Here is a 117672-nt window from a genome sequence, read left to right as displayed (position 1 = left end):
CACAAACTTGGAGTGATCAGGATCCTGCAACACCGGGCAGAAAACATTCCCTCTAAGCCAGAAGGGAAAAAGAAGGAACACATGTGGTTATTCCAACTGGGCTTTCATCACAGTAAAGAAGATCAGACACCAACTAGGGAGAATCAGAAGGACAAATGGAACAACATTGTCATCCTTTATGTAGCAGGTCTGTCAGAAAAACTCAGGAAAGTCTTCTCGAGGCACAACATCCCAGTGTACTTCAGACCCAGCCACACATTCAGACAGAAACTGGTTCATCCCAAAGACAAAACTCCTAAACACAAACTTAGCAACTTAGTGTATGTTGTGCAGTGCAGTGAGGAGTGCTCAGACATCTTCATTGGAGAAAGCAAACAGCCACTTCATAAAGGCATGGCACAACATAAAAGAGCCACCTCGACAGAACAAGACTCAGCTGTGCATCTGCACCTAAAGGTCAAAGGTCACTCTTTCGAGAATGCCAATGTTCACATTTTGGACAGAGAAGACAGATGGTTTGAAGGAGGAATGAAGAGGCGATCTATGTGCACTATGAATGTGTGCATATTACCACGTCATCCAGATACACATTATATTGGGGCACATCCCCCCACACCACATGCATCAAATGCTGAAATGTAGCACAGGTGTTTTTCAGTCCAAATGCCACGAAAGTGTACTGCATAAAATGATCAGGAGTGACGAATGCAGAAATGTCAGAGGCTCTTGGAGTCAAGGAAACCTGCCAGTAACCTTTAAGAATATCCAACTATGACCACCTGACCTATCCAATCTATGCTGCCGATGCAGTCCTCCACACATACGAATGTAACAATAACACCCACTCACATCCTGGGCCATCTGACCTCAGGAAATCACATGATAGGGTGGGGCCAGGTTTCACAATGCGCTCACCCGAAACCCTGGCTGATTGTGACGCACACCCGTTTTCACACCATGGCTCATGTGATTAGGTGGAGGATCATCAGGAGGTTCTTTATCCCTCTTTGGGGGGAAACTCCCACTGGGTTTAAATCTGGGACTCTCCACCATTTGACCTTAGAACTGAAGAAGCTTCTCGGATGAGACGTGAAACATCTTCAAGCAACTTAAAGAAGTCCAGACGCTTTTCTTTCCAAGCTCCTTAGACTCCACCAAGGAGTTTTTGGTAGGGTTTGCATGTGTGTCATTCATTATTTAAACATGATAACTGGAAAAGTTTTGAATTAATAATAATAATAATAATAATAACAATAATAATAATAATGGATTGGATTTATATAGCGCTTTTCAAGGCACCCAAAGCGCTTTACAATGCCACTATTCATTCACTCTCACATACTGGTGGAGGCAGCTACAGTTGTAGCCACAGCTGCTCTGGGGCAGACTGACAGAAGCGAGGCTGCCATATCGCGCCATCGGCCCCTCTGGCCAACACCAGTAGGCGGTAGGGTAAAGTGTCTTGCCCAAGGACACAACGACCACAGCTTCCCCTCGTCAGTGCGTTATGCTCTCCACGGCGGTTTCCACAGTTTGTTCTCACCTGCACATCTGCTTCATATCCATGCCTGCCTGCCTGCCCTCCAGCCTCCCATTACTCCTCGGACACTGGTAACTCCCACCTCCCTCCTCAGAGCTTACAAAGCCCAAAACCTGCAAAGTAAGAAAAATTAACTCACCAGCTAACTGCTCGTAGCTCCTGCTCCTTACCCATCAATAACTCCTTCTCTCGTTTCTCCGTCTCCTGCCGTGACCTCCTTCAATCCTTCCCAGCTTCTGTCGCCATTTCCCCGTTGCCATTATTAACTTGAATCACACTCTTCTATACATTTTCTGTTTTCAAATAAACACTTCAGTAAATAGCTATACTACGCATCTTGGTGTCTGCATTTGAATCCATTCCTTCAGTTCATGACATGTTAACAGTCCATTAAAATTTGCCTTACATCCACCTTCAAAGTCAACTTAATGATTTATTGGTCAGAAATTGACAAAAAGCCATAGAACCTATGATTAGAAACTACGATTCGGGCAGGTTTGGTTTGTATTGTCAACATACAGAAAGATACCAAACTATTTAAAAGATCGTGTCACATTTGACATCTGACCTCTCCTTCAAGGCCAGTAGATTTGTTTGAAGGTCAAAGTAATAATAATGCTACATAATGCTACTTAAAACTATGTTTCTTACTGCCATTGTTTGTACTGACAAGATGTTGGAATATAGAAATGATGGGGATTCTAAAAGTCAAAGAACTTTAGACCTCTGACTTCTTCTTCAAGGTCAAGTATGGTTGAATGTACATAAAATGTCTTATATTTAAATCTATGTTTAAAATTCTGCTGCCTTTGTGTGTTGGCAAAATGTTTTAAAAATGGATGGATTTTGGGGTGGATTTTAAACATCACAGATCACATTATAGTTTGTATTTAAATGTCATGTCACATTGACCTTTGACCTCACATGGCAATGTGCAAACGTCTCCACAGGGAAAATAACAAAAGCCTGAACTTATTTTTTACTGCACTGCAAAGTTCTTAAATTAAATTCAAAATGAACAAAGAAAACAAAAAAATTGGCTTCCTAAAGATTAAACAAAAGGTCAAAGATTTAAAGAAGAATCAGCTCAGATTTGCCTTCAGGTGACTCCTGTTGTCATTTTAACGTTTTATAACTAAACTTCTTTTTTTTTTAACTAGAATCAAATAGATTTTGTGCTGTGGCTATGACAGGGTGTAACATTACAGACACATCAGACATGCTTGAACGTGAACACGATGGGACATTCCCATTTTAAACTTTTTGTGAATAATAAAAGCTCCTCAAAGAAGTCTTTGCAATGTTTTTATCAATCATATACTTGAAACATTAATATTTTGTGATTAACCAACAAAGTATTAAAACTCCACAGGTTATCTCTTATCAACTTTAATCACTGAAGCTTGTTTTTGTTTTTTAACATTAGTTTCAGTCTCTGATTCACACAGTGAAAAAAAACCTCTGACAAATTCCCCGAATGTTTTGCACAATCAGAAGCATTCAGAAGGGACTGCATGAGACAAAAACACCTGGAGAATGATGAGGAAGAGTTCTGTACTTCATCAAATGGACAGAAATGAGACTTTCTGCCGCACCTCACGATGCGGGTTGATGTGTCAGCGTTGTGTCGGTGTTGTTTCTGGATCAACAAAACTAATGTTGGTCCATGTTCAACATACTTTTATAACATGGAAACATGGAAACACACCACACACCAAACTGTAAGCCTAACCATGAACACATCCTAACCCCCGCCCCTAACACTTACCGTAAATGACCCTTTTTTAGATTTTTTCCTGGGTGGACATCAGCAAGTCACAAAGCTATCGCATCATAGCAATTTGATTGGCTAAATGCTATGCTGATCCAGTACAAACTTTATTATTTTGATCCAGGAACACCAACACGCTGATATCAGAGAGACCTCATGGTGTTTGGATGCTAGCATCTACAAACATTACTGAGACAAGATCATACAACTCACAAAATCATCACTGTGAAAGTAGATGTTTGCTAGTGCGTCTGTTGTGCTTCAGTAATAAAGTTCATTCCAAAAACCATTTGGTTTTTTATTTAACTATGTGCATCATTTGTGCATCACACATTTACCAAAAGGTTGTAAACTAGAGGTCATCAATTTCATCCCTATAACAAAGAACAGATTACATTATTTAGACTTTAAAGTACAGACAATGGGTAACTTTATTGTTACATTTAGTCAAATATAGAACATGTGTGGCTCAATCTATTACACCATATCACCCTATGTTATTTAGCATGCCGAATATTATATTAAAAATAAGTTTTAATCATTGTTTTTTATTTCTGAATTGTCCTGCGTGTTAATTCATTTTGATTATTCCAGAAATTCATTGAGTGAATGAATCCTTGCAGTTCCGCTGCTTGTATCCACAGCCTCATTCCTTCAGTGGCAAGAACTGGACCACAACTGAGGTTAGGACCATAACCAACTGCTTTGCTTCCGCACAGCTCTTTTTCCACCACAACACGTCGGTATAGCATCAGCATCACTGCAGACTTCATATCAATCTGTCAGTCAGCACCATTTTTCCCTTACTCATGAATAAAACCCAGTGATACTTAAATGCCTTCATGTGAGGCAACAAGTTCCTGACCCAGAATGAGCAGCGCTTTAAGGAACTCAGGACAAAACCTAACCATATAATTGATGGTTTGCTAAACTCGCCTCTTTGAACTCCCACACCTGAGTTTTTGCCACTGCCAGAGCCATGCTCTGCTTGGTCTGCTCGTAACTACTGGCTGTCTCGTGAATTTGGGCCTTTTTCAGAGACCCCCATTGTACTCTCATTCAATATCTGGGTGTGCCACACCTGTCCTGTATAAGGCCAGGGGACAACATAATGTTGCTCTTTGTCTGCTGGATAAAGTAATATAAATATCTTGATCAATTACAGATTTGCATGTGCTGTTACATTTGAAAAAACATATTTTATAATAATATTTTAACTGAATACAGCAAATATAAACACCTAAAATATTGAAGTGAAAGGAAGTGATCCTTATGGTGTCTTATCATCTTATATATCCAGAATGATTTTATGACATTATGCAAGGTCACTTCACATACCTGACTCATACCTGGGCCTGCTATGATTACATGACTACTACAGAAAATAAACCATGATATGAAACATGCAGTAAGCCTGCAAACAGATGTGCAGGAAATGTCACTGGTTACAGAATATTGAAAAGGTGTTACATATTGTCCGTGCTAGGTTTCTACATGCTATAAATTCAATCTAGACAGTAATCTTGACTTCAAATGAATCTGCATGCCAAATTATTGTCTAACGTTTGAGCATTTTATCCATAGATTTTATACAAAAAAATAGCAACCCAAACATCAGTACAAAGGATGAAGCTGAACATTTTTGTCAGTCGTCACATGGTAATCACAATGTAGGCCCACCCTAAAACACACGCAGCTTTATGATCCTTGTTACACTAGTGGGAAACAAAAGTTACAATATGAATATTGTGTGGTGTTCAGGTGGATGTGAAACTGTAACAGCTGAGACCATAAAACCAGCAGGAAAGTTTTCATTGAGGTCACAGAACAAAGAAGCTACAGTGCTGTTTTCCCATAGACTTCTACACAGCCAGACTTGGTTCTGAAACCACAGGAGTCAACCCCCCCATTGGTCATTAGAAGAAATGCAGGTTTAAGGCACTTTTCAGCCCTGAAAGCTACATCCATCTTCAACCCATTTAACCTTCACATGTTCACAAGACTGTGTTTGAGCCACATCACAAGAAAAAAGCTAGAATTTGAGGAAAATGTGTTTTGTTGTGGCCCTACTAAAGTACGCCAATACTCTAAAAACACCACCTTCTGTTGGTGTAGGAGTTTACTCAGACTCAGACACAGGCTGTGACTCATAATAAAAGTACAGGGTGGGCCATTTATATGGATACACCGTAATAACATGGGAGTGGTTGGTGATATTAAAGTCCTGTTTGTGGCACATTAGTATATGTGAGGGAGCAAACTCCTCAAGATGGGTGGTGATGGTCACCACCATGGTGGCCATTTAGAAGTCGGCCATCTTGGATACAACTTTTGATTTTTCAATAGGAAGAGGGTCATGTGACACATCAAACTTATTGGTAATGTCACAAGAAAAACAGTGGTGTGCTTGGTTTCAACGTAACTTTATTCTTTCATGAGTTATTTACAAGTTTCTCTTTGTTGACAGCTATTGACATGTCGAAGAGGTTAACACGTGAGGAGCGGATCGAAACTGTGTTGATATCTGGTGCTGTAACCGGGTCATTGCAGCAGATTTCAATGCAAGACAGCCTACGAGACCACCCATCTCCCATGCTACAGTTAGCAAACTGCTTGCTGAGTTTCGTGAAACTGGTTCAGTGTTGGATTTGCCAAAATGTGGATGCAAGAAAACTGTCACTAATGAAGAAACATCAGTGCCTGTCCTAGCTTCATTCAGCAAGAGCCCTCAGCGTAGCACTCGCCGCATGTCACTGGAGAGTGGCATTAGTCGAACATCCCTTCGGCGGATATTAGCTACTCACAAATGGCACCCTTACAAACTCCAGCTACTGCAGCATCTCAACGAGGATGACCCAGATCAGCACACAGAATTTGCAGAATGGGCAAAACAAAAACTGGAACAGGACCCTCAGTTCATGCAGAAGATTTTGTTCAGTGATGAGGCAAACTTTTATGTGAATGGTGAAGTTAACAAACAAAACTCCCGCTATTGGTCTGACACTAACCCACACTGGATGGATCCCTCCAAGACTGTTGGACCAACAAAAGTGATGGTTTGGTGTGGTATATGGGGTACAACGATAGTGGGTCCATTCTTCATCTACATGATGATGTGTTTCCCTCTTTATGCACTGAAGCTGGCACGTTCCCTGAGTTTTTCCAGCAAGATGGTGCACCACCACATTATGGGTGCCAGGTCCGAGCATTCCTAGATGAACAGTTTCCTGGAAAGTGGATTGGTCATCGTGGGCCAGTTGAATGGGCCCCAAGGTCTCCCGATCTGACCCCCTTAGACTTTTATCTTTGGGGTCATCTGCAGGCAATAGTCTATCGTGGGACGATGCGAGATGTGCAGCACTTGAAACTACGGATACTGGATGCCTGTGCTGGCATTTCTCCTGCGGTGTTGCTATCAGTGTGTGAAGAGTGGGAAAAGAGGGTTGCATTGACAATCCAACACAATGGGCAGCACATTGAACACATTTTATAAGTGGTCAGAAACTTGTAAATAACTCATGAAAGAATAACGTTACATTGAAACCAAGCACACCATTGTTTTTCTTGTGACATTACCAATAAGTTTGATGTGTCACATGGCCCTCTTCCTATTGAAAAAACAAAAGTTGTATCCAAGATGGCCGAATTCTAAATGGCCACCATGGTCACCACCCATCTTGAGGAGTTTGCCCCCTCACATACTAATGTGCCACAAACAGGACTTTAATATCACCAACCATTCCCATGTTATTACGGTGTATCCATATAAATGGCCCACCCTGTATATTACATTAGATTAAGCTAGCTTACTGGTTTAAATTCTCTTTTTAAGTCTGAGTGCAACTTATTTAAAAATACCACCATGTCTGCAGCTGGAAGAATATTGCAGCTGTATGCATCAAACCACATTCAAACTGCCTGACGTGTTGATTCTAAACATAACCAACATGTAAACCCGTATTAACAGGGTTGGCTCGGATTCCATCTCACTGTATGTTGAATGAATTACATCCTAAAAACTGTATAATACTTAGCGCCGTATATCTGACAGTTCCATTCAGTTCATATCAGTTAGATTTATATAGCACCAACAGTCGGCTCAAGTCACTTTACATTGTACAGTAAAGAACTTAAAATAATGAAGAAAACCCCAGCAGTCAAAACTATGAGCAAGCACTTGGTGACAGTGGGAAGGAAAAACTCCCTTTTAATAGGAAGAAACCTGAGGCAGAACCAGGCTCAGGGAGGGCCCCCCATCTGCTGCAACTGGTTCGGAGTGAGGGGAGAAAAACGTTACTTACTGTAATAATAATGACTTTAATTATTTTAAAAACCATAGGGCTATTTCGAAATGAACAGAAATGATTCCTGATGCTTCCCATGAATTTGTTGTCCTCATCTGATTTACATTTTATTGTTTAAGAAACACACAAGTGAGTGAGACATGAGTGCCAAATTTAGCTCAAACTTTCCAAGTTCATGTGAATGTTGCTGGCTGAATGCTGAATCAGTGTGACACCACATGCATGCATAACATCCATGTGGTGTCTCTTGTACTTTCAACGGTTATTACTGAGAAAAGTCTCCTGTGTGATTCCACAGCTTGTCTGTCAGACAGCCAGCACTAAGACACTCACCACAGGTCATGACTCTCATGGGAACCTTTGATAGATTCCAAGCCCACAATAAAACTTTCATCCCAGCAGTCATAGGAGTCAAAAAATCCAAACGTGTTTTACTACATTCCATTCATTCAAGTCATTCTCCTGCTGCCTTTTGTTGTGTCCTTGTTTATTTACATAATTACTGGCTGGAAGTTTGTTGCTCAGTTGGAGATTCCTGTTGTATCTGTGCTCAGTCTGTTTATTGAGCTGCCCATTGGACTCCTTATATTGTCTGGATACTCATATGACCTGTATCATCATTAAACTGTGGTTGCTCTCCTGTGTTTCACACCGCACCAATGATAAAAAGTGTAATAATAAAGAGCAGATTATGCAGATGAGAGAGAGATCAGATTTTTGTAGTTTTAGTCACACCCTCGCTCAAGTGAGACGTAATTAATAGGGAAACTCGATGTGTAAAAACCGGTTCCTCATTTTAGTTTAACAGTGAAACAGTTTATATAGAGAACCGAAAGCACAGAGAAAAAAAAGCCCAAAAAAAAATACCCTCTATAGTAAAATGGCAAAAGTCACAGCCACGTCATGGATATTCCCAAGATGCAAAGTGGGGTCTCCCCGCTTCTTCTTCCAACTGTATAAATGTGAAGCAGGTGGACAGCAGTGACACAGCACAGAGAACAAGCCGACAGAGCTCAGCTGAGACTTTAATCCACTGTTGCAACACGAAGCCAACAAACAAACTTCAGGATGGCCGCTCCTCGTCTCGCTCTGTCTGTGGTTGTGCTCATGCTGGCTGTCATCGCTCTGACTGAGGGTAAGGCTCGTTTTAATTAAGAGACTTTTACATTTTTGGGTATGGAAGCCAAAACAAATAGTAAATATTGAGATCTAGTCCTGAATATACATGTATTAAAAATGCAAAGACATATAGTAAATCATTAGTGTGATTTCCTGTATTACTGGTGATGAGTAGTCGCTATTTTTCCAAAAATATTAAAACACACACACAGAATTAATGCAGCAAATAATATTAACATATCACTTCATAGAGATAGTTAAGAGAGGACAGGTCACATGACAAATCTGACCACTTCATAACTCAGGGGAACAAATGAGCAGTTGCACAGTGTCATCAACTAAACATACAGTATCAGATGTGACCTCACACCAGCCAGCAGGAAACTGAATCGGAACAAAAACCAGGAAGCAGATGATGTGGTGCTGTGTCAGTGGCTCAGTTGTTAACTTGTTCCTGTTTGTTTGCAGGTATGCGCGGTACTGGCCCAAAAAAGTGCTGCTTCCGCTTCAATGACCAGGAAGTGCCTAAAGGAAAAGTGGTCAGCTACGTCAAGACCAGCCAGCGCTGCTCCAAGCCCGCCATCCTGTAAGTACACAACCTCACAAACACACATCACCACCATCACCAAACCTGCCCCTCCATCCTCTGACTCTCCTCTTTCTGTGAACCTTCAGGCTGAACACAGTGGCAGGCCGACAGCTGTGTGTCAGACCTTCAGCCCCCTGGGTGAAGCAGCTCATCAGCTACCTGGATGCCAAAGCCGTCCCAGGAGAGACATCCAACCTGTAACCATGGAAACTACTTTGGAAGAGTCTTCATGGACAAAAGCTGGACAGTTTATATGTTTAAATGCTGGAAGTTTGTATAACCAAACAGCAGCTCTTCTTCATGCTGAATCTGTACCTCATAATGTTATAGCTACATCCTGAGTACAGGTTTCCACTGGGTCAAAAAATTTACGAATGATCTTTCTGCAGTCCAACGATTTTGTGTGTGTGCTTGTTTACACTGCCATTCTTTTAATACTGATATTTAACATTTCTGACTATGAATGTTTTATGATATTTTACAAAACAAGTGTGTTTTTGCTTAATACAACACTGAAAGTCTGACCGTAAGCACTGTGATACTTTGAAGTGTAATCTGAAATGACTTGAGAAGCTGTTCTTTGTGAAAGAGCAGTGCCTCCCACCTCCACATGGTGTCATCAGTAAACAGCAGAGTATAAGCTATAGGCTGCAGCACTGTTCCTGCACTGTGGACAGTTTGTTTGGTTTATATGTAAAGTCTGAGTAAACATTTTTTGTTTTGCATGCTTATGCTACTAAGTGTACTCCTTAAATTAAAGTTACAGGATCAGCTAAAGTTTGTCTTTGTCATCCTGTGTTTTGTTGCATACTGCAACAACTCATGTCACTTAAATAGACACCAGAGCAACTTATGATAGTACTGATAATATGATATCCTCTCGCTGAAGATCACGTTGAGGGATTTGTGTTAAGTGTTCTTGCAGCCCTCCAGTGGGTCCTATAAGGCACTGTTTCCCACACACTTTGCCGTGGCACATAGGTGTGCTGTGAGAAATGATCCGGTGCGCTGTGGCAGATTACCTAGTTCCACCTGATTCGTACTATAAGGGCCTGTCTCAATATGCGTACTTGTGCGTATTTGCGGTCTCGTGGCCTCGTGATACGTCATCAGACCAAGTAGTGTTCCAATTCAAAGGGGGTGTCCAAATTTATAGGCTGCATCCTCCTGCATCCTTCCGGCCTACCCGGCCTTCGGAGGACCCGGCCCAAATAGACCGCGGTGGCCGTGTCCTCCGAAGGCCGGGCCGGAAGTGAGAGGCTGTGAAACTGGACGGTCTAGCCTTCAGATTTGCGTCACCAGCTGGAGTTTAATAAACTCAGCCGTCTCCTCCTCGATGTCTAAAATATAACAGGACACTGGCGTAAATCCTCGATCATCTCACACTTCTCTTTAATCACTTTTCTGTTTATTCAGCTGTAATCTCAGCCAAACCGATTTACTCACAAAGAAATTAAACACTGAAAACAGCCAATCAAGAACATTTTTAAGTTACCTAAGTGACTTTTACACATATATATATATATATATATATATATATATATATATATATATATATATATATATACACACACACAGTGTTGGGGAGTAACGGAATACATGTACCGCCGTTACGTATTTAAAATACAAAATATGAGTAACTGTATTCCGTTACAGTTACCGTTTAAAAAGGTGGTATTCAGAATACAGTTACTTTGTTGAAATAAATGGATTACACTGCGGTACTTTCCTGGTTCATATTGTGGTGGGTCAGGACTGTTTGGGTTTTGTTTGACAGCTACGTGCTGTTGTTCCAGGCGGCAGCGTTACGGTTGCCATGGTTACAGGGCGACGCTCTCTCTCTCTCTCTCTCTGCGACTGTGTGATTCCTGGGTGAGAGAGCGCCTTTTGTTGTTGTTGTTGTTGTTGTTGTGCTAAGCTAACAGGCAGAATGCTACAAGCATAGCTCTAAAGAATGTAGCATCATGGGCAGTGTAGTCCGTGCTGCAGGGAGAATGGACTGCCATACGCGTTAATGTGTCTGTGAGCGAGGGAGGGAGAAAAAGGCAAAGTACGAGTTGTCATCGAGCAAAAACGGGAGCTGGAAGCATGTAAATATAATAATAACCACTTCAGCCAAGAAGAGTGCCTGACGAGCCCAGTTGTAAGTAAGCTATTAAGACTCGACTGTACACCGTGTTCGTGTTTTCCTCCGAAACAATAAGTTCCGTTGGAGCAGTCTTTCAACGCCTCTCTCTGTCTCCCGCAAGAAAAGTTGACCCACACAACAGAGTAAAGCTAGTTTTCGGCTACGAGCCGACAGGGACCCCGCCGTATTAGTCAGAGGTCCCTTTACTACAGTTCGGAGTCGCGGACCTTCAGTAATAGTAATAAATCACACAGCAATAGTACATTCATGTTGTTGTAAAAAGCATGATAATATATTAAGTAATCCAAAGTATTCAGAATACGTTACTGTCATTGAGTAACGTAACGGAATACGTTACAGAATACATTTTGGGGCATGTAATCTGTATTCTGTAATGGAATACATTTTAAAAGTAACCTTCCCAACACTGTATATATATATATATATATATATATATATATATATATATATATATATATATATATATATATATGTATACTTCTATATCAGTCTCCGAAAATGTCGCAAATATGATGCCTTGATAAACTGAGCAGATATTTGAAGTTTACATAGCTACATTCTTGCCTGAAAATATCTTAAAAGTTTATTTTGTGACCCAGAAAGAATAATAACAGTAATATTAAAACTTAGTGGCGGCCACCATTGTTGGAAACTGGAATTGGCTGGGCCGCACTATGAATTCTGGGACATGGTGGGCCACGAAGGATACACCTGACCCATCCTTCAAATCTGGGGAAAAGGAGGATGTATTTGTCACTTGCATTTGGAGGAGTCTACGAAATTGGACAGCCTTTGTTGCATTGCTGTTACATAATTGGCCTACACATGCGGCCTCAGGAGGACGAACCCCATGAATTTGGAAACCCGCAAAGTACGCATCAAGCCGAGAAAGCAAAAAATTCCCTGATGTCTTCTTGCTCCACCCGTTTTATTGGGCATGCATCAGTGGTGACTTGTGTTGCAGCCCGTTCACACTGCCTAGGCATAATATAGTGTCGATTTGTCAAGTCCCGAGATGTTCCTGAGGCACCCGAAAGGTGACCTTCCGCATTCTTATGCCACGTGCCGGCTTATGGATGAAATCCAGCAGAATGACGCTCCTGTGGTAATCCACGTCCCAGCCGTGTATTGCAGCCCTAACCCTAACCTTATCCCTAACCCATAACCATAATCTTATCTAACCGATCTAACCTTAACCAGGACTTTAATGATAAGTAAAACGAACGTACATGTGAAGATTCATTCCAAATGGTTCTCATGTTTCCTCATTTTTCCAATCTGGGAAAATATGGACATGTTGGGTGCGCAGGAGCGTAAAATACTGACGATTTGTCACCTAGTGTAAAATGTTAGGCTTTGGAGTGGGGAGTGTTGTGTGTGGACTTGGTGAGTTAAATACCACAGAATTTCGATCAAAACTCAAATGCAGCATTGGTGGAGAAGCACAGACAGTGTTGGGGAGTAACGGAATACATGTACCGCCGTTACGTATTTAAAATACAAAATATGAGTAACTGTATTCCGTTACAGTTACCGTTTAAAAAGGTGGTATTCAGAATACAGTTACTTTGTTGAAATAAATGGATTACACTGCGGTACTTTCCTGTTTCATATTGTGGTGGGTCAGGACTGTTTGGGTTTTGTTTGACAGCTACGTTCTGTTGTTCCAGGCGGCAGCGTTACGGTTGCCATGGTTACAGGGCGACGCTCTCTCTCTCTTCAGTAATAGTAATAAATCACACAGCAATAGTACATTCACGTTGTTGTAAAAAGCATGATAATATATTAAGTAATCCAAAGTATTCAGAATACGTTACTGTCATTGAGTAACGTAACGGAATACGTTACAGAATACATTTTGGGGCATGTATTCTGTATTCTGTAATGGAATACATTTTAAAAGTAACCTTCCCAACACTGAGCACAGATAAGCACAGCTCAGTTTATCAAGACATCACATATTCGCAAAAGTGCTCTGACGTTTCGGAGAAATCTGTTACCCGCCAGCTCGATAGCAGACCGGGAGGTCAAGGCTCATTAGAGCCCAGCGAAAACAGCGGACTCCACCCCCCGCTGTCTTTCGCTACTCCGGTTAAACATAATATATAAGTGTCTTATATAACTTAAAATGTTAATGTTTGGTTTATTTCAGTATTGTATTTGTTCCTGAGGAAATCGGTTTAGCTGAGATTAAAGTTAAGCTTCATAACATATTAATCACAGTTAAATTAAGAGGGGAAGGCAGTAAAAATTCCGGAAATGTGACATCATCAAGTACGCTGGTGTTCCAATGGTACAAATCTCCAGTCCGTACTCACGTTATCATAAAGTCCGGACTTAGCAAGAACGCGAGAACGGACTTGTGTAATTGAGAATTGAAAAAGGGCATCGGAATCACAAGCAAACAAGGATTTGGTTAAATGTTATTTCTCTTTATTTTGAACAAGTGAAGGTTGAACTCTACACCTGCAAAGGACATCAGTAGTTGTTTCATTGTCTGTTTATGTGACACGAGCTGTTACACTCTGGAAGAAGACTCACAATGACAAAGTTTCACTGATCCTTTATCCTTTATTTTAAAGTGAAGTTTTCAGCACAATCATAAAAACACAAATACTTAAGTTTTACATCAAAACCAAGCGAACTGTCCACAGTGCAGGAACAGTGCTGCAGCCCATAGCTTATACTCTGCTGTTTACTGATGACACCATGTGGAGGTGGGAGGCACTGCTCTTTCACAAAGAACAGCTTCTCAAGTCATTTCAGATTACACTCCAAAGTATCACAGTGCTTACGGTCAGACTTTCAGTGTTGTATTAAGCAAAAACACTCGTTATTCAGTATAATAAGATAAATAATCAAAGTCAGAAATGTAAAAATATTAAATATCAGTATTAAAAGAACGACAGAATAAACAAACAAAGAAATGTTTGGATTGCAGGAAATTATTCCTATTTGCAAATGAATCTCATAATTATGTCTTTAAGTATAAGAATATCTGATACAGATTCAGCATGTAGACAGAAGAGCTGCTGTTTGGTTATACAAACTTCCAGCATTTAAACATATAAACTGTCCAGCTTTTGTCCATGAAGGCTCTTCCAAAGTAGTTTCCATGGTTACAGGTTGGATGTCTGTCCTGGGACGGCTTTGGCATCCAGGTAGCTGATGAGCTGCTTCACCCAGGGGGCTGAAGGTCTGACACACAGCTGTCGGCCTGCCACTGTGTTCAGCCTGAAGGTTCACAGAAAGAGGAGAGTCAGAGGATGGAGGGGCAGGTTTGGTGATGGTGGTGATGTGTGTTTGTGAGGTTGTGTACTTACAGGATGGCGGACTTGGAGCAGCGCTGGCTGGTCTTGGCGTAGCTGACCACTCTTCCTTTAGGCACTTCCTGGTCATTGAAGCGGAAGCAGCACTTTTTTGGGCCAGTACCGCGCATACCTGCAAACAAACAGGAACAAGTTAACAACTGAGCCACTGACACAGCACCACATCATCTGCTTCCTGGTTTTTGTTCCGATTCAGTTTCCTGCTGGCTGGTGTGAGGTCACATCTGATACTGTATGTTTAGTTGATGACACTGTGCAACTGCTCATTTGTTCCCCTGAGTTATGAAGTGGTCAGATTTGTCATGTGACCTGTCCTCTGTTTACTGTATCTATGAAGTAATATGTTAATATTAAGTTTAATGCTGCATTAACATTAATTATTTTCATATTGCACATTAGAATGGACTCTTTATCTTAGACAAACTACTGAATGCTACAGCTTTAATGGTTCATGACTTTAGCTTCAGAAATAGAATTTCTTTCTAGTAACTCCTATGAATGAAAAAGATTGAAGAAAAGTTTCATACATTGTTTATCAAAAATAAAATCAATAGCTTGCTATTAATGGTCTATTAGTTTGTAAATAAAACAGCCAAGAATTATTGTTGCTTTGTAATAAAATTAATGATTTGAGTGATTTGTTTTTGGTTTTCTCAATTAAAAATTAAAAAAACATTTTTTATTGTTACGTATAAACGCTGAATATCATATTAATATTAATTTCAAATTGTTATTCATCACACAGTGTAAAGGTCAGATCATTAAAACGAGCCTTACCCTCAGTCAGAGCGATGACAGCCAGCATGAGCACAACCACAGACAGAGCGAGACGAGGAGCGGCCATCCTGAAGTTTGTTTGTTGGCTTCGTGTTGCAACAGTGGATTAAAGTCTCAGCTGAGCTCTGTCGGCTTGTTCTCTGTGCTGTGTCACTGCTGTCCACCTGCTTCACATTTATACAGTTGGAAGAAGAAGCGGGGCAGACCCTGTTGTGCATCTTGGAAAGTTTGTGACGAGTCGAGTTTCACTAAAATGAGGAACTGTTTAATTTCTCTTTTTAGTATGCCTCTCTATCACACTGACACTGCAGACCTTTCATTGCTGATGCAGTGTGAAACAGTTCAATGTTTATAAAAAGGACACATATCAGTATTCAGACATGTATTTGTTCAACCCCGTGGAGTTTCCCCTATATATATGGATTAATATGGACTTAGCTGCCTGCTGCGTCCTCTTTATGCTAAGAGCAGTCCCACCTTTCAGCCACTCTGCACATTTCGAGCTTTCTTAGGGTAAACTTTTATTCTGAGTCGATTCCCGTGTCTGAGTCCAGCTGTTGTGAAACTGTAACAGCAACATAAGTGATACTTGTTTTACAGTATTGGAGCGCTCTCATAGGGCAACTTTATATGAAGAAGAGCAGAAACAAATGTTCCTCAGATTTCAACCTTTTTCTCTCGATGTGGCTGAAACACAGTCTGGTGAACATCCAGACAATCAGTTAATAGAAGAAGATGAAATGGGTTGAAGATGGACTTCAGGAGATTTCAGGAGTGAAAAGTCCTGAAATCACTCATTTGCTCATAGCAGGTCATGTGACTGTGGGGGTTTCTGTGTTTACCTTGTATTATTGTAGGGTCTTTATCTTATAAAATAAAGCGCTTCGAAACAACTGTTGTTGTGATTTGGCGCTATTTAAATAAAGTTGTATTTAACTGCTTTAAACCTGCATTTCTTCTAATGACCAACAGGTGGAGCCACTCCTGTGGTTTCAGAAAGAAGTCTGCTATAAACGTCACTGTAGCTGCTTTCTTGTGTGACCTCAGTAAAAAGTTTCCTGGTGGTTTGATGGTCTCAGCTGATATTTTCAAGTCCTCCGAAATATCACATAATGTTCATTTTGTACGTTGTGGTTCCCACTAGTGTAACAAGGATCATAAAGTCAGGTGTGTTTTAGGGTGGGCTTAGCTTGTGTGGTTGATAAATGCTGAAAACTGACAAAAGTCTCAGCTTCATGCTTCACACATGCAGAACTATCACTGGGTGATGTCTGGGTGGCTGTGCCCACCTGGTGTATTTGTTTAATATACAGTCTGTGGATAAACTAGTACTAAAAACTGTCTGTGCTGAATTTTTAACATGTACAGAAAAGCAGCAGGGACAATGTGCATCACCCTCACAATGTTGTGTAACAGGTGACATTTGTCATGCACATCTGCACGCAGGCTAACTCCATCCATCACCTCTCTCTCTCTCTCTCTTCTTTTCACCGTCACCACTGAAAACAAGAAGAGGCTCAGAGTTGATCCATGATGTAATCCCGCCTCCACCCTCAACCGGTCCGTCCCTCCTACCACACACCTCACCACTCTCTTGCTTTCGTCATACATGTCCTGCTCCACCCTCACATACTTCTCTGCCACTGCAGACTTCCTCACACAGCACCACAGTTCATCTCTTGGCATTCAGTCATATGGTTTGTCTAGATTCACAAAGACACAGTGCAACTCCTTCTCTGTCCTTCTCATCTCCTGTACTACTGACTACTTTCTTCATGTCTCTACCTCATCACTTACTGGTGAGTCTATTATTAGAAACCTTAAGTTAGAGACTTTGTGAGCTCAATCGATTGTATTCCACATGAGTATCCAGCGTGTGGACAGGAAGCAGAGATGCAGTTGTAGATGGCTCTGCAACTTCTCTCCTTCTGTCATCCTCCAACAACCCTCCCGCTCCACCACAACCACCCACACATGCAGGGCCTTGGAGTAGGGGTATGTCACCAGGGTGCAGAGGAGGCTACCCCCCCCCCCCCCCCCCCCTCTGTCCCCTTCTGGCTGCCTCTGCCTCAATTTTATCCCACAACTTAGACATTCACATTACTCACACTCTCATTACACATACCTATAGGATCTTGGGGGTGGGCACGATACACGGAGTCCAAATTACCATCAGGGTGTACACCTCACCCCTGGCATCGTTGCCCACCTCTCAATTTTGAATACACGTAGACATTGAGGGCTAGCAGGAGGGACTATGTGCTTACCTGCTGCTCTCTGGCAGGTAGCTCCATGCCCTCCTGGGTTTTAAATGCACCTTAGAACACACATGCATCAACATTACAATGAGCGGGTGGAGGGAGGTTTGGAGTCTTCTCTCACCCCCGTTCTCTGCGGCCTGCTGGAGCGGGGGGGCTAGGAGGAGTTGGCCGTCCGACTGCGGTCTGGAGTGTGGGGCCTCCCTGCTGCTGCGGAGTCGGGGCGGTCTGCTTCTCCCCACCGCAGGGAAAAGGGTAACACCACCTGGGTCTGGGTGCAGTTCCCCCCTCCAGGGGCAAGGGTACCTAGACCCGGTTTGTAGAGTACGCTTGGGGAGTGTGATCGTGTGTACAACGTCTCTTTATATCTGTCTCCACGTTGGTTGAGTGTGGAGTGAGTGCATATGAGAGCATGAGGGTGGGAATGGATGTTTGTATCTGTGTGTGCCTGTATGTCTGTGTCTATATGTCAGGTTGGGTATCAGACGCCACCTCTCTGGGGACATCTCAGGCCCTCCAAGGTTTGGAGGCCTATCTCCACCCACCACCACTTCCCCTGCCAGTGGCGGACTCCCTCAGACATCGGTGCGTTGGTGGTTCTTTGTGTCCGGGGATGGGCGTCCAGGTACACACCGGCTCACTCCTTGGCGGCCGCTTATCGGGGCCTGGAGCCTGGGGCTCGCTCGGGCCACTTCAGAGGTGGGGTGCCCCCGGCCTCTCGGCCTGGGGCTCGGTCACTCAGGCACGGCTGGCTGCCGGCGGAGCTCACGGGCGCGTCACTGCAACTCCCCCTGGCTTCTGCTCCGCGGCTGCTGAGTGAGCCCTCATCTGGGACTCTCCTCAGCTCTTACTGGGACAGTGGCGCGGCTGCCCCTTTGTTGGTCTTCCTTGGTCTCTTGTGTTCTGGGGGCCTCTGGATGTCTGGAGTTTTGATCTCCTCCATACCTGCTTCATACCCTGGAGGACGGGGCTGTGGCTCCCCACACTCCCTAGCAGATCGTTACATGGAGAAACCTTTGGAATGCAAGCATGCTGATCCACACAGGTGTACACACGGGTATTCACAGACGCGGACTACAGCTTTCTTGGCTGCTGCCTCAAAGCACATTGTGCGCTGTCTATCTTGCGTGCTGCACAATATCGTTTATTACTTAGTATCTACTGATATTTACTGCTAGCTAGTTTATTGTGATGGTGCCGTTTTTTTTATTATGTTGCTCTTTGTTGTTTGCTTTCTCTTCTGTTTTTTTTCTCCATACAGGTGACCCAGGTGTTTTGTTTTTTTTTTTTTCTTTCTTCCCCCCCTTCTCGCCGTCTCTTCTCCCCTTTGGTTTTCTTTCTCTCCCTCTCTTTCTTTCATTCTTTCTCCCTGTCCTATCCCCCAGTCATGTCTGTCCCGTTTGTAGGAACTGAAAATAAAATAAATTCATAATTATAATAAAGCTCAATCAAATGGACCAATATGGCAAGGCCATGATGATCCACTTGGTAAAATAAATCCGCTTGGCATCTTTCTTGGCCTTAAGACAACAATTCTGATGGCTAAAGATCCAAACGGAACACAAAAAAAAAAAAAAAAAAAAACCAACCCATCCCCATAAAGTCTGTGTCTGCTCTCAGTCCACCTAATTATAGACCCAGTTTTAACCTTCCTCTTATTTCACAAAATCTGAAGAAATGTCCCAAAAGTTTTAAAAGGATGCTGGAAAAGAGATTTTTAACAGGATTATTCATGATGAAGACATGCAGCATTAACCATTTTGCTATTATCGGCAGCGTAAAAGCTTTTTGTGGCTAAAACCACCTGCTTGAGTCGTCCAAGGACCTGCTTGGAACACTTATCACCAATCCATCAAAATGAGATCTAATCAGATGATGTCTTAGAGCACAGCAAAATCATGTTAATAATTTGGTTCATTTCCTCCACATTACAAAGGTAAGTTAAAGGATAAATGTCCTACAGGCCTTTCTGGATGGCATAGGGACAGTGAATGAGTCCAGGCTAGGCTGGACCTCTGATGGTGTTCTTGGCTTTTAAGGCTCCACCTGAGATTGATTGCACACAGTTTGGCCACCAGCTGTTTTTATGATGTGCTGGAGAGCTCTCCTGTTCAGAGACATGCAACTAATGTACCATGCTGTGATGCAGTATGATGACAGATGCTGTGGTGGACCTCTGAAAACTGACCAGCACACAGACCTGTGGTGATTAGTAGAAACGTAGCTTTTCAATTTCAATTTCATTTATTTATACAGCGCCAATTAACAACAACAGTCCCCTCAAGGTGCTTTATATTGTAAGGCAGACTCTACAATAATAGATACAGAGAAAAAATTAACAAACGTATGACCCCTATGAGCAAGCACTTTGGCGACAGTGGGAAGGAAAAACTCCCTTTTAACAGGAAGAAACCTCCGGCAGAACCAGGCTCAGGGAGGGGCGGGGCCATCTGCTGCGACCGGTTGGGGTGAGAGAAGGAAGACAGGATAAAAGACATGCTGTGGAAGAGAGACAGAGGTTAATAACAAGTATGATTCAATGCAGAGAGGTCTGTTAACACATAATGACTGAGCAAGGTGACTGAAGAAGAAATACTCAGTGCATCATGGGAATCTCCCAGCAACCTACACCTGTTGCAGCATAACTAAGGGAGGATTCTGTCATGCTCCTGGTTTGGTGACCCAGCGTTTTGTGTTTCCTTTTGGTATCATCTTATGTTTTGTGGTAATTCTTATTTTGTATTTGGGCTTAGGGTTTGGTTCTTGTGTTTAGTGCTTTAGTGTTCTCCCTTCTGTGCTTTGTTCGTGTCCCTGAGTTTGTCTTTGTGAATTTCTGTTTTACTTTGAAGGTCTGGGTCTCTTATCACTGTGTCAGTTTGTGTCTTCCTGTCATCCTGTGAATTAGGATCAGCTGTGCTCCACTCCTGTGTGTCATTACCTGATTACCTTGTTTGTATTTATAGTGTATGCCTGCTTGTGTTCCTCGTCGGTTCGTCTGTGTTATTCTGCGTCTCTCTGCTCCACATTCTTCTCTCCATTTCCAGCTCTCCATCCCCTGCCTACTGCCTTGTGTCTTTCCCTGCGTGTGACTTTGTCAGTTATGGTTTTGTGTTTTGTTATTATGAGTTTTCCCCAGTTTAGGTTTATGTTCAGTTCTGCCCTCACCTTTCTTATTGTGCACTGTAAATAAACCCACTCGCACCTCCGCCACTGTCTGCAACATGGGTCCTCATTCACTCCATCACACAACTGCTGCCCCAGCCGTGACAGATTCAGGGTCACCTGGTCCAGACCTGACTATATGCTTTAGAAAAAAGGAAAGTTTTAAGCCTAATCTTAAAAGTAGAGATAGTGTCTGTCTCCTGAATCCAAACTGGAAGCTGGTTCCACAGAAGAGGGGCCTGAAAACTGAAGGCTCTGCCTCCCATTCTACTTTTAAATACTCTAGGAACAACAAGTAAGCCTGCAGTGCGAGAGCGAAGTGCTCTAATAGGGTGATATGGTACTACAAGGTCATTGAGATAAGATGGGGCCTGATTATTTAAGACCTTGTAAGTGAGGAGCAGGATTTTGAATTCTGGTTGTAACAGGGAGCCAATGAAGGGAAGCCAAAACAGGAGAAATCTGCTCTCTCTTTCTAGTCCCTGTCAGGACTCTTGCTGCAGCATTTTGGATTAACTGAAGGTTTTTCAGGGAGTTTTTAGGACTTCCTGATGATAATGAATTGCAGTAGTCCAGCCTGGAAGTAATAAATGCATGAAGTAGTTTTTCAGCATCACTCTGAGACAGGATATTTCTAATTTTAGAGATGTTTCAAAAATGGAAGAAAGCAGTCTTACATATTTGTTTAATTTGTGCATTGAAGGACATGTCCTGGTCAAAAATGACTCCAAGGTTCCTACAGTGTTACTGGAGGCCAAGGTTCTTGGCTTTGCTTTGTGTAATCTAACAAACAGCAACATGTTTAAAACTGAGTTTAAAAATTTTCTGAATCACAGGCAAGCAAGGATTTGCTTAAGTGTCATTTCCTGTTTGTTTTTTTTTAAAGTGAAGGTTGAACTCTACACCTGCAAAGGACATCAGTAGTTGTTTCATTGTCTGTTTATGTGACACGAGCTGTTACACTCTGTAAGAAGACACACAATGACAAAGTTTCACTGATCCTTTATCCTTTATTTTAAAGTGAAGTTTTCAGCACAATCATAAAAACACAAATACTTAAGTTTTACATCAAAACCAAGCGAACTGTCCACAGTGCAGGAACAGTGCTGCAGCCCATAGCTTATACTCTGCTGTTTACTGATGACACCATGTGGAGGTGGGAGGCACTGCTCTTTCACAAAGAACAGCTTCTCAAGTCATTTCCGATTACACTCCAAAGTATCACAGTGCTTACGGTCAGACTTTCAGTGTTGTATTAAGCAAAAACACTCGTTATTCAGTATAATAAGATAAATAATCAAAGTCAGAAATGTAAAAATATTAAATATCAGTATTAAAAGAACGACAGAGTAAACAAACAAAGAAATGTTTGGATTGCAGGAAATTATTCCTATTTGCAAATGAATCTCATAATTATGTCTTTAAGTATAAGAATATCTGATACAGATTCAGCATGTAGACAGAAGAGCTGCTGTTTGGTTATACAAACTTCCAGCATTTAAACATATAAACTGTCCAGCTTTTGTCCATGAAGGCTCTTCCAAAGTAGTTTCCATGGTTACAGGTTGGATGTCTGTCCTGGGACGGCTTTGGCATCCAGGTAGCTGATGAGCTGCTTCACCCAGGGGGCCGAAGGTCTGACACACAGCTGTCGGCCTGCCACTGTGTTCAGCCTGAAGGTTCACAGAAAGAGGAGAGTCAGAGGATGGAGGGGCAGGTTTGGTGATGGTGGTGATGTGTGTTTGTGAGGTTGTGTACTTACAGGATGGCGGGCTTGGAGCAGCGCTGGCTGGTCTTGGCGTAGCTGACCACTCTTCCTTTAGGCACTTCCTGGTCATTGAAGCGGAAGCAGCACTTTTTTGGGCCAGCACCGCGCATACCTGCAAACAAACAGGAACAAGTTAACAACTGAGCCACTGACACAGCACCACATCATCTGCTTCCTGGTTTTTGTTCCGATTCAGTTTCCTGCTGGCTGGTGTGAGGTCACATCTGATACTGTATGTTTAGTTGACGACACTGTGCAACTGCTCATTTGTTCCCCTGAGTTATGAAGTGGTCAGATTTGTCATGTGACCTGTCCTCTGTTTACTGTATCTATGAAGTAATATGTTAATATTAAGTTTAATGCTGCATTAACATTAATTATTTTCATATTGCACATTAGAATGGACTCTTTATCTTAGACAAACTACTGAATGCTACAGCTTTAATGGTTCATGACTTTAGCTTCAGAAATAGAATTTCTTTCTAGTAACTCCTATGAATGAAAAAGATTGAAGAAAAGTTTCATACATTGTTTATCAAAAATAAAATCAATAGCTTGCTATTAATGGTCTATTAGTTTGTAAATAAAACAGCCAAGAATTATTGTTGCTTTGTAATAAAATTAATGATTTGAGTGATTTGTTTTTGGTTTTCTCAATTAAAAATAAAAAAAAACATTTTTATTGTTACGTATAAACGCTGAATATTAATATTAATATTAATTTCAAATTGTTATTCATCACACAGTGTAAAGGTCAGATCATTAAAACGAGCCTTACCCTCAGTCAGAGCGATGACAGCCAGCATGAGCACAACCACAGACAGAGCGAGACGAGGAGCGGCCATCCTGAAGTTTGTTTGTTGGCTTCGTGTTGCAACAGTGGATTAAAGTCTCAGCTGAGCTCTGTCGGCTTGTTCTCTGTGCTGTGTCACTGCTGTCCACCTGCTTCACATTTATACAGTTGGAAGAAGAAGCGGGGCAGACCCTGTTGTGCATCTTGGAAAGTTTGTGACGAGTCGAGTTTCACTAAAACAGGGAACTGTTCAGTTTCCCTTTTCACTACGCCTCTCTCAAATGGGACCTCTGGTCTGTCCAACTTCCTATGTGCTTTCTATTCTGACACCACAGACCTTTCATTGTTGATACAGTGTGAAACAGTTAAGTGTCTTTATATCAGACATATGAGTTTTCAGACAAAACAAAGGTGCCAAAGGTCAGTTTAATAAGTTGTACTTACTGCAGCTTCTCATGAATCCTCTCAATCTCCAAGATTGTGTTAAACAATCTGGTTAAAAAGTCCACTGCCCTCTCTTTAATCAGTCTCCATATCTCCACAGTAATGTCATCTGCACCAACCTCCTTTCCACTCTTCATTCTCTTCACAGCTGCCGGCATTTCCTTCTTACTGATCCTCTTTACCTTCTGAATAACTAACGGTTATTCATCTTTCTACTTCGCTCTACCTCATTTTCTTCTTTTTTCAGCCTCAAAGTACTCCTTCCTTCTTCTCAGCACCCCTCTTCACCTATCAGTACATTTCCATCTCTTTCCTTCATCACCCTAATCTGCTGCACATCCTTTCCAGATTGGCCTCTCTGCCTAGCCAGTCGATAGTCCTTCTTTCCTTCTCTAGTTATAAAAAGGGAAATAAAAATCAGTTTTTATTAATGAGTCAGTTTGTATCTTTCATAAAACAGTACTGGAGCTTGTAATTTTTTTCCGGCCCCCCGCACAGTCAGACAAGGAGTGCGTATTCTCCATAAATTGCTGTCTGTCTGTCCAGAAAGCGACTTTGGCTTCACAGAAAATTGTGAAACTTTCTAGGGAACCTCTGCTATTATTAGGAGAGACGTCATCCTGTAGATGGAGCAGCTCTTATTTTGAGAAAAATGAGTGCTTTTATTAAGCACCCCAAAACGTGACTATCCAGAGATGCAACCAGGAAGCAGAGCTGGAATCTTACACGCCTCTCTGCAGTGTCCCACCTCCTGTTATTCCCCCAACACCCCATCCACATATAGACTGTCTGCTCAGAATCCACCAAAAAATCCCAGCTAACTGTCAGTCCTCAACGCACAGGCAGAGGAGGAGGAGAGGCAGTAATCTTTCATTTTAGCCTATTAATCAACCAAAGACAGACAGACAGTTTTAATTCATTTGAAAGCCTGACTCTGACCTTTGTCCACCCTTCCTGAAAAACTCAAAAAAACATTTTTTGTTGTAATAATCTACCATCCCTCTAGCTCTTACTCAGAGTTACTCTCTGATTTCTCCGCATTTTACCCGTGTTACCACTCAGTTATGATCAAATAAATAGTGCAGGTTATTTTAATATCTGTGTAGATGTTGAAAACGACAATTTCAAAACCTCATTTAACTTTTTATTAGACTCAATTGGCTTTTCTTAAACTGGAAATGATCCCACACTCTGGATCATGTCCTCACATATGGCATAGAAACTGCACATTTAACAGTGTTTCCTGAAATCATTTTTGATAACACATAATTTAAAAACAATGGACTACACAGCAGTGTACAATCAATTGCATTACACTAGATGTCTGTATATTAGAAACATCTTGTCTCAGAATGATGCTGAAAAACGAATATGTATATATTTGTGATATGCTGACCGACAGGCTAGACAGATTTGGTAATAGTTTATAATACGTCCCATGCCTAAGGACGTAATTCTCCAAAAGTAATTCAAGGAAATCATTACACTGTAAGTCATTTTAAATAGTGTGCATTTTCATTGTAATTTTGCAGAAAACAAACAATATTTCCCCATCATTCAGTGTAAAACAGAAGCACAGCAATAATCATTTTGATGTGATACAACACCTTATAGCAGTGTTTCCGAACCTTTTGGAGCCACAGCAGATATTTCACATTAGAAAAATCACACAGCACACCACCAAACAAAAATGTCACAAAAAGCATTTTGATCATCAGTATAACTTTTTTGCTTTCTTCTCACCACTACTCGTGCTAGGGTCTTCATCTGGGCCGGAATTTCTCCAGAACCCAGGTCAGACTGACTACTTTTTTTCTTTTCAAATATTTATCTATTGCTATGAGGCATTGCGCTGTCTCTCTCGCAGCCTGACTATTATGTAATTTCTTTTTCGTCTTCTTCAGTTTTACTGGAAAAAGTTTTACTTTGCTACCAATTTAATTAGAGCACGTGGCTGTACTGCCCTCTAGTGGACGAGAATGTATTTTTTCTGCCCATTACACACGCTTAGAATTTTAAACTCAGTTTTAAACATGTTGCTGAGTTTGTTAAATGACACAAAGCAAAGCCAAGAACCTTGAAGTCATTTTTGATCAGGACATGTCCTTCAACGCACATATTAAACAAATATGTAAGACTGCTTTCTTCCATTTTTGAAACATCTCTAAAATTAGAAATATCCTGTCTCAGAGTGATGCTGAAAAACTAGTTCATACATTTATTACTTCCAGGCTGGACTAGTGTAATTCATTATCATCAGGAAGTCCTAAAAACTCCCTGAAAAACCTTCAGTTAATCCAAAATGCTGCAGCAAGAGTCCTGACAGGGACTAGAAAGAGAGAGCAGATTTCTCCTGTTTTGGCTTCCCTTCATTGGCTTCCTGTTACAACCAGAATTCAAAATCCTGCTCCTCACATACAAGGTCTTAAATAATCAGGCCCCATCTTATCTCAATGACCTTGTAGTACCATATCACCCTATTAGAGCACTTCACTCTCACACGGCAGGCCTACTTGTTGTTCCTAGAGTATTTAAAAGTAGAATGGGAGGCAGAGCCTTCAGTTTTCAGGCCCCTCTTCTGTGGAACCAGCTTCCAGTTTGGATTCAGGAGACAGACACTATCTCTACTTTTAAGATTAGGTTTGAAAGGGGGTTTTTCCTTCCCACTGTCGCCAAAGTGCTTGCTCATAGGGGGTCATACGTTTGTTAATTTTTTCTCTGTATCTATTATTGTAGAGTCTACCTTACAATATAAAGCACCTTGAGGGGACTGTTGTTGTTAATTGGCGCTGTATAAATAAATGAAATTAAAATTGAAAAGCTACGTTTCTACTAATCACCACAGGTCTGTGTGCTGGTCAGTTTTCAGAGGTCCACCACAGCATCTGTCATCATACTGCATCACAGCATGGTACATTAGTTGCATGTCTCTGAACAGGAGAGCTCTCCAGCACATCATAAAAACAGCTGGTGGCCAAACTGTGTGCAATCAATCTCAGGTGGAGCCTTAAAAGCCAAGAACACCATCAGAGGTCCAGCCTAGCCTGGACTCATTCACTGTCCCTATGCCATCCAGAAAGGCCTGTAGGACATTTATCCTTTAACTTAGCTTTGTAATGTGGAGGAAATGAACCAAATTATTAACATGATTTTGCTGTGCTCTAAGACATCATCTGATTAGATCTCATTTTGATGGATTTCTTCAGATTTTGTGAAATAAGAGGAAAAGAGAAGTTGCAGAGCCATCTACAACTGCATCTCTGCTTCCTGTCCAAACGCTGGATACTCATGTGGAATACAATCGATTGAGCTCACAAAGTCTCTAACTTAAGTTTTCTAATAATAGACTCACCAGTAAGTGATGAGGTAGAGACATGAAGAAAGTAGTCAGTAGTACAGGAGATGAGAAGGACAGAGAAGGAGTTGCACTGTGTCTTTGTGAATCTAGACAAACCATATGACTGAATGCCAAGAGATGAACTGTGTTGCTGTGTGAGGAAGTCTGCAGTGGCAGAGAAGTATGTGAGGGTGGAGCAGGACATGTATGACGAAAGCAAGAGAGTGGTGAGGTGTGTGGTAGGAGGGACGGACCGGTTGAGGGTGGAGGCGGGATTACATCATGGATCAACTCTGAGCCTCTTCTTGTTTTCAGTGGTGACGGTGAAAAGAAGAGAGAGAGAGAGAGAGGTGATGGATGGAGTTAGCCTGCGTGCAGATGTGCATGACAAATGTCACCTGTTACACAACATTGTGAGGGTGATGCACATTGTCCCTGCTGCTTTTCTACACATCTTAAAAATTCAGCACAGACAGTTTTTAGTACTAGTTTATCCACAGACTGTATATTAAACAAATACACCAGGTGGGCACAGCCACCCAGACATCACCCAGTGATAGTTCTGCATGTGTGAAGCATGAAGCTGAGACTTTTGTCAGTTTTCAGCATTTATCAACCACACAAGCTAAGCCCACCCTAAAACACACCTGACTTTATGATCCTTGTTACACTAGTGGGAACCACAACGTACAAAATGAACATTATGTGATATTTCGGAGGACTTGAAAATATCAGCTGAGACCATCAAACCACCAGGAAACTTTTTACTGAGGTCACACAAGAAAGCAGCTACAGTGACGTTTATAGCAGACTTCTTTCTGAAACCACAGGAGTGGCTCCACCTGTTGGTCATTAGAAGAAATGCAGGTTTAAAGCAGTTAAATACAACTTTATTTAAATAGCGCCAAATCACAACAACAGTTGCTTTGAAGCGCTTTATTTTATAAGATAAAGACCCTACAATAATACAAGGTAAACATAGAACCCCCACAGTCACATGACCTGCTATGAGCAAATGCTTTGGTGATTTCAGGACTTTTCACTCCAGAAATCTCCTGAAGTCCATCTTCAACCCATTTCATCTTCTTCTATTAACTGATTGTCTGGATGTTCACCAGACTGTGTTTCAGCCACATCGAGAGAAAAAGGTTGAAATCTGAGGAACATTTGTTTCTGCTCTTCTTCATATAAAGTTGCCCTATGAGAGCGCTCCAATACTGTAAAACAAGTATCACTTATGTTGCTGTTACAGTTTCACAACAGCTGGACTCAGACACGGGAATCGACTCAGAATAAAAGTTTACCCTAAGAAAGCTCGAAATGTGCAGAGTGGCTGAAAGGTGGGACTGCTCTTAGCATAAAGAGGACGCAGCAGGCAGCTAAGTCCATATTAATCCATATATAGGGGAAACTCCACAGGGTTGAACAAATACATGTCTGAATACTGATATGTCTTATATAGACACTTAACTGTTTCACACTGCATCAGCAATGAAAGGTCTGTGGTGTCAGAATAGAAAGCACATAGGAAGTTGGACAGACCAGAGAGATCTACTTTGGTCCCATTTGAGAGAGGCGTAGTGAAAAGGGAAACTGAACAGTTCCCTGTTTTAGTGAAACTCGACTCGTCACAAATTTTTCCAAGATGCACAACAGGGTCTGCCCCGCTTCTTCTTCCAACTGTATAAATGTGAAGCAGGTGGACAGCAGTGACACAGCACAGAGAACAAGCCGACAGAGCTCAGCTGAGACTTTAATCCACTGTTGCAACACGAAGCCAACAAACAAACTTCAGGATGGCCGCTCCTCGTCTCGCTCTGTCTGTGGTTGTGCTCATGCTGGCTGTCATCGCTCTGACTGAGGGTAAGGCTCGTTTTAATGATCTGACCTTTACACTGTGTGATGAATAACAATTTGAAATTAATATTAATATGATATTCAGCGTTTATACGTAACAATAAAAATGTTTTTTTTTATTTTTAATTGAGAAAACCAAAAACAAATCACTCAAATCATTAATTTTATTACAAAGCAACAATAATTCTTGGCTGTTTTATTTACAAACTAATAGACCATTAATAGCAAGCTATTGATTTTATTTTTGATAAACAATGTATGAAACTTTTCTTCAATCTTTTTCATTCATAGGAGTTACTAGAAAGAAATTCTATTTCTGAAGCTAAAGTCATGAACCATTAAAGCTGTAGCATTCAGTAGTTTGTCTAAGATAAAGAGTCCATTCTAATGTGCAATATGAAAATAATTAATGTTAATGCAGCATTAAACTTAATATTAACATATTACTTCATAGATACAGTAAACAGAGGACAGGTCACATGACAAATCTGACCACTTCATAACTCAGGGGAACAAATGAGCAGTTGCACAGTGTCGTCAACTAAACATACAGTATCAGATGTGACCTCACACCAGCCAGCAGGAAACTGAATCGGAACAAAAACCAGGAAGCAGATGATGTGGTGCTGTGTCAGTGGCTCAGTTGTTAACTTGTTCCTGTTTGTTTGCAGGTATGCGCGGTGCTGGCCCAAAAAAGTGCTGCTTCCGCTTCAATGACCAGGAAGTGCCTAAAGGAAGAGTGGTCAGCTACGTCAAGACCAGCCAGCGCTGCTCCAAGCCCGCCATCCTGTAAGTACACAACCTCACAAACACACATCACCACCATCACCAAACCTGCCCCTCCATCCTCTGACTCTCCTCTTTCTGTGAACCTTCAGGCTGAACACAGTGGCAGGCCGACAGCTGTGTGTCAGACCTTCAGCCCCCTGGGTGAAGCAGCTCATCAGCTACCTGGATGCCAAAGCCGTCTCAGGACAGACATCCAACCTGTAACCATGGAAACTACTTTGGAAGAGCCTTCATGGACAAAAGCTGGACAGTTTATATGTTTAAATGCTGGAAGTTTGTATAACCAAACAGCAGCTCTTCTGTCTACATGCTGAATCTGTATCAGATATTCTTATACTTAAAGACATAATTATGAGATTCATTTGCAAATAGGAATAATTTCCTGCAATCCAAACATTTCTTTGTTTGTTTATTCTGTCGTTCTTTTAATACTGATATTTAATATTTTTACATTTCTGACTTTGATTATTTATCTTATTATACTGAATAACGAGTGTTTTTGCTTAATACAACACTGAAAGTCTGACCGTAAGCACTGTGATACTTTGGAGTGTAATCTGAAATGACTTGAGAAGCTGTTCTTTGTGAAAGAGCAGTGCCTCCCACCTCCACATGGTGTCATCAGTAAACAGCAGAGTATAAGCTATGGGCTGCAGCACTGTTCCTGCACTGTGGACAGTTCGCTTGGTTTTGATGTAAAACTTAAGTATTTGTGTTTTTATGATTGTGCTGATAACTTCACTTCAAAATAAAGGATAAAGGATCAGTGAAACTTTGTCATTGTGAGTCTTCTTCCAGACTGGAACTGTATACATCTCCAGTATCCCTATGGGCAGTTTGGTTAGTGTTTGTAAACACTTTGTTTTTTGCATGCTACTACTAAGTTGAGTCCTAAATTAAAATTAAAGAATAAATGAAAGTTTGTCTTTGCAGTTTTTTTTATTTTTTTTTTCTCATAAAGTAACAATTTGTGCCACTTAAATAAACGGTAAAGAAACTGCTGGTTTTCCAAAGGAACACCAGAGAGCCCAGCTAAACAGATCACATCCTGTGATGTGCAGATTGGTTGCTATATTAAGTTAGCATCAGTTCAAAGCTCTTGGTCATGCTCGTGCTTTGCTGCTTAGTTAGAGCTGGGTCATGATGCCAGCACTCCTGTAAATTTACAGTGTACAGAATTAAAAACTTCAATACCGATCACTTCCTGAATAACAATATTCTTTGCAAGGAGCAAGTGTTCCTTGAAAGAGTAGTTGTCAAACAGCTAACAGATCATCTGCAGAGGAATGGCTTATTTGAAGAGTTTCAGTCAGGTTTCAGAGCTCACCACAGCACAGAAACAGTTTTAGTGAAGGTTACAAATGATCTTCTTATGGCCTCTGACAGTGGACTCATCTCTGTGCTTGTCCTGTTAGACCTTAGTGCAGCATTCAATACTGTTGAACATAATATTCTATTAGCACGATTAGAGCACGTTGTGGGTATCTCAGGTACTGTGCTGCAGTGGTTTGTATCATATCTAATTAATAGACTCCAATTTGTGCATGTAAATGGAGAGTCCTCTTCACACACTACGGTCAGTTATGGAGTTCCACAGGGTTCAGTGCTAGGAACCCTGTGGAAGCATGTTTACATTATACATGCTTCCCTTAGGCAGCATCATTAGAAGACATAGCATACATTTTCACTACTATGCAGATGACATAGATCTGTCTATGAAGCCAGATAACACACACCAATGAGTTAAACTGCAGGAATGTCTTAAAGACATAAAGACCTGGATGGCCGCTAACTTTCTGCTTCTTAATTCAGATAAAACTGAAATTATTGTACTCGGCCCTGAAAATCTTAGAAATATGGTATCTAACCAGATTCTTACTCTGGATGGCATTACCTTGGCCTCCAGTAACACTGTAGGAACCTTGGAGTCATTTTTGACCAGGACATGTCCTTCAATGCACATATTAAACAAATATGTAAGACTGCTTTCTTCTATTTTCGCAACATCTCTAAAATTAGACATATCCTGTAACAGAGTGATGCTGAAAAACTAGTTCATGCATTTTTTTACTTCCAGGCTGGACGACTGTAATTCATTATTATCAGGATGTCCTAAAACCTCCCTTAAAAGCCTCCAGTTAATCCAAAATGCTGCAGCAAGAGTGCTAACAGGGACTAGAAAGAGAGAGCAGATTTCTCCTGTTTTGGCTTCCCTTCATTGGCTTCCTGTTAAATCCAGAATGAATTCAAAATCCTGCTCCTCACATACAAGGTCTTAAATAATCAGGCCCCATCTTATCTCAATGACCTTGTAGTACCAGATCACCCTATTAGAGCACTTCGCTCTCACTCTGCAGGCCTACTTGTTGTTCCTAGAGTATTTAAAAGTAGAATGGGAGGCAGAGCCTTCAGTTTTCAGGCCCCTCTTCTGTGGAACCAGCTTCCAGTTTGGATTCAGGAGACAGACATTATCTCTACTTTTAAGATTAGGCTTAAACCTTTCCTTTTTGCTAAAGCATATAGTTAGGCCTGGACCAGGTGACCCTGAATCCTCCCTTAGTTATGCTGCAATAGACGTAGGCTGCCGGGGGATTCCCATGATGCATTGAGTTTTTCCTTTCCAGTCACCTTTCTCACTCACTATGTGTTAATAGACCTCTCTGCATTGAATCGTACTTGTTATTAATCTCTGTCTCTCTTCCACAGCATGTCTTTATCCTGTTTTCCTTCTCTCACCCTAACTGGTCAAGGCAGATGGCCCCGCCCCTCCCTGAACCTGGTTCTGCTGAGTTTTTCCTTCCCAATGTCGCCAAAGTGCTTGCTCATAAGGGGTCATGTGATTGATGGGTTTTTCTCTGTATGTATTATTGTACGATCTACTGAGCAATATAAAGCGGTTTGAGGCGACTGTTGTTGTGATTTGGCGCTATATAAATAACTGCAATTGAACTGAATTGAATTGAAAAGTGGGCCAAGTAGATATAAACTTAAATGTGTTAAAAAGAGCCATGGCCTCCTTTACTTTCTAAAGAATTAATGGCAGTTTCTTTGTTTCCCACTAGAGTGTGCAACTATCCAAGCCACCACAATACGAACGCCTGAACTCAAGCTCTTTTGATTTTCATTGACTAAACTGTCAGAAAGGTTCTGATAAGAAGCTTCAAAGACACACTGCACTTACTTACAGCTTATTGCTTGTGTCTGAGACAAAGAGAGGTCAGCCCTGCTGTTTTTCATTCCACACATCTAATCACTTTGATTTACTGGATGCATTCAGAGACAATTGGTCTCTTGAGTGCAGCTATGTAAAAGCTCACCCCCCCAGCCCCACCCGTCTGTGTGGAAGCAGACACCCATACTGGGAGCAGCAGCAGTGAAAATTTATGAAGTAAATGAGAATACAATAGTTGAGTATAAAAGTAGAAAGGCTCTCTGTCTTCTAAAGCCAAATTGGGAGCTGGTTCCACAGGAGAGGGACCTGATAGCTGAGGGGTCTGCCTCCCATTCTACTCTTGGGTATCTGTTTTTTTTTTCTTCTATAGTATAGTATAGTAATAATGTTGGCAAAGAGAAGCATGCATGATGTAAAGAGGTTCGATCAGTCCTACCATAGAGCCCTGCAGATCCCCATAAACAACCAGGAATCTGTCAGGTAGTATGAGTGCTTTATGATACTTTAAAATCACTGCAATTGTTTTGTGTACTTTGTGTACTTTTAGTTGGTATGGCACCTGGTATGGCAACAGCACCGCCTACAACTGCAAAGCTCTCCAGCGAGTAGTGCGGTGCTCTGAACGGATAATTGGAGGTGAGCTTCCCTCCCTCCAAGACATCTACAGGAAGCGGTGCCTGAGGAAAGCGGGGAGGATCATCAAGGACTCCAGTCACCCCAGCCATAAACTGTTCAGACTGCTTCCATCAGGAAGGAGGTTCTGCAGCATCCGGTCCCGTACCAGCAGACTGAGAGACAGCTTTTTCCATCAGGCCATCAGACTGCTGAACACGTCATAGACACCTCAGCTTCACTACTGGAACTTCAACATTATGCACTCCACACTGTATATAAATGCCACTTGTTTTGCACATATTCAACTCTGTATATTTTATATATTTTATTATTATTATTATTATTTTATTTTATTTTTTTACTATTTAATTTGTAAAAATGTGTATACACACACACACACACACACACACACACACACACACACACACACGTAGGAAAATATTTAGTATACACATCCAGAAATGCATACACTATTATATATTGTACATATATTTATTAGTTTCAGGTTGGCCATTCTTGTATTTTGCTCGTTTGTGTTGTTGTGTTTGCACATCTCTGTTGCTTGTGGGGCTCGCACACAAGAATTTCACTCGCATGTGCTGTGCCAGTGTGCCTGCACATGTGATGTGACAATAAAAAGTGATTTGATTTGATTTGTGATTTGATTAGTTACTGACTTTGACAAAATGTAACAGTCACACTATTGTACGGGGGCCCCACTGACCTGCAGCCCCCTTTGTTTGTGTGCCATTGGCCCCTTTCGTAATCTATTCATGAGTGCAGCTAAAAATCAAGTAGGGGTGAGCACATGGAAAAATTCCTGTTTGTTATGACATTCACCACAAGACCATTAGCACTGTATAATCAAAATGAGAGTTATCCACAAGAATGATGTTACTGAATAAAAATTTACAAGATTTATTGATTGCTGCTTGCAATTACTAACTCATAAGCCTGTGGTGGTTCTAAGTACACTTTGTTTCACAGTTTCTCTCACTTCTTTTTGTTGTTTGCTGGTGCTTGGTTAGTGTCCAGGGTTTGTGAAGAAAGCAAATTTTTGCCTCCAGCACATGAAGGCCCCACAAACACAATTAGAGGCCCATCATATTTGTGTTTGGCCAATAGGAAGGCGGATCTGGATTTCTTGCGGGAGGGTCAAGTTATGAAGACACTGCTAGCGGGATACCGGAAGTTTCGCACCTAACCGTATCAGTTGTCAAAATGATGCTGTAGGAAGGTTGATTCAGACAAATAGGGAAAGAATAAAATTAAATAAGATTACCGAACTTTGGTACAGCATTCATCAGCACACATCTGATAGGCAGAATCTGTGGTTCATTTTAAATGACTGCTAAAAACTATTTTCTATAGGTTAGCGTTTCTTCATAGTTTTGCCCATTATTTATGCCCTTTTGTTCTTTCTACATGTGTGTATAGGCGTCTGTATACAAGAATAAATGAAAAACCCTGTGCTTGACTCTGTGTTTAGATGTATAATTATGTACGCTTATTTGTTGTGTTTTTATCTGTGACAGTGCTAGTGATGTTCAAATAATGCTTGTCTTTTTATTGTTGATATAGTTGTTAAAAAGTATCTAAACTAACAAGCCGATTAGCGGATACTTTTTTTAATAAAATCCAAAAACACACGAGCGCCATACACGGTATAGGCGCGCTCCTCGTCTTATTCTGAAATTCCCAACCGGATGTGGCCTTGCATAAATCCCGTTGGTGTTCCGCCTGTGGAAAAGCGACCGTTGGAGCGTTTTCGCTTCACCGTGCTCCCATCCGTTGTGTCCGTCAGCGGCCATATCTACTGTAACCGCATTCATTCATTTTTAGACGCACTGCTATTTTTTTCTTGAACCAAAAGACGGCTATTTAGTGAGAAAGCCGTGAGCATCTCGTTGTTTCGTTACCCTCTCGGACGTTTGTCGGTTTATGCCTCGGTGAGTGTCCGTTGAAGGCTGGGTGGTAACAGTTCGGCTTCACGATGATCGAGCGACCAGAAACCGCGGTTCCCAGCATCGCTGTAAGTACACCACTCTTCACAACACGTCTGTGGCTTTTTCCGCCAAATAAACGTATTATAATAAACTCAACCGTTACCGTGGGTTTCTGGCTCCGCTGGTATTGACTTGGAGGATTGCAGACCAGGCTCCGTTAAAAAAATGTTCCGTTTTAGGGTGGTTCGGATTTTTACAAATACCAGCCTTTGACTAAGACGTAATTTTCATCTCCTGCGATATGAATATAATGTGGTGAACACTCCGGCGTTAAATTTGATTGACCATATAATAAGTACTTCACTATATGGCATCATTTTAAAGCGAATCACGCCTCATTCCTCCTGTGTAGCCTCGTTTTATAAATGAAGCGATGTTTGAATGACGAACAATGACTTTAATTTGTTTTAATATGTGGAGGTGGATTCTGTGTCAATTTACCTTTTGGACAGCGCAATTATGGTGTTGCTTATAAAATGTCACTGTTTTGAACAGAGCCTGGCTTGAGAGCTCCCATAACAGAGCAGCACGTATCGGGGGGTACGTGGTCTGGTGTCAATTATCGCTGTGTGCACAAAGAGATGGGCTTAGTGGGGTTTCTTTTAGGAGTATTTACACAGAGTTACTTGTCTAATTTTTAAACGCTGCGACTGTGAGACTCAGATCGGTTTGCTTTTCCATGCTAGAGTCCCTTAAAGAAATATCACTTTTTAATATTCTTAACAACAGCTTTGGCACAGTGGCCCTGACCCTCGGGTCAGTGGGGCTGTGGCCCTTTCAGTCCTCTTTATTTGCATGTTGTTGGCTTTGTTCAGGGCATTTTAAACTGACACTTAGATTTAGCAATGAGTCCCTGCTCACCACACAACACAGCACACATTGTATTTCTGCCGCATCTGTTTCTGTAATCCAGTACGAGGTGATTGGCAGTGACTCCCCCAGGCATAAAAGTGTGCACGGTGCTAAAAAATAATCAAAGAAAACATACATTCACTGTGCTCATATGAATCAACGTTTAAGCGATGCATTATTTAGCACACAATGCATTAATATTGAAGTTGAAAACAGCTGAGGAGGCAGTGAGAGGGCCACAGCATCAGCTGCTGCATGCATGAGGGGGTGGACTTGGCATCACAGATGATGTCAGTGAACCAAGCAGCTACTATCACCACTGGGTTAGACTGGGGGATGGGGTAGTATGAATGGTATGGACTGACTAGCCTTCCTCTCTCATCCCCCATTACTTCCTTCTTTACAGTCCCTTGCCTGTTGCTCAGTTAGTCACTTTCTCGTCAGAAATAGCCACACTGCAGCTGTTACACCAATGTGAATATTATGCGGAAATGTGATGTATGATAGTGCATGCATACTATTTTATTCATGTAGTGTCCCATCTGATCCACAGACTCTCCGCTAACCACCCACTCACACTTTTTTTGTGAGCTAAATGCTGACTGGTTTTCACTAATACATGCTTCCATATAGTTAAAGATCCACTGCAGTGTGCTGTGTGAGCTACATGGAAACAGATCAACCATCATAGGTGGTATCTTATGTAACCAGTGGCAGATTTGGGTGTGGGCAGCAGCTGGAACTTACTCTCATCTGGCAGGCAGCCACACACTTTGGCAGCAGCCCTGTTATGCTTCATTCAAGCAAGGTAATAACAGAGATACACTTACCCAACTTTTTTACTTGTCTGATGCAGTAGAGATGCCTTGGTTTTGGGTATGAGCTGATACTGAGTTCTAATTCAGAGCTAGTGTTAAATTAGTGAGCTGTATACCTCACCACGAGGGAACATTGTTTTCCTATCTTTGTAAAAATAAAATGAACCGAAGACATCCAAGAATATAAATTTACTGAATGTGGATTTATTATAACTAATAAATAAACTAAAATCAGAATCACCTGTTTTTCCTGCATTTGTTTAATTTTAGCACAGCGTGAGAATCTTTATCTGTATACAGCTAATACTTATGGACATGCTAGGCTCTCCTTTCTCTATTCTCACTGTGAGTGCATCCCATCACACACAAACACATCAGGTGTGCAATGGAGCTCTAAGAGTCAGGTGATGTGAATTATTAAAAATCAAGTTGATCTCATTATGTTACTGTAAGTGTGATTAAAGTTTGCTAGCAAATGTTTCTGCTGGTTTACACTTCAGAGTGAAATCTTCCACTTAACTGAGGAACCTTCTTAAACAGTTGCCATAACCTGACGTACCTCCCTGGAAGAAGAAATAATAATTATAGCGTCAGCAGGAGTACTCGCATATGTCTGGAGGTAGGTTACTGAAACTATCCCTAATGGATGTGAGGGAGCATACTGTGAAGTGCCCCCAGGGGAAAAAGAAAAATGGCTACAAGAGTGGGGACCCTGGAGGGGGAAGTCCCAGCATTTTATTTGTTTCTGTCTGCTGGCAACGTAAATAAAACATCGGGACACAACTACACAGTACTTAACACATGATGCATCAGCATAAATGCCGGCAATGACGTTGGCCACTTATGTAGGTTACGTTGTAGGATCTAGATTCTAAATCAGACCATAGACTGAACATAACCACAGTGATGAAGTGGAATAGAGGGTGAAGGCTAGGGCTGGGCTATATCATACCGTTCGCGGTAATAGTAATAGTAATTTTGGGCAACGACAGGAAAATGAAATATCGCGATAGAATATGGGTAAAACGCGCATGCGTAGTGCCTTTGTTTACATACGCACATGGCGGCCACGCAGAATGAGAAGGGCGAAAGTGGATCGTTAAATGAAACTGATGAACCAGAATTGGTTTGTAAAAACTTCAGTGGTGTGGAACTGGTTTGGCTCTCGTCCGTCAGATACACAACAAAGCACTATTTTTCGTAGCGCATGCTAGCGGGCCGTCGTTTTTACCGTGTTGTTTGGAAAGTACGGCACACTTAAAATCAATCCTTTGATTTTTCTGAAACTTGACAGTGCCCTTATAATCCCGTGTGCCTTATGTATGAACTCTGGTTGTGTTTACTGACCTCGAAACGATTTTATGTACATGGCGCTCGAAAATCTCAAATGTTTTACTGCGACTTTGCTAAGCTACGAAGCCGCACCGCTTGATGGATTGTCGGAGCATTACGGCTATCGTAGGCAGGAGCCTCGCGGAGTGATACGTACTGTGCTTCAACATAATGTTACCGTATTGTGTGTGTATAACCTCTTAAGTTTTGTGGATATTATACATGGTTATGCTGAGGATATGTCGGCCAATTTCCACTGGAAATGCCTTTTGGTTAAACTGTTAGCAAGGAATTTGCACTGTTACATTTTTATATAAGTTTAATGCACATAAAAAAACAGCTGCTTGTTTAAGTGAAAATACATTGATGGGGTTTTTTGCACTAATAAAGTTGTGGAGTTGTAAAGTATTTTGTCTAGTGTCAATTATATCGTCAGTTATATCGTTATCGCAAATTTTCAAATGTATATCGTGATAAATATTTTTGGTCATATCGCCCTGCCCTAGTGAAGGCAGTCTGACCCTTTCAATCAGCTTGCTTGACTACACTTTGTTGTTCATGTGAGTTAATAAGAAAAGCTACACAAAACTACAGGCCTTTTACTCTCAAGTTCCTCCATGCTGCGTTGTCCCTCCTGCTAACAGCAGGTACACTTAAGCATGGCATACTAAAAAGAGATAAATATAAGATCAAACATGAAAGATTGTAGAATATTGACACAAATCTCCTTATGAAGCTTCCTGGTTCTGAAACCAGATGTGATGAGTGAGGGGTGGATTCTTTTTTCAGAGGTCAGAGGCTGTATAGACTTTTATAGGACCAGAAGTGTTTTTGCAAAAACGGATATGACTGTTAGGTGTCACCTCTGTTAAGCTGTCCACTGTTTCTGCTATTGGTGTTTTGAGTTTGCTTTTCTTTCTAATTATGTGACAAACATGGCTTTCTGTGAGGAACAGACACTCCAAGAAGTTTGTGCTTCACTTCTCCCAAAGTTAAAATGGTAGTATTTAGTGTAATTAGTCTGTTAGTGCTAATTAACAAGTATGGATGTAAGTGCTTTTCATCCATGCAGTTTATAGATGTAGCTTGCTAATATTAGCTTCAGAATATGTATTCCAGAACCGGCTGCTGACATCCTCGTAATAACATCCATCTTTCATAAACAGTGTATACACGGTTTATATACGTCTATTCTTCTTTGTATTCTAAAGCAGCCCTTTTGAATTATGAACTGGAAGTGGATATTACTGGCTGCCCTCTTGTCACTGTAGCACAGAGTGATACCCTGGAGCACTTTGCACAGAGATATCCACTGTATATTTGGAGAACGAGAGAGTCAAACGAGTGGATTAAAGTACCACACTGATGTGTCTTTTGCTGTTGTCCTTCATCATTCCTTTCTTGCTTCTCTATATCTTTATATCGTCATGCTTGCATGAATTTGCACTCGTGGATGACTATAGCGCATGAGATCAGCGTTCCATGCTTCTTCTTTTTCACACAGCTTTACTCAGGCCATGTGGCTCAGATGTGTTTTTCTCTGTTTGGTGCTGTGAAGATCAATGCTGCGTATGTAACACACACTCTACTAGCGTCTGTGTGACTCAGGCATGGAAACACTGGAAAGTGCTTCAGGCAAGTTCAGAGTAGTTAAGCCTGCTGTCGACCTGTGTTCATCCCTAGTATTGATTATTTGCATAGATTGCTTCCTTTTTTTTTTTTTCTTTTTTTTTTTGCTGCTGTCTGTGAGCTGTTAATATCCACTGTTGATGGTGGTGTGTAACTTAGTTTTCTGAATATCACAGATCTAAGGCTTGTACCGTGTTAATATCAGGTTAGATCCGTGGCAGGAAGTTTCCCCGAGGAACAGGAACCTGATGTGTGTCATTTTTGTAGTTATAAATGTAAAAATATAGCTACAGCCAGCATGTTGTATAGAACGCTTTGAGTACTCCGGGAGAGTAGAAGAGCACTATGTAAGAATCAGACCATTTATACTTACCATTAATACAATTTATTATAGTGTTTGTCCAGCATTTTAAAAACATGAAACTCCAGGCACATTGTTTTGCTTGTGGAATGGAGGCGTCCATTTTGTGACAAATCATCTAGCCTTTGCAGTGACTTAACATAAAACTTAACATAAAAGAGTTTAACATAAAACTGTTGCACTTCAAATATGTCATCAAATTAATTTTTGTAAATTTTCAAGGGTTTGTAAATTTAAGGGTTTGCAGCAGATAACTTAATACTCCAGAGGAGTTTTTCATAAATGGACACAAGCACTAAAAATGTTAGTAAATGTACTAAAAAAAAGCTGAAATCAACATGGTATGAATCATTTGACTGCAGTCACAAAGAAGCTTTTTTTCCTGTACCATATCTAAATTTTGTCTCTAAATAATTTGGGACTGATGTAAGTTGAAATTTTTGTTTTAGCTCACAGATCTTCTGGCTGGGTTTGTGGCACTTTCTGGTTAATTGAGTGTTGTCGTTGGGTGGGTGGGCAATGTTTACACCCAAGTTTGTGAATGTGATTACTTGAGAAAGAAGGAATGAGCTTCAAATGTATACCATAGGTGTATGTACTAAAATTCTCGGACAAGTTTGAATCTCAGCGACCTCAAAGCCAGAGGTCAAGATTTCGGAAAATCCTGTGATTGCGATAACTCAAGAAGGAACTCACCTAGGATTTTGAAATCGATACAATAGGTGATTCTACTACAAACGCCCTTGCTGTTAAAACCTGTAGCTCAGGATTTGCAGCAAGTTGTTGTTTGAATCTTCTTCACATCTAATGTGGAAAAGAAGTAGATTGGATGGAACAACTCTTTCAATATATGACAGCTTGAATGTCAGAGTGCATGATATCACTGTAGATACTAAAGTTAGCAAATGTAATTATAATGGTGGTGTCTGGTTCTGGGTTGGAGGGGCTTAAAGAAGAGCGTCACTCTGAGGTCAACAGTTGATTCAAAAGTAGATGTGGCAGGAAATGGTTATCACTCTCTGTTTCAGTCTTTCTGAGGCGTTCTCTGCCTTTTACCAAGAGTCAGCTGGGACAGTTGACACTAGTTACTGACTAGTTAAGTCAAAAACAAGAAATTCAGGAGCAAAACATCTGAAATTGATCGAGTGGTTAAATTTCTGCAATAAAAATAGCTGTTTCCTACACTGGCAATGATGCAGTCCATTTTGAAAATTCAGTGGGCTAATTTTCCAAATGGTTCCAGAAAGAGAAACGCACAAATTTTGACACTTTTCTAAAAATGGTTAAAGTGTTTATGGAATGGAGAAAGGGCTGCTGACTTTAGCTGTGGGTGGTTTTTAACCCCCAGCAGACCTCTCAGTGCTGCACTTTCCATCAGTGCCACGCCTGGCAGCCTCAGAGGTCAGCAATCGATGTGTTTGGAGGGCGGGGTTTTATTTTGACAGCAGGCTGGGAGATACGGAGAGGTAGAGGGAGATCAGTGATCCGGCCTGCCTTCAGTACGACCGGTCTTTCATGCGGGACATGATGGACACTATTCACGTAGGACCTTCTTCCTTTGCTTGTCTTCATTCTCTTTGTTTGTGTGTTCTTGTGTTTATTGAGGAAATGATTGGCCTCGTGTATTGGTGTTTTCCACTTTCATTTTTCATGGACTTTGACAGAATTGACTCGACTTCCTCTTTCCATCGAAGAGAAAACCTGTTATTTCTCTCTTCTTCCACTCACTTCTGTTCCCCTTATAACAGTCTTTATGTATTGAACCCAGCTGTACTTCATCTCTTAGAGGCTCTGCCACTGTAGCACAGGAAAATTCTAGTAACAGGTTTACAAAAGCAAGATTTGTGTCACCTTGTGTGTCCAAATCCAGCTGTTTGTCTTAACAAGTGCATAAAGCTCCAGCTATTCTAAACATATATTTATTCTGATGCGTGTTTAAGAGTCTGAGTGTGTTATTGATTCATGCTGTTGATCTCTTTGACAGAATGTGTGTTTTTTGTTTCAGCAGCGGAACCTAGAGGGCTACGTGGGCTTTGCCAACCTCCCCAACCAGGTGTATCGGAAGTCTGTCAAAAGAGGGTTTGAGTTCACATTAATGGTTGTAGGTAAGTTGGAAACATCAACACCTTGACTGTAAGTGAGGACACTCATGTGCATGTTTGCTTCTATTGTGTGTACACCTGCCACTGCTGTGTGTTTTTCATTGCTGCATGCATGAGTCATCAGCACAGGTTCAAAGACAGTAAAACATGTGTGGCATCCCATACATGTCACATTCAGCTGCTCAGGATGAAGAGTTGACAGTTTAAAAGGCAGTTAAAGGCTTCGAGGTGTTGTTGTTGTTTTTTTTTTTGTTGTTTTTTTTGCCTGTCCCATTTGGTTCTTTAGCCATCAGAATTGTTGTCTGAAGACCAACAAGGATACCCAATGGATTTACTTTGCCAAATGAATCATCGTGGCATTGCCGTATTGGTCCATTTGGTCGATCTTTGTTTTTATTATTTATTATATTTTATTTTCAGATGTTACAGACGGGACAGACATGAGTGAGGGATAGGAAAGGGAGAAAGAAAGAGGAAGGAAAGGAAAAACAGAAGGGGAGAGGGACAGTGAGAAAGGGGGGGAGAAAAAAAATAAAAATCTCCTGGATCACCTGTTGAGAGAAGAATAGAAAACAAGCAAAAAAAAACAAAGCAACATACTAAACACAACACCATCGCATTAATCTAGCTAAGTGTAAACAGCAGTAAATACTAAATATTCAATGTTGTTGTGCAGCACGCAGGACAGATGTGCTTCGAAGTAGCAGCCAAGAAAGGTGTAATTTGGGTCTACGAGCAGTGAACACCCGTGTGCATACCTGTGTGGATCAGCGCGCTTGTATTCCAAAGGTTTCTCCATGTAACGATCTGCTAGGGAGTGTGGGGGGGCCACAGCCCCGTCCTCCGGGGTGTGAAGCAGGTATGGAGGAGATCAAAACTCCAGACTTCCAGAGGCCCCCAGAACACAAGAGACCATGGAAGACCAACAAAGGGGCAGCCGCGCCACTGTCCCAGTAAGAGCTGAGGAGAGTCCCAGATGAGGGCTCACTCAGCAGCCGCGGAGCGGAAGACAGGGGGAGTTGCAGTGACGCGCCCATGAGCTCCGCCGGCCCCCAGCTGTACCTGAGTGACCGAGCCCCAGGCCGAGAGGCCGGGGGCACCCCACCTCCGAAGGGGCCCAAGCGAGCCCCAGGCTCCAGGCCCCGATAAGCGGCCGCCAAGGAGTGAGCCGGTGTGTACCTGGACGCCCATCCCCAGACACAAAGAACCACCAACGCACCGACACCTGAGGGAGTCCGCCACTGGCAGGGGAAGTGGTGGTGGGTGGAGATAGGCCTCCAAACCTTGGAGGGCCTGAGGTGTCCCCAGAGAGGTGGCGTCTGATACCCAACCTGACATATAGACACAGACATACAGGCACACACAGACACAAACATCCATTCCCACCCTCATGCTCTCATATGCACTCACTCCACACTCAACCAACGTGGAGACAGACATAAAGAGACGCTGTACACACGATCACACTCCCCAAGCGTACTCTACAAACCGGGTCTAGGTACCCTTGCCCCTGGAGGGGGGAACTGCACCCAGACCCAGGTGGTGTTACCCTTTTCCCTGCGGTGGGGAGAGGCAGACCGCCCCGACTCCGTAGCAGCAGGGAGGCCCCACACCCCAGACCGCAGTCGGACGGCCATCTCCTCCTAGCCCTCCCGCTCCAGCAGGCCGCAGAGAACGGGGGTGGGAGAAGACTCCAAACCTCCCTCCACCCGCTCATTGTAGTGTTGATGCATGTGTGTTCTAAGGTGCAATTAAAACCCAGGAGGGCTTGGAGCTACCTGCCAGAGAGCAGCAGGTAAGCGCATGGTCCCTCCTGATAGCCCTCAATGTCTACGTGTATTTAAAATTGAGAGGTGGGCAACGACGCCAGGGGTGAGGTGTACACCCTGATGGTAATTTGGACTCCGTGATTGTGCCCACCCCCAAGATCCTATATGTATGTGTAATGAGAGTGTGAATAATGTGAATGTCTAAGTTGTGGGATAAAATTGAGGCAGAGGCAGCCAGAAGGGGACAGAGGGGGGGGGGGGGGGGGGGGGGTAGCCTCCTCTGCACCCTGGTGACATACCCCTACTCCAAGGCCCTGCATGTGTGGGTGGTTGTGGTGGAGCGGGAAGAGGGAGGCAGCTGGAGATGGGGAGGGAAGGAAGGGAGGGGCAGGTAACCCCTCCCTGGGGCCAGCTCCCCCGCTGACCCCAGTAGGCACTCCCATACTCCGCGACCCGCCAGGGAAAGGGGGCCCAGGCCCATCCAGACCGGGGCCCAGTGCAGCAGCGCCCCCCGGCCCCACAGAGCCCGGGACAGTCCACCCAACCCCACCACAGAGAAAACTGCACCCACCCCACCATCCACTCATCTTCCAGACTACATAAGACAGTAAACGCCCAGGCTGAGATCTTCCTCCACCTCTCCTGTATCTCCCCCTCCTGCAGAGAGAGTTCCTGAGGAGAGGAAAGCTCCTGCAAGATGTGGCTTCGAGGTGTTGTTCAGTGATGAAGAAAGTGTGTCTGTCACCTTAGTAAAAGATGGATTTCCACAGTTTCCCACAAGGGTTTTCTCACGTTCCTCTGGCCAGGACGCACAATGACACATCAGTGTGTTTTGGATGACTTCATTTGGAAAGTAAGCTGCAGGATGTCTGGTGAAAAATGTGGCTAACTGCATTACAGAGCAGGGGAAGTGGACAGGGGAGTGGTGGAACAATGGCTTGGATTGTCTATATAGATCTGAAGCAGAAGGTGGTCCACAGTTATTTTGATTGTAACAGATACGACTTTTGTTGTTGTTGTAAATATGTCCTCCATGTTTGTTCAGCTGTCACACATTTTGCTATGTATTTTTCACATAATGCTAAATATGTAAAAGGTCACTTTTTCACCAAGTTTTTTTTCACCAGCCAGTGCAATCCTAACTCGGGCATATAATGGCACAACACAAAGATTCAGATTTGTTTCTACTGTAATAGCCGTGTGTCTAGTTTGCCGGCTACTATAACTTAGCTACACATCTGTCTGGCTGTAGGTGTTTTGTTGCTGATTCTTTTCTATCTTTATACTGATTCTCAGATACAATATACTGTGTATATACAGCAACAGGACACTAGAATATAATAACGTGCAACAGCACAACAACAGTGCAGAATAATCATGTTTCTCATCACTGCCAGTCTTCAAAAAAACATCCACATGCCTTATCTGTGTGCTTCAGTTTCTCTTGTTTTGCATACTTCTTTGTCAGGAGTGTTAGTTTGTCTCTCTGCGTTCTCCAGCTTTATTACCCCATCTCTAACCCTAAAGTAAATAATACCATCTGACGTTAGTGCTTAGCTCTGTGTAGCCGAACTTCCTTATTTGGCCACAACAGGGAAATGAAACTTACAATATGAGTCGATCTTAAAGGAAAAATTCCAAAATTTTGGGAAACGCTCTTAGTGGCTTCCTGAAAAGGAATCGTCTTTAGCAGACTGAAGAATGGACTCATTTCTAACTCATAGTAACTAAAAGCAAGTCAATATTGGTAACCAATCGCTGTTGCTCTGTTTTGCTACTGATTTGACTTTTGGGGAAAAATATTTCTTGTTGTGCTTTAGAAATATTCTTTGTTTTTGTCTTAAACTGAACAACTTTTAAAATGTTTTAAGAGGTCATAAATCTAACTCTGTAGCCTGTGGTGACCCCGAGCTGTTCAGTGAATGGAGAGAGACATTAACGCAAAGAGGCGTCCACTCATTATTGTCTCAGTCTGGGGGTTTTAGTTTCCTGTTTAGTAAACAGCCACTGTGGAGGAGCAGTCGAGTGACAGTTTGGGAGAGGGCCACAAAGATCCACAATCAGCACCATCCTGTTTCAGGGTTTCTCACACGCGGGCCCCTCCGTCGCGTCTCAGATTTCTTAGCATGCAGCAGCATATAAATTTCACACATAACTAGCGAGCACGTTTTAAAGAGAAAGTTCAGTGGAAAGTTTCTCAGCTGCAGTCTGTTCCTGTATTCATCACACTGTTGTCTGAAAACGCTTGTTTTATTTAAACAGCACAGAGTGCAAAGACACTGATCACAAATTCTAGTACATCATGTTTTACCCGATTTATCAGGGTTACTGGTAAAAAATTGCATCATAATTATCATTTTTGAAATCTTAAAAAGAAAACACACAAAAAAGAAAAAAAAATACATCTTATTAATACTGGCTAATTAGGATTCAGTTACACACGAATACTTGTTGGTTTTGGGGACGAGGCTCTGAAGGCGAAGAATCTTATCACAGGGAGGTTTTTGGTATGGTACTGCATACACGCACTGGAGAAAAAAATGTGACAGGAAGGACCTGCTGAGACTCTGGATTAATCCATAGTGTTGCTGAAACAGCAACTAGTGTGTTTCTGTCTACCCAGATAAAGAGCTTAACGGGTTAAAAGTACCAATTAAATATGCAGGGCCACTTGTAATTGAGGTTGGCTCATGCAGTTTCAACACTTTTTGCAGCTTCTGTTGTTATATCTGTTAACATAGTCATGTTAGGCGTTTACTTCTACTGTTACCCTGAACAGATTTCCAGAGCAGTAGGTTAAACATTTGCGTCTGCATCATAAAATGCGGACTCGACCAAATATGAGGCTCATAAAAGTCACGATCACAGAACAATGTATTTTAATGGAGAAGTTGCAGAGGGGAAAAAAAGGAAATACCAGTGTTAGAAAGAGAGACAGAAGAGCTGATTATGTTTTGACTTGACGAGCAGCCAACTGGAGCTACAGTCTGAGACTAAAGGTTGGCTTCAGTTCTGCTGTACTTGGCATTGTCACGAAGTGTGAAAGCTCAGCTGGCCTCTGAGGCCCTGCATTGTTCTGCCGCACTTTTGGAAAGACAGATGGTGAAATATTAGACGACTGGGCTGATGCCTGCAGCTCACTTGCTCAGATTCCAGTAGTGCAAGCAAACACTTGAGCTTATTGTTAAGGCTTGACCTTAGAAACAAAAATGAAACCCCCCCAAAAAGAATTTTAAGTAAATATTACACTCTTAATCTATTAAATGGTAAATGGCCTGTATTTGTATAGCGCTTTTCTAGTCCCTAAGGACCCCAAAGCGCTTTACACAACCTGTCATCCACCCATTCACACACACATTCACACACGGGTGATGGCAAGCTACATTGTAGCCTGGGGCGCACTGACAGAGATTTTTTTTTTTTTAATGAAATTCGGTTTTTATTTTATTTATTTGGGGAATAAAGGAAAAATAAATCTCTCCTCTGCTCTGTTTCACCTTGAGTCTTTTTTCTGTTCCCCCCCCCCCACAGATCATAGGAGAGAGGGGTTAAAATAACCTTACCCAGGTTAACAGATATTTGTTACTTGCAATTTTTGATAAGATAAGACTTTATTGATCCCACAACAGGGAACATTTTTGCGTCACCTCAGCTCAGGTACAGACATCAGAAGGAAATACAAAAATACAAATAAGTACAATCGATGAAAAAAAGTAAGATAATACACTATATACAATGGTAGCATACACAGTATGTGATTATGGATATGGTTGGAAATATGGAAGACATAAACTATATAGCTTGACATAACTATTGTACCACTACTATTCCTATGTATAGACATGTACACACACATGTACACACTAAATATACATATGTATACATTAGGGGTGCAACGATACACAAAATTCACGGTTCGGTTCGATACTTTGGTGTCACGGTTCGATATTTTTTCGATACAAAAAAAATTTTCATGCCTTTTTAATTTGTCATTTATTAAAATTATAAATATATATTTTAACTCATTATCGCAAATTTTCAAATATATATCGTGATAAATATTTTTGGCCATATCGCCCTGCTCTACCAGTCACTGTCACTGTCAGTCAGAAGGGACGCCACCAGAAACTGCTCTTCTCTCTCTCTCTCTCTCTCTCTCTCTCTCTCTCTCTCTCTCTCTCTCTCTCTCTCTCTCTCTCTCTCTCTCTCTCTCTCTCTCTCTCTCTCTCTCTCTCTCTCTCTCTCTCTCTCTTTTTTTTTTTTTTATTTATTTATTTTTTTTTAAATTCTTCTGTCCTCTCAGTTCTTTCTGCTCTCTGTCAAACTCTGTCTTTCCCTTCCCAGTCCTGCCGCTCACCGAGGGGGTGGGTGGTGGGAGTGCTTCCTGCCTTTTTGTCCAGCTGGCAGATTGAATAGGAACTCCTGGAAAGCTTAGCAAGATCCAGCGCCAGTGCAGAGAGCTGAACAGAGCTAGGAGTCAGACGCGAACTGAGGAGAGCTCAGAGGAGAGGGGAAGCGATGCCTGTTTCACGCTGCTTCTGATGCCTAACAAGGCCACTACTTACCAGCATCGCTCCTCTGCTTTCCCAGAGCTGCTCAGGAGGAGAGCACATCAAAAGCCCTTTAAGAGTCTGAACTCAGGAGTGGCGAAGTTTGATATGAGCTAACGTAGATGGGTTTAAAAGCTTCCCACAACAAAGTTCTCCACATTCTCAGGTCGCAGCTTTCTCGCATGGTTTCAGCTGCTTATAATAGGAATCCATGAAGGAAATTAAGTCACTTGTTACTAGTGGTCAGTGGCAGCGACTGAAGCAGATGGATGAGCCTGAATCTCTTTAACAGATCAAAAGCAGTATCTGCCTCACTGATCCGCATCGTAAAACTGTTTGCCTGTGTGTCCTGCTGTCTCTGCCTTTGTTGTTGTGTTCCTCTAAGCCTGTGTGTGTAGTAACGCTGTGCAGTACGCGTGTCCAGATAAGACCGTCTGCAGGCTTTGGATTGACCGCCTTGCCTACTGACCTTGCAGAAGGCAGTGGTTGAAAGACAGCTTTGGGCCGGTTAATCTGCTGGCTTAACCAGATGCATTGATAGACACTAAACACGCACACATTCACTCACACAATAATGATGTTAACTCTTATTAAGAACCCATTTATTCATGCAATTTACCAAAAAGACAGTCATGTGGAAATGATGCACTGTCCTGCAGGTTCAGGTCACATGCTTCAGTTTGTGCTCCCGTCAGTCAAATCAAACATTTGGTTTGGTTGTGGCTGTCAGCCGAGGTAATTTTATTATTATTGACACTGCTAAAAGCCTGTAATGTGAAGCAGGTTGAACATGCTTACATGGCTTTGCTAGCCAAACGGCAGCAGTCCAGCTAAGTGGTTATGTGCAGGTAATTATTAACTTGATAGGTCAACCCAAGTTTTCCAGTCTACCTCAAAGCACCTTTATAGGAGAGGCCCAGTGTTTGCAGCATATGACCAGTTACAAATATGGACCAGTCTCCTGGGAGTAGAATGATATATTTTACAAACTAATCTCTAATATTAGCAAAAAAAAATCACAGCGGTCGCTGTGGCCCGAAGTAGAAAGGTATGAGTTTATTGATAGGAAACCCACTGTATCACTATGTTGTCCTCCTTTGTTTTTCATTCCTCTTTCCCCTCACCCACTAACCAGTCACGGCAGATGGCTGCCCCACCCTCAGCCTGGTTCTGCTGAAGTCTCTTCCTGCTAAAAGGGTTTTTTTCCCCACTGTTGTAAAGTACTTTCTCATCATTTCGTTGTTGAGGATTTCTCCCAAACATTGAGATACTGAGAATATAGAGACTAGTATCAAATGTAAACAGTTTAAATAATGTGGGAAGCACTTTAGTTAAATAGAAGTAAATAAATTAAAATGATGAAGTCAGTAGAGACTTGTTCCAACACTGTCATGTTTTCATGGGAAAAGTATAATTGAGCTGTTGTCCCTTTGACATGTTCCTACAGGCACAATTAATCACTATAGCAATGCTTGCATCACACAGTGTATCTGACTGTAGTGCATGCAGGTTTGCTGCACCACTGTTTATTGGCTCAGCAGAATGGAAGTGAGCAACCGTTGGTGGTAACACCTGTGCTTTTCCTGCTCTGACAAGCCAAAGTGATTGCTGGGAAACCCTGTAAAGCACCACACGAAGAAGCAAGACTGAACTATGATGTTGAGGCTTATTTCTTATTTAATTTTGACCTAAAGATTTATTCTGAAATGTCTTGGATTTAAACTAGAGCTGGGCGATAGAACGATAACGATATGTATCGCGATATAACTTTTGCTCGATAGAGAAATTAAGCTATCGCGATAGACCTCGCCGCTCTTGTCCTCTTAAAAAAAAAAAAAAAAAAAAAAAAAAAAAAAGGTCAGCCAATCCAAATTAAGTAGCGCAGAGCCGAACCAATCACAGCCGCAGCGTCACGTCGCGTGCCAAGCCGCACGTGTGTTTGTTTGGGAAGCGGCCAGCAGGTAATGGAGCCAGCGCGTAATGGAGGAAATGAGTGTGCCGACTAGAAAAATCAACCGAGCGTGACCGAAGAGAAAACAGATGATGGTTCCAATGCCGGAGAGATTGTCGAACGGAAGAGCCAAAGAAGTTCCGTAGTGTGAAGGTATTTCGGCTATTTCAAGTCTGACAAAAAACAGAGTAGCGTGCACTGTAAATTGTGCCGAAAGCAAGTCTGGAAATACAATAAACTGGTGCATGAGTCACACTGTGCGCCACGTTATTGTTTCGGTGAAATGAATTTCTACAATACTGTTACTGTTCATTCTACTCTCTGCAGTGTTTAAATGCTTACATATACACACAGTTACTGTCCGTCCACACATACGACTAGGGATGGGTACCGGTGTCCGGTGCCATGATGGCACTGGTTCTGACATAAACGGTAGTATCCAGACCGAAAAGCAGCGCACATTTCGGTGCTTTATTTCGGTGCTTTTTTTTTCCTGAGCTGTGATACACTTCTAGCCAATCATTTTACGTTTCCGAGAATAGTAGGCGGGCCCAGGTACGTACGTTCTTTTAGAGCAAACTCAGCAGCCTGCAACAAGTGCTTTAAGCTGATACTGTGATACTGTCAAAGGAGGTAACACCTCAAATCCGATGAAACACCTGGCGACGCATAGCGTTTTTTTTAAAAGCCCAGAAATGCGCCGTATTTGATAGCTTGCTGCGAGACCTCACACCGAGCACATCTACTGCGGGTGGGTTGCCTGTTATGCAACATCCCCCAAAAACACGAAGAGGAGAGTCCTGGCCCCTAGCCCTGCCAGTGTAGCATAAATGATGACGGATGATGATGGCAGCAGCAGCCGCTCTTCTCTGCGTGAGTAGCTAAATGTTGTTCGTGTGTAATTTACGTTGAGTAGGCTAACCACGTTATTACATTAATGCATGTAAGGTGAACTAGCAAACATCATCATAGCTACATGCGGCTGTCTTCTTGTTTGATGGCAGATACTCCCTTCACCCTGGCCAAAAAGGCTAAAATGACCAAAGAAAAAGTGGAAAACAGTTAAACATGAGAGGTTTAGGACAAAGTTTGTGTTTTTTCCATTGTTTAAGCACTGCTTCCAGCCAAGAGTGATACCATATATGCCCCATAGCTGCAGAAAAGGCTAACATTGTTATCTTTTTACAAAAAACCAGCTGAGCATGAGAGGTTTTTGGACCAATTTTGTGTTCTCTATTCTTTAAGCACCGGTTTGAGCACCGTTTGAGCACCGGCACCGTTTCAAAAGTACCGATTTGGCACCGGTATCGGATAAAACCTAAACGATACCCATCCCTACATACGACTCGGTTCTGCTTCTATGCCCCAGCTTTGTTTACTATTTCCCACCGAGGCTTCTAGACTTCTGATTGGCCAACATTTCTGCACGGTTAGGAATCTAGCGCCACCTGCTGCTTTGGCATGTTCATAGCAGCGTTTTCCTTCATTTCTGCCTTTATGTGTGGACGGGATTATTTTTTAAAACGAAAACGGAAAATCTCCGTTTTCAAAAATACCCGTGTACGTGTGGACGTAGCCTCAGTCTCTGACTGGAAGCGCTAATTCGTCATTCGGCTTTTGTCAGACTAAAGTAACTGTTAAAACTGTTTGAAAAGCTAAGCTATACAACAAGGAGAGATTGAGAATTTCCTTTTAGTTCTCAGTTTATTTGATATTGACAAAAGTTAGTCAGTTTTGTCTGTTCTTCTGTAAAACAAACTAAGATTTATTTTTAGAATTAATATTTTGTTTCTAAGTGGAATTGACAATTTAGTCTGTTTCGTTTGTTCTATTTTGAAACTTAAACGCTTTAGCGGCTGCCTTTTGTGTAGTTTGCAATATTTGCCTTTATTTATCTGAAAAAGTCTCATGTTCCTTAAGTACATCTACCCTGTTGAACTTATTATGGGAAATAAATATTTAAATCAAAACAAGCTGCTGATTATTTCACATTTTACTTGTGAGCAACGGCACATTTAAATCTTACAAATATAGTTATTTGGCTTATATCGTGATAGATATCGTTATCGCCTGAAATGAAAAAAACATATCGTGATATGAAAAAATCTCATATCGCCCAGCTCTAATTTAAACATATAATTGCAGTAATGTATATAATATTCAAACATCCTGCTGTTGAAAATATTTGGAGCCAGAGACTGTATGTAGATGGATTTTGATGTTTGCATTTTGGCCATAGAATACCATTACAGACACCTATGTAATGGTAACATAAGTGTCTAAAGCACTTAGGCACTTGGAATCATTTCTCTAAGTCGTTTTGGGCGTTGCTCCTTAGGCATTTTCCCAAAGAGAGTGCTGGCAAACTCAGTACAAACATTAAGGGGATTTTGTGCTCCATCTGGTCCAGAAATGTCTCTTCCTGTAGTTGGAGGCTGCGGAAAAAGACATAAAATATGAGCTACTTTTTTTCATTCATAGTTCAAATCCAGACAGGGAGTTGAAATGGATGATTAAATTGTACAGGTGTTGCTTTTATTGTGCCTGCACATCATGTAAAATGCATTCAAGGCTACACACAGCTGTGCTTCATGGTTGTAAAGGAGACACCCTGGACTGATGGGTTCTCATAGGTCATACTCGAGGAGCATCAGGCGACAGCTTCAACAGCAAATTCCTCAAGCTTCAAGGTTTCCTGTTTGGCTTTTCAGCCTCACAGGTGTTCGTTTCTTAAAGTCACAGTGTCATATATTTTGGATATCACGGTGCAGTTTACATTTCTCTTGGATTTTTACCAGTACTTCTACTGGTCATCACAGAGGACACAGAAACATGTAGTGAGAAAGGTCCTGCGGTTTCAAGAGTACATGATGGTTCCCTGAAACTCTGCTGTTGTTTCTCTGAGCAGGCTGAAAGTTGCAGAATGATGTCACACTCTCAAGTTCATTTTTTTCCAGCCTGATCTCTGTCCTGGATCTGTGGTTAGTGTAATATGCATTTAGCCAACCGTGTTAGAGCAGGACGGCAGTCTGTTTACAAACCTGCCTCAGCGCCTCTGGGCGCAGCACCCAGTGCATTCACTGCTTGCTACTCTGCGTACGCATGTGTGTTGGTGCGACTGGCTGGGGTCGTGCACATGTGCGTGTTCATGCATGCTCAGTCAAACCACTGCAGGCAGGCCTCGTTTTGCTCATTCTTCCCCTCTGCTGTGCTCCCGTTCCCTCCGTCTCTATTTTGAGACGCACATGCCTGCTGTGACCCAGCACGTGCCGATTCTGTCAGATTTAGTCTTGGGCTCGGTGGATCGCAGCGCTACACGCCCTTTTCTAAATTTAAAATGATGAAATCAGAAGAAAGTGTGCTGCGCCCATTCGCTGCAGTCAGACTGGGTGCTGACACGGTTTAGTTTGGGCTCTGGATCTCTCAGTCTGCTAAACTTGCAGATCTTTATCATTTGCCAATACACTGACCTTTTCCCCTGTTTGTCCCCCTGTTACAGTTAGTCCCGCTGAGCCTCACGAGTGACTGCAGTTTTCCAACTCTCCTCATATGCCTGTCTGTCTGGCTGTTCTTTCCTTTACACCACTATGTTTCCCAGATATCCCGTTTTCACACTTTCTGGTTGAGGCCTCGCACATGTCTGTTAGAGGTGTATGCGTGTTTGTGCTGTGTGTTAGTTAGCAGGCCTGTCAGGATGTTAGGAGGCCAGCTGCAGCCTCAGGGCAGAATGAGAGAAGCTGAGATCCAAAGAGAGAAAGAGGAGGAGGAATGTCAGGAATCCCATGGGAAAGCCACTCTGACCATTTGTGTGTTTGTTTGTTTTTGTCTCTCTAGCAGTCCAGCCTGCCTTAACTCAGTGAACACATGTTTAATATGCAGGCCTTTTAGTAAGTACATTAATCCTGTAGAGTGCTACTGTGCACTCTGCAGGTATGCCAGTGGTACCTGGGCAATAAATGTTCAAATCATCAGTCAATAAATTACCCCGTGAATGAGTCCAAAAACCTGGAAATAAGTTCAGGATTTTGGAGTCCCGGTGCCTCCCCTTGAAGTCTTAGATATTGCTGGATATTCAGCATCATCAGGCACAGCCACTCACCAGTGGTGGAGGTTAGAGCAGGGCGATATGGCCAAAAATATTTATCACGATATATATTTGAAAATTTGCGATAACGATATAACCGACGATATAATTGATGCGAGACAAAATACAACTCCACAACATTACTAGCGCAAAAAGACAACCTTCCATTTATTTTCACTTAAACAAGAAGCTGGTTTTTATGTACATTAAAGCTTTATAAAAATGTAACAGTGCAAATGCAAATTCCTTGCTGAAAGTTTAACCAAAAGGCATTTCCAGTAGAAATGGGCTGACATATCCTGAGCATAACCATGTATAATATCCACTGAAGTTAAAAAGAGGTGCTTTGCAACATTAAACTGCAGTGTGCAGTACGCATTTTTCGGACCATAAGGTGCACAGGATTATAAGGCACATTAAGCGAAACAAAGCAGTCAGATAAATCAAACTTGATTAAACTCATTCTTCTTGCTTCCTCCACTTCTGTACCATTGATTCATTAATGTTGAATTCTCTGGCAGCTGCTCTATTCCCATGTTGCAGTATATTAATGACTAACCTCGTATTGTGGATGGATTATCTCAGTTGTTCTCCTGACTGAAGTTTGGTCCGTTTACAGCATCCTGCCATGCGATTGCATTTGTCTCTAACTATCAGGAACCTTCACGTTAACTTTTATAAGTGGAAAAGTGTTAGTGTTCGCCCTCCAGCTTCACTGTTTATGTTATGCTAACATAGCTGTGTCGCTAGCGATCACGTAGCACATCATTATATACCAGCTAGCCCAACTTCAGTAACCCTACAAACTTCACTGCTGTTTAGTTTCCTGTCTTCATCTATGTTGGAAGTGATAGCAGAGCTGTACGTTTGATTTTTTTTCAGAAATCTCTCAGTCAGAACATGCTATATCATGCTTAGGTAACTAGCGAAACTAGCGAGCTAACTTCCGCTAGCTTCCTGCTAACTTCTAACTCTGTTAAATGTAATAACTTTTGTTTTCATGGATGCCTGGAAGTTAAACTTTATAGTTACACCTGGTAAAGCAGCAATGCTGATCGTTTTATTAAAGATGAAAGAATTTAGACAGTTTTTAACTCTCAGTGATGCTGCAGTGTTGTTTGACCTGAAGCATATGGAGTTTAGGACCCAGATTACTCCCAGATTTAAGAGCATCTTAGTCCGACAAATACGACAATAACGACGGCCGCTTGCATGTTCTGCAAAAAAATGTGCTTTGTCGTGTATCTGACGGACAAACACCAAATCAGTTCCACATCACTGAAGTTGCACCATTTTTACAAACCAATTCTGGTTCATCTGTTTCACTCAACAATCGGCCATGTGCGTATGAAAACAAAGGCACTGCGCATGCGCGTTTTACTCCCATTCTATCGCGATATTTCATTTTCCTATCGTTGCCTAACATTATACCGGTATTACCGTGAACGGTATAATATGGCCCAGCCCTAGTGGAGGTATTAAATTCATGACTGTGGTGTACTTTGGCAAAGTATGGCCTATGGCATAAATAGACCCACAGACCGTCTCAGTCAGCAACATTACAAAAACTGGCCCCAAAATCAGTAGCAGGATAGTGCCAAGGTAGCAGTCCAGTACTGAGCAACTGGCATTGTAGGGTACTTTACATAATTTACATTTAGGTGTGAGAGTTAAAGATTCTGGTATCACTGAAAAATAAGCAACCTTTAAATGATGCTGGAGGTCGAGATGACAGCAAGGACAGAGAGGAGAAATGGGGCCAACAGGCTGGGCTGGAGAGAGATGGAGAGGAAGAGAAACAGCAGGGAAGAGCTGTGGGGGTCGGCCATCCATCACTGAAGTTTAGGTCACTAATCTATTTACAGAGAGCTGGCACTGCACTTCAACTTGTCATGTGGAACCAATATTTAATTAAAGCTGCACGAGGAAGGCTAATTGGGACGGACCTGCCTTTAGGGGAGGTTTAGGCTGTGGCAGTAACTAAAACAATCAGAAGAATGGAGCTGTCATTTTCAGCTAGTCTTTCACTTCTGCTGTGTACAGCTGACATTTCTGCATGTCATTTGGGAGTGTGTTGGCTTTATTTGATGAGTTTCCTACAATAAAATAGAAAAAAGAAGCAAATATTGCAAATTCTCTCTAAATATTCACTCTTGGCTCTAAATATTGATTCCCTGCAGCTTCGATCCACACACATGGGTGTTGCCCTTAACTTGAATGTGAGTTGAGCCCAGCTGACTTGCAGCTCCCTGCAGTGTTTGCGCTCATCGTTCAAGTGTTTGTGAGGCCTGTTTGGTTTTGTCGAGCCAGCGTGATGTTTGCTGAGGACCCACTGAAATGTTAGCACAGAGTCTCAGCAATTTTAGGTGAGCTGTGTGAAGAGTTCCATCTTTACTTGTGACGCACCTCATTGTCACATCTGCCCCTCAGGCTGGACAGACCACAGACGGAGGCTGCCAGGAAGAGAAACTGAAACCTCTGACCTATGACTTTTTTCTGTCCACAAATGCCAGAGGACACTGCTTTCACACAGGCTGAACAGCCTGATAAAATTGTAGAAAAATTAGTCGGATTGTGTGATACGGAGGGTCAAATATTTGTCTACCTATAACAACTACTGTACGGTGATTCTGCCTCACATTGTCTGGCAGGATGAGTTGAATGGAGTGTCTCATTGTGCAAAACACATGGCAATACTGCTTTATCAGTATCAAGATGTCATTTCAGTGTCATGCATAACAATAACTGTTTAGTTCCTTGTATGAAGTGCATCCGTCACACAATAGGCTCTGGATACGCTGTTTGCACCAAAACATTAGTGCCTGACTAACAAAACCAACTGATGCAATAAAGATTCAACTGAATTCAGAGCTGCAGACCGGCAGCGCTGAGTTCCCAAAGGACATGCATTCTTTTCCACATAATAACACTTTCTCTGTGGCGGTGGGATGCACACACAAAAAGGGACACCAATTTTTTTATTTAGTTATTAACCGAAAACTATAAACACAGAGAATGATTAAAGCAGTTAGTGCAGTGAGTGCACAGACTCCAGCGCTGTCATCTTAAAGTGCAGCTGGTGATGGCATGCTTGCTAGCTTAAAAAAATGTTTCTTCAAATGAGTGAGTTGGGGGTGGTGTAGCAGAGGAAGCTGCAGCAGACAAACTGGATTCCCAACTCGCGTCATTGTCAGAATGTCAATCATAGCTGAGCAAATACACACAGGGGCGACCGTGGGGTTAAGAGGGGGTAAAGAATGCAATCCAGCAAAGCATTACACCCTCTCGGCGTAGCCTGATGATATGCACAGCTGTCCTATGAGCAGTAAGAATGAACCCATGCAGATTTAACCCCCAGCAGGTGGTTTGTTTAGAGGATGAAAGGAGTCATACGAGGGGAAAAAATGATGGAAAACTTTGAGCTGAAACCCTTCATTGGGGTCTGTGGTTTTAAAGCTTCTGACATGTAATGAACACTTGGTTTGTTGTCAACGGTTTGCAAAAAGAAAGTATTTGAATGACACAGGAGCCTGAGACTTTTTACAGCAGACTTTACTTTTAGCGGACGTTACTGGAAAATTGCTTATCAATCAAGAATTACTGGAGCAACATCTGACTCACATTAAAATGGAAATACTCCAGCTTCCTGCTTTCAGGCTGCACACAGATGCTGTATGTAAGAGCTCAGTGGACTGTACTGCACTATACACGGTTTTCTCAGCTGCTCCTTTCAACGCAGATTTAAAGTCAGAGGCAGTAATTCAGCACGCTTTGATAGTGACGTTGATATTCTGTTTGGTCTGTTTAGAACTAGTATTGATATTTGATTTTGTCTTTAAATGGAGTTGAAAATTCAGACCTGTCAGTCTATATAATGACACAGAAACGTGGTATACATTTGGATCAGTTCTCAGTTCTACCCAAAGCATTTTTTTAAATATGTAAATGGTGTGAAAAATACCTATTTCTATACTAATAACATTACATCAGTATTGTTGACCACTCTGTGATTTGTCAAGTAAAAACTGCGTAAACATCTGCTTATTAAACATGAGAAAAGGCCTCTTTGTGCAGCCGCTAGCAATTTTAAATTCGAGTAAAGAGTTTTTTATAGAGGAAAATGGTAAAATGGATTATAGAATACTTTACTTGGATGCTTGGACGTTGGTATGTATATGTGCAGGAAACACTGAAAAAGCACACACATCAATGTCAACACCGGGTAACAGAAAAGTCATAGACATGTTTCCACCTACTTGGAATCACATAAAGACAACAATGCTGGAGCTGAAACATCAGTGAGTTAATTGATTTGGTGGCATGTTTTTAAAGGACAACTTGAGGAAATTCTGTGAGTCACGTGTCTGCTAACTGAAATTTAAGGGTTTCAGATTGTTGGACAACTTAAAAAAGACATTTTATAGGTGTTGCAAGATTACAAGCGTCCTCTGACCTCTATGAACAAAACATCTGGAAAATGATCTGCAGATGGCTAAATAATAACACGCATCGACACATTTTTGCCATTCTTTGTAAACTGGATGTGTTATGGTTTTCTCGTAGCACCTTTAAATTCTCTTACCTGATAGATCTGATTCAGAATTTAAATTTTTGCTCGGTAACCTTTTTTTGTCCAGTACTCTAATCTTGGTCTGTTTCTGATGTGTCCTTTTTGGAAACCCCCTCAAGCTACTGTGTACCCAGCCCAGATTGATGTTTGGCCACAGATTACTCCAGTTTTCAAAGCCTGAAATTGTGTCGTGGGAGTCGGTCAGAGGTCTTGCTGGGACAGGCAGCCCTCCTTCCCTCCAACCAAACACTCCTCCAGTGCCTTTTCATGAGACGCAAGCCAGATGCTCAGCTATTAATCATAGGCCTGTGTGATGGAGAGGGCGAGCATATGCAATGTGTATGTTTGGACTGACTGTGCTCTTTGTCAAGTAAATGTTTGTGCAGCTTCTGTGCCGTCAGTATGGGAGAAGGGAATGGAAAGTTGGCACTGTGAGGACCGAAATAGAGAGATTTATACTTGAAGGACGCACTGAGCGAGGAGGACAGAGGAAGAGTAGATAAACGGGGGGTGGGTGAGAGAGAAAGTCAGCAGGAGATGGAGAGGAAATGTTTTATTCCCTCCATCTGAAAGCTTTTCATGCTGGCAGATCAGTCTCTGACCTTTCCCCTTACAGACAGTGAATCTGCTTTATTATCTGCACTGCATCCATGTCTCTTCAGGCCATCTCAATATTGTGTTCAGTGCATGCACATGCTTTTATACATGCATTATGTAAAGTCCTTTTTGTCATGTGTTCAGCTGGTTGTACTTAGAAAACAGTAAGATTATATAACGTTGCTTAACTTGTGCTTTTGTCCTCAGGTGAGTCTGGTCTCGGGAAATCGACTCTCATCAACTCCCTGTTCCTGACTGACCTCTACTCTAAGGACTACCCTGGCCCCTCCCACAGGATTAAAAAGACTGTTCAAGTGAGCTTTTTCAGCTTTTTGCCCAGTAAATGAATCCTGTGAAGTCTAGGTCACCATTGATGACAAGATCTGTAACCTTAACTATAGATGGCACAACACCACTTTTTTATGACCGATATTATAAATTTGGATATCTGCCGATACCGTTATGAATCCGATATAGTGTATTTTTAATCAATAAAACAGTTTTTTAAATATCTTGCTCCATTTTGTATAAATTCATACTCAAGTTTTAAAAAAACAAAAACACTAAACCTATTCTGTTATACCTGTATGCAAAAAATATACTGCACCCAAAATATTTCATAGTTCAGCAACACTGATCAATCTAATAAACTTAAATCCTCCATCCTCCCTGTTCTGGTATTTTAAAGAGCACTTAGCAGAAATATTAAACAACCTAACTAATAGGGTTGCAAACTCCCAGCAAAAAAAATAAAAACAGGGAACCACCCTCCGCCTCGTGATGCTTTATCGGCGTAATCAACCTTAATTTAATGCACGCGTTATTTTAATAAAATGCACAGAAATCAATTATTTTTCTACAATAATTAAATAGATTAGTATTTAGTATTTATTTATTTATTGTCATTGTCAAGAACAATGAAATTGCGTTTGGGGCTTCCATACAACCCCAAAAAAAGAAGAAAATAATAAATACCCCTTAAAACCCAAGTGTACATATTTAACCCAGTGTGACTCCAATGCAATAAGACAATCCTTAGCAATAATGTTTGTAGAAATTCAGACAAAGACCTGAGAAACATGACAAAATACAACAATGCAACCCATTCAATATTATTGTACTGTGAGATATGATATCAGATATGATAGTTATCTATTTAAGAAAGGGGGGGGGGGCAGGAGGGGGAAGAGAATAAAGATATGATGCACCAATGCAGACCAGTTCATTGCTATTAAGAAGTTGGATATGGTTATTGTCCGTGAGAGGGGGGCAGAGAGTTCAGGAGCCTCACAGCCTGTGGATACAGGCTGTTGGCCAGTCTGGATGTTCTGACTGGCCAACATGATTCAACATCTTTCTTCAACAGAATTGCAGACTGCACAGATGGTACCTTCCCAAAGGAAAAAGTACTATTGCTTACTAGGGTATATTAGACTTAACCGATCATTGATCAGTTTCATGATCGAAGTAGCAGCAGGAGAGGGAGGGAGAGAGGCAGTCGCTCCATATATCGGTTGTTAAGCTTAACGCTGGAATGCTTTACAAACATTCAGAGATGAACTTACACACTTGCTTTACTTCTCTCTGGGATCACTTTCTCGGAGATGAAATGCCGGGTCGGTAGCGAGGCTCCAAATGCTCAACCAGATCGCTGAGAGGTCTCACACGCCACAGCCGCTCTATCATGTGACACATACTGCTCGACGTGCTAAAGTTATGAGCGGAGTTACGCCATGTCACAAGTTTTGTGAGGTGCTTTTGTGATATTTAATGGATCGGATTACATTTTTTTATTTCTCTCAGATATCCGATCCAGTAATTTAGGTTCGTATCGGACCGATACGTAATATTGGATCGGTCCATCCTTAACCTTAACCCCTGTTTCCTTTACACTTTACATCACATGTGATTTCTGGGTTTTGAATTTTGTTTTATAACTAAAGCACATTAAAACAATACTTTTTAACTAAATGTACTTTACTTTCTTTTAAACACAGGGTTAGGTATAACCTAATAACCCATGGTAGTGTTAATTCTCACCCTAACCCTATATGGGTCAGACCTCAGTTGCCATCAGTTCATTTTTAGCTTCAGGTCCAGTGTAGAGATGTTTTGAGTTTTTGTTAATGGTCTCTGTACAACCCCATGTCTTCTTATAGTTGATAGTCATATAAACAAAGGCACTATATGTGCTAAGACTGTGAGATCACCATTCACCTTTTTCCTGCAAGAGTTTGATGCTTGATGTCGATTTCTTCTACGTTCTAAATTCCAGCAGCGACAGCAAATACTGGGATGAGGATTAGGAAACCATGAAATGAACAGATGTCTTACAAGAAAGTGTTGTTTCTCAAGCCAGTTTGAAGGAAAATAACCTTGTTAATGGAGACATTTTAAGTCCTCCCACAGCCGTTACTCAAGGCATTTTGTCATTTACATTCCAGTGTCAGTGATATCTCCTAATATCTAAAAACAAATTCTTCACGTAGTACTCATTCCCTCGGAAAAATGATGATTTCTGGGTGTTAAAAGTAAGCATCAGTGTGACCACACCATATGTTAGGAGCCCCTGAAAGTAATCTCATTCATTCTGGCCAACAAAAAGTGTACTTGAGCGTGAGGGGGAAACTATTTGAATTTGGTAGTTGTTTTGGTGAGCAGTTCAAAGACCCTTGTGGAGCTCGTGGTTAGGTCTCAGTGTTTGCAAACTCGACCTCGGTGTGTGAGGCCAACCTGAACTATAAAGTGTAAAGAAAAAAAGTCAGGTACAGTTAAACTTGATGGAATGCAGGTTGAATGTTCACCTACAAAGTAAAAGTTGTGCCGTTTTGGATGATGTTGAAATTTCCTCAAGAGTTGTTGAAAAGCTCAAATCTCTAATCTGAGCTTAAACACATCCCGTATATGTAGACGTTAGACCAGTTATTAAATCCAAGAGTTGACTTTTTTTTTTGCACCAGCACGTTCAAAGTCTTAACTGGTGTCTTCAGTAAAAAAAAAAAAGAAAAACATGACAGATAAGCACAGGCACTGAAAGGGATGAAGTTTCATGTTTTCTGACAAATTAATTGAGAACATCTGGTCTGGTCATTCTGAAGGCTTTTCTTGCTCCTGCATTATCAGCCAGGTTTGTTAAAATTGACATGTTAGTAGGGATGGAAGGCTAAGAGGGGAGCAGGATTCTGCTGGGGAGGAAGAGAGTATAATGGAAAAGGAGAATGAGAATGCAGGATGGAGGAACTACGAGGCAAACAACAACGCCACTGGACCTAGTTTTGTCCTTTTATGGTAATGGCAAATTGAAGTGGAGGAGGGAGACTGTGTCTGGAGTAAAAGGGGCAAAGGAGAAGCAGTTTGGGAAAGAGGAAAAAGCAGAAGATGGAGATGTGGGACAGTGTGATGAACTAAGACGGAAAGAGATGAGATGGTGGTGGCAGGAGAAGACGGACAGAAGCAACATGGCGATGAGTGAGGAAAAGGTGGAGCTTTGTAAAACTAAAGAGCATATAAACCTCGAGGAGGGTGATGGGGTAGATGTGATGAGGGGAGAGACAAAGAAAAACAGAGGATCAGGGCTGAATTTCCCCCTTGGGTCTGAGAGGGTCAATAGCAGGGCAGGAATGTTCCCATGAAATGTAACACCCTCCCACCCCACCCTCAACCACTACTTAAAAGATGAGAATTCATCTCCACACGCCGCTTTGCACTATAATTCGATTCCCACTACCATATTACTTATGAAGTCTTAAGATTTCCATATAGGTATGTCATAGGGGAAAATTCCATATACTGGGATTAATGTGAACTTAACATTTACAACTCTAAATGGGTGGCTGGCAGCTGAGTGGGTGAGAGAGGTTAAAATGTTAATTGAGACAAGTTAACCGCCGTTTTCGCTTTACCGTCTTTGGACTTTTTTTTTTTAAATCAGTGTAGGTGAACACTATTGTATCATTCCAATGTACGTTAGCTAGCACCATCTGCAGAAGAAAAAGTCCCCATGAAGTGGCAGTTGGTGTAGTTGTGTGAAGCCTTTGGTGGATGATGAAAGTGAAGACAGACAGGAAGTGCATGGGAAGGAATGAAGCAAAAGGTTGGAAAAGTCAGGATTAAAAGCAAACACAGTTGGATAGCAGATGTTTTACTTTGCCAAAGGCACAGACTCGGCAGCATTTTGGAAAATAGGGACCTGTTAACTCACAGTAAGCTAACCGTAAGCCATATATTCCAAGATGGAGAAGGCTAAGGTATCTTTATATCTGACTTTGACTCTGATAGTCGTCCTGGTCACAGAAGGTTTTGCTCTCCAAAACTCGTAACAAATGAGCACATTATGTCAAATGTTGTCTAAATGCAAGGAGGTACGCAAGTCAAGGCTGTGGATCAGGACGGGTATAGACAATCTCTGAACCAGAAAATAGATTTTTGTGCATTTACCATTAAACAATAATTATTAAACTGGACTTAAGTTGATGTTGACTTTTAGCCTTTGGCAAATTTTAATGCTTTATAATGCCAAGTTACTCATTCCTTTTTTTTAGTTCAATGCAGCATGGAGTGCAGCTAGAGATAACCAACCAAATTTATCTGGCAAAACGGAGATGACTGAGTGCCAAAGATGTCCAAATATAATCTCAAGTTAAACTTATGTCTCTGAACCTAAAATAACAATGTTGTTCCATTCAGACCGAGGTGCATAGAGGTGCCTTATGTTATAGAGCAGGGGTGGGCAATTCCAGGCCCCAGGGGCCGGTGTTCTGCAGGTTTTAGATCTCACCTTGGGTCAACACACCTGAATCACATGATTAGTTCGTTACCAGGCCTCTGGAGAACTTCAGGACATGTTGAGGAGCTAATTTAGCCATTTAAATCAGCTGTGTTGGTTCGGGGGACACATCTAAAACCTGCAGGGACACCCGCCCTCGAGGCCTGGAGTTGCCCACCCCTGTTATAGAGGAAGTAGTTTTTTGTAGGAAGTCACTGATACGTCACACCGAATTTAGTCAAGACGGTGCTATTCATAAAATATGGCAGGATGATCCAGTCACTTTTTACACTTATTAGAAAACAGACCTGAGATCTGTGAGTCCTTGGGTCAGCTCTCAGTCTCTTGAGTAAACCCATTTAAACCTCTGCATTTTATGTATGAAGTCAAAGGCAGACTCGCAGTAAGATACAGACTTCAGATCTGAAATCTGTATGTTCCAGTATCAACACTATTTTGGGTTTGCAATGCATCTATAATACATACTATAGTCTGGGAAACTGAACAAACTCTGAGATGGTTTGCTATTTCAAATTAAAGTAAGTAAAAATCTCAGTATCTACACTTCTAAATCTGTCCTGTATTCTTTACAAACTGACAATCGTTCAGTCAAAGCGCTGTGTATTTTCAGCTTCTTTTCTTTAAAGTTTGCAGACTCTTTTCATTTCCTCATTAGGTTTAAATTTCTCCACTGCATCAATTTGAAAGTCCTGTTCATTTTGTGACGTTCGATTGTACTGCACACTTGATCCAGACGACGCACCAAGGCGGTGCTAAATTTACTCTGTTTTGACGAGACTGAAAACATTAAGAACCTTTTGCTTCAAGCTTTCTCTCACTCTATTGCGCTCATCATACCTCATGTGAGCCCCATGAGCGCAACGTGGGCAAGCAGGCTCTCCTCCAAGCAGCAGTTAGTGTGCATACGTTGGAAAGGAGCCGCTGTGGTCTGAGGCTGAGGGGGAGAGACCGGGTCAGAGTATTTATATTGCAGAACAATCTCCCATGTTTTGTCGCTTGCTCACATTCCCCACAGATCAGATTTCTTTTAAATGATGGTGTTGAGGCCGACGGCATTTTTGAGGTTTTCTCCCAATCTGTTTTTCTTCACAGAAACAGTGGAAATGGCAGATTTGGTTTTGAGAAGGGCTGACATGTCATGCGCAAACACTTACAATACAGACACAGATTTAACACACATGCCTGGCTGCACAATTAAGGTCAGATGTGTAAAAAATATATATATATTTATGTATATATGGTCAGCTGTAAAGCCAGACAGATTATCTGAAGGTTTGTGGAAGCTAAAGAATGTTTGTGTTACAGTGAGAGGGCTGTAGTTTGACTTAAAGGGGCGATCCTAAAATAACTACATGGTCCTGTGAAACTATGCGACGAAGTGGGGGAACAGCTGGCGAGCTTCAGGAAATGGATGGATCTCTGGGACTGAATGGGGAACGTATGTGACTGCAGACTATGATGAACAGTTTGCAGTGATGGCTTCACTTTTTGGCATATGTAATTAAACATTAAATTAAAATCAGCTGCATTGAGTGAACACCCAAACTCAGTGTGCATACATGGCTGTTGTGTAAAAAGGCTTTCATACAGTGACATATGCACTCATGGCATGCTAGAGTGGATGTAAAGATGGGAGAAGAAAAGTCTAAACGCCTTTATCATCTGCTGGACTCTCCAGTATGTGTAATAAATATTATTTCTATCATAAAATCACCTTTTGGCTCAGCTTAAAAATACCCCCATGCTCTATTTTTAACCATGTTTAACTATTAAGACAAATGGGAACTCTGCTGTATTTGTTTTACTTTACATTTATTGACAGGATTCACTAAGTCACATTCAGTGGCAGATCAGCTGACGTAAGTGACACACACAGCCTATTGGCAAATCGCACATTGGGTGCTCTGTTTAAGTTGGTTTAGAATGCCAACGTGTGCTGGGCAGTTGCCGAACTCTGAGCTCCCCTTTAAACTGTGCGCAAACCTTAGAGTTGCAGTTTCATTGAGGTGCTGTTTTCAATGGAACTGATACCATGCACAGTAAGGAATTTGAGTGTAGTAAAGTTCAGGCACACTTCAAGGACCAGTTTAGCTGTAATCAGCTGATCTCGATGCCAGCACATAGAAGCTGAAGGCTCAGATGGTACATTTTTACACATTCTTTTGACACTACTCTTCATGTTCAGCATGCCCACAGTTGTTGCGTATGTGCAAGCCTCTTTACAACCCATCATCACCCAGGTCCTTTCACGCCGTATCTCGCTGAACCACTGTCATAATCTGCTGTCACTGATGTCTGTTTTGTTCTGTGCTGGGTCGTGCAGCTGCTCTCATTGCCTCCATGGAAATCGAACTCTTCTTTGGAAGACAGTGGTTTTGACTTAAGTTGACACACACACACACACACACACACACACAGTGCTGAGAGGAAGGAAAAGAACTTCACTCGTATTGTACACACACTCAACCAGCAGATCGGTTTCGGCTGTGTGGGAGGACCTGCTGTGCAGTGTATGTAGTCCAACATGTGTGGGCAGATACATGCTGTCAAATTATATTTTGAAAGTGTGAAGTTATTGCAGCTAATGGAAACACTTTATAAATACTGTAAGGCAAGGCTGAGATCCCAAGAGTTCTGAAGGGTGTGAATGTTTGTGTTTCAGGTGGAACAGAGTAAAGTTTTGATAAAGGAGGGAGGAGTCCAACTAACCCTAACCATCGTGGACACACCAGGGTTTGGCGATGCAGTCGACAACAGCAACTGGTGAGGATTGCCCACGAAGACATGCACAATTTGATTCTACCAAGCAATCATATGCTCTTTGTTGTACAGTGCACTCTCTCTGACATCATCTTTCCATGTTCCCAGCTGGCAGCCTGTCATTAATTACATTGACAGCAAATGCGAGGACTTCCTGAATGCTGAGTCGAGGGTCAACCGCAGGTCCATGCCGGACAACAGAGTCCACTGCTGTCTATATTTTATAGCACCATCTGGACACGGGTGGGTGCTGCATAAGATGATATAATAAGATGCAGATGTAATTAAGAGACATGAAATGTTCGAAAGGTGGCAGTGATGCTGTCTGCATATAACTGGAAAGGATGTACTTGAGTGTCTGTCTGTCTCATAAAAGAGGAGCCTGCCAGCCAGTATTTGTGACCCACATACAAACCAGTTCTGCTCATGCTCAGTAGAGTTTCCTGATCTCCATCACTGAATCACTCAGAGTGGAGACTCGCAGCAGCTCCCAGGAACAGCACTTTCAACTCAGACGTGCCATACTGTCTTACGTTAGCGTCCGTGTGTGTGCGCGCACCTCTCAGGCTTTGGCGATGGATCTAAACCTGCAGAGTTGATTGGCATGCAGTGTGTTTAAAATAACACTAATTTGTTAAATATTTCAGCAGCCCAAAGCATAAAATGTGTGAAACATGTTGCTGTCTGTGAATGTCAAAACACACTCTGACATTTTCTGATCATTTTAGCTCAGCTTTAAGTGCCTCCATGATGCACCTTAACTGCATTGAGGCAGTGACAAAGACAGGAAACCTGTCTATGAAAATAAACAGTCTTCAATCGATCATCCAGCAAAGTCGGGCTCACTTGTCAGATCAGCTGCAATTTGTGCCATCCTACATCAGCTGAAGGCTCAGCGGATTCCCTTCTAGACATCAGATGGGCAAGTCTCACATGGGTTTTTATGTTGAGGCTGCTTTACCTGTTGTTTTAGTTGTTCAGCAAGCAATTTAGAACCCAACTTCACCTCAGGACCACATTTCACATGGTTTCTGTCTAAATCAGTGTCATATTATTATCATTAATGCCAGCTCTATTCTGTGCTGGGGCCTTCCTGCTACTGTATCCTTTGGTTTTACAGTTATACAGAAGGAAGGATATGGAGGCCCCACAACACATGTTCCAGGTATAATTTACTCCCGACAGAAATGACAATCTTTCTTGAATTATGAGAAAAGCACACAAGCAGTTGAAAAGTTCATTAAATGTTAAATAAGCCGGTCTTATCTCTCCCCTTAAAGTGTAATCATGCACAAAACGGTCTGTTCAGGTATTCTGTTCCTGCTGCCTCCAACATAAAGAAAACGGTGGATGCTTTATGCTTTTCTCCTAACCATCGAGAAACAAGCATTAGTACATGGTTGAGCAAACGACAGGTCATCCTGCAACTGGAGACGCACATTTTGGTTTTCTTTGTTAAACAACTGCTGCAGTTTGTTTATCATCAATAACAGATCAGATTTTAACATGTGAATTTTACAACATAAATGGTTCTGCCACACCACAGCTTCTTGTATTCTTTGAGCAGTGTTCTAAGTTTAAAGTCAGAGACAAGTCAGTAAATTGTCCACTTCACTGAGAAGATGCATCACTTAATTACGCTTTTACTGTCACCCCAGAGGAATCTGCCTACATTTCCAGCAGACTCTTTACCACTTTTAAATGATCTGCAACAAGCTCCAGAAGGCCCGTTTCCACACTGCTGCCTCCAAAAGTCACTCACATGTGGCTGTAAAATGTGAAATCCTATAAATCCTGCTTTAGAAGTAAACTGCATACTTATTTCCAGACCTGTCCTCTCTGTGATGTTTTAGTTCCCCGGAGTAACTACAAGAGTTCTGACAGTGAGTCCAGCTTTCTGTAGACAAAGTGCCGCTCATGCTGGTTTGATTAATCGGTGTCAGTGTGTGGGAGATTTCGGATTTTGACTTCACAGAAATGCCCTTCGAGTCTCCTGCTCTAACCAGACACTCTGACTCCAGTGTTATCTGGGGCTGCCTTCACTCCAGCTCTCCTCTGGTGCAGCAGCATTATATCCAAAGCTGTCCTCACTCGCTGAGCCGCCCAGCAGCTGTTTTGCTGGCCTCTTTCATGGGACAACTAATTCAACTCAACACGCAGCAAAAAGCATTTGCAGATATATAAAGTGCTTTCATGTAGACAGTGGTAATCCATTGAGCTGGCAGAATAATAACTGTATTATAGTTTTGAATGCAATGCTAAACTTATTGTGTGCGATTCTATTTTACGTTGAATAGTTTTCCCCAGAAAGGTTAAACTACATAATGAGCCTTTAACCTGCACATTATACAGGGGGCTATTTAGTATTATACTCCATTAATTTACTATCAGTCCACTGGAACACTGATGTAGTGGGCTGACAGCTAACATTGTAAACAAACTGAGAGAGAAAAGGAAAAATTAATGATTACTGCATTCACGACAGACCCTCAATGTTTGTGATGTGATTAGGAATTTCACATAAGGTATTTCCCAGCTATATTTTGGAAAGGGGGCCTCAGAAGGATCAAGGTTATGGACTCTGTAGCATGAGGAGTGGATTCTAATGGTCACCTTGAATGCATTTCTACTGTGGTAGCCTGGAAGCATTTGGCTTCTCTATTTTAATCTGACTTCTATTGTATGTCATGTACATTGTACAAGAACTATTACAACAGTGTTTATATTGTATACTTAAATGTAAAATGACAACAAAGTAGACTCTGAAGCCATCGCAGTGTTTGTTTTGTTGTCCTCATGAGAGGATTGTATTGGACTCTGTTGTTCCGGTCAGTTGTTGGCAGTACTGAGTAGTGGACTTGCTTTCTAAGTAAGTGTTTTCTGGTGTTGCTCACTGAGGAAGAGTAGAGGCTGCAGCAGAGAGGACAAGTGCACATCCTTTAGGATTTTGGCTGAAAATTTGTCCAACATCTCTAACACAAGTCACTGCACCGGCAACTGAGAGTGTCGAGGACGGTCGCCATTTTGAATTTACATTCAGAAAATGGCAAAAAAACAAGAAAATCTTCCACTCCAACAGCTGATAATACAAATGTGGTTTGTTCTGTTAGGACTGACTGTGTGCCCGCACAGCTTGGCATTCAGAGGTGAAGACCCTGTGGCTCCCTGACAGTCACTTGCGGTGGGCTACATGTATTGTACAGTTTTGTGTGGCCCTCTGCTGGTGACCCACTGAACTGCTCTGAACTAAAGAGGCACACTGTGGTATTTTCTTTAGATTCAGTCTTGTGAGTTGATTCCTCATTCATGTGGTGAGTCACGCAGCCAAATACAGCTGCTGACCCACTTAAAATAATGTAATGCTATTCAACCACAGCTTCATGAACTGACACATCAGCCCCAATGAACTGTATATAATTTACAGGGAGTGCAGAATTATTAGGCAAGTTGTATTTTTGAGGAATAATTTTATTATTGAACAACAACCATGTTCTCAATGAACCCAAAAAACTCATTAATATCAAAGCTGAATGTTTTTGGAAGTAGTTTTTAGTTTTTAGTTTTAGCTATTTTAGGGGGATATCTGTGTGTGCAGGTGACTATTACTGTGCATAATTATTAGGCAACTTAACAAAAAACCATTCTATCTCCCTCGGGAATTTTCTGCCGTTTACATCTGCGCTGTTTACATTCCACCAGATGCTAATGCTAAGCTAGCGTTAGCACAATTGAGCAGCAGCATCAATAACAGCCTGGTAGCACACCCGGACAGTGTCTTTATTGCGGCTGGGGATTTTAACCACGCGGACCTGAAATCTGTACTTCACAATTTCCACCGTAATGTGAAGTGTGCTACCAGAGGAGATAGAACGTTGGACCAGGTGTACACCAACATGGCGAATGCGTACAGAGCCCAGGCTTATCCCCACCTGGGTCTGTCAGACCATCTCTCCCTTCTGCTACACCCAATATACACACAAAAGATCAAGAGCACTGGGATTACAACCAAAACCGTGAGAACATGGCCGCAGGATGCTATTCCGATGCTTCAGGACTGTTTCCACTGCACAGACTGGGATGTATTCAAGGTGCAGGACACTGACAATCGTGTCGCATTGGACAGTTACACCTCCACTGTCTTGGACTACATCTGTTTCTGTGTGGACAATGTAACAACTTGGAAACGATTCCGTGTGTTCCCTAATAATCCACCCTGGATGACACACGGAGTTCAACAACTTATTCGAACAAGGAACAACGCTTTCAAATCCGGGGACCAGGAGGCATACAGTGCTGCCAGGGCCAACCTGAGAAGAGGCATCAAGACTGCCAAGCAGCAGCACAGGAGGCGTATCGAGGCCAGGTTTGAGAACAACACAAACCCAAGGCAGGTCTGGGAGGGCATCAGGGCTATCACGGACTACAAAAGAAGAACACCATCACCCTCAGCCGACAGTTCTACTCTGGCTGAGGATCTAAATCTCTTTTATGCCCGTTTTGACAGGGAGAACACCGACCCTGTCCTGTCCCCTCTCCCCTCAACCGACCCTGCTCCGGTCCTGAGCACTCATGAGCTGAGGCGTGTGTTCCGGAGCATTAACACCAGGAAGGCGGCCGGGCCGGATGGAGTGCTGGGCCGGGTGCTAAAAGACTGTGCTGCGGACCTGGCGGACGTCTTCACCTCTATATATAACACCTCGTTGTCCTGTTCACTGGTACCATCCTGTTTCAAAGCAGCAACCATCGTTCCCATCCCAAAACAGTCAAATGTCACATGTCTGAACGATTTCAGACCTGTGGCACTCACCCCCATTCCCGCCAAATGCCTGGAGAGACTGGTCATTAAACACATCAGAGCTGCTTTTCCACCATCCCTGGACTCGCACCAGTTTGCATACAGGGAGAACCGGTCAACCGAGGATGCGATCGCCACAGTGCTGCACACATTACTGAAGCACTTGGAACACAGGAACACCTATGCACGGCTCCTCTTTGTAGACTACAGCTCGGCTTTTAATACCATCCGGCCATACAAACTCCGTCCCAAACTCCACCAACTGGGACTTAACTCCTCTCTGTGCAACTGGATTGTGTACTTCCTCACTAACCGTAGACAGAGTGTCAGAGTGGGTAAGAACACCTCTTCCACCCTTGTGGTCAACACCGGTGCCCCTCAGGGGTGTGTTCTGAGCCCTCTGCTATACACTCTCTTCACTCATGACTGTATTTCCTCCTGCGCGTCCAATCTCATTGTTAAGTTTGCAGATGACACCACAGTGCTCGGACTTATATCCAACAATGATGAGACAAACTATAGGACAGAGGTGCAACAACTAGAGTCATGGTGCCACGACAATAACTTGGTCTTAAACACCAAAAAGACCAAGGAGATCATTGTAGATTTCCGGAAGAGGGGTCATAACAACCATCTGCCTCTCTTCATTGGCAGTGAGGCGGTGGAGAGGGTGAGCAGTTTTAAATTCTTGGGGGTAACTGTGACCGAGGACCTGTCCTGGGGCAACCATATCACCTCAGTTGTACGGAAGGCCCAACAGCGCCTCTACTACCTGAGGAGACTGCGGAGCGCACACATTCCCAGATCTCTGATGTTGAACTTCTACAACTGTGCCATCAGCAGCGTTCTGACGTATGGATTTCTAGTGTGGTTCCCCAGCTGCACCAAGGCCGATCAGCAAGCACTCCAGCGGGTGGTGAAAGAAGCTGGCAGAATTATTGGAACAAGTCTGCCAGAGATCAGTAATATCTTCCCCACTCGCTGTCTGAGGAGGGTGCACAGTATCCTGCGGGACCAACATCACCCTGCGCGCCACCTTTTCCATCTGCTGCCCTCAGGGAGAAGGTACAGGTCTATACAGGCCAGAACATCCAGACTGGCCAACAGCCTGTATCCACAGGCTGTGAGGCTCCTGAACTCTGTCCCCCTCTCACGGACAATAACCATATCCAACTTCTTAATAGCAATGAACTGGTCTGCATTGGTGCATCATATCTTTATTCTCTTCCCCCTCCTGCCCCCCCCCCCTCTTTCTTAAATAGATAACTATCATATCTGATATCATATCTCACAGTACAATAATATTGAATGGGTTGCATTGTTGTATTTTGTCATGTTTCTCAGGTCTTTGTCTGAATTTCTACGAACATTATTGCTAAGGATTGTCTTATTGCATTGGAGTCACACTGGGTTAAATATGTACACTTGGGTTTTAAGGGGTATTTATTATTTTCTTCTTTTTTTTGGGTTGTATGGAAGCCCCAAACGCAATTTCATTGTTCTTGACAATGACAATAAATAAATAAATAAATACTAAATACTAAAATACTAAAACAAATATATACCCATTTCAATTATTTATTTTTACCAGTGAAACCAATATAACATCTCCACATTCACAAATATACATTTCTGACATTCAAAAACAAAACAAAAACAAATCAGCGACCAATATAGCCACCTTTCTTTGCAAGGACACTCAAAAGCCTGCCATCCATGGATTCTGTCAGTGTTCTGATCTGTTCACCATCAACATTGCGTGCAGCAGCAACCACAGCCTCCCAGACACTGTTCAGAGAGGTGTACTGTTTTCCCTCCTTGTAAATCTCACATTTGATGATGGACCACAGGTTCTCAATGGGGTTCAGATCAGGTGAACAAGGAGGCCATGTCATTAGTTTTTCTTCTTTTATACCCTTTCTTGCCAGCCACGCTGTGGAGTACTTGGACGCGTGTGATGGAGCATTGTCCTGCATGAAAATCATGTTTTTCTTGAAGGATGCAGACTTCTTCCTGTACCACTGCTTGAAGAAGGTGTCTTCCAGAAACTGGCAGTAGGACTGGGAGTTGAGCTTGACTCCATCCTCAACCCGAAAAGGCCCCACAAGCTCATCTTTGATGATACCAGCCCAAACCAGTACTGCACCTCCACCTTGCTGGCGTCTGAGTCGGACTGGAGCTCTCTGCCCTTTACCAATCCAGCCACGGGCCCATCCATCTGGCCCATCAAGACTCACTCTCATTTCATCAGTCCATAAAACCTTAGAAAAACCAGTCTTGAGATATTTCTTGGCCCAGTCTTGACGTTTCAGCTTGTGTGTCTTGTTCAGTGGTGGTCGTCTTTCAGCCTTTCTTACCTTGGCCATGTCTCTGAGTATTGCACACCTTGTGCTTTTGGGCACTCCAGTGATGTTGCAGCTTTGAAATATGGCCAAACTGGTGGCAAGTGGCATCTTGGCAGCTGCACGCTTGACTTTTCTCAGTTCATGGGCAGTTATTTTGCGCCTTGGTTTTTCCACACGCTTCTTGTGACCCTGTTGATTATTTTGAATGAAACACTTGATTGTTCGATGATCACGCTTCAGAAGCTTTGCAATTTTGAGACTGCTGCATCCCTCTGCAAGATATCTCACTATTTTTGACTTTTCTGAGCCTGTCAAGTCCTTCTTTTGACCCATTTTGCCAAAGGAAAGGACGTTGCCTAATAATTATGCACACCTGATATAATGTGTTGATGTCATTAGACCACACCCCTTCTCATTACAGAGATGCACATCACCTAATATGCTTAATTGGTAGTAGGCTTTCGAGCCTATACAGCTTGGAGTAAGACAACATGCATGAAGAGGATGATGTGGACAAAATACTCATTTGCCTAATAATTCTGCACTCCCTGTACAGTTTCATGGATGCTGTATTTTAGCATTTTTTTTTTTCCATCCTCTAGTCTTAGTCCAGGGATAGGGAACATTAGTCCTCGAGAGCCAGTGTCCTGCAGGTTTTAGATCTCACCCTGGGTCACCACACCTGAATCAAATGATTAGTTCATTACCAGACCTCTGGAGAACTTCAAGACATGTTGAGGAGCTAATTTAGCCATTTAAATGAGCTGTGTTGGATCAAGGACACATATAAAACCTGCAGGACACCGGCTCTCGAGGCCTGGAGTTGCCTACCCCTGTCTTAGTCTGTAGATATTCAGCCTCTGAGAGTAAAGAGAAATCCAGCATGCAAAGGGACGAAGCAAATATTTCTCTAACTCAGTCTTCAAAGGAAAATGGTTTATTCACTCAGCACATGATGAGCATCCTCGGCCAGTAGCTATCTGTCCTCCTCATGCTTTTCCTTCTCTGTCTCCTCTTCAGCCTAAAACCTCTTGATATAGAATTTATGAAAAGGCTCCATGATAAAGTCAATGTCATACCTCTCATCGCAAAGGCTGACACACTGACGCCTGAGGAGTGCCATCTTTTTAAAAAACAGGTATTTCTGCACATTTGTGTCACATTAAAGGTGCTAACTAAGGCATACTGAGAAACTGAGCTGTTGCATATGTGCCATCATCTTTACTTTCTACAAGCAGCACATACAGTGGCATGCACACATTTGGGCCTCCTTCCATTCAGTAATGTTAAACTAAGCAACATTGTGTATCGTACACCCAATACAAGTGAAGCTAATGTGATATCTTAGCTCTGTGTATGCAGATCTGTTGGTAACTGATCACTTTCTCTCTTCAGATTATGAAAGAGATTCAAGAGCACAAGATTAAAATATACGAGTTTCCAGATGTAGACGAGGATGAGGACAATAAGCTGGTCCGGAAGATCAAGGTAATGAAGGATGCAGTTCTTTTCAAGCTTGACTCAGGGTTTTCCGATTGATCTCCGCAGGGACAACCAAAGATCGGTGTGTCCTTTGTTCAAGGTCCACATATAGCTGCTGCTATCTCACTTATAAGGCTGATTGAATAACTGCTCATCAGATTTAAAGACAGACTGATGAACTTTGGTGACTGTCATGCACATAACTCCCTGACGCAGTCACTGTTGTCATGCATATATGAATATACAGAAAAGGTAAATAAGAAGTGAGATTTCTGGTACCGGATGCTTCCTGGTTTCCATTTGTCATCCAAAAACTGTTGTGTTTGAGCAGACTTTTGTTTCTAAGCGTCAAATGGTCCATGTGGAAAGCAAATCGACAAAAGAGTTTGCTAAAATGCAATTTTGACACCAACAGTTTGTCTGGAAACAGTTTGGCTTTATATTTGCATTATAAACCTTTGCCAGCAAGTCTGGAAACACTGACCATTGCCTCCAGACAAATTCTGACACATCAGCAGATGATATCTAGCCGGTTCCTGCATTGGCTTTTAGATTTTCATTACAGTTTTGAGATACGTTAGCTGACTTTTGGGAAAACGTGTCAACAGAAAATGCATATTAATTATGTAAATGTTAGAAAATAGGTCCTTATGGTTTTGCTGATCATTTCTCCACTTTTGACTGATGACTTTGACAAAATGAGATGATATAATGATCACAGTGAAAAAGAATGAAAACTTGACAGAAGTATGAATGTGATGAAGGTGACCACTAAAGCTTCAGTGAGTGTTGATGCTTGCTGTTCGGCGGGAAACGCACCTGACTCGTTACAACAGTTAGATGTGAAGTCACACCAGCTTTAAAGCTAAATTTCACTTATATTCCTTTATGGCAAATTTATTCTCTTTATTTGTAGTAGGGCTGGGCGATATGGCCTAAAATCCATATCGCGATATAATTTGAAGCATGTGCGGTAACGATATATATCGCGATATATTCTTTGCTTCTGTATAACGTATTTTCCACACTATAAGGCACACTTAAAATCCTTTAATTTTCTCAAAAATCAAGAGTGTGCCTTATGTATGAATTCTGGTTGTGCTTACTGACCTCAAACCATTTTGGCGTGCAGAAATCTGTTTAAATAATGTTTTGATGGATTGTCACAGTATTACGGCTGCCGTAGTGAGGAACTTCGCGGAGTAATCTGGGTCCAAAACTCCGTCTTCTTCAGGTCCCAAAGTCAAACGAACACTAAGAGTTAAAAACGGTCTAAATTCTTTCATCTTTAATAAAATCATCAGCGTTGCTGCTTTAGCAGGTGTAACAATTAAGTTTAACATCCATGCATCCATGAAAAGAAGTTATTCAATTTAACGGAGTTAGAAGTTAACAGGAAGTTAGCTCGCTAGTTTCCACCTAAACATGACATGCCATGTTCTGATTGAGAGATTTTTGAAACTAATTCTAACTGCTACGACTTCCAACATAAATGAAGACAGAAAACTAAACAGCAGTGACGTTTGTAGGGTTACTGAAGTTGGACTACCTGGTGTATATAATGTTGTGCTACGTGATTGCTAGCGACACAGCTATGTTAGCATAACATTAGGACAGTGAAGCTAGAGGATGGAGGATGTTCAAAGAGAAGATATAAAACAAAGTTCTAAGCTAATCGACCTTAGTGTTCTCCTTTTTAAAAATAAGAATCGATAAGAGAATCAATAATGAATCGAATCGTTAAAAAGAATCGAAAATGGAATCTGAATCGTGAAAATCTTATCAATACCCATCCCTACCCGGCACATCGTTTTCAAACCCCCCACGGTCTTTTTGCTACTCGGGTTAAACAAACCCCAGCAGCTGTCTATTGTATTAAGACATACATGTACACTATTTTTATTAATAGAGATTTCGCTACTGAGGTTAAACATGATATATAAGTCACTTAGATCACTTCTAAATGTTAGTGTTTGGTTTATTTCAGTGTTTTATTTGTTCCTGAGTAAATTGGTTTGGCTGTGATTAAAGTTAAGCTTCATAACATATTAATCACAGTTAAATTAAGAGGGGACGGCAGTAAAAACTCCGGACTTGTGACATCATCAAGTACGCTGGTGTTCCAATTGTACAAATCGCGAGTCCGTGCTCGCGTTCTCGGCAAGTCCGTACTCCCGTGCGGTCTCGGCAAGTCCGGTCTCGCCGAGAACGCAAGTACGTACTTGCCTACTTAGAATTGAGAAAGGGCCCTGAACTAAAACAATGCTCAACTTGTTTGTTCTCCAGGAAAAAATGCCGCTGGCAGTGGTTGGCAGCAATGTCGTTATTGAAGTGAACGGCAAGAAGGTCAGAGGTCGTCAGTACCCATGGGGTGTGGCAGAAGGTAGGTTGACTCGGATCCTGTGCTGGAAAGCAAGTTTTCATTCCGTAGCCAAACCGGAAATCTGTAAAATGACCTAGAAAACAAATGTAGGCCCTTGAAACCTTTTATGATTTGCAGCAATGACGATTATTTTCATCTCTCATCTGGTTTTAAGAGTTGCTGTATGTCACTGCACTTTGGTCAGACAATGACTGATGTGAGAAAGAAGGCTGGAGCATGGTGTTTGAAGGTTGATGGTGTTTGAGAGCGTCCAGCAATAACAGTGTTCTCTATTTTTGGAATGGATGAAGCATGATATTTCTGAGTGTGGAACACGGTGCATGTTCTCCACAACAACCCCCTGTACCTACTCAGTGTGTTAACTACCAGCTAACACAACGACTTGTCAAAATGTAAACAAGGAAATCTGTTCATAAATGATCAAATGCAACCCATAAAAGACAAAATATCACGTTGTGTAATGTGAAAATTTCTTAGAGAGGTCTTTCTTAAAAGCCTTTGCCTTTCTAAGAACTTTGCTAATCACTAAAGCTCTTGTTTCCACCTCCTGCAAACTATAAATAAAAGAATAGTACCTTTTGTGAGCTGAAAGGAACCCTGTGGCATTGATCAAACTGACACACAAACAAGATCCCTCCCAACCCAGTTAGAGTAGACTTGAGACCTAGTCAGGTTTGGGTCTTTTGTACCTGAGTATCAACTGGAATCTTCAAGACTCAGACTTAACCTCTAGGACCAACTTCATCCACTAAGTTGGGGGCCATTGAGTAGCCAAAACGCCTCCAATAAGATGAGACCTGTTTGTCAACAGCAGTATCAACTAGCTCTAATGAAGATTTTTCACCATTCATAGAAGACATTATATCATCAATTAACCTACCAATGGGAAGTGCCTGGGAGATCAGCAAAAAGTGTGTTCACTGCCAACCCTTGGACCTTGCTCAAACCACGGCTTTGCTTCATCAGACACAACAACAAGTCCACATATAGCCACATTCTGACCACACGTTGCTCTGGAGTCTAAGAACTTTTTCTACTTGTTTTTCCACCAGAGGAACCAGTTTGTTGTTTTTTTTCCCCACTAGAGTCTAATTGTTCTTAGAGTTGTACTTTCCAAAACCCTAGGGATAAAACTGGGACTTTTATATTCTCTGTCATTGCAAACAACTCCTGTAGATTGAACGGCAATGAAGTCCAGGTCCTGTTAAGCATTTATGTAGAAGTGAAGGTTTGGGCTGTCTTTAATACATCAATTATAATTTGGTTTTGCAGGGTTTTAAACTCTGATTAATACATTGTTAATACAAGACTTTGTACACTACACCCAGAACTGCATATACATGAAGTCACACATACTGCCAGGACTGTGTGAATGTACTTGAATCTGTTGGGATCCCAATTACATTTTGACAAGTAAAAGGTTATCTGGTTGGTTGTTTCTACATTCTTACCTTGTACACCTACCTCTCCTCCCTTCAGTACACACACAAAACCACAACTCCTTTTGCTAGTGTTAGACCCCATAGGGATTCTGGAAAAGGAGGAATAGGTGTAATTTGGGGTGTCACCGATAGCCGCAATGAACTCTTCTTGCTCTTACTGGCTTGTTCACTTTGATTTGTGTTCTGGAAGGTAATTTGCTGTACATATATCTTTCTCACTATATATATTTATATATAAAGTAATATACAGTTTTATTCTCTGTGGTTGACCGTTTATCAGTCTTTCACTATTTCATTCTTTTCTCTCTTTTTTTCTTTTCTTTTTTTTTTTCTTTGTCTATTCTGTTCCATGACTGACAGAGGGCATTTTTGGTAAACAAAGCCATCTTTCACTTTATTTCAGCCTCATTTTTCTCCCCCACTCTTCCTTCCCTAAAGTATATCCCCTCCTCCCTCCTGCCAGTATCTGCCCATTCCTCCTTTCCTTCCACTTTTCTGTTGCTGTGCTCTCTCATCATTAGGCTGATGGTCAAACCAATTCTCTAATCAGACTTGGGCTTTCTTAATATCTTCCAAACACTCACCTTATTTTGAAAGCACAAAAAGAAATGTTGACAATTATTTTGAAACACCCACCAAACACATTCATGTGTTCCTGGTAGACTCTCGCCCCTACGCTCTTTGTTAATACTTAGTCTGAATTAGCCTCTAGAAAAAGCAACCTGGTTCTTGATAGAAACTTAGAGATACCCACTTAAAGAATCTGTAAGACATTCATATCAGACCCTACAGTGAGCCAGTTATATGAACTAACACATTTACAGTTTTAGGGTTTTTTGGTATTTGGAACCCCCCAAAAATCTGAGAACATTGTCAAGGAAAGAATTAAAACTAAATATCTCACTCACTCACTCACTCACTCACTCACCTTATCATTCAACAGATCAGGAATGTTTCTAATGTTAACTTCAGGGCAGTGTAATGAAGGAGAAAGATGGCACCAACAGCGCTTGTTTCACTCAAACATTTTGAGTGGGAAATCTACAAGAGGGTTATACAAGCACCTGCAATCTAGAATGTCCACTAGCAAAATAATGGCCAGCAAGCAGATTGCTTTAAACACAAAATAATTGAGACCGGGGGCATCAAATATAAGGCTTGGGGGCCAGAATCAGCCTGGCAAAGACTCCATTCCCACCAATTGGATGGCTTTGGAAAATGTAAAGAAAGACTTAAATGTTGGACGTATCTGCATTTTCACAAGTCTTGCACCTTTTTCTATTGATAACAGTCTCCCCAATGGCCACTAACAAAACACAGAAACTGGAGTTTCATTGGTCCGGTCAACAGAAGCCCAAAGTTGGCTGCATGTGGCCCACAATGTAAAATGATTTTGAAATTCTTGATCCAGACTGACTTAAGTCAGATGAGCAAGGCTACATAAGCCTTATTATGTCACTTTGAGTGTTCATAATCATGCTGTATGCTAGTTATTAACATGGGGCAAGAGGTCTAGTGATCTACCAGGGAGTCGCATGACTGATTATTTATGTTATCTGATCTCAGAATTTGAAATCCAACTTTAAAAATGGAACATAATTTAAATTAATTACTACTTAAATCATTGTGATATTTTTGACTATATATTGTATCCATTAATCAGTTGTTGTTGCCCCAACATAATTACTAAAATCTGGGAACAGTGTGACATTTAGCAAGTTAAGAAACACAAACGGTGAGATGATTGGGCTCATTTTGAAAAGATTATGCTTACCCAGGTTCTCTAAACCACTTTATTTGCAATCAGGCTCAAATAAGTATACCTGACTTTAAAATATGCTGAACCAAAGTCGGGTATGCACTATGAAGGCAAAAGATGACCTGCTTAAAGGCTGCACAACAAGGTCTTTGGTCGTGGCTCAGAAGTGATAGTCCTGCATTGTGCGATGTGATGGCCTTGGGCCCTTGGCCTAGCAAATCCGACAGTGTTTAATTTTTAAGATTGCCATATCACAGTTTGGCTGCTGGCATAACCTATTTACATCCATAACAAAGAAGCATTAAATGAGATGCTAATTAGTAAGACTGTTGTGGGGAAAACATAACCAACCCAGACAGAACAGATGGAGCAACACGTGCAAAACCAAATGTCTGGGATGCCAACTTTAGTTGAGTTAGCAGACGTTTTCGGTTTTCTGCACCCTCCAGCCGTCGTGGCCTGGCAGCATGGGGCTGCAGTGCTTAGCACTGTCACTTCACAGCAAAAATGTCCTGGATTCAAATCCACCAGCTGGCTGAGGCCTTCCTGTATAGTTTGCATGTTCTCCTCATGCCTTAATGGGGTCTGTGTGAGTGCCTCAGCTTCCTCGCATAGTCCAGAGACAGCATAAATCACCTTTGGGTGTGACTTTAAGTATGAATGCTTGTCTGTCTCTGTGTATTAGCCTGCGACAGACTGGCAACTTCTCCAATATGTACCCCCTCTCTCACCCTATGAAATCTGAGATGGACTCCAGTCCAAGTGTAATCCTGAACTGGAAAAGTGGCGGAAAATGGATGAATGGCATCAAAGCCTATGATTTACTAGGTATTATAATTGTATAGGCTACATAATTGACACTCTAGTGAACCTAGGTCTGGTGGACCTATACTGCACAGTTTGGTTTGCAATAAACTTACAGATTTCTGAAATCTCAAACCCTGAGCCTTTAAAAAATGTGAAGATATGATTAAGGTCTGGTTCCAAATGAATTCTGAAACCAAGCAGACAAAGTCCAGGACTTTCTGCTGTGGTAAAGGTGTGAATTCTAAACCGAAACTATGGTTAAGTATTGGAGTCAACCTTAACAGTTCCAAGGAAGCTATCTTATCGTCAATTAATGTCAGTGTAAATCGTGTGGTAACCAGCAATGGTAACACACAGATTCATTCCAAAGCAGCTTCAGCTCCATGCTAAGGACATTGTTCATTAAGTCAATGAAAAGCATTTTTAGGTTCAGTATAATGCAAGCAGGGCATTTTTCTTTCTCCCTGTATGAGACAAGTTCTCATACAAGCTAAACGTTATATTGAAAACACTCTGCTAGAAGTAAATGTTAGAAACCACAGGTTTAAAGCTCATATGACTGACTGCTTGTGTTTCTTATGACACCAAGTTCCTTTTTTTAAAGATACTCATATGTTCCCAGATCCCACTCTACTCTAAATATTGACCAGTCTATTGGTCAAAGTAACCACAACGTACTTTATGATGCATTTAAAGATATTTCCTCTCAATTTCCTTTCAAATCTACCAGCAGATGTAAAGCTTTGTCCCAGGTCTGATGCTGTGAATAATCATGGAGAAAACTAGAGGCTGTTTGGTGCTGAAGCTCCAGCTGTAATCGAAACATCACTCTAACACTGTGGTTTCCGTCTTTGCTCCGATGGTGTCAAACAAACTGCTGAGTCTTCACCACAAGGTTCCTTTCACTAAGAGATGAAATGGCTGGTGTGGGCTGAGGATTGTCTGCAGGCCTTATTGTATCATCGGAACAAGGACTGGGAGCCACCATTATAACACATTGCTTATAGGTTCATGAGCAGATAATAGAGAGTTAGAAATTTGCAGAAGGGCATGTAGCAGCTTATTTAAGTCATTAAGGTAACATGTGGCTTGGTATCATGAACTCTCACTCATTAGCGTACTTGGAATTTTAATCTAAGGCTGTGAACGTGTTTGCACACACACTTAATGCATGTTGGAGATTAAAGGTTGTTTGCTCTTGTTTCATTAAGCCAATGCAGTTCATCATCATGGCCTAAATAAACACTCCAATTAGACAGAGCACTCAGGCTCAAAATACCTGATGCACTGTTAACATCCATCATATTCTGATTGACTAATAAAGAACAAAAATCACACGAATTATCATAAAAATCTACAATATGCATCAGGTGTTTTCTGCCATTCATCAATAATAAAACGAATCAATTGCAATTGTTTTATTTTTTTCCTATGACCTTTGATCCCACGTAGCTCCTCTACTTGTCCCCTCTCTGAGACTTTCGCCCCCAACTGGTCATGCAGAGAACTTCATATAACACCCTGCTCCTTTCAACCGCCACACTCCCTCTACAAGCCCTGCGCTCTTTAGCCAGTCAGCTTGGACACATGCAGGTTTTGGTGTTGATCAGGGCCAAATCTGGGCTGAATCTGGGCCAAAAAGCAGGCCTGTTATGGGCCAAGTGTGAGCCGTAAACCCAGCTGCTCCAGACCCAGATTTAGCCCCCTGCTGGGCGCAGACAGTAACTGAAAAACCGTACCCCTCCCCTCCGTCAGAGCTCCCTCCTCTAGAAGAGACAGGAGGTCAATGGCTGGCTTGGGAGGCCAAGAGGCAGGACTGCTTAAGTTTCATCAATGGTAAGGTGTCCTCCTTGTTCACTCCCCTGATGATGATTGACTGCGAAGTGGGGTGAAGGCGAGCCAATAAAGGAGCAGCACGTTTGATGAAGAGGAGGCTTGGAGATCTACCATATACATCTTCAGCAGCAGTTTATCTGCAGTTCTTTTCCAGAATCCCATCTGACCTCGTAACCTTGTCTTTTGTTGTTGAGCTGAAACTCACAGTCATCTAACTGTACCATGTCGAAATGACATCACTTATGTTTGCTGTTTTTGACCAGGAGCTGTAGTTTGTTCTAGCTGCGTGGTGTCTCTGGGTCCGTTTGTAAAAGGCTGTGGTCAGATAGGAGGCAGACTAAATGTGAAGATGCCTGTTCGTAGTGATGTACCCACAGAGAGTTAACACTAAATCCTGCATATTTGGCGTCTTTCAGATTATTTCTTTGGTTTGCAGGATTACTCTTGCAGTTCGCTCTCATAGCCCATCTCACTTCCAGCCGCAGCAGCAGAGATGAAGCTTTGAGTGCTGATGATTTGCTAATCACTTAGATGTAAGACTTTAGGGTTAAACAGAGTGTCTGTGTCTCAGATAAAGCCCACTACAGGTCCCAGGATGGTGGGCTCATAACGTTCAGAGGTTTCTCCACACTTTCCATCCTCCGTGCTTGCCGTCTTCAGTACGGAGCAGAAAGGGACAAAGTAGCAGTCAGTACGAGGCGGTAGCACCTACCCACTGCTAGGTAGTTAATAGTGGGAAAAAATGTAAAAGCAAAATTTTCAGGCATTAAATTTGCAATACAGAGTATGTGATGTGGAAGTATCTGTAGTTGGAGCATCTACATCCTATGTGATCATGGCCTGATATCTTCCCACCCTTTGTTTTTTGTTTTGTTTTGTTTTTTTAAATCAGTCTGCCACTTCTACTGATACTTTACCACACCTTTATTTCTCCCCCTTTTAAACCGAGTACGCCTGAAAAATGCCTCGCTGTCCGTGTACCCCTCCCTCTGTAACCGCTGGGTGAATGAACTTTACAACATGTTGCATCTGTTTGTGTGTATTTGTATTAATAGTTTTAATCTTTTTTTCACTGTATCACTGTACTGAATATGTTTGATATAATAACACACTTAATTTGATGACATTCTGCTGGGACTGCTTCTGTATCATCATATCAGGGTGACAGCTGATTACTCAGTTACTCAGCAGTTAGACAGCCATGGAGTGTAAAAATATGTAGATAATGATGCTTGAGATTCATTTCTAGCTTAAGACATAGTGATAATTACTGTGATTGTTACAGTGAGAACTCTTCATTTGTAATGATTCTGATCTTTGTCTCTCTCTCCCTCTGTTTTCCTCTCACTTCCTGTGTGTTTCAGTCGAGAATGGGGAACACTGCGACTTCACTGTGCTGCGCAACATGCTGATCAGGTGCACAATTTACTCCCCAGATTCACTTTGACAAATGCAATGTTATATAGAGTTTGTAAGATCCACAGTGGCCACTAGAAGCCAGAATTATCCTCTGACTCTACTTTAGACTGGATATAGACTGGATCAGCTGTGTGGATGTAGCAACTGTTTAAATATCTTTCTGCAGCTCCTCCTGGTGTGTGAATGAAGAGATCTGCAGTTTGTGTAAATTTGAAACTTATTCGGTGATCTAATTTTTCATTACACCTTAACCAGAGTATGTACATGTCAAATTTAAAGCCATTTAAAATAAAAAATAAAAAGTTTTTTACAGCCAGGTGCTGGTACTCAAATGCACTTAATTAAGTCATCAGCAAGTGTGAGCACCTCTATAAAAGCAGAAGTTTTGGTAGGTTGCTGGTCTTGAGAATTCGCGTGTACTGAATAATGCCACAGTCTTCTCACGAGTCGACGTCCCAGCAAATTCAGCCCAAGCTCAGACTGTGCAATACTCAGAGAAAGTAGAGAAACAGGAGTGCTATCTCAATATACAGGCCTCAGTTAGAAAGTTAAACATTAAAGTTCATTACAGTACAATTGGGGAAAAGACCGAACAAGTACGATTTGTGTCTAAGGGTTGTCAGGAGACAACCTTTTTGCTCTAGAAAGAGCGTGGCAGTACGGCTTAGACTTCTGTATAATTCACAGCGACACCTTTAGCAAAAACCAAACGGTGTGTCGGCCCAAACGCCTCATACAACCGTCAGCACGGTGGTGGAGGGCTGATGATTTGGGCTTCATCGAGTTGTCGATGATTTGTATACCAAAGTGTTCCAGAGTCTGCCTGACAGCTGAAGCTTGGCCTAAATTGAGTCATATATCAGGAAATGATCCCAAGTACAGCAGCAAATCTACAACAGAATGCTATAGTGGTTCAAAGCACAGGATGATATAGTCCTGTGAAAAAGTTTTTTCAGTTTGATCTCTTTATATTTAAGACGTCTCTTCTTCTTTTCTCCCCCTTCCATAGGACCCATATGCAGGATCTGAAGGACGTCACCAACAATGTCCACTACGAGAACTACCGCAGTAAGAAACTTGCTGCTGTCACGTGTAATGGTGTGGACACCTCCAAGACCAAGGGACAGCTCACCAAGTAAGGCCCAGCCAGAAATAGACCATCAGTCTGTAAGGGCCAGTGTTGGGACTAACGCTTTATTAAGTAACGCGTTACAGTAACTACGTTATTATTGTGGTAACGAGCACGGTAACTAGTTATTATGCCAAAATCAGGAACACGTTGTTACTGGGATTTAGATTGGTGGCTATCGCAGAGCTTCCACAGATTCAGTAACATTAGCAAGTGGAGGAGAGACCCGAGTGTCAGGTGAACTGAACTTCAGGTAAAAAGTTATGACCTGCAGTCTATATGGGTCAGATATAGGTGGAGTTTATTTTCGTTATGCTGACTTTTTCGTACTGCGTACTAGCTACCATGACGGAGTTTCTATACAGCTGTTCATCAGAGCTGAACAGGTGATTGAGAAACAGGTTTACCTTTTAGGTGACATGAATGAGTTGAAGGGAAGTTATGAACTGTTTCTGAGAGACAAATAACACCAGGATCCTTTTTTATGTAGCTGACAGCTGGTAACTGTGCAGGGGCGGGTCTAGCAAAGTGTTGCCAGGGGGGCATGTAGGGCATTAACAGGGAAAAATATCTAGCTTTTAAAAAATAATTATCTGAGTCTTACAACAAATGATTGATAGATTGATACATATATACCATCAGAACAGTGTACATCACTGTCACAACAGCGTTTATTTTCATTCAAAGGCTTTATGATTTTTACTATAATGGTGGGCCAGTCTCTAGTCAAAATGCCCAGGCTGATTTTTTTTTTTTTTTTTGTCCCAGTCCAGCCCTGTATGCAGCTCATCTGCAGTCTGGTGTTACCTACATCTTCCTATTCAGAAGGCAGAATTTCCAAGTTCTGAGTACAATCAAAAACACAGCGACTGCAGTTTTTGTGTTAGATGTAAAAGGCGCACATGACGCTGTGACTTAGGCTAGAATCATGGTGGCGGTCCAGGCGTGGGATTTGCCTCGTGGAAATATGCACATTATCTTTTCCTTGCTATTGGTAGGTGGCACAGTGCACTTGTGGCAAGTAAGCAAGCTAGAAGACTGGCAAAGTTATGGAAGAAACACATTAACAAGAGAATTCTGAGTAAAACCAAAGTTACTTTCCCTAGTAACTAGTTACTTTGAAAGTAACAAGTAACTTGAATTAACTGAGTTACTTTTGATAGAAGTAACTAGTAATGTAACTAAGTTACTAATTTAAAGTAACTTACCCAACACTGGTAAGGGCACAGCGCAAACTGCTACAGATGTGGAAGCAGCTGTTGTCACAGTAATTCTGTATATGATAGGAACAGAAAGAAAGTATATCTTTACCTTTTATCATTATTACTCCAGCATAAAAAGAGTCTCAGGCTAACAACTCAAGAGAAACTAAATTGGCTTCATTTGTCTTTGCTCTTTGTTTCATAAAAATTCATTAGTCATGCACAGAAGTGCAGCAGCTTCTCTGCGAGTGGAGGAGTTTACCGCTCTAAGGGCTGAGGAACAACATTAAACAACATCAAGCCTCTAACCTCTTTCTGTTTCTGCAGGAGTCCCCTGGCTCAGATGGAGGAGGAGCGCAGGGAGCATGTGATGAAAATGAAGAAGATGGAGGCAGAAATGGAACAGGTGTTTGAGATGAAGGTTAAGGAGAAGAAGCAGAAACTGAAGGACTCAGAGGCTGAGGTTAGTTTGAGAAACCATGTACACATAACTACATAATTGTAATATTATTATTATTATTATTATTATTATTATTATTATTATTATTACTTGTATTCTTAAAACTTTCTAGTAGGTTTATATTTTTATTTATAACATGACCAATTAGCATTCTTGATTGCGATTAGCTGACCATTGTAAATTGTTATTACCGGGGTGTTTACTACACTAGTGCTGAGAGCTCAGTGCTCTGCAGCTCACTTGGATCTTTTACTTGAGCCTCCTGTGACAGCTGTGATCGACTCTTTCCATCCTGGAGCTTTAGAAGCTACCGTCGCTCATTTTCCTTTCCCGTCTCTGTCAAATGTTTCGACCTTCAGCTGGAGCGACGCCACGAACAGATGAAGAGGAACCTGGAGGCGCAGTACAAAGAGCTGGAGGAGAAGAGGCGAGTGTTTGAGGAGGAGAAGGCCAACTGGGAGGCTCAGCAGAGAATCCTCGAGCAGCAGAAGCTGGACGCATCCAAGTGAGTAACACTCACATCTGACCCGACACCGTCACCGAAGGTTAACGCTCTGAGCCACGTCTTTTTAGTCCAGCGATCACAGATCATGTGGTCTGGTCTTGCAACATTACAGATTGTGTATTTGATTATTGAACCACACTTGAAATCTTGCTTATTTAATTTATGGATTCTTACTCGAAAAAAGCAGCACTTGAACTTTAAAGCTCAAGTTTTTTAGTTCAGTGTTATATAAAAGTATTGAGGCTTTTAATTTTTTTTAATGCTGGACACAGACAAATTCATTAGAACAAATGTGGAGTTAGTTTTACTAGTTTTAGGCCTCTTCATTATTCAGACATTTAAAATAAAAATCAAACAAAATGGAAAATGGAGAGAAATAATAATTAAACAAATATGGCATATCCACATTTCACTAATAAAGTCTGAAGCTTGCGTTTTTGTTTCTGTTGACTTGATCTCGTGTTCTCATTCTCTGCTCACAGGACGATGGAGAAGAACAAGAAGAAAGGAAAGATCTTCTGAAGAGAGACGCGACTGCTCGCTCCAAACTTGTTTCCTTTGATCCTGTCTGAAGTTCACATTGTAACGTGGTCCTCAGAACACACAACAGAACATAACACATGGCATAACAACTCTCTGTGGAAGCCATTTACACACACACACATATATATGTACACACACACACACACACACACACACACACACACACACACACACACACAACAGCTCACACGCTCGTCTCTCTGCAGGGTTTTACTGTATCTCTTAAAACCTGTCTGTTTCCATGGGGAATGCATGTGTTTGTGAAATTCTATTTTCCTATATTTCCTGACAAGGAGAAGTTTGAGTTCCTCTGAGTTTTCAGTGCGGCGTTAACACATGGCAGGGACCATGCATAGCCATCGTTCACAAGTAGTAGTTGTATGTTCGCTAAGTATTCATAGATCTGCAGATATACCAACTCTTTCTTTTACTGTTCTAAAGATTTAACAGGCGTGTGCACACTAAAGCTGTGAGGAGAAGGTAAAGTGTACGTGAGGGAAGGCAACTGAATGATTCTGGGTCTGAGGAGAGAGGTCAGGTGGAGTGGAGGCCCGGTCTCACTGCAAACTGGCAAAAACTAAACGGGTAATGCTAGCATAGCGTTCAAGCTAACATGCTTGACTCCCTGAAAACGTCCCGGCAGCATTTTACTGAAATACTGGCTCGTTCTCATGTGCCGTTCAGTAAAGACAGTGTGAAGGTGAACTGTGATTGTTAGGTACCTGTTAACATTAGGAGCTGTTTGAAATCATCTCCCATCACTAAATACATGTTTTAAATAATATTTTAGTAAAAGTGCTTCTCAGACTTTTCTCATTAGCAATTTCAGCCCTGCAATAAAATTACTTTGTCCAATTAAAAAAAATCTTAGAATAAAAGTGTAGGTTTTTTTAGCTTTTAAGTAAAAATAAAATGATGCAGAGTTGGTTTACATTCCAGAGCTCGTTCACGTGTTAGCAATTACATGTTTTAAGTTAAAGAACTTTAACTCGTCAAACACACAAAACGAGCAAAACACACATTTTTAACATGAGCAAATGCATCTGAGTAATATAGAAATTACAAATTAAAACGAATCTATTAAAATTTGCCTCCTGTACTTTGAATAGCTTTATTAGTAAATACACTTTTCTCCTGTTCCAAATGCATCTTTTAATACTTCTTGTTTTCTTTTAAGTCACCCAAAAAAAGTCATTTTGAGGTCATTTAGCAGTGTTATTATATATTCAGTGACCTACAAACATAAAGGCCGCTCTCCTTTGTGACAGAAAACTTAAATATCTGTTAACAGCTTCCTAGCAAAAACTACTCTCTATTTTGGACTCTGTACCTTCAAAATTTTAGTGTCCAGGTACAAATACAGAGATTTATTTTGAAAGATTTGCCAGATTTGTGGCTGTCGATGGACCGGGCCTTCAGATTGGATCATGCTGCAGGAGTTTCTTTACTAAATGTTTTGTCTGAGGACGTGTTCGGATCTAAAGCTTGCAGTCTGGAGGGGAGGAAGTCATGTGTGTCACAGCAGCCAAGATATCGTCATTGCAGTGTGTGTTAACTATTTTTGAATAAACGACAATATGCAAAAAGCCTGATCGGTGTCTGAAAACTTTACAGGTTACAGTGCTAATAAAGATGTTTTATATTGTAACGTGAGTGATGGATGTTGTCTTAGACCCGAAACCCTGATGTTCACGATTCTGTGACATTTTTCCTTTTGGGTCCAACCACCAAAGGGACGACTCATCAGAAAGCTGAAATCTTCCTTTCACCTTCCTTTTACGAAGACGTTTGCCAAAAACAGCCAAAACTTTGTGTTTGGCTTTATTTTAGATTATTATATATGTATATGTTCCAAACAGCTTGTGCACGCAACAAAACGCCAGCCCTCTGTTAAACAGGTTATATAGATGACATGTTCAGGAGCTTTCCCAGAGTTGTCATGTTTTATTTTCATATGACGATTATATTAATACTCTATATACGGTTGAAGAAAGACTCTTTAATTCCCTTGTAGTTTTCTTAAATGTTTTAGTGTGGCTAGGCGTGGTTTGCGGTGCCGTGCAGGGAGGGTGGACACCTGCACGGCATCCGCAGTCATTCCCCGTCCACTTAAAATCTGTACTGGTTCCTGTGATTGGGGTTCTTGGTATGTTGATCTGGCAGCAGGAGAGCTGCAGCTGTGTCTTTGTAACAGCAACCATGCATTTGAGAAGTAATAAAATAAAGTATGCTGCAAAGCATGTTCATGTCGTCGGTATTGCCGTGGTCATCTACATTTAGATTACCGTATTTTTCGCACTATAAGGCACACTTAAAATCCTTTAATGTTTAATTTTTATCAAAAATCAACAATGCACCTTATAATCCGGTGAATTCTGGTTGTGCTCACTGACCTCGAGCTGATTTTATGTGGTAGACGGCGCTCAAATATCTGTCAAAATATGTTTTAGTACGACTGTGGTAAGCTAGGAACCCGCACCTTTAATGGATTGTCAGAGCATTACAGCTACCATAATCAGGAGCCTCACGGAGTAATCTGGGTCCTAAACTCCGTCTACTTCAGGTCCCAAAGTCAAACGAACACTGCGAGATCACTGAGAGTTAAAACAGCCTAAATTATTTCATCTTTAATAAATTAATGATCAGCGTTGTTGCTTTACCACGTGTAACAATTAAGTTTAGCATCCAGGCATCCATGAAAACAATTTATTAAATTTACCGTAGTTAGATGTTAGCAGGAACCATGTTCTGACTGAGAGATTTCTGAGGAAATTAAAACCTACAGCTCTGCTTACACTCCCAACATAAACAAAGAGAGAAAACTAAACAGCAGTGACGTTTGTAGGGTTACTGAAGTTGGACTAGCTGGTATATAATGATGTGCTACGTGATTGCTAGTGAGCTATGTTAGCGTAACATAAACAGTGAAGCTGGAGGATGAACGTTAACTTTTTTCCACTCGATAAGTTAACTTGAGGGTTCCCGATGGTTAGGAATAAATGCAATGGCATGGCAGGATGCTGTAAACAGACCAAACTTCAGTCAGGAGAAGAAGCGCCTTATAATCCGGTGCGCCTTACCGTTCGTCGACAGTTCACCTTTTGGTCCGAAAAATATGGTAGTTTCTCCAACTGCATTTAGAGCAAAAGGGACGAAGCTTATACTTAAGCATATTTCATATTACCATATTGATTTGTTTATGATGGTAATGCTTATATATTGTGTACATACTGGAGGCTGCTCGGTGGCTGTTTTTTCCTCTTTGTTTGTATTTGGTTATTCTTTTTTATATATAAATATATGTCTGGAATGAACCACAATTTGTACTTAGAACAGAACTTGGAGCGTAAAACTCGCCCTAGAAACATTTCCATACATCTATATGATCGCATATAAACTGTTTGCATCTTTGCCAATGAGCGCGCCTTCTCAGGGCCCTTCTGTTGAATTCTCTGGTCCTACAAGTTCAAGAAAGTGATGGAATTTTACTTTGAAATGCTTGGGAACGACTCACCCATCCAATAACAACATGTTAGATACTTTTTTCTTCTTATGTTTTGTAATATTTTCTTTATATATATTTACATATACAAACAGTTTTCTGCTTCTCCTCTTTGTTTCCTCATGTGTTCTGTCTCTAACTGTACATGGTTAAAATTAAAGTTGAAAAAGTTATGCTAGAACTCTAATCGTGTGTATGGATTTCTTTTGAAGTATTAATCATAGAGGACCAGTATGTCCCAATACTTTTGTCCATAATAACTAAAGGCAGCCCCTCCCCCCAGCACTGAATAGATAAACAGAAGAGAACGAATGGATGGATTACTACTGAAATTTTTCATTCAACATTATACCCAAGTTATCAAACTGATATTATGATTGTAAACTCAAAAAATGAAATTGGTGCAAAAAATAAAATAAATATCCTGACTTCATTCACATATTTTTCTGTTAATAGAGGAGTTACAGCTTCACTGTGGAGGATAACACATTACTGTGGCAAACAGTGCAGGCTTGGCCAACTCCAGGCTTCAATGGCCAGTGTCCTGCAGGTTTTAAATTTCACCCTGGGTCAGCGCACCTGAATCAAATGATTAGTTCATTAGCAGGCCTCTGGAGAACTTCAAGACATGTTGAGAAGGTAATTTACCCATTTAAATCAGCTGTTTTGGATCAAGGACACATCTAAAACCTGCAGGATACCGGCCCTTCAGGCCTGGGTTTGGACACCACTGCATTCGTTTTTGTATTTAAAGAGGCAGTAAAGGAGGAATAGGATGTGCTGAAACGGGGGGGCCGAAGAAAAACCATCTCATTGAGAACTGTCAGATCGGCCCACAATAAATCATGTAGGCATGCAGACTGCTGGTACCACTGATCCATTTATTAAACAGTTGGGTTTACCTGTCTGTATCTCAGAGACAAACAGGTCCCTGGCTGCTCCAGGCTGCATGCCAAAGTTTCCTCGGGAAATATGCTGAACTCACAGTTGCTCTCTGAGTGTGTTTATCGGTCTGAATGTTAGACGTGTCCACATTTGTGACAGGAAACCTAAAATCTGTTTACACCTTATAGCATGAGCTACTTTTTCCATTTTGGATTTCAAACCTTCAGAGTTAAAGTGTCCAGACAGCTTTCTGCTGCTCATTGCTACAAATTCACTGATAAAAATTCTGAATTGAAAATTTTCCAGACTTGTTTCTTTTTCGTATTATAATGATTGTATTAATAATGCTCTATGTACACCTGAAGAAAGACTCTTTAATTCCCTTGTAGTTTTCTTAAATGTTTTAGTTTTTCAGACTGCATTTATAGCAAAGGACACAAAGCTTACGTCTTCATCATATGGCATACTACCTGTATGGATTTGTTTATGATAGTAATGCATATATATTGTGTACATACTGGAGGCTGCTCAGTGACCCGTGGTTAATATTACAGTTGAAAAGTTGTGCTATAAGTCCCAATGTGTGCACTTCTTTTTATACAGTCAGAAAACACATGATATTTTAATAAGTCAAATATTTGCAGCATTTCTGGATGATTTCAGAGTTTTATAGAGCAATAAAAACAAACAGTAAAGCTGCAATCACTTATCAATGACAAGAAAATAAATTGTTTAAAATTTTAATTTCTATTTAAATGTTTGTGTGATGAGTAATCACTATACTTTAGATTGTCTGTGTGTTTTACAGCACACATCCTGTCATTTCAAGCAGATCCAACAAAAACTTGTCAGTTTGTCTTGATGTTCTTCAGTCACTGTTGGTCCTTTATTATTACTTAACTTTGATTCATGGTGACTCCCCTCTGTGTTAAGAGAGCTGGGACGCCCAGTTGGCTTTTTAAGGGACAGGGGGAATGTACTCTCTCTCTTGTTTGACAAATTGTTCCATTGCCCACTCTGCAGTCTGTTTCACACAGAAAAGCCCTCTGGGTGTCTTGATCCTGTAGAAAAATCAGTATCATTATTTTGCTCTTATTTTTACAGATTTTACTGTTAATAAAAGAGTTACACCTTCAGTGTGGACGATCATAAATGACTTACTTGGCAAACATTATTGATCGAATCAAAGAGACAGTGAAAGACAAACTTACACAAATGCTGGTGTGGGGCATTGTCTGTGAGTTTTCACGATGGACACGATGTTCGCCTTTGGGATCCGTTTGTCAAAGAAGCGAAAACAGCAAGAGTCAGGAGTATTCACTTTCTTAGCTGTAACAGAAAAACAGGGATTACTCAGTGCTGCGTCTGCTTCTAATGACTTCTCCAACATACCAGATATAATTAAGGTTAATGCTCCTTCAGGCAACTAAATACAATCTGTTTTATCTTGATGAAAGATACAGTTTAAAGGCTCCTATTTTATTTCTTGGACCAAGATTATTAAGCAAAGAAATAAAAGAGAAATAGACAGAAAATAGAAAAACAAATTTAAGGAAAAAAAAATCTGTCTCAATAAAGGACATGCCGGACATGTGACCACACTTCTTCCGCAAGGATTCAATCTGACTTTGAAGAGTGAGAAAATTACAGGTAAGAACTTCCAGCCCACTTGAGATCAACACTGGTCTTCATGACCATGAACTTATATGAGTTTGATGTCCTCGCTCTGTCTCACTCTGTGTCTGAATGAAGAGAAAGACAGAAATTCAAAAACTGATCTAACACAAGTACAAGAAGCAGACTTACAGGCATCGCTGTGGTAAACGGTGAACAGCACGAGCAGCAGTCCCACTGTCAGGCTGAGAGTCTTCATGCTGACTTCACTGTAGACCTGATGATCCTGATGTTTCAGAAGATGTCTGAATGATCGTTCCGATCACCCTGCTTTAAGTCTCGTTCTCATCTGCATATTGAAACTAATTCTAAGAAAGTGGAAAAATGATCAACAACCCTAAAGGTGGTTAATAGATTGGGGTTTTTCTGTACCATGAGACAACAGGAAGTTTCAGGGACTCAATATATCTGATAAAACGCTCAAACAAACCACTCGGTGTAATATGCACTGTTAATCAATCAATCAATCAAAGCTTTATTCGCCACTTGCAGGTTGCCCTGCAGTGAAATAACATCTCTGTCATTTAAGCAGATCTGAATGATTTGAACAGAAAGCGCTACACAACATGTTGTTGGGAACGGTCACAAAGTGAATTTTTTTCAAAATTAAATTAAGGTAATCCAGTCTAAATTCTTCTTTTTCTTTTTGAAATGGCGTCATATTGCTGACGGTGGAAACCTAATGCGACAGGAGATTCTACTATCAGTAATGAATGAAAAATTAGGAACTGACTGGACTTATAAAAGCTGACAAGAGTTGACTGACTTAACACCACTATGCAAGGTTAAAAAGAAAAGAACTGGAGCCTTGTGTGAGCTGGTCTGACTGAGATGGTTTTTCTTCTTTAAATGATCCTTTAATCTTAATCTTTTCTGCAGGATCAAACATCCAGAGGGCTTTTCTGTGTGAGAAAGACTAAGGAGTGGGCATCTGACAAACAGGAGAGAGAAAATGAAACCACTGTTGTGATTAACACATGAAAATCTATCGTGACACAGATGAATGAAAGAATGAGTCACTCCATAAAGCTGCAGAAAGTATTTCAGAAGTTTTAACCTCTTCTGCTAGTGTATGTGAACAATAACTGGTGTACCAACACCACAGTTAAAGTCGTCCACTGCTGCCCAGACATAGAGTACATGATAGTTCGGTGTAGACCCTTCTACTTGCCGAGAGAGCTCACAGCGGTCACAATAATAGCAGTTTATGTTCCGCCGCAAGCTAATGCTAAGTCAGCCATGGAGCTACTCCAGCGCTCAATTAATGAACAGCTCATCTTGGACTCTCTGACCATCTCTCTCTGTCCCTGATCCCTGCTTATAAACCTCTAATTCAAAGACAAAAACCATCTGTAAAAACAGTACGAACGTGGACCGCGGTAGCCACCACAGGGGCATCCTTGTTCAGATGCCCGAACCACCTCAACTGGCTCCTTTCAATGTGGAGGAGCAGTGGCTAACCTAATAAAGAGGCCGGGCACAGCCTGAAAAAGGGACATGGGTCCATCTTCCTGCAGGCCCACCACCCGCAGGAGGCACTGTAGCGGTCGGGTGCAATGTGAGTTGGGTGGCGGCCAGGAGCGGAAGTACTCAACTGGTCCCTAAATGCAATTGACACCCCTTTCTCAACGAGAAGTTTGGGCTTGGGTGAGCCTGAGTGCTGAAGATATCTACCTATTCGGAACCATGGTAACAGGGTTCTGGCTGATCGGAGCTGGCTTGGCCCTGACTTATCGAAGAATTAAGAAAGCAGAACCGGCTGTTCAAACCCCCACAAGGCTGCCCGCTGCGATTGGAACGATGGGAGAGGCGTGAGTTTCTCAAAATGGGCTCATTGAGTCAGCACAGATAAGATCTTGGAGAGGCTACGGCTGCTGTGAATACTCAGAATATGATCTCTGACTGCAGACTGGATACATCTCGGAAGGGCTAGCTCAGAATAACATCTCTGGGCGCAAATCGGATGACATCTCGGGGAGACACACTGCCCTGAGTTCTCAGAATCGGCTCCTTGAGCACAAGAAATGACAACATCACAGAACGCAAGTATGGCGAAGCTCGCGGCTCTCCAACGGGAGATTGAGAGACCAGTGTTGGACTGTAGAACTGCTTTGAAATTCATATGAGCTGTTCGCACTAAAGTAAAAACCACCATCACTTCATGCGGATATCCCTTTGGCGCCAGCTGCAGTCTCAAGGCTGGAGCCGAACAAAAACTCCCTGATAACGACTGTGTTTAGTCTGTTCCTTCCCATTCCATGCAAGGCCACCTGGGTTGGCTGGAAGACTGTTTACTTAGCCTGGCAGGGTGAAGGACACTGTCTCAGCTGAACTCTGGACACGCACACACATACATATACACTGATATGCACACACTCATCCCCCCTCCCTTTCCAAACGCCTTCGATGCTTATTCCCTTCCGATGCTGACGGTGGATCAAGGAGACCAGCGCACAGGCTGCAGGCCTGGATGTACTGTCTAAATGGGCTGTCTCTCACCCTTTACCCACCCCTGTTGCTTGTCATGTGTTTCTTTGGTGTATTAAGAGTTTTTCATGTGCTATGTGCAGAGGTGTTTTTTTCTGTTCTCAAACTGACCTGTTGGAGCTCAGTCTGGGGGGAGTTATTTTTTTCAGGAGGACTGAATAATATGTATTAAAACATTAGTAAATCTGGATATTTGCAGCTTGACTTGATCTGAAAGTCTGCAGTGCAAAGACGTCACCGAACACTGAGCGGTTTGTTTCAGCTTGTTTTATCAGAGGATCAGAGCTGTGGTGAGTTCCTGAATCTTCCTGTTATTGAAGCTTACAAGCACAGTTTGGTCGGTGCTGCAGTTTTCTCACAGTTAAACCTGCACATAAGAACATACAGAGCTTTAAGCTGTGGGTGATGAGGACAGATCACCTCAGACATCATCAGATCTACAGTGAAGTAAACATGAAGAGTCTCAGCTTCACAGTGGGACTGCTGCTCAGTGTTTACTCCTGCAATGCTGATTGTAAGTCTGTTAGCCTGCTTCCTGCTCCAGACATGATGAAAATGACACTAAAGATTTTTTAAAAATAATTGCATTATTGAAATTGCAAATGGCTTCAGATATATTGTCTATATTATCAATATCTTCATTAAACAGCATAAATGTGTGTCTGTGTGTATTACCACATTTATGATAAAAATATTATAAACATAATCGCTACCATCTAAATAAAATCACCCAATATTAGTAACCTCATTAAGTAGACATCGAAATAATCTTTATTTGTGTTAAATAAAAACTGCAGTTTCATATTTTGACAACCTTAATATGATATCGATCAGAAACACCAAAAAAGTGTATTATATATATAATAATGAATACTTCATTGATGCTCATGGGGAAATTACTCTCTCTGCATTTGACCCATTCACTCAGTGAAGCAGTGGGTAGCCACTAATCTTGCTCAGGGGTACCTCTGGGTAGCCGTTTGGTGGATTCGATCACCCGACCATGCGGCGACTACTCTACCTACTGAGCTATGCCTGCCTGCCCCAACTAAGCCATCCCTAGCTAGGGAAAGCTTAATATTATATATATACAGTGGGGCAGAAAAGTATTTAGTCAGCCACCGATTGTGCAAGTTCCCCCACTTAAAATGATGACAGAGGTCAGTAATTTGCACCAGAGGTACACTTCAACTGTGAGAGACAGAATGTGAAAAAAAAATCCATGAATGCACATGGTAGGATTTGTAAAGAATTTATTCGTAAATCAGGGTGGAAAATAAGTATTTGGTCACCTCAAACAAGGAAAATCTCTGGCTCTCACAGACCTGTAACGTCTTCTGTAAGAAGCTTTTCTGTCCCCCACTCGTTACCTGTATGAATGGCACCTGTTTGAACTCATCATCTGTATAAAAGACACCTGTCCACAGCCTCAAACAGTCAGACTCCAAACTCCGCCATGGCCAAGACCAAAGAGCTTTCGAAGGACACCAGGAAAAGTATTGTAGACCTGCACCAGACTGGGAAGAGTGAATCTACAATAGGCAAGCAGCTTGGTGTGAAAAAATCAACTGTGGGAGCAATCATCAGAAAATGGAAGACATACAAGACCACTGATAATCTCCCTCGATCTGGGGCTCCACGCAAGATCTCATCCCGTGGGGTCAAAATGATCATGAGAACGGTGAGCAAAGATCCCAGAACCACACGGGGGGACCTGGTGAATGACCTGCAGAGAGCTGGGACCAAAGTAACAAAGGTCACCATCAGTAACACACTACAACGGCAGGGAATCAAATCCCGCAGTGCCAGACGTGTTCCGCTGCTGAAGCCAGTGCATGTCCAGGCCCGTCTGAAGTTTGCCAGAGAGCACATGGATGATACAGCAGAGGATTGGGAGAATGTCATGTGGTCAGATGAAACCAAAGTAGAACTTTTTGGTATAAACTCAACTCGTCGTGTTTGGAGGAAGAAGAATACTGAGTTGCATCCCAAGAACACCATACCTACTGTGAAGCATGGGGGTGGAAACATCATGCTATGGGGCTGTTTTTCTGCCAAGGGGACAGGACGACTGATCCGTGTTAAGGACAGAATGAATGGGGCCATGTATCGTGAGATTTTGAGCCAAAACCTCCTTCCATCAGTGAGAACTTTGAAGATGAAATGAGGCTGGGTCTTCCAACATGACAATGATCCAAAACACACCGCCCGGGCAACAAAGGAGTGGCTCCGTAAGAAGCATTTGAAAGTCCTGGAGTGGCCTAGCCAGTCTCCAGACCTCAACCCCATAGAAAATCTGTGGCGGGAGTTGAAAGTCCGTGTTGCTCGGCGACAGCCCCAAAACATCACTGCTCTCGAGAAGATCTGCATGGAGGAATGGGCCAAAATACCAGTGTGTGCAAACCTGGTAAAGACCTATAGTAAACGTTTGACCTCTGTTATTGCCAACAAAGGTTATGTTACAAAGTATTGAGTTGTATTTTTCTTATTGACCAAATACTTATTTTCCACCCTGATTTACGAATAAATTCTTTACAAATCCTACCATGTGGATTCATGGATTTTTTTTTCACATTCTGTCTCTCACAGTTGAAGTGTACCTCTGGTGCAAATTACTGACCTCTGTCATCATTTTAAGTGGGGGAACTTGCACAATCGGTGGCTGACTAAATACGTTTTTGCCCCACTGTACATACATGTGTAAAGTTGCCCATAATGGCAACCCATATATATATATATATATATATATATATATATATATATATATATATATATATATATATATATATATATATATAATCATTTTGTGTATATATATGCAGCATATATATATATATATATATATATATATATATATATATATATATATATACATATATATATATATATGTGTATATATATATATATATATATATATTAGGGGTGCAACGATACACAAAATTCACGGTTCGGTTCGGTTCGATACTTTGGTGTCACGGTTCGATATTTTTTCGATACAAAAAAATGTTCATGCCTTTTTAATTTGTCATTTATTAAAATTATAAATATATTTTTTAACTCAAAAGTACAGTTTTTAAATTTAACCCTAACCCTTGTGCGTGTTTTTTATTTTGACAGCGAATACGCACCTGCGGACCACTTATGTGCAGCCCTGGTTATTTAGCTCGTCATATTGCAGCCACAGAAATTCTTTTGTCCATGAAACCATAAAGCTGCACTTTCTTTTTGCCTTATAGTCTGATTTGTCATAACTTCTCCGTTTTGTGGTAAGCTTTTCTTTGGCTGTCACTTCTTCACCCTGACCTGTCTTATTTGGCTCAGCAGAACTAAAATATATATCTGTCTGTGAAGGTTCTCAGTCATCCAGGTCATCGTAGTCAAATATATATCCTGCTGCTTTTACACACGGACTCACATAAGCTCAGCGATTCTCTGCGCGATCAACCTCTCACATGTTTAAGCTGCGGGAGATTTCACTTGTCATGTTTGCATAGTAAGCTAACGATTAATAAGACGATGTCAGAGGAATTGGTGCGCAAATTATCATCACTCACAGATCAGTGCTGTCGCTCTCTATACACAGTTCGCGCGATTGCAAAGTGAAAGCAAAAAAACAAGCGCAAATTCAAACGCGACTTCAATATGTCACATATTGACAGTGACTCACCGATGCCAATGACATAATTACCCAGCTACATTTCCGAAAGAATGCAAAAGCATTGACATATATTTTTCCTACAATAGCCCGACGGGCAGGGCAGAGATAGATTTTGGTACCCCGACTGAAAAGATCGCTAGCCCCGGGACGTCGGGCTAGCGATATTGCGAGCCCTGTATCTGATTGAGGAATCACTCATCTTTGGAAAAGAGAGTTTATTACAGAGAAATGTCTCTTTCCAAAATAAAAGCTATACTATACGCTTCTTCTGGGCTATATTCTCAGCAGCATAAGGAGAATCATGTGCTAACAGCTGTCTAAATGACTCGGCTAAAGTTAGTAGCATGCTTGCTTGTTTTTTTTCTGTTTCCACTTGTCTTTGCACTAGGATGATGTCGGCGTAAATGTGCAGTCATATTCGTTGTGTTCCCACTAGTGCTTTCAGGTTAATCTCGCTGAAATGACCTTAACGCCACAACACGGCAAATCTCCGTTAACGAGCTACCGCCGATCGCCCCGTGCATGGGGCTAGACGGCCAACACGTTAACGAGCTAACTGCGCTAACACACTAGTTCCCACCCATGTAATTGAGCATTGCATGGCACATCCGACATACTGTTTTACTTTAGTCCATGACTCGCTTACCTTCAGGGTCATACGTCACATGAAAACCAAAATAATTCCAAACACCAGATCTGAATGAGGGTGGGGGAGGTCCATCTTGTAAGGAGAGCTTAACTTCTGTCTCGCTAGCTTGCCCTGCGCTCTTCCTTCTGACGATGCTGTCTGTGTTGAGCGCTCAGTGAATCTGCGTTCGACTACTCCGCCTAGGCTGCACTGTCGACCCTAGGCGGAGCAGTCGAACGCAGATTCACTGAGCGCTCAACACAGACAGCATCGTCAGAAGTAAAGTTGATAAAATAAATTACAAATTTTGTATTGTTCGATACATATGCGTACCGAACCGAAAGCACTGTATCGAACGGTTCAATATCGATACGAATAGCGTTGCACCCCTAATATATATATATATATATATATATATATATATATATATATATATATATATATATATATATATATGGGTGTTTTTTATATATATATATATATATATATATATAAAACACCCAGCACGCCCCTGCGGGCGGTTTATCCTTCAAGCTCGGGTCCTCTACCAGAGGCCTGGGAGCTTGAGGGTCCTGCGCAGTATCTTAGCTGTTCCCAGGACTGCGCTCTTTTGGACAGAGATCTCCGATGTTGTTCCCGGGATCTGCTGGAGCCACTCGCCTAGCTTGGGAGTCACCGCACCTAGTGCTCCGATTACCACGGGGACCACCGTTACCTTCACCCTCCACATCCTTTCGAGCTCTTCTCTGAGCCCTTGGTATTTCTCCAGCTTCTCGTGTTCCTTCTTCCTGATATTGCTGTCATTCGGAACAGCTACATTGATCACTACGCCCGTCTTCTTCTGTTTGTCTACCACCACTATGTCCGGTTGGTTAGCCACCACCATTTTGTCCGTCTGTATCTGGAAGTCCCACAGGATCTTAGCTCGGTCATTCTCCACCACCCTTGGGGGCATCTCCCATTTTGACCTCGGGACTTCCAGGTTATACTCGGCACAGATGTTCCTGTACACTATGCCGGCCACCTGGTTATGGCGTTCCATGTATGCCTTGCCTGCTAGCATCTTGCACCCTGCTGTTATGTGCTGGATTGTCTCTGGGGCATCTTTACACAGCCTGCACCTGGGGTCTTGCCTGGTGTGATAGACCCCAGCCTCTATGTGCTCAGAGCTTGTTCTTGTGCTGCCATGATTAGTGCCTCTGTGCTGTCTTTCAGTCCAGCTTTGTCCAGCCACTGGTAGGATTTCTGGATATCAGCCACCTCCTCTATCTGCCGGTGGTACATACCGTGCAGGGGCCTGTCCTTCCATGATGGTTCCTCGTCTCCCTCCTCTTTCTTGGGTTTCTGCTGCCTGAGGTATTCACTGAGCACTCGGTCAGTTGGGGCCATCTTCCCAATGTATTCTTGGATGTTCGTTGTCTCATCCTGGACTGTGGTGCTGACACTCACCAGTCCCCGGCCCCCTTCCTTCCGTTTAGCGTACAGCCTCAGGGTGCTGGACTTGGGGTGAAACCCTCCATGCATGGTAAGGAGCTTTCTTGTCTTTATGTCAGTGGCTTCTATCTCCTCCTTTGGCCAGCCTATTACCCCAGCAGGGTACCTGATCACGGGCAGGGCATACGTGTTGATGGCCCGGATCTTGTTCTTACCATTCAGCTGACTCCTCAGGACTTGCCTGACCCTCTGCAGGTACTTGGTGGTTGCAGCTTTTCTAGCGGCCTCTTCATGGTTCCCATTTGCCTGCGGGATCCCCAAGTACTTGTAACTGTCCTCTATGTCTGCAATGTTGCCTTCTGGTAGTTCAATCCCCTCAGTTCTGACTACCTTCCCTCTCTTTGTTACCATCCGACTACACTTCTCCAGTCCGAACGACATTCCAATGTCATTGCTGTATAGCCTGGTAGTGTGGATCAGTGAATCGATGTCTCGTTCACTCTTGGCATACAGCTTGATGTCATCCATGTACAGGAGGTGGCTGACAACTGCTCCGTTCCGTAGTCGGTATCCGTAGCCAGTCTTGTTAATGATCTCACTGAGGGGGTTCAGGCCTATGCAGAACAGCAGTGGGGACAGAGCATCTCCTTAGTAGATCCCGCACTTGATGGTGACTTGTGCTATGGGCTTGGAGTTGGCCTCTAGTGTTGTACGCCACATCCCCATTGAGTTCCTGATGAAGGCTCTTAGGGTCCCATTGATCTTGTACAATTCTAGGCATTCCAGTATCCAGCTGTGGGGCACTGAGTCATAGGCCTTCTTGTAATCGATCCAAGCAGTGCACAGGTTGGTCAGTCTGGTCTTGCAGTCTCGGCTGATTGTTCTGTCTACCAGTAGCTGGTGTTTTGCGCCTCTGGTATTCTTGTCAATTCCTTTCTATGTCCCGCTCATGTATTGACCCATGTGCCTGTTCATCTTAGCCGATATGATGTCTGACAGGAGCTTCCATGTAGTACTGAGGCAGGTTATTGGTCGGTAGTTGGAGGGGACCGGTCCCTTCTTGGGGTCCTTGGGGATCAGGACCGTCCGGCCTTCAGTTAGCCATTCCGGGTGTCTCTCGTTAACTAGCAGCTGGTTCATTTGTGCTGCCAGACGCTCGTGGAGTGCAGTCAGCTTCTTCAGCCAGTAGGCGTGAACCATGTCGGGCCCTGGTGCTGTCCAACTCTTCATACTGGAGACCCTTTCTTGGATATCTGCCACTGTGATGGTTACTGGACCCTGTTCAGGGAGGTCGCTGTGGTCTGCCCTCAGATCCTCTAGCCACTGAGCATTGCCGTTATGGGTTGCGTCCTTCTCCCATATGCTCTTCCAGTATTGCTCCGTCTCCAGCCTTGGTGGTGCTGTTCTCTTATTGTTCCCTTGCCACTGAGAGTACACCTTTGCTGGTTCTGTGGAGAACAGCTGGTTTATTCTCCTGCCTTCTATCTCTCTGGTGTACCTCCTCAAGCGGCTGGCCAAGGCTGTGAGTCTTTGCTTGGCAGTTTCCAAGGCCTCAGGTATGGACAGCTTGCCTACTACTTACTTTGCTCTCCATGTTTGAATGAGGAGAAACACACAAAAATTTCAAACAATTACTGCTGCTAATAACGTATGTCTTCTTCAAAATTTCCATCCACTTAAACATACAGACAAGCTTTTGACATTAAATTTTCATCTATCCATTCTCTTCCGCTTATTCTTGTCAGGGTCGAGGGTCTATCCCAGCAGTCTTAGGGGGAGAGGCAGGGCACACCCTGGACAGGTCAGCATTAAATTTTTAGTAATCAAATACACTATTTTGCCAAAAGTATTGACTCACCAATCCAAATCAGGTGTATAAAATCACCTTGCGAAAAGCCTTCCAAAAAGTTGAATCTGTTATAGCTGCACAGGGTGGCCGGTATTATATTAAACCCTATGAATTAAGAATGAGAAGTCACTTAAGTTCATATGTGTATGATGGCAGACGAGTGAATTGTCTTGGCAATATAGTTTATTCTGTGTAAAGGTGCTACCGCTCCTCAGTGGAGAGCGTGGGTGTTTGGTACGCAGAGGCCACAACTGAGAACAGGAAGGCTGCACAGAGGGTAATTACCACTGCCCAAAAAATCATGGGCTGCCCTCTGCCACCCCCGGAGGCAATCACTAGCTCCTCCTATCTCAGGAAAACCAGGGCCATCACAGCCCTGTTTGACCTTTGTACCCCAATCACTTTGGGCCTCTTAGCACCAACTGAGCATCATCTAAACACCACAGCCTATCATGTCCATCCCTTTATGACCTTGTAATGACTGCTTTCAGCAGGATAACACACCTTGCCATAAAACTCAAATGATCTTAAACTGGTTTCTGGGACATGAAAGTTTGTTCACTGTACTCAAATGGCCTCCACAGTCATCACATCTCAGTTCAATAGAGCATCTTTGAGATGTGGTGGAGCAGGAAATATATATCATGAATGTGCAGCTGATAAATCTGCAGTAATGTATGTGATGCTGCCGCATCAACATGGACCAAAGAATAAGAGGAATGTTAAATCACCTTGTTATACCTGAGTCACAGAGAGTGAGCAGTGAGTGTATATTTCAGTATTAATGGAAAATATTCATAAACCTCACCAGTTTAGAACAAAGGGACATTTGAAATTTGAAAAACAAAACAAAGTCTCATCTTGTAATTTGATTCACTTGCACAAACACAGGTTGAACTCAAGGTTGTCTTTATAGTAGCCCTGTCAATTTATTAAATGCCATACAATAATCCACCCGCTCACACGCTCTAAAAGATTTTAATTTACACTTGTTAGTAAAATCAACACCTGTAAAGAGTCCTAACAGTGAACAGTGAAATGCAGAAGAAAGAAACCTCTTTTAACAGGAAGACAGCTCCAGCAGCATGAGCTCAGAGGCAATGTCAGGGTGAGGGTAAAGAGAAGAGAGGAAACAGGAGAGCTCTTAAAGACAAGACAGAGCCCTGAAGTGGGAGAATGAAAACATAAAAACACTGCAGGTAGAGAATGAAAAGGTTCAAACTCCAGCAACTATTCTAGCTTTAAAAAGCAGCCTTATAAGGAGCCTGAAGCATTTCTGTCGTTGGCATTCAGCAGGATCCCAGTAACTTCATGATGTCCTAATTGTGGCATTTGATAAGTTATTTTATTGTCTACTTCACAGTTGACACAGTGCTTTGATCCTAGGTCCTGGTCAGCAGGAATTTCATCCTCACATTTTGTCTAATTTGTCAAACTGGGGAACATTGTCAAAGCACCGTCATTCATCTTAACTCACTGACATTTATTCACATCATCTGCTGAAGAGCTGCTGACTGTATAGATGCAGATAACCCTCGCAGCCATAGAGGGACCTCTAGCTACAAGCTCAGTCTCAGTTGGAGAGAATTAAAATCACCTGTTGTTTTTTTATCGAGCATTTCTGAAAACATGACTGGATTTCATGTAGGTTACACAGAAAACTCAAAGCACTGAAAACAGAAAATGGACAACAAAGCAAACAAAAAATAAAGAAAGAGGAGTCAGTGTTTCAGTGTGTGCAACAGAGCTGGAAGACGTGCTGAATGAAATGGGAATTACACACAGATATACAGATATACATGTATACTGATATACATGTTAACACTGACATTTAATGTTTTAACCAAATTGGGACTCTAATATTATGACTTTTAATGGAAACATCTGAAATCAGTGCACCTCTCTTCAGTAATATTAACAGTATTTAAGCAGGTAAAGTATGCAGAGGTTCAGCAGCTCTTCATGTTTACAAAGACACTTTATGGAGTGGCTGATGTATTTCTGCTGGAGTTATTCATCGATGCTGCAGCAGGTGCTTGATGTGTTAATTGCTTCTTTGTCTCTTGTTTGATAAATTGAGTCATTTCACAATCTGCCTCACACAGTACTCCCCTCTGAGTGTCTCAATCCTGCAGAAAAATCTGTATGATTACTCTGGATCAAAGTCACAGATTTGACTGAATGCTTCACTGTGGAGGATAACACACTTGTGTAGTTGAAAGACACTGAAGAACCTTCAGCACCACTAATAAAAGATTTAAGTGGATGTATGTTAATATTTGAAGGTGTAAAATCACTCTGGAAAAAGAACGGTTCAATAACCATGATGTTCATGCACATGAATCCTGACCACACCTGTACTGAAGTTACTGAGATCATCACTGGTCTGAAACACGCAAAAGTCAGCCTGTGACCACAGCAAACAAGCTTAACTTCAGCTCTCCGGGATCTCTGCTGGTAGTTTGAAGATAATTAGTGTGAATTTATTGCAATAAACAATATCTAATATGACAGAAGTTTGATGAACTTTCATCTTTGCTCAGTCTATTTGCTTGTCGAAGCTAAAGCATTCATCTGCTCACTGCTCTACGACTCAACACTCTCACAGTCTGTTCTCTAAAATCTAAAAGAGGAATTATGGATTTGATCAACTGGTCCCTGAATGAAATTGACACCCACTTCTCAAAGAGAAGTCTGGGCTCGGGAGAGCCCGAGTGTCCTGGAGGGACGTTCCCTGCCGAATACACCATGGACGGTTGGCATAACTGGAGGGTCGTGTGCCTGGCGGGACTGTCGATCAAGGACATTAAAGACATCTACCTTTTCGGAACCATGATAACTTGCTGATCAGAGCTGGCTTGGCCCTGGCTTATCAAAGATTAAAGAAAGCAGAATTAGCTGTTCAAAACCCCACAAGGCTGCATGCTGTGATTGAAGCAATGGGACGGGTCGTGACTTCTCAAAATGGGCTCACTGAATGCAGCATGGATAAGATCTCAGAGAAGCTCACGGCTCTCCAACAGGAGATTAAGAGACCTGATGGACTGCCAGATCAGCTATGCAGTTGTTCGCACTAAAGGAATACCACCATCATTTCATGCAGCTACCATATTGGCGCCAGCTGTGGTCTCAAGGTTGGAGCTGAACATAACAAATTCTCACCCTGATAACAGACGGTGTTTAGACTGTTCCTTCCTATCCTACGCAAGGCCACCTGGGTCGGCTGGAAGACTGTTTACTTCGCCTGGCTGGGCGAAGGACACTCTCTCAGCTAAACTCAGGACACACACACACACACACACACACACACACATACACTGATACACACTCACCCCCCCTCCCTTTTCAAACGCCTTCGATGCTTGTCCCCTCCCGGGGCAGATGGCGGGTCGACTGGACCAGTGCAGACATGCTGCAGGACCGGATGTGCTGTCTACACCAGCTCTCTCTTACACTTACCCACCCCTGTTGCTTGTCTTGTGTTTCTGTGGTGTATTGACTGTCATGTGCTTTTTGTGCTGGGGTGTTTTTTTCTGTTCTCAAACTGTTCTCCCATTAGGATATGACAAACATGGACACAAGGATGAACTAATTATTTGTGGTGTTTCATTTTATAGGTTGCTTTGACTAATTCTGACTATACACAAACTGTATGCAATGAAAATGTATGTATTATTGGGGTTTTTTATCCTAGAGGTCAAAGGTCAACTACAACCCAAATTTTGTAAAATGTGTGTAAACAAAAAAACTAAACAAAGAAGGAAGCAATGATTTCAAGATCAACAAACTGTTTTTCACAACTGTGACAGGCCACGATTGCTACTCTGAGCATCTGCTTTACTTTAATAACAGTCTGTAAACATCTGGGAGCTGAAGAGAGCAGCTGCTGGAGTTTTGGGAGAGCAATGTTGTCCCATCCTTGTCTGAGAGGATTCTAGCTGCTCAGCTCTTCTTCTTTGTCTTATATTTTGTTTCATGAAGGGTTAACTGTTTCAACTGATGAATGGTCTGGACCACTCCTTCTATTCATTTATGAATATGAAAATAAAACCTTTAAAAAATCTGACCTGTATTAAACCCAATTCTTTGATCCCTATGATAGAACAGAGAAAAGCTGACTCAGGAGTGGTCAAACCATTTATAATTCTTTATTCAATCATCTTCCGGAAGAGAGAGCCCTGCACAGCCCAAAGCCAATTGCAGAATCTCTAACATTAGAAGCTAAAAATGTGTCTCATATAGGTGTTATTTTGGTACTTTACATGTCACACATAGTTTCGATATAAACAACTCCTTATATGTTACTAGTTCCGCTTTTTCTGTCTGGTTTCCTGTATTTATTAATATGCTTGTACAGCTCTACACTAACTTCCTGTTTCCTGCCAAACAGGCTAGGACTGCCACTGTCCTTAACACCTGCTAAATAAAGCACACTTAGCAGCACCACATAGTCTGTTCAGTTTTCACACTGCACTTGTGTAAGAAAGCATTTGTGCAGATAAACAAGTTTAACTTTCGAGCAGCTCAGGAAGGTTTTCCCTTTTCAGATAATGGGTTTGTAAAATGTCTTCTTAGTCCCATAGTGCACATTCACCTTCACCTGTACAAACTCTACTGACAAAACTTTTATAACCAGCATTCAGATCAATTTCAAAAATTAGGCCATTAAAACACACTTTTACATTCACAGTCAGAGTCGTTTAGTTTTATGAAATTCAACTTTAATGAAAAATAAAGCAGAGCGATACAGAGTGATGTATAAATGCTTCAGATATACTGTAGCTGCATAACAATGAAGACAGTGAAAAAAATGAAAATGATGAAAAATGATTTACTACTTGTTATATATACAGCTGGATCCAAAAGTATGAGAACATCTCTAATTTGTGCACAATTTTCATCTGAATCTGGAAATAATCTGAAAGTCTGAGGAATCAAAACCATTTAAAACTGTTTTTAACTCTGCGTTGGAGATTAGTGCCAGGAAAATGAGTGTGTAAGGAGATAAATAGCAGAGGAAGTGAAACCACAGTGGATCAAACCTGCAAGGAGACTTTAAGTCTGGAGGTGGTTTTGTATTTCTGTGGTTCTTAAGCACTTTCACTTTGCTGTAATATCATTTACAGATGATCAAGGATGGAAGAAATGTCATGAAGTGCCACAGTCGAGCTCACGAAGTGCTTTAGAATGACCCGTTGTTAAGTATGTTTGATTTCATTCACCTGTGGCAACAAGACTGAAAACACCCAATAGTCCCAATACTTTTGTCCATATACTAAATACTGAAATTTATTTATCTGAGGTTTAAAATTTTACCCAAAAAGTTAAACTGAATTTGTGATTTGTAAACATTTGAAAACACAGAAAAAATAAATTCATTCTCCCTTCATTAAAAGTTACAGTATTTAAGCGAGTAAGTTATGCAGAGGTTTGAAACTGCAGCATTGCCTCGAGTCTACAAAGCAGTTTTATGCAGTGACCGATGATTTCTGGCTTGTGACATTTATTGGAGCCATGGCAGATTTTTGATGCATTTATTGTGCTCTTTTGACAAATTCTCTCACTGCCCAATCCTCATCCTGTTTCACACAGAAAAGCCTTTTGGGCGTCTCGATCCTGCAGAAAAATCAGTATCATTATTTTGCTCTCATATTCACATATTTTACAGCTAATAGCAGAGTTACGGCATCAATGTGGACGATCTTACATTACTTATAGATGATTTCTTGGCAAACATTAGTGATTGTATCAAAGAGACAGTGAACGACAAACTTACACAAATGCTGGTGTGGCGCACTGACTGTGAGTTTTCACGATGGAGACGATGTTCGCCTTTGGGATGCGTTTGTCAAAGAATTCATAACAGCAAAAGTCGGGTGAATTCCCTGCCTTAGCTGTAACAGAAAAACAGGGATTACTCTGTGCTGTTTTTGCTTTTAATGACTTCTCCAACATATCAGATATAATTAAGATTAATGCTCATCGGGTAACAAAATACAATTTGTTATATCTTAATGAAAGATACCATTTGAAGGCTCTCATTTTATGTCTTGGAGGCAGATCATTGAGCAAAGACATGAAAGATAGAAATAGATAGAAGATACAAAAACAAATTTAAGGAAAAAAATCTGTCTCAATAAAGGACATGCCGGACATGTGACCACACTTTTTCCGCAAGGATTCAGTCTGACTTTGAAGAGTGATAAAATTACAGGTAAGAACTTCCAGCCCACTTGAGATCAACACTGGTCTTCATGACCATGAACTTATATGAGTTTGATGTCCTCGCTCTGTCTCACTCTGTGTCTGAATGAAGAGAAAGACAGAAATTCAAAAACTGATCTAACACAAGTACAAGAAGCAGACTTACAGGCATCACTGTGGTAAACGGTGAACAGCACGAGCAGCAGTCCCACTGTCAGGCTGAGAGTCTTCATGCTGACTTCACTGTAGACCTGATGATGCTGATGTTTCAGAAGATGTCTGAATGATCACCCTGCTTTAAGTCTCGTTCTCATCTGCATATTGAAACTAATTCTAAGAAATTGGAAAAATGATCAACAACTTCAAAGGTGGTTAATAGATTGGGGGGTTTTTTTGTACCATGAGACAACAGGAAGTTTCAGGGTCTCAATATATCTGATAACATACACTCAAATTTGTAGATCAAGTTGCAAATATCAAGGTCTTATGATTCAAGTCGGATATTTTTGTGCTTCACTCATTGATTAATTTCCTTCATTACCTGTTTCTTGTCATTTCATAATCTTTAGTAATACTCAGAAATCATCATTTTCTACACAACTTTTCTTTATTTGGGCTGCAGAGGAATCACAAGGCAACTCATAAGACAACTGCACATGTCTGATGTGCATCAGTTCAGGTTATTCAAATCATTTACTGCACACAAAATATTAAAAGTGCATTTGCATAGCCATAGTCAGGTTTTCCACACAATAATATGTATTATGGATGTATTATGTTAGCATGCACCATATTTCTAGGCTGGATTGGAGTCAGTTACAAAATTACTCCAGTTAGAGTTAGAGAAAGTCTTTGGCTTTGATTAAATGTAAACAAATTCATTGTCTTTGTGTGCCTGCATGTGTGTGTGTGTGTGTGTGTGTGTTACAAAAGGCCACAATCACGCCAACCTTTAACCAAGGAACTGCAATAAAAGGTTTAAAATGCTGAGGTTGTGGCCAGCTGGACGCCCACCTTGAGTCTGATTCTGCCTGCTGAAGAACCTCCTGTCTTCAGTCCTCATCCCCATACAAGCAAGCTGCTTCATCCGTCAACTGAACCTGGATTACCTTCCTCAGCTGCTCACACTCCAGTGTTAACACTTACTTGGATTTCAAACGCTGTTTTCCTTTGGACAAGGATTTAACATTGTCTCCTCTCTCTGGTGGATCTTTTCCTCCCTGACCTGTGGATCCATTACAGTTATTTAACTTTGATTCATAGTGACTTCCCTCTGGATTAGAACAGCTGGGAAGGCCAGTTGAGTGCATCCTACATGAATAGGATGAGGGACCTATGGAATCTTCAATACCCAGCATCTGCACTGATGGCGAAACAGCTAGTAGCTCAGTTTTTCAACATTCGGAAGAAGGGACTGCTCTCAAAGCTAGGGATTGACGAGGCACAACACACATGCTACAGCAAGGGGGATCCAGGACGACAGGTCAGAGGGGAGATATCATCACCCCCACACACGGAGCAATACTGGAAGAGCATATGTAGGAGAAGGACGCAACCCAAAACGGCAATGCTCATTGTCTAGTGGATCTACGAGACTACAGCAACCTCCTTAAAAGGGTCCAGTAGTCATCACAGTGGCAGATATCCAAGAAAGCAGGACCCTAAGAGCCTTCATTAGGGTCATGGGGATGTGGTGTACAACACAAGAGGCCAACTTTAAGCCAATAGCAGAAGTCACCATCAAATGCGGGATGTACCAAGGAGATGCTCTGTCCCCACTGCTGTTCTGCATAGGCCTGAACCCCCCAGTGAGATCATTAACAAGACTGTCTAGAGATACTGACTACGACAACCATCAATCGTCAATCGACAGCACACATCCACGAAGACATCAGGAAGATGGCCTCAACTGACTGCGTGGTCATCGAATACCTCAGCAGAAACCCAAGAAAATGGAGGAAGAGGAGGAACCATCATGGAAGGACAGGTCTCTGCACGGTATGTACCACCGACAGATAGCTGAGGTGGCTGACTTCCAGAAATCCTCCCAGTGGCTGGACAAAGCTGGACTGAAAGACAGCACAGAGGCACTAATCATGGCAGATAGAGGCTGGGGTCTATCACACCAGGTAGGACCCCAGATGCAGGCTGTGTAAAGATGCCCCTGAGACAATCCAGCACATAACAGCAGAGTGTAAGATGCTAGCAGGCAAGGCATACATGGAACGCCATAACCAAGTGGCCGGCATAGTGTACAGGAACATCCGAATGGCCTGAAAGTTCCAAGGTCATTCTCCACCATTTCCCAAGGGTGGTGGAGAATGACAGATGTAGTGACGTAGGGACAGATGTAGCGATACCAAAAGACAGCAACATCAGGAAGAAAGAACACAAGAAGCTGGAGAAGTGCCAAGGGCTCAGAGAAGAGCTCGAGAAGATGTGGAGGGTGAAGGTAACGGTGGTCCCCGTGGTAATCGGAGCACTAGGTGCGGTGACTCCCAAGCTAGGCGAGTGGCTCCAGCAGATCCCGGGAACAACATCGGAGATCTCTGTCCAAAAGAGCGCAGTCCTGGGAACAGCTAAGATACTGCGCAGGACCCTCAAGCTCCCAGGCCTCTGGTAGAGGACCGGAGCATGAAGGATGGGGGAGTTTTAAATATATATGTATAAAACACACTTTTTTGGTGTTTCTGATCAATATAATATTGAAGTTGGCAAAATCTGAAACTGCAGTTTTTATTTAATTAACACAACTAAAGATTATTTCTGTGTTATCTACCTAACAAGCTTACTAATATTGCTGTGATGTTATTTGGATGGCAGAGATCATATTTATAATATATTTATTATAAACGTGGTAATAAACACAGACACACTTACATTTATCCAGTTTAATGAAGATATTGATTATATAGACAGTATATCTGAAGCCATTTGCAATTTGAATGATGAAATTATTATTATTTTTTAAATAGTGGCATTTTCCTCATGTAAACACTGAGCAGCAGTCCCACTGTGACGCTGAGACTCTTCATGTTTACTTCACTGTCGATCTGATGATGTCTGAGGTGATCTGTCTGTTAGAGTTGAATTGTTAGATGTTTGTCATTTTTATGTTTACCATTTGTACAGTGTTTTAACTGATGAAACTCCACTGTCCTTCCCCCCAGATTCTCGAGGTTCTGGTCGGGGTCTGTAATGTTTTATTGCAGATACATCCTATCTGGAAGATCTGCTTCTTTTGATGTAGGCTTCCTACGTTTACGACCCTTTGGTCAGCAGGAGGTCTAACACACACACACACACACACACACACACACACACACACACACACACACACACACACACATAAAATGCTTTGTCTTAGAACCAAGGGGGTGTGGCTTTGTTCTGACGTGTTTTGTGTAAACTGTCTCTCAATAAAAGGTAGCAGGAGGAGGTCAGATCTGGGGGTCATTTTCGGTGGACACAGACGAGGCCTCCCTTGCGCAAATAATCGATCGATCGACTGTCTTGTTTTCTTCATGATGAATAAGTCTCTAGAATTAGCGGGGTTTGTGGAAACACAGACCCAACACTGTCCTCATCACCCACAGCTTAAAGCTCTGTATGTTCTTATCTGCAGGTTTAACTGTTTCCCCACCGCAGGGGGAGAGGTAACACCACCTGGGTCTGGGTGCAATTCCCCCCTCCAGGGGCAAGGGTACCTAGACCCGGTTTGTAGAGTACGCTTGGGGAGTGTGATTGTGTGTACAGCGTCTCTTTATGTCTGTCTCCACGTTGGTTGAGTGTGGAGTGAGTGCATATGAGAGCATGAGGGTGGGAATGGATGTTTGTGTCTGTGTGTGCCTGTATGTCTGTGTCTATATGTCAGGTTGGGTATCAGACGCCACCTCTCTGGGGACACCTCAGGCCCTCCAAGGTTTGGAGGCCTATCTCCACCCACCACCACTTCCCCTGCCGGTGGCGGACTCCCTCAGGTGTCGGTGTGTTGGTGGTTCTTTGTGTCTGGGGGTGGGCGTCCGGGTACACACCGGCTCACTCCTTGGCGGCCGCTTGTCGGGGCCTGGGGCCTGGGGCTCGCTCGGGCCCCTTTGGAGGTGGGGTGCCCCCGGCCTCTCGGCCTGGGGCTCGGTCACTCAGGCACAGCTGGGGGCCGGCGGAGCTCACGGGCGCGTCACTGCAACTCCCCCTGACTTCTGCTCCGCGGCTGCTGGGCGAGCCCTCATCTGGGACTCTCCTCAGCTCTTACTGGAACAGTGGCGCGGCTGCCCCTCTGTTGGTCTTCCATGGTCTCTTGTGTTCTGGGGGCCTCTGGATGTCTGGAGTTTTGATCTCCTCCATACCCGCTTCACACCCTGGAGGACGGGGCTGTAGCCCCCCCACACTCCCTAGCAGATCATTACATGGAGAAACCTTTGGAATGCAAGCATGCTGATCCACACAGGTATGCACACAGGTGTACACACGGGTATTCACAGACACGGACTAAAGCTTTCTTGGCTGCTGCCTCAAAGCACACTGTGCGCTGTCTATCTTGCGTGCTGCACAATATCGTTTATTATTTAGTAAATATTGATATCTATGACTAGCTAGTTTATTGTGATGGTGCTTTGTTTTCTCTATTATTATGTTACTCTTTGTTGTTTGCTGTCTCCTCTGTTTGTTTTTTTTGGTTTTTTTTTTTTTTCCTCTCTCTTCCCCCCCCTTCTCACCGTCTCTTCTCCCCTTTGGTTTTCTTTCTTTCTCTCCCCCTCTTTCTCTCATTCATTCCCCCTGTCCTATTTATTAAAAAAAAAAAAAAAAAAAAGACAAAGGATGAACTGAAGCTCTGCCATCACGTAATGTCGCATACTGCTGTTTCTGATGTCATTTAGAAAAAAAAAAAAAAAAAAAAAAGGTTTAACTGTGAGAAAACTGCAGCACTGACCAAACTGTGCTTGTAAGCTTCAATAACAGGAAGATTCAGGGACTCACCACAGCTCTGATCCTCTGATAAAACAAGCTGAAACAAACCGCTCAGTGTTCGGTGACGTCTTTGCACTGCAGACGTTGAGATCAAGTCAAGCTGCAAATATCCAGATTTACTAATGTTTTAATACATATTATTCAGTCCTCCTGTTTCCCCTGTTAAATCTCTCCTCTCATTACATATTTGTCACCGGTACTCCTCCTTAATCATCAATTACATTCTTATATACACTCACTGGCCTCTTTATTAGGTACACCTGTTCAAAATCTCGTTATCTCAAATAATCAGCCAGTCACATGGCAACATGTCGAAACTGCAATGCATTCAAGCAC

The 117672-nt window shown here is 42.0% G+C and overlaps 5 protein-coding genes across 6 annotated transcripts; 3 read left to right on the top strand and 2 right to left on the bottom strand.

The window, feature by feature from the left end:
* The first annotated feature begins 8592 nt into the window (after positions 1-8592).
* On the top strand, positions 8593-9847 carry LOC146706604 (monocyte chemotactic protein 1B-like). Its single transcript, XM_085465276.1, has 3 exons — positions 8593-8750; positions 9203-9320; positions 9410-9847. Exons 1-3 carry the CDS (start codon positions 8684-8686, stop codon positions 9522-9524), a joined length of 300 nt encoding a protein of 99 aa, XP_085321402.1. The 5' UTR covers positions 8593-8683; the 3' UTR covers positions 9525-9847.
* A 4176-nt stretch (positions 9848-14023) lies between these two features.
* On the bottom strand, positions 14024-15756 carry LOC146706603 (monocyte chemotactic protein 1B-like). Its single transcript, XM_085464810.1, has 3 exons — positions 15579-15756; positions 14796-14913; positions 14024-14706 (listed from the first exon to the last, which is right to left on the bottom strand). The coding sequence occupies exons 1-3, from the start codon at positions 15643-15645 to the stop codon at positions 14592-14594; spliced, it is 300 nt and encodes a 99-aa protein (XP_085320936.1). The 5' UTR covers positions 15646-15756; the 3' UTR covers positions 14024-14591.
* Positions 15757-21988: 6232 nt separating this feature from the next.
* On the bottom strand, positions 21989-23717 carry LOC146706602 (monocyte chemotactic protein 1B-like). The gene is made up of 3 exons (XM_085464809.1): positions 23545-23717; positions 22761-22878; positions 21989-22671 (listed from the first exon to the last, which is right to left on the bottom strand). The coding sequence occupies exons 1-3, from the start codon at positions 23609-23611 to the stop codon at positions 22557-22559; spliced, it is 300 nt and encodes a 99-aa protein (XP_085320935.1). The 5' UTR covers positions 23612-23717; the 3' UTR covers positions 21989-22556.
* Positions 23718-29032: 5315 nt separating this feature from the next.
* Positions 29033-30910, top strand: LOC146706601 (monocyte chemotactic protein 1B-like). Its single transcript, XM_085464808.1, has 3 exons — positions 29033-29203; positions 29869-29986; positions 30076-30910. Exons 1-3 carry the CDS (start codon positions 29137-29139, stop codon positions 30188-30190), a joined length of 300 nt encoding a protein of 99 aa, XP_085320934.1. The 5' UTR covers positions 29033-29136; the 3' UTR covers positions 30191-30910.
* Positions 30911-35472: 4562 nt separating this feature from the next.
* LOC146706600 (septin-7-like) lies at positions 35473-93730 on the top strand. 2 transcript variants are annotated; one of them, XM_085464807.1, is made up of 13 exons: positions 35473-35805; positions 42780-42876; positions 60602-60708; positions 67843-67943; positions 68049-68183; positions 76101-76218; positions 76476-76568; positions 78849-78945; positions 86154-86205; positions 87218-87343; positions 88867-89002; positions 89359-89504; positions 89987-93730. In XM_085464807.1, the coding sequence occupies exons 1-13, from the start codon at positions 35767-35769 to the stop codon at positions 90024-90026; spliced, it is 1287 nt and encodes a 428-aa protein (XP_085320933.1). In that variant the 5' UTR covers positions 35473-35766; the 3' UTR covers positions 90027-93730. The 2 variants fall into 2 exon arrangements, with proteins under 2 accessions (XP_085320933.1, XP_085320932.1); XM_085464806.1 differs by having other exon boundaries at positions 42777-42876.
* Positions 93731-117672: the final 23942 nt, after the last annotated feature.

The sequence above is a fragment of the Copadichromis virginalis genome, linkage group LG7 (assembly GCF_057382275.1).
Source record: "Copadichromis virginalis isolate Kocher_CV1m ecotype Utaka linkage group LG7, C_Virginalis_male_GT1.1, whole genome shotgun sequence".
Lineage (NCBI taxonomy): Eukaryota > Metazoa > Chordata > Actinopteri > Cichliformes > Cichlidae > Copadichromis > Copadichromis virginalis.
Note: the sequence above shows the minus strand (reverse complement) of the source record. Positions and strands in the feature narration are given on the sequence as shown.

Coding starts and splice junctions, on each gene's coding strand:
- LOC146706604 (XM_085465276.1), top strand. CDS start 8,684: ATGGCCGCTCCTCGTCTCGCTCTGTCTGTGGTTGTGCTCATGCTGGCT. Junction 8,751..9,202: donor TGTCATCGCTCTGACTGAGG/GTAAGGCTCGTT, acceptor GTTTGTTTGCAG/GTATGCGCGGTACTGGCCCA. Junction 9,321..9,409: donor TGCTCCAAGCCCGCCATCCT/GTAAGTACACAA, acceptor GTGAACCTTCAG/GCTGAACACAGTGGCAGGCC.
- LOC146706603 (XM_085464810.1), bottom strand. CDS start 15,645: ATGGCCGCTCCTCGTCTCGCTCTGTCTGTGGTTGTGCTCATGCTGGCT. Junction 14,914..15,578: donor TGTCATCGCTCTGACTGAGG/GTAAGGCTCGTT, acceptor GTTTGTTTGCAG/GTATGCGCGGTACTGGCCCA. Junction 14,707..14,795: donor TGCTCCAAGTCCGCCATCCT/GTAAGTACACAA, acceptor GTGAACCTTCAG/GCTGAACACAGTGGCAGGCC.
- LOC146706602 (XM_085464809.1), bottom strand. CDS start 23,611: ATGGCCGCTCCTCGTCTCGCTCTGTCTGTGGTTGTGCTCATGCTGGCT. Junction 22,879..23,544: donor TGTCATCGCTCTGACTGAGG/GTAAGGCTCGTT, acceptor GTTTGTTTGCAG/GTATGCGCGGTGCTGGCCCA. Junction 22,672..22,760: donor TGCTCCAAGCCCGCCATCCT/GTAAGTACACAA, acceptor GTGAACCTTCAG/GCTGAACACAGTGGCAGGCC.
- LOC146706601 (XM_085464808.1), top strand. CDS start 29,137: ATGGCCGCTCCTCGTCTCGCTCTGTCTGTGGTTGTGCTCATGCTGGCT. Junction 29,204..29,868: donor TGTCATCGCTCTGACTGAGG/GTAAGGCTCGTT, acceptor GTTTGTTTGCAG/GTATGCGCGGTGCTGGCCCA. Junction 29,987..30,075: donor TGCTCCAAGCCCGCCATCCT/GTAAGTACACAA, acceptor GTGAACCTTCAG/GCTGAACACAGTGGCAGGCC.
- LOC146706600 (XM_085464806.1), top strand. CDS start 35,767: ATGATCGAGCGACCAGAAACCGCGGTTCCCAGCATCGCT. Junction 42,877..60,601: donor GTTCACATTAATGGTTGTAG/GTAAGTTGGAAA, acceptor TTTTGTCCTCAG/GTGAGTCTGGTCTCGGGAAA. Junction 76,219..76,475: donor GCCATCTTTTTAAAAAACAG/GTATTTCTGCAC, acceptor TTCTCTCTTCAG/ATTATGAAAGAGATTCAAGA.